This window comes from Tasmannia lanceolata, unplaced genomic scaffold (assembly GCF_043159265.1).
Source record: "Tasmannia lanceolata isolate RefF3 unplaced genomic scaffold, GAP_Taslan_0.1 ptg000012l, whole genome shotgun sequence".
In the NCBI taxonomy this organism is placed as follows: Eukaryota; Viridiplantae; Streptophyta; class Magnoliopsida; order Canellales; family Winteraceae; genus Tasmannia; species Tasmannia lanceolata.
Genome location: NW_027518689.1, coordinates 12,759,772 through 12,895,595, shown reverse-complemented (window position 1 = coordinate 12,895,595; position 135,824 = coordinate 12,759,772). Strand labels below are relative to the sequence as shown.

The 135,824-nt window shown below is 40.5% G+C and overlaps 2 protein-coding genes across 3 annotated transcripts; one reads left to right on the top strand and one right to left on the bottom strand.

The window, feature by feature from the left end:
• Positions 1-14,175: 14,175 nt before the first annotated feature.
• LOC143887630 (serine/threonine-protein kinase PBL34-like) lies at positions 14,176-87,362 on the bottom strand. Of its 2 annotated transcripts, none has more exons than XM_077391740.1 (6): positions 86,463-87,362; positions 83,615-83,988; positions 83,361-83,496; positions 47,550-47,689; positions 47,348-47,471; positions 14,176-15,112 (listed from the first exon to the last, which is right to left on the bottom strand). In XM_077391740.1, the coding sequence occupies exons 1-6, from the start codon at positions 86,647-86,649 to the stop codon at positions 14,613-14,615; spliced, it is 1,461 nt and encodes a 486-aa protein (XP_077247855.1). In that variant the 5' UTR covers positions 86,650-87,362; the 3' UTR covers positions 14,176-14,612. The 2 variants fall into 2 exon arrangements, with proteins under 2 accessions (XP_077247855.1, XP_077247856.1); XM_077391741.1 differs by having other exon boundaries at positions 47,550-47,686; positions 86,463-87,359.
• Positions 87,363-101,794: 14,432 nt separating this feature from the next.
• Positions 101,795-106,226, top strand: LOC143888558 (uncharacterized). Its single transcript, XM_077393006.1, has 2 exons — positions 101,795-102,734; positions 105,966-106,226. Exons 1-2 carry the CDS (start codon positions 101,795-101,797, stop codon positions 106,031-106,033), a joined length of 1,008 nt encoding a protein of 335 aa, XP_077249121.1. The 3' UTR covers positions 106,034-106,226.
• The last annotated feature ends 29,598 nt before the right edge of the window (positions 106,227-135,824 follow it).

Genomic DNA, 135,824 nt, shown 5'->3' with positions numbered 1-135,824 from the left:
GAGATCCCCAGCAGAGTCGCCAGCCTGTGGACCCCGATCCGAGATAGGCGAGTGAGGGAATGAGTCCCTAACACCCTCTGGATCATCCACGTGAATGGAGAGCTCTACCAAGGAACTCTCAAAACGGATGCCACCCTCATAGCATAGCACGAGTGGCGATATGAAAAGAAAGAGATATGTCTTGATCCGGAACCAAGGTTCGAAACCGAGACATACCTAAAATAAACTCAGAGTCGCCATCTATGGATATGCCATGGAACCCAAAAATCAAATCTTCTGTGCAATGGATAACCAGAAATATATATGGGTTCGTGCCTGGTTACGAATGGGGAAGGTCTGAGAGCACACCCAATTCGTCCGAGTGCAAGCACTTTGTCTCTTATGCCATTTTTATTAACTCCAAAGAAGTTTGGGTAAAAATCATGTGAAATGTGAACAATCCACAGGAGTCGTCTACCTAAGCATGCATTTCCTGAGGATAAAGATAATAATAACACATAAAAATAAAATGAAAGATGTGTCACCTAAACATAGCTAGGTTATAAGTGACAAGCCTAATGGGTGTCTAAGTTCTGGTGGACATACACATACAAGCTACAGCTAAAGGTATACTATCAGTACAAGAAAGTAAGAAAACACATCAAAACATAAAACAAAAATCAATCCTATATATATGACAGGACAGAACAAATCCTAACTCTAATGCGACCTGACTCGGACCAAGATGGCGGTCCATCCCAGCTGCTCTACGTATCCCGGCCTCGGAAAGAATCAGAGTCAACGTAGTTCGATGACCTATTCTAACTACGATGCCTAACCATCTAGAACCACTAACCTAGACTCGATCCACTAGACTCGACTGATTTTTAAAGCTTTTTGTATAACTGCTTAAATTCATGTGAATTGTAATGTTTAGGACTCTCTATATGTCCTAACTAATGCAAGTTGATTAGCCTTAAGCTAATGTAGGTGGGTCCTATAACCTATGTGTATCTAGGATGTGCAACCTAATGAAAACCGTGGGCTGACTATATGCTTCCTAGTCTAGCCATCGGTTTCGACTAAATGTCTAACCGATCAACTCGAGGCCTCCTAACTCTAGGGACACTCACACGACAGGACACACCATATCAAACAAATCAGGACTGACTCCTAACTCTAAAACAAACCAAACGGCTAGGACAGACTCCTAACTCAAGGGGAAGATCTTTTGAAAACAAGGTTTTAAAGGTTGCTTATTCAAAAAGATTTAAAATGTTATTTACAAAAGTTTGGCTGGACTTGGGATATAAATCCCAAGCTGCGCTACGTACCTCGGAAGAGGATCAAGCCAACGTAGTTCGAAACGAACTCTCCTAACTAAAACCTAACACTTCAAATGATTTAACGGTTTTAATGTTTCTCAAATGTTTTTGATGTTTTAAATTTCTAATGTTTTTGAGTTTTATATGTTTTAACATGTTTTTGGATTTTAAATTTCTGATTTCACCCTTTTGGTCAAAGACCGGAGGGAACTTACAAAGCAAAACCCTAGGGCCAAACCCTAGGGCAAATAGGGGAAACCCCTAAACAAGGTAAACTAATGATCAAGGATAAAGACAACGATCTAAACTCCCAAAAGGTAAAGCTCTAATAAGACTGTGCTACTCCCTAACAAAATAAGAGTGATGACAACACCAAGGAAAAGCTCCTAAAAACAACTAAAGAAAATGAGTCAAAGACTCTCTAATACTCCTATTAAAGGACGAGTGAATCAAAGACTCTAACAATGCCATCCAAAGGACGAGTGAGTCAACGACTCTCTAATACTACAACTTAAAGGAGGAATGAGTCAAAAACTCTCTAATACTACCACTAAAAAGGATAAATGAGTAAAAGACTCTCTAACACTCTATAAAGGGGGACAAATAAGACATAGCATGTCTTTTAGATCAAAAGAGAAACAAACCGGGGAGGTTCTATTAATGAGACATTGTATGCCTCCAATGGGAAAATGCGTGCTCTAAGCAATGAGGCTTGCTCCCAGAGGAGAACTGCCTAACGAGACAAAGCGTGTCTCCTATGATGGAACTCGCTAATAAGACCACAATGGTCTCCTAAATGAGGAAGAGAAACCATCATCTAATGGTTTCTAAAAAACTAGAGAAGTCTACTAAAAAGGGAGGGGGACCCTACTTGGACTAAACAAGTCCCCTGAGGCCAGGCTTGCTCTATAGAGACACAAATTGTCTCTCTAAAGGGGAGGCTCCGACTATCGTCATCATTGCCCGCTCGATAGGATGGGAGAATATTTAACTGCAAGACTGAATTTTTAAACTAGACCTTATTTATTCTTCTATTCATTACATCAAAACTGTAAAGATTAAATTCGCAAACCACAACATTCCTCTTCACCTAATCAGAAACTTAATGGGGTACATAAAGAGGTAGAGAAAATCATATTCATTCTATCATACCAGATTACTATACTCTGGAATACTAATGGTAACACTTTGACAAACAAGCCAGAATAATATACATATTAATCCGCTATTGAGTGTAGAAATCTACAGGTGTAGACACCCCCATTTTGCTTCGCTCTAATCAACAAAGAAATTAATGTTTCGCTATCGGTCTTTTTCACTATTTTCCATTTTCGTGTCCGTCTCTTACATTCTCACAATATTTTCGGTCATCCGTCATGTTATGTATTTTTCCGCTAAGTGTTGAGGAGGGTTATTCACAAGAACTTAAACAAGAGAGAAGTTGGACCCATTTGGTGGACCCGCGTTGAATATCTTGGTTAGATTTGGATCAAGCAAGTTGGCCCATATAAGAAACATTCGAGTCATTTGTGGGGTTCACTATGGTTTTCAAAGATCAAATTTTACGAGAAAAAAATAGGTTCATCCAACATGGAATGGGGTTCACTAAGTTGAAACAAGCGGGCCGGCCAAAATTTTGATGAATGGATCTCATGGAAAATTCGGCCAAGGAATGGGCCTAGCATTTGGTTGTGGGATTTAAAATCGAGTGGCCCACTAAATATGTGTGGAGCCCGCCCAAAGCAATTCAATTTTATTCTTCTGGGTCCATATTTAAAAGTATTGAAATCGTGCGGAAAAGATTTGTGGGCCACCAATTAAGCAATATGGAGGCAATTTGAAAGGGTGTGATCTATTTATATTAAGGCCTGTTAGTTGAGTGGTTTCGATCGTCCTATGGGTATGGTTTAGAGAAGTGCAACCAATTCAAGTTATGGCCCACAAAGTGAACGGTTTGGATCATCCTATGATGCCGACTGTATAATGTTTCTCTCTCCCTCATGCTTATCCGTATACCATAGTACGACCCACTATATAACGATTATCAAATATTTGAATTTAATGGGGTGTGAGATTTCGGCCATATCATGTGGGACCTACTTGAGTGTTGTCCTTTTCTTTGGATTAGATGCAACCTTGTAAGTTCCCATTTCTTATACAAATCCTATATAAAGAAAGATATATATTAAATCTATAAAAAATGGGACGTTGGGTCATCATAGAAGGAAGATGATCTCACAATTGGAGTTATAGGTAGATCACTTTCTCTCTCATAGGAAGCCATAAAAGACAACTTGGGAAAAGAGAGTGGGTTTGCATGGGAACTTTCTCTTTCTTTCTCACAAAGGAACCGACCAACTCTCTCATTCTTTTTTCATTCCCCATGTAGGACCCACTTAGAGTTTAAGAGTTACATAAGAGATTTTAGCTTTCTATACTTAGTCAAATTATAGTTGGGAAGGGATTTTGAGGTTGCTGTTTAAAATTCACGTAAATGGGAATTTTGGGACAACCTTGAATAAGGTTGGCAACTCTTTCTCATTCTCAGATTATAAAAAAAGAAAGTTGCTATAGAGAGAAAATTTTTAAGGTAGCAACATTCTACTTTTAAACGCTTGGTCAGGCAAGAAAGGGAGGAGGGCGGCAGACTAGAAAGAAAAAAATCGTTCTTTCTCCATCGCTCAAGAGCTTTCTGGATCGGGACAAGCTCTGAGATATAGCAAAGCCCTCTCTCCCCCTACACTCTCCACGGTATTCCCTCTGTTTCTCTATATCCCCATTCACCCTCTGTTTTTTTGCTCTTCCCCACTCTCCCTTTGTTTCTTTATCTCCCTCACTCACCCTCTGTTTCTCTATCTCCACACTCACCCTCTGTTTTTTTTGCTCTTCCCCACTCTCCCTCTGTTTCTTTATCTCCCTCACTCACCCTCTGTTTCTTTATCTCCACACTCACCCTCTGTTTTTTGCTCTTCCCCACTCTCCCTCACTCTCTATCTCTCCATCTCTTTCACTCTCTCCCGTTCTGTAGCACTCCATTTTCTCTTAAAGTCTCTCCCCATCTCTCCATACAGAGCCAAGTTTCCCATCTCTCCAAACAGAGCCGAGTTCCTCATCTCTCTAAACAACCAAGCCCGAGCTTCATTTCAAAACCAAAAACAGAGTATCGTTTGTTTTACAAAGACGGAAAAAAAGAAGAGCAGAGGACCGTATTTCTCATTCTCTCTCTGTCTCACTCCCTCTCTGTCAATCTCACTCTCGCTCCCTCTCTGTCTCACTCACTCTCATTCTCTCCGTACCTCACTCACTCTCATTCTCTCTCTGTCAATCTCACTTTCCCTATCATTCCCTCTCTGTTCGCTCTCTCTCACTCTCGGATTCTCACTCCCTCTATATCTCTTTCACTCTCTGTCAATCTCTGTCTCTCTCTGTCTCTCTCTCTCTCTCTCTCTCTCTCTCTCTCTCTCTCGAATACTCTCCCTCCCTATCTCTCTTTCTCCACAGTGAGAAATGAAAAAAAAAGGAAGAAAGGACATCGGACCGAGCGTCGACGAATTTTTTCGGATTTTTCAGCTCTTGGATTCGACGAGGAACTCCATCTAAGGTAGGCGCACAATTCTCAGATTTTTCCCGGATGATTTGGTATTTTTTTTATATTTTTACATGATTTTTAACATTTAATTGAATTTAATTGAATATTATATGTGTGTGCTCAAAATCATGATCTGCATGGGTGTTTCAATTCCGTTTCGTCCCGAAATTTAATACAACGATCTATCTAAATAGAGTAAGATAACCATCGGATTGGACATTGGATAAAAGAGTTTCGAAAATTTGAGTGAAGAGTAGAATTTTATTTAAAATAATGGTTGAGAAATTACAAAATTCGAAAAAATAGCCATCTCAGGATGATCTATTTTTTGGAATTTTAAATTTTTCTTGTGTTCATCATATCAGAACAAGATTAAAGGACATTTTCCGGAGTCGTAATTTTCTCGAAAATCGTGTTTTAAAAATAGAAAACTCTTCAAAAATATCTTTTTGATGAAGAAAAATAAAATATATACTAAATGGATTCCAAAATTAATAAAATTTTGTGGGAACATAATATGGTACTGATACATTCTACCATGAATTTTTAAAGATTTTTGGATTCTGTTTGATATATTATTTAATGCTTTCTTTGAAAATTATCAGATTTTGTGAGAATTTTTATTGACATCCGATCACCATTAAAATTCACAAAATTTTTACAGTAGTCTTATATTTCATATTTCTTTCTGCTGTAAACTTTTTAATTGATTTGGATCTTGTTTCCTATTGGTTGTAGTGTAAGTTCATAATCTGGTCTTAAAATTGAAGAAATTTGAAACTGGTAGTAAATAGTCTTTAAAACTCATGAACATCTCACAGCATGCTATGTTTACTTATATATTTCTACTGTAGAAATTTCAATGAATTTAGATTTCTATTTCTAGTAGTTTCTGTGTTATTTTTGCAATCTGGTCTTATTATTGTTAAATCAAAATTAAATATGAGCTTAAGGTAAAAATCTGCAAAACTCTTTCAAAAAGCTACATCCCATTATGTCTTGTTGCTGCTGAAGTTTTAATTCATTTCGAATTCGTTTGTAACAATTTCACTTGTAAAATCACTCATGTGGTTTAAAATTGATAAAATCCATTAAAAAACTGAAATTAATTAAAAATCATCATAAAGCTTCTAAAGAACCTTAAAATTCTATCACAAGTTCACTCCTCAATCCATTGAAACAGAAATTTTAGGATCTTTAGATTTCCTTGGAAAAATGTCCACTGCATCCATAATCGTATCCCTATTGCCTTCGATCTTTGACAAATTGAATATTTAAGCTATAGCATGTTGTTGGCTCCGAGGTTACTGTCCACGGAAATCCTGAGATATGCCAGGCAATAAGATGCTATAACCTAAGTATTAAATTGCACAAGGAAAGAGCGCACGATTCCCTTCCTTGGATGCCATTCGAGGCCGAAATTGGTGAACCCTAGAACCATTGGTATTCCTTAAATGTCCAGAAACCGAAAATCCTTGAGATCTGAAATTAATTACCCTCAAGAACTTGAGTCGATGTGTCTCGTGTCTTTCGGAACCATTGGATTATGGTTTCCGTCGTAAGAACCATTAGAGCCCAATTTAGGAACACTGGTGTCAGGTCGTGTCCTAGGTTTTAGGGAGTCTTAGGTTTTATGGAGTCCTAGAGTTAGGAGTCCAGCCTCATCACGTACGTTTGCTATAGATAGCAACCGTGCCATAGGTCTAGTTACACTAGTCACCTAATCTTTCCCTAGGACAAGCCTAGTGAACTAGGATGTAGGCTAACCTGTATTAGTCTAAGGAACAACTTGCATTTAGATAAGAATCATATAGCATCTTAGATGAAATCCTAGGATAATAAAATCCTCAACTTGAATTAAATAACTTATCCTAAAACTGTTGAAACAGTCAATCCCGTCTAAGTCGGTGTCTTAGTTGAGTTAGGCATGAGTAGCTTAGCTTAGGTGCACCGAACTACGTCGACTCTGATCCTAGTGAGGCTTGGGTACGTAGGCAGCTTAGATGTCTGATGGCATACCAACCGCGAGTCGGCTCCACAACAAATTGTGGTGTTTTGTATATTAATTTTCTTGTAAATGCTTAATCAAATCACTTTCCATGAAATTAGAATTTTAGGAGAACTTTCACTTAGATTGAATCCGGACAAATTAATAAATCAAGATACACATTTAGGATTCACATTGAAATTAGATCATAGGATGCATGTCACATAGTTCACACACTAACAAAGAGTTGAATGAGCCATTTAAAAATAAATTTAAAAGAGTTAACTTTTGGAATTGAAGACCGATTATCGGGCAGGAATGGTGCATGTGGTGGATAACTCCCCATACCTTCCATTCTTGTAACCAGGTAACGAGTCTAGATTTCTGGTTAATTATGGGTCATAGATCCTACATCTAGGTGGCGACTCTGTCACTCTCTTTTGTGTGGAATTTGGATTGCCTTAATGATCCCAAGTTCACATAAAAGATGAATTAAAATCAATAATAATAAGCACACGCCAATCGCGTGGGTACGAGAGACCAAGAGAGAGCGTGGCGGCTCGCGCCCCACCCCTCTCGCGGGATTGGGTCCCACAGCAGGACAGATGCTATGCAATAATAGACAGTAGTTATGCATCTTAATTCACCCAAAATCATATTTATAAAGCAATAACCTGTAGGACAACAATTATACAATGATGAACAGTAGTTATGCCATAACGGTAAAGCAAATGATCATATAAGATAGCAGCTATGCAGTGCAGGACAACAGTCATGTACTTTTTAATCCAACTAAAATGACAACAATAGAGCTGACAACCTATAGGACAGCAGCTATGTATTGCAGAACAGTGGCTGTGTACTTTTTAATCCAACTAAAAAGACAACAATAGAGCTGACAAACTTATAGGATAGCAGTGATGTGCTTTCGAATCAAGTAAAAATCACAAATGTGAATACATAACCAGTGGGACAGTAGTTAGGCATTGATGGACAGTAAATATGACACCTATCAATTGGGCAGCACAGTGTGTATGTGTACTGCCATTAGGACAAAAGAGCCTACCCATACAATCTTAAGGATGATAGTAGAAATGTTAATGACATGAATGACAATAATCCTATTATCTCTAATATCAATGGTATGAAAACTGAAATGAGGAATAAACCAAAAGACTAAATACAAAAGGATTTAATCACTCAGCTATCTCTTGCTTCTATTCTTCATGAACAAAGCTCATTAACATGTATTGCCTCAACCCAGTCTTAATAAAGAATCCTAACAATAACAAATGAAAGATCTCAACCAAAACATAACACCACACTAGTCAAGTGATCATCAAAGCAACAGTTATCACAGCCATACATATCTGATGTATTCAACACTTTGATTTTCTAATCACTTAAACCTTATAGATTAAACTACAAGTAAGTAGGTAGACTTGTTAATATAGAAAATAGGGTTGAATTATGGTCGGAACATGTCCAAAACAGGGACAAAATCATGAGCAGAAATTTGTACAGAAAACAAGTTAAAACCTGTGCCAAACAGGGACAGGTTTGTGCGCATGAACCTGTGCTCAAATGGGACAGATTTGTGCTTAAATGGCGCAGGTTTCGTGGACAAAAACTTGGGACCAAACGGGACAGATTTGAGTGCATAAATGGGGCAGGTTTGTGCTTAAAACAGGGACAGAATTGTGCTTAAACCTGTGCTCAAATGGGGCAGATTTGTGTGCACAATTTGTGCCAAAATAGGGGCAGATTTCATGGATAAAAATTTGGGACCAAACGGGTCAGATTTGAGTGCATAAATGGGGCAGGTTTGTGCTTAAAACAGGGACAGAATTTGTGCTTACACCAGCGCTCAAATGGGACAGATTTGATCTAGCAAGTCAAATATGCATAGCATTCAATTAATCATCTAAAGGATTAAACAATCATCCTTCGAGCAGCCCTAATTCCAGCTAAATGCTTCACAATATGTATGAACACAAGGATGTCAAGGAATTATTTTAATGTTTACCCTGTTCTAGACCAAAAGATACTTAGAAGCTCTTTACTTATCAAACAAGCATAATTGAACACAAATTTCAAGTTCCCCACATTACTCTACAATACTATAATAATCTTCTTTGAACAAAAAATGCTTCCTTAGCTGAAATAACAAGGCATGCACATAACTGAAATATATCCATAGTTCCTGTATATGAATAATTCTTGATGAATATGAATAACATGGTGATCTATCAACAGTACCATCTCAAGTTATTTCCTGTTATGAATAATGTAATCACCAATACTTTCATAGCTCCCTGATAATTGCTATGACTATATATAAAAAAAATGAGCCGACTCATCAAGTGTTCAGAATTTTGAAATGAGAAATTTCAAATTAAAGTGAACATGCTAGGTTAATATGACTGATGATATACATCAATGACTGCATTGATTCTTTGAGAAATAAAATGAGAATTGAAAAACTACGTCATGACCACAAGCTGAAAAAGTATCTATTTGTATGCCATTAACACAGTTATTTCCAAATACCAACCAAGTATATAATAAAAAAATCTATCCAGATTCAGGGTAAAGGAAACAGGCATCTAAATTCTGTGTATGACAATGAGATGACTGATCTTGTACAAATTTTCCACATTGCAAGCTACTACTCTTCCGTACACCAGAAGATTTTACACAATTATGTCATTTTAAATAAATCTAAGACAAATAAACTGGTAATGCCATCAACTTCTAAATGATTCTAGAAAAGAAATACTAGTAGAACATGCAGATTCTGAAGTAACATAACCATTTCCAACTAACAGTTCAACACACAAAAATGAGCCACAAAAGCTCTCAAATTAGCACAATGTAAATGACGTACAAGAGCTCACAATGAACATGACTTGTAAGAGCTTTCAATTTAGCACAATGACACTAAATTACAGTAGCTTTCATTTCAGGTACAATGGAAATAAACTATGACATCATAATGAAGATGAACTACCATAACTTCAGCATGGCGCAATAAAAAAATAAACCATTGGTTTTTATTTCAAGTTGTGACTATTGATCTCAGATTGTATATTAAATGGTTTCGTTGATGTTAATTCCCAACAAGAAAAATGGAAGGAAGCATTGAATAGCATTATTATCCCATGGAGAAACTTTAAGAGCTCATATTTACTAAAGGCAGCAGCATTGTGTGTGGTAGCTCCAAACACTCTTGGCTCAAGGTGGCAGTACAAACCAGAGAGAAGAATCAAATCCATTAAGGCCAATCAGTGGCTGCTGTCAGGTTAGAGCATTACAGAGGTTGCAGCCCTTTTGGAAAACATTATGCTATATCAAAGAACCTTTTCAAAAACCTATCCTTAATCTTAATATCCCATTAGAATCTAGAATTTTCTCTTGTTTGTGATAGAAATTCCCCTTTCGTAATGGAGGTAATGCTGCTATGACAGCTTCCAACTTGGCATGAGTTTCAGTATAAATCAACGCATATATAATGACTGATGGAGAGCACTTCCAAATGACACAAAACTTTCAAATTTTTGAGCTTAAAAACATTCAGAGCATGACATTTTCTTTAGCAATTAGCTTGTACACAATTTTAATCAACAAATGCATATGCTGAAAGAAACGAAGAGAATAAATGTGGAGTGGTTGATTCCTAGCTACTTTTATATGCAATCCTCAGCCAAGAGACCAGTGATAAAATTCCTAAAATATATGAGGGCTGCTATTATCAAAATGAATTAACTAATATTGTGTACTCTAATTTACATGCGAAGACTAAAATATAAACTCTGATTCATATCAAAATTTAGGAATCATAAAAAATAAAAATAAAAACAATCTCAAAGAGAATGGAAGTTCTAGACATCCACAAATCAAAAAGAATCAAATCAATACAATATACAAAAAATTTCATGAATTCTGACAGATTAAATGATGAAAATACCTCAAATCCGTTAGAATTTTATACTGAATATGACGATCTCCAATCGAAAATGACGAACGATTAGATCAGATGACTCTGATTTTCTGAGAATCTTTGAAATGGCAAAGGATTGAGCTGAGTTCCTTTAGATTTAATTCTTTCGCTTCTTTCTTCTTTGAAAATAAACAATTTGACTAAAAGAATTTCGATCTCTAATGAAAATGCATAGATCTGTGATGAGGAAGGTTGAATCTTATAGAGGTTTGGCAGATCTGCAAGGTAAAAGGCCAGATCTATGGATTTAACATTGTAAAATGATGAATCAAGACTCTATCTCTCTGGATCTAAGGTTTTGGAGTTTGAGCTAGGGTTTCAAATCTGGAAAATGAAGATTCTAGGGTTTCAAGGTCAAAGATGAAGAAAATACCGATCAAAGAAAGTGTAGATCGATGAGATCTAAGGTTAGGGTTAGAAGAATTTAGGTTTTTCCCTTCTCAGATCTATTTCTCCCTCTCTCTGTGAGAATCGGAGGTTCGCCGGAGGTGGTGTCTAGCCGGAGAAGATTACCGGAATACGGTTTCTCTCGCTCTCTCTCTGTTGAGAAAATGAAAATCTCTCTCTCTTCTCAGATCTGAGACCTTAGATCTGAGATCTCTTTTTTCACAGACGGATTCGAAGGTGGGAGAGATAATGGTGAAGGTGGAGGAAGTTGGAAGAAGAAGAAGAAGAAGGAAATCGGAGCTCGGCCGGAGGTTTGCCGGAGATATAGCCGGAGAAACGGTCGGAAAAGAGAGGTAATCGGAGAAAAAAATGAAAAGCTAAGGTTAGGGTTTGGAATCTGGGTTCTCTCTCCCTCCCTCTCAAAAATTTCCAGCGAAAATCCTCCAAAAACCTCCTCTGTTCTTCGTGATTTTATACTTTAAAATTAGCTGCGATATCGGCACTACCATACAGATGGGCGCACAAAATCTGATTGGCGCGCCCGTCAATTTGTCTTATTATTGTTTGGGTTGGCCCGCTGCAGGATAAATCATCCCCCTCTTGGATTCATACTACGCACACTGCCCTGGTTCGTTCACCGAGCAGATGCGCTCGGATCTCGACGATATTTTACGGAGACCTATGGGAGACCTCAAGCTACCCTAGGGTTCAATTTGGGGACCTCAGCTCACTGATTTGACGAGGCTTCGTACAAACATAGCGTACCTGGGTCTGGTCAAAATGGGATGTCTACAATGAGGTGTACGGGTTTTTTGGCTCTCTTGAGTTATGATCATGTCAACTGAGCACTCAACCACGTCAACCGAGTACTCAACAGTGTCGTGCTGAGTCAACTAAGTTGCTTTGGCCACATTTTGACCTGCATCTGCATTCTGAAACATGGAGTGCTAAGGTTCTAGGGTTCCATATATGTATAGAAGTGAAAGGAAAAGTAAATCATTCATTTGAGAGGTAAATGATAGGAATTTAAAGCATAGGAAATGTAAATGGGAGAGAAATATAAGTGGAGAATGCTATTGTTAATCTTGATAAAATTGATTTCGCAGAAAGAAAAATGTTGCAAGTGCACAAAAGGTACTGATACTAGATCTCTATCATTAAGGCAATGTTTGGCCGCTTTGGAAATTCTTTATATGGAACTCTAGTTTAGTTAGTTGTGAGAGAGGGCTAGGGGGTGTGAGAAGGAGAGACTAGAAAGAGCATGAGTGAGGAGAGGATGAGAAAAGGCTTTAAAACAATGAAAGGAAAAACTATAATCAAAATATAATTTATTTTTCCCTGCTTTTAACCCACTTCTTTCCTTTTCCACAGTCATGCAATCTCAAGTCCCTTCATCTCCCATCCTCCTTAGCCTCTCTCAACACACGATGAGTTAATGTATCTTGGAAAAAAAATTCACGGTTGTCAAACATGGCCTAAATATGTGACATAATGGAAATTTCTTAGGGATTAAAGGAACTACTTGAAGAGTTCCTCAAATAATTGTGTCACAGGTAAAATGAAGTATGCAACAAACTCAAGGTTCTCACTTAATGCAGGCCCTTACTCACGCAGCTGGTAAGAGTAGAATAGATAGCTAATAAGGATCTTCTATTTTTCTGAAGGCTCCATTTAGTTGATTCACTTGACTGGGAAAATTCAGGAAAAATGACGGAATGTCACTGCTATGTCAGCCGACAGTGATTCCAGCTCGACATTTGATTTCAGCCGACCGGAAAAAATATCTGCGGAAGGCAACTTAATGCCTGGAATCCTACATAGCAGCCAAAATGACCCCCTTTCTATTTTTTTCCCGGAAAGTTGCAACTGAACAGGCCCTGAGCTAATACAAGAGTTCAGCTAATGAGAAATGGACCTTTGAGAAGAGAAAGGTGAAGCAATATTTTTATGCATTGAAGAAGACTTGCGAGATCAGAAGTGGAAGAAATGAGGTGACATGACCTGAATGGTGAAGTAAAGGGATGTTCCCACCATTTGACTGAATTATAATCCTTAAATCTATGGATATATGGCACACAAAAGTTAGGGTGTTAGGTACCAATACACCAAAAGCTCCAGAGATGATGGAACACGTTAAGCTAGGCCCTTTAAGCCTCTTCCCATACTAGACAAAGTCCCACCCAGTCCCATACCTAGGTGGGTCCTCACTCAAGACCATAACATACTACCATCGACTTCAATGCTTGAATTAGAAAGAGTCGGAGGTTGGAGAGCCTAACATCTCTGATTGAAAGGTTGGGGCCCTACTTTCAAGTGGAAGCTTCAACCACCTCTGGAGATCTGGAGAGGGGTTGAAGCTTGAATTAGAAAGAATAAGAGGTTGGAGAGCCTAAGTTGGGGCCCTACTGAGAAACACTTTTCCTCCATCAATCTATGGGTGGATATGGGAACGACCACCACATGACGAGCTTACCAGAACCTTCTCCCACAACAAGAAGAGTTTTACTTGGACAAGTTCATGATATGAAGAGCCTTTAGATGGACCGCAACCCGTTCTCCTCAGCAATTGGAACCCTTTATGCTCATTGGGGTGGCTAACTAGAATAGTCTGTTACATGAATACTTGCAGAAGAACAAGTTGGCTATGCCGTAGTATCTGACATACGTTGAAGGACCGGATCAATAGACCAGTTCACCGAAGAAAGATTGGTGTCCTCGCGGCGGCTTTCACTCTAGCATTTATCAATTCTCTCCTTGTCTCACTCTCTCTGCCCCTCAACACTTGTTAAGCTAATATTCTATTGAAAAAAAAAAGTTTTCACTGTTGCCAAATATGAGATGAGGGGTGAGGCAAGGCTTGAAATATTTCTCCCAATAAGTTATAATGGGGCTACAGAGGGTTTTGACCTTAAGCTGAAAAGTTAAAAAATTTAATCTTCAAAGCCATATATGCACCTTCAAATAATGGAAGGATGCACTACCAAAGTCACTAGAAGGATTGGTAATGCTCCCAAAAAACAAAAGCAGATTTACCTGCTGATCTCCTTTACTCAATCTAACAAATACTATTTTCTGAAAAATGAAAAAAAAGGACAACACAAAAGAAAGCAAGATCATCAGTCATCAAGTCTGTCCTTTACAGTAATATTTTCAATAAATTATAAGCAACATAGGTTGGCAACAACTTCTTCCCCTCTCCATCAACCATCTCCATTGTAGCCCATCAAACTTCTCAGCAGTTTTCGTCTGGCCTACGAAGAGACAAAACGAATTCCCCAAAGAACCAAATAGGAAAAAGGGAGGAGGCAGCCAACAAAAGAAAAAACACAACCCCCCCTCTTCATGTCATGGTTGTTTACCGTTGGGTTTCGGAGATGGGTGGTAAGGAGAAGCATGCGAACCGTTTGAGAGACTCCTCATTGATTGTCCATTTCTCGAAAAGGTTCTCAAGCCATTTCTCGCATTTGGGTTGTTCGGGTTGACCCCGGCTCGCTCTGCTTGCATGCTCTGGAAATAGTATGAAGAGCTGGCCATGTCCTTGAGATTTTGCAGAGGCTTAAGGGCTTCCACAACTTCGCTCATAAGTGGTCTAGCTTTTGGGTCCCTGCTAAGACAGTGGTGTGCCAACTGAGCAGCTTTCTGCGCACCTTTGATTGAGAAGTGGCCCTCAAGACGAGGATCTAGGAGCCTATAAAAGCGCCGTCTTTCCCCAAGATGCGGCCGTGCCCATTGCACCAGGTTGTGCTCTCCATTTGGCCGGTTTTTGTCCATGGATCTCCGGCCTGTCAGCATTTCAAGTAGGACTACCCCAAAGCTGTAGACATCGCTCCTTGATGTCAGATGTCCTGATACAAAAGTGGATCAGATAAGAATTCAGAGCTCCAACAAGTCCAGTTCAAAAGTTAACAAGGATTGTGATGCATCACCATGCCATGTCTACAAAGAAGAAAATAGAGAAAGTTAACATGGACTACTTTCTTTCTTCTCTTATTATCAAATTTGACACAATTAAAATGGGAAGGTTGTTAAGAATAGGGGTGCAACTAAGGCCAGGTTGCATTGGGTTGAGGTCAACCCTAGCCCAACAAGAGGTAACATTACCTCAACCCTAACCTGACCAAACCTGAGCCTCGGGTCGAGGGTAAACCTAAACCCAACGCACCTCTAAATCTCTCAACCCTATCCCAACCCGTCTAATCCAAGTTTCCAAAGGACTGGGTTGGGTTGGGTTTGTGTTGGTCAGGGACAAAAGCAGAAAAAAATACATAGAAGAAAATCATAACCCATTATGATAAAATTAGGAGGAAGGGGATCAGATTCGGGTCAGCTAAGGTTGCCCAAGGAACTAATTTGTTCTCTCTTTCTTCTTTTTTTTTTTTTGAAAGATGACAAGATTTCATTAATACTAAGATTACATTGGGGACCAGGATTCCTGTCCAGTAGTCCAAAGTATCTATAAGGCTCATCAGGGCATACCCTGGACCAAGAAACTTAAATCAGAAATTAAATACAATATCCAGAACCTGGTCTTTACCATCATACCAGGAACGAAAGAATACCAAGTACGACCCAGAGGATTTCCATGGCACCTTTTTAACAATGACGTTTTACTACAAAAGATCAATGCTTACATCAAGCGCAGTAGCTTGCCCAAATAAATAACCCTCTCAACCTAAATGTTTTTGCTACCTCAGCACGCTACCCAACGGACAATTTCTCTCCTAGTGATTACTTTTGGGTAACATGCTGTTTTTGTTTATTTTTTCCTTCTCCAGTCAGTGACTCGACATCCCAGCCCATTAATGTATTCACTTTTATTTCAATTAATAGTGAACTTGTTATTGCTCAAGGAAAACAACACAATAGCACCACAAAGGGAATAATTTTCTATAGAATTTGCCGTTGGTTGTGAAACAGTGCTATTCCATTCTCTAAACAAGTACACTAGTCTAACCTGGAAGTCCAATTTTATGTCAAAGAGATCAAGAAACAAGATCCACACCTATATTGCAGTAAGTGAAAAGATGATCCACTGAATTCCTCTTCCTCATTACACAACACATGTCTGCCACTAAAGTTTCCTCTTTCTCAACTTGTAGCAGGTGAGAATTTACTTTGCCAAAATCATCCACCAAAACACCTTCACTGGAAGAAAAAAGGAAGCACCTCACACCTCAGCAAATGGTAAGGACACTGATATCCTAAAAAAGACCCCTAAAATGGCCCAATTAAAAATAAACCTAGGTGATTCCAAGCTAAAACCCTTGGTACAATCTAGGATTCAGTTCACTGCAGAGGTAGCTGCTTTCAGAGTGCTTTGGAATTGTGACCATAATGCTATTCAGTTTTCAAGTTGTTTATGCATTCAGTTTCATTCTTGCATAAGTTTGATCATTCAGTAAGCTAGCAGTGAAGCTCACAATCCATTCATAACTTCCCATTGTTGGTGACTTATTTTTCACCCTTTCGTCACGGAAATCTACCAGGATAAAGCCTCCACACACCAGCCCACGTAACTATTGTAAGTTATTCTTGCATAATATTAATATGGACTAACATGGGCATGAATAGTAACTATTTATTTTATATCTGTCGAGAGTCAAAAGGCATTAGAAACAATACGTTCAGAAAGAACCACAGTTATTATTTGCTTTGTTGAAATGCATACAGTTCCTCAAATTTTGCAGCTGAATTTTCTGAGGAAAAGAATAAACTTGTATTGAAAAGATTTACTTCCCCAATCATCAAAATCATTAACAGAAGCGATGTCCTAAGCTGTGGAGCTATAAAATCCACACTGATTGCAAGAAGCTCATCTACTGATGGGCGTGAAATTTTGTTGAGGACAACCAACCATTCACTAAACCTAAGAACAGAAAGTATTGTAAACTGTGCAAAACACTTTCGGCGCATCAGCCAAGTATATGCATTTCATGAAGTCTTAGAACAAACAACGCAAGAAAGTTTGAGGAGCACAAATACCCAGTGCAATATTGCCAACAATCAACAAATATGGAAACAAATATGGGTCAGACGCATAATAACCAAAAACACTGTTTGGATAATCACTTCCACTTACTATAAAATCTTAACTGCATTCTATCCCCGGCATAGTTTCAAATTTCGGTTTTGGAATGCGTTTCGGTCCTCACCGAAATCGAAATTTCGATCGACATTGGACGAAATCAAATTAACAGCTATTTTCTTTCGTAGAGAATTTCGGCTGAAATAAATGACCTTTTTGGCTGATTTTCGGTTTCGGTCTCGACCAAAACCCGAAATTTCGGATTTCGGTCGAAATTTAAAACCATGATCCCCAGTGGTTAAAAAGTTAGGGAACATGTTTTTCCCTTTTTACAGGAATCAGTGTGGTTGCACAAATTACAACATTACATCCCATTACAATGTATGTTTTATTCTTTTTAATTTAAATTAAGCTAGTAGAAAAGACAGAATCACCTAAATGTTCAGTAACTTCTGTTTCTCTCATAATTTTTTGTAATTTATTGGTTTAAGAATCCTGATCTACATCTTTCACAATGAAATGTTATATTGAGTTATCTCAGATTAAATCCTTCAAAATAATATGTTTTTTTTCATCTAAAATGTACTCCACAAGGTTCTGAGCTAATATCAACAGCATCATATGGGACCCTGTACTCATACTCGGCCCTTCTCCTTGTCCTTGATGTGCTGCTTGTGAATTGATGGCATCATTATCCACTTCCATTGCTTCCAACCTTGGGCAAAGGGTTCTTTCTCCACTAACAATACTCAACTCAACAAAGCCTTTGTCCCAAACTAGTTGGGGTCGGCTAAATGAATCCTTTAGAAAAAATTCATGAAGAAGGTAAAAGGAATCTACCTAGCTCTAATCCTGGTTCTAGTTGGGTTCTTCTACATGGATCATTTTCTCCCATTCTATGCTATCCAAGGTCATGTTCTCTGCTATGTTCCTAGCTATCAATTCTTTCCTCATTGTTTCTACCCAAGTTGTTTTCGGTCTGCCCCTACCTCTTTTTACTCCATCAATTTGGCATGAGTCGCCTCTTCTCACCGAAGCATCCAAAGGCCTACGTTGGATATGTCCAAACCATCTTAAGCGGTGCTCTCTCATCTTCTCCTCAATTGGTGCCACCCCCCATTCTATCTAACCTTGTGTGGCCGCAGATCCATCTAAGCATCCGCATCTCCGCTACACTCATCTTAAGAAGCTTAAGATGAGTGTAGCGGAGATGCGGATGCTTAGATGGATATGCGGCCACACAAGGTTAGATACAATGCGCATGCATTGTTAGTGGAGAAAGAACCCCCAATTTCCTTAACTCACTCCATTTTTGAGCCCCAATGGCATCCTGTGATTTGCATACACAAGCATCACCAAACCTGATTTCTATCATCATTGCATATGTAGTAGAAAGGTTTTAGATGGTTGCTTCAGTATGCATGTAGGTCGCCAAGGAAATATAAAAACATTTCGGTTTCACTAAAATTTCAATGGAAATCCTATAAAATCACAGAAATTTATGAAAATGTAGACACACGGTGGAAATTTAAGAAGAAACTTCAAAATTGCTATAATAAGTACAAATACATACTTAGAAAACATCACGTAAGCAAGACAATCATCCATAATAGTTTAAGAAGATCAAACACCTAATGCCACGCATTATCGTTTGGGGTGCAACTTGGGTCGGGCTCAACCCGAACCCGACGGGTTCAACCTGATGTTGGCTCAGGTTGGGTTGACATTTTCTCGGGTTGGGTTGGGTTAGGGTTGGGAAAAGCCAACCCAACTTAAATTCGGGTTGGGTTGAGGCCTTGGCAACCCGACCCGACCCGAACCTGACCGCTGTCTTCTAATTTTATCATGATTTACTCAGGATTATGTTTTTCTTTCTTGTATTTTTCTATTTGGTCGTAGATGACCTGATCCCAACCCAAGCCAACTCAACCCGAACCCAACCCGACCCCATTTGGAGGCGGGTTGGGTTAGGGTTGACCATCCTCAACCGGAAGCTCGGGTTGGGTCTGGTTAGGGTTGAGGGAATGCTATCTCGGGTTGGGTTAGGATTGGCCTCAACCCGACCCAAGTTGCACCCCTAATTATCATGCATGTCTAGAACTGTATAGTCTATTGTAAACTGAAATGTATACAACCACATATACATATGCTTCAAATAAACACATTAATTTCAAAAAGGAAGTACAATATAATGGAAATAAAAAAAATAAACAAAAATAAATTAAATAATTAATATTTGAAATTGAAAATAATTTCGACTTCATTAATTGGTAGATTAAGAAAGAATAACTCACATATAAAAAAACTGAAGCTAAAAGGCACATATAACACGTTTTTTTTTTAAATATTCACATATAACACATTTTTCTTTCGAAAATATAGTTTTTACATATTTTTCAAGGATTTTCTAATAGAAATAAATAAAATGATTAATTTTTGAAATAAAAAAGTTTCAGCTCCATCAATTGGTAGATCAGACAAGAAATCACATATAATAAAATTAGAAGCTGGCATGTATATATGATTAGCTTTTATTCAAAAATATAATTTTCCCAATTTTCAAAACCTTACATGAAAAATGAAAAATGCATGCACTAATTCATACGCAAATGTCTCAAATCAATAATTAGTTTGCATTTGCACCACAATTGAAGAAAAAAGCAAATAATAAAACAAGCACTTATAAAAGTAAAATATCAAGCTTCTCTAAGCACTTTGGTCAAAATTTTGACAAATCAACCAATGTTCTGTAAGTTATATACAAAAGGGGTACCTTTTCGGTTGATGTGACTGAAACATTACCAAAATATATAAATGCGACCAATGGATTTCGTTTCAGTGGAGATGAGAAAAGAAAACATGTCTGTTTCATGTAATTTTTTACCCACATTTAGAACCAAGTATATTAGTGCCCACGTATGACGAATTACTTTCCAATCCACAGATGAGCAAAGTTCGTATCAGCCGAAGTTCTGTAATTTATATACTAACATAGTAGTGTTACGGTTGATGTGACCGAAACATTACTAAAGTCTATATAAGTCAACCAATGGATTTTGTTTCAGTGAAGATGAAAATGAAAGATTGGTGTCCATTTCATGCCGATTTCAGCCGACATTTAGAACCATGTGTATAGTGCTCACGTGTCACGAATTCCTTTCCAATCCAAGGATGAGCAAGTTTGATTTATGATCCCAAGGGTTATTTTCCTTGGATGAAGGCATACTCTCCATAATGCATCCACTAATCAGCTAAAAGCAAAAAGTACACAGATAAAGTTGGTATTATTCAACCAATGAGTGTCTAATGTAAATTTCCTTCATATTTCTTTGGCTCGCATTCCTCGTACATCAAACTTCATGCCTGATGAACCAGCTAAACCTGAGGTAGGCCTTGAAAGATGATCATTTCCCATTCAGTCCCAAGTGTGTTGCTTTGTTGTTCTGAGCTGCTTTGCTTATTTGTCTCCATTTTTCGGGCCAACTCGGCCCTTATTTTCTTTCAATATAATTTTTCCTTCAAAAAAAAAATGCTTCAAGCAACTAATAAATAGCAATACCTGGATCAAATCATTGCAAGTTTGCCCAATCCATCACCACATATCTTTAACTAATGGTAGGTTTAGAATCATAATCTATTTATATTAAGCCAGAGGCTTTATTCCTCTCTCTCTCTCTCATGGTAATTTGATCCAACCAAGCACTAAAAGTAAACACCTACTTCAGCCTTGTATGGTATCTATCTACATAGTTTACCAAGAGCCACAGAAAGAACATCAAATCTAGTAAGGCCTAGCTTCAGCAAGTTATGATCATTAGCATGTTTCTTCGTATGGTCTACCAGCCAAATATAATTGTAGATGAAGGATTTTCTAAAAGCTTTGAAGCAGGCAGCTTCATTATCCACAATTACTCACAGAACACTCTCATCCCTTACTTCATCCACTAGTACCACTATCATGTCTATAACAAGGTTACCTGGAACGCGGTTCGTTCCGGTACGTGGTACGGGAACGGGTACTGGGTACGATGGTAGTCCGGTACGCGGTACGATGAGGGTATATATATATATATTAATATATATATTGTAAGCCCAATGGTTTTTACCTTGGCATTCCCATCTTGTTTTGATGATTCCAATACACAAGTGATCATTTATCACTAATGTGTTTGTTTGTCTAAGTTGTAGATCTTGATAAAGTAAGATCAAGGATGCTTGGATTGAAGGCCAAGAAGCCCACATTGGACCACTAATTGGAAGGCCAAAGTCATCAAGCAAGAAGTCATGAAGACTTGAAGACATGAAGAAATTAATATTGAAGACCATTTCTTAAATGTAATTGATCCAAACCTAGATTAGGTTTTTAGAGGCATAATTAAAGTAATCTCACACACCCTAAATAAACAAGTGATTGTATTTGTGGAGTTCCAACACCTTGGAACCCTCATAGCAATCCCATCTTGATTGAGAACTGGAAGCCCAAAAAACAGAATTGAAAATCTGCTCTGCATAGGCTTCTCGGAACTCCGAGAGGTTTTCTCGGAACTCCGAGAATTCTCGGAACTCCGAGAATTATTCTCGGAACTCCGAGAAATGGTCCAGTAGACTTTTTCCAATTTCTGTGAGGCTTCTCGGAACTCCGAGATTTTTTCTCGGAACTCCGAGAATTCTCGGAACTCCGAGAATTATTCTCGGAACTCCGAGAACACTCCAACGGTCTGAAAAAGAGCCGTTTGGAATTTTGCTGTAATTACCTCAATGCCATTGAACGGTCATATTTTGGTTTTCCTATAAATATGAGTGTTCTAAAAATACAAACCATCAATCCTAACACTCTTAAACTTCATTTGAATACCCAAGAGTGAATCAAGCTTCAATTGTGCCTCTCATCACCAACTCTAGGATTTGGATCATAGGCTCTCAATTGTACATCTTTTGTAACCCTTGTGAAGGGATCTTTTAGTTCTTTCTTTCATCTTTCAAGATTTGTATTCGGGCGAGTATTCGGAGAAGCGGAGCCCTTTTTTCTCCGTGGTGAGGATTGCCACCAAGGTTAAAGCAATTGTAATTGGCACCGATCTTCGCCAAGGTTAAGAAGATCAAATAGTGAAGCCATCAACGGGTTTGGTTGGTGGAGTGGAGTAGGCCTCGAGTTTGAGGACCGAACCACTTTAAATCTCGGGTGCACTCTTTCTATCTCTTTGCTCTTTCATTTGCATTGCACCATTAGATTTAACTTGTACGCTTAAAATATTGTTTTTGATCTCTTAATCGGTTTAAGTTTTTCAAATTGGTAAATTCTAGTTTTCTTAAACATCAATATTCTCCCTCCTCATAGTTGCCATTTCTAAGACTACTTGGGACCCCCTATATCGGATTTTCACTTGGTATCAGAGCCTTGGCTCTTAAAAGATTTTAAAATTTTTGTAAAAGTTATTTCAAAATCTAACTAGGGAAAGATTTTATTTGGCAACTTCTAATTGTGAAATGGCACACCAAATTGGAACCGGACTTCCGGAAGGCCATTCCACAACTAGACCTCCTTTCTTCAATGGGTCAAACTATGGACATTGGAAAACAAGGATGCGCATCTATCTTCTTTCGATAGATGTGGAACTTTGGTACATTGTTGAAAATGGATACAATGTACCTTCCAATCCTTTTGAAGAATGGAATGTGGTAGAGAAAAGGCAAGCTAATTTGAACTACAAAGCAATAAATTCCTTGTTTTGTGCCTTAGCTACCGAGGAGTTTAATAGAGTTGCTCTTTTTGATTCCGCCAAGACTATTTGGGATACCCTTGCAACTACCCATGAGGGAACATCACAAGTCAAGGATTCCAAAATAAACTTGTTAAAGAGCAAGTATGAAATGTTTAGAATGAGTCCAAACGAGAGTATTTCGAAAATGTATACTCGTTTTTCTATTATTTCTAACGAACTAGCTAATCTTGGTAAATCTTATCCTAACGATGAGCTTGTGAGTAAGTTACTTAGGTCTCTTCCTCCCCATTGGGATCCAAAGGTGACCGCGATTCAAGAGTCAAAAAATCTCAAGACGCTAACCATAGAGGAGCTTGTAGGATCTCTCATCACCCATGAGATGCTCCTTACTAGCCGACAAGAGGAAAAGAAGCCAAAGGAGAAGGAGAGGGAATTTAGATCCCTAGCACTCAAGGCTTCCAAGGAAGACTCATCAAGTGAAGCGGATAGTGACGAAGAAGAAGCTTTACGAAGATTCAAGAGCTTGTGGAGAAAGAAGCATAAGAAAGATAAGAAGAAGAAAGAGGAAAGTGATGTTGAAAGAACCTTAAGATGCTTCAATTGCAAGAAGATTGGACACAAAAGACCGGATTGTCCACTTCTAAAATCTACTTCCTCTAAGTACAAGGGTAAGAAGGATTGGAAGAAGCATAAGGCTCTTGCCGCCGGTTGGGATGCGTTAAGCACATCGGGCAAAAGCTCAAGTGAAGGGGAAGAAAATAAAAAAGATGATCTTTGCTTCATGACAATCACCCATGAAGTTGAGGTAAACTCTAACCCCTCATATTCTTCATCTAGTAGTAAAAGTGATAGTATACCTTATGATGAATTATGTGAAACCTTGCATACCCAAATTTCCAAAAACAAAGTTCTTAAAAAATCCATTTTAAAGTTAGAAAAAGAACTTGAATTTTTGAAAAATGATTTATCTTCTTCCATATCTCAAGAACAAGTTACACTTGAAAATCATAAACTTGAGATTAATACCCTTAAGGGTAGCTTGGATGAGAAAACTTGCCAACTTTTAAAATTTCAAAATATGGCAAGCTCCTCCAACTCTTATGAAGATGAAAGAAATGAGCTTTTAGTTCAAACATCCCATCTTCATAATGAAAATGAAAGACTTAGATTATGTTTACATGGATTTCTAAATGGAAATAAAATAATTGACATAATCCTAAGTAAAACTAGTCTTAGACCTCAACATGCTTTTTATGATAGGACTAGTGTATCTAACCCTCTTGTTAGATGCCATTTTTGTGGAATGAATGGTCATTACCAATTCCAATGTGCATCCAAGAGTAGGGCTAGATGTGGGACCAAGAAATCTTGGGTTCCCAAAACCCCCATATGATGATATTCATATTGTGTAGATTAGGGGTTTTTGAACTTAAAATTGAATATATTTCATTTGTATGTTTTGTTTGATAACCCCTCTTGTATTGTAAAATTATTTTAACTAGGGGGAGTTAAAATTGAATTTTTCTTTAAAAAAGGGGGAGTTTTAAAATTGTAAATTTTAAACCCTTGCTTTTCTTACCCCTTCTTTTTGTTGATGACAAAGGGGGAGAAGAATCTAGAGTAAAGTCTCTAGTGTAAGAAAAATGTGAAAATAGTATATGCTTTGATTTGTAAATCTCTTGTGCTTGTCATCATCAAAAAGGGGGAGATTGTAAGCCCAATGGTTTTTACCTTGGCATTCCCATCTTGTTTTGATGATTCCAATACACAAGTGATCATTTATCACTAATGTGTTTGTTTGTCTAAGTTGTAGATCTTGATAAAGTAAGATCAAGGATGCTTGGATTGAAGGCCAAGAAGCCCACATTGGACCACTAATTGGAAGGCCAAAGTCATCAAGCAAGAAGTCATGAAGACTTGAAGACATGAAGAAATTAATATTGAAGACCATTTCTTAAATGTAATTGATCCAAACCTAGATTAGGTTTTTAGAGGCATAATTAAAGTAATCTCACACACCCTAAATAAACAAGTGATTGTATTTGTGGAGTTCCAACACCTTGGAACCCTCATAGCAATCCCATCTTGATTGAGAACTGGAAGCCCAAAAAACAGAATTGAAAATCTGCTCTGCATAGGCTTCTCGGAACTCCGAGAGGTTTTCTCGGAACTCCGAGAATTCTCGGAACTCCGAGAATTATTCTCGGAACTCCGAGAAATGGTCCAGTAGACTTTTTCCAATTTCTGTGAGGCTTCTCGGAACTCCGAGATTTTTTCTCGGAACTCTGAGAATTCTCGGAACTCCGAGAATTATTCTCGGAACTCCGAGAACACTCCAACGGTCTGAAAAAGAGCCGTTTGGAATTTTGCTGTAATTACCTCAATGCCATTGAACGGTCATATTTTGGTTTTCCTATAAATATGAGTGTTCTAAAAATACAAACCATCAATCCTAACACTCTTAAACTTCATTTGAATACCCAAGAGTGAATCAAGCTTCAATTGTGCCTCTCATCACCAACTCTAGGATTTGGATCATAGGCTCTCAATTATACATCTTTTGTAACCCTTGTGAAGGGATCTTTTAGTTCTTTCTTTCATCTTTCAAGATTTGTATTCGGGCGAGTATTCGGAGAAGCGGAGCCCTTTTTTCTCCGTGGTGAGGATTGCCACCAAGGTTAAAGCAATTGTAATTGGCACCGATCTTCGCCAAGGTTAAGAAGATCAAATAGTGAAGCCATCAACGGGTTTGGTTGGTGGAGTGGAGTAGGCCTCGAGTTTGAGGACCGAACCACTTTAAATCTCGGGTGCACTCTTTCTATCTCTTTGCTCTTTCATTTGCATTGCACCATTAGATTTAACTTGTACGCTTAAAATATTGTTTTTGATCTCTTAATCGGTTTAAGTTTTTCAAATTGGTAAATTCTAGTTTTCTTAAACATCAATATTCTCCCTCCTCATAGTTGCCATTTCTAAGACTACTTGGGACCCCCTATATCGGATTTTCATATATATATATAATTTCATATATTTTTACAAGAATGTCATTCCATAGTACACACTACACACATTTAATACACAAAATATAAAAAACCTCGTGTATGTCATACATATTTTTTCAAAAAGAAAGTTCTCATTGGAATATATGAATATCCTTCCATAGTCCATACTACATCCATTTAATAAAAAAATAAAAAAATCACATGTATGCCCTACATATTTTTTTCAAAATAAAGCTCTAGTTCCAATTCAACCCAAAATATATAAAATTTGTAGCTCTCTCCATCTCTCTTCTAGTCTATATGCATCTCTCTCTCTTTCTCTCCCGCGGGTCGCCGCGGTTCGTCATTTTTGGCGATCCGGGTCGTTAGTGAACCACGTTTCAGATCGTGCAACCCCGGATCGCGGATCGGAGGGTGGATGGTGAATCCGGTAACTATGGTCTATAAGTTCAAATTACTAGGTTGCTCCTTAACTTAGGAATATGTATGAATTACATAGTACTATTCCTCAATTAAAGTACCCCATATGGAATACCCATAACCAATGGATTTACAAAATAATTCTGCCACCCACCCATCAGCCCTAATTATGGGCCCATATTTCTCCCAACTTAGTTTAAAATATCATATAGATGCAGCCAACTCATTCCCCTTCTCATTGAGGCAGTCCGCAGATCGCATATGGGCTAAGTGCTTGAAGCTCTCTACCACACTCGATGAATACATCAAACATGGGCCAACAAATGATTTGAAACAATGAACCTGGAGACAGTTTTTGCCATTCTTCCTCTAATCTATCAATCTGTCTGTCTGTTTATCTATCTATGTATCTATTTTTTTGAAACAGACTATCTATGTATCTATGTATCTATCTATCTGTAATATATGCTAAGAATGTTTCTTTCCATTGTCATTCGCTTTTTTCCAATAAATTTTTTTATTAGAAAATATTTTCTTTATACCTCATATTTTGTTTACATAGGGTGGGGACCAACATTTTATACCCAAGCATAGCATGAGTTGGGGCTGCCATTTTACACTAGTGGGGCCACCATCTCTACCCAAACCCATGCACATGGTGGGGCTCACTATTTTACACCTCATGCTATGACGGGGTGGCGCCCACCATTTTACACCCAATGTTTTGATGTGATGGGCCCACCATCTCCACTCAAACCCATGCATTCATAATGTGGGGTCCACCATTTTACACATCATGTCATTGCTGGGCCACCATTTTTATGGGGTGGGACCTATCATTTTACACCCTAGTTTTATGGGCTAGGGCCCACCATTGTACACCCATGCATAGCATGGGTGCAGAATAGTAGTCCTTACAGTACGGAATTTAATCGAAACAGCTTCACTCCTAGCAGATGTGTCCATAGTGTCAGAGGGATGCAGACCGTATTAAAAATGTGACCTCATATCCCTTCTTTTTTTTTTTTCAAAGATGACTTTATTAATGCTACTGGGCTGGGGACAAGAAGTCCCCATAATACCCCCATAATTACAAGGACATAAAGTTACACCATGTTACAATCCAGTATATCCTCAATGTCAGGGACAATATAAATTGACATGGATTCCATTGTGACACCCTCTTTGGCTAGATGGTCCGCCATCTCATTGGCCGTCCTCCTACGGTGTGCCATGGAAGGTTTGATTACAGATACCATGTCCCTAATTTCAGAGATTAGGTAACGAATCTGCCATGGTCCAACAGACTTACCTGAGGCCCAACTAATAGTGTTAGAGGAATCCCCCTCAATTATGAGCGGACCAAGCTTGTTATTGGCAAACCACTGTAACCCGAAGAGGAGCCCTCTAACTTCAGCTTCGTTTATGTCACATTCACCAACCGGTCCCGAAAAGGACATCAAAATCCTCTCCTTGGAATCTCGAATCACTCCACCAATGCCAGCTCTCCCTGGATTTCCAATTACGCTCCCATCAAAATTGAGCTTGAAACATCCTTCCTGTGGGGGTATCCACTCAGGTGTTATCTTTTCCTTGATCTTTCACTCCCAAATAACTTCCTTCCAATTTCTCAAAATATCCCTCATACAGTAGTGCAAACCCCCCTTGGCTTTGATCCACGAAATTAGATTAATCTTGATTTGTAGAGCAACCCACTTTGCATTTCTTGCCTTTTCCTCGAATAACCGGTTATTCCTCTCCTTCCATATGTTCCATATCACAGCATATGGGACAAGATTCCAAGTGCTCTAACTGTGTCGCCGAAAGGTCCACCATTCCAATTTAGTAATACTGACCGGATACCCTTTTGAAAAGCCCACATCATACCAAAAGCCCTCAAGGTGATTGTCCAGATGCAATATGAGAAAGGACAATGGAGTAGTAGATGATTAACACTTTACTCCGCCTCTTTACAAAGCACACAATGGCTCGGCATTTGTAATTTTCTTTTTTTAAGTTGATCACAAGTGTTGATGCTGTTGTAAACTACCGTCCAAGCAAAGCCCAATACTCTTGGTGGTGCGTGTGATTTCCATATTTTGGCTCGTCATTTTGCTTTTCTGCTACCATTATTTAGAGACGAGAAAAAAGATCTCACAGAGAAGCACCCATCAGGATCTGGAACCCACGTTCTTACATCCGGAACCGAGCTGGAGAAATAAGAGGAGCATAGGGTCTGGGTCATCTCCGCGAACATCTCGATCTCTGCTTCTTTGAGATTTCTTCTTAAACGAATGTCCCAAAAACCCCTCCCAAGATCTCCCTCCCTTATCAAATAATCCGAGATTTTTGCTTCAGGGTTGCATGCGAGTCTGTACAAGGACGGGTATCTAATACATAAGGGAAACTCACCCACCCATAGGTCGGTCCAAAACGTCACATTGTTGCCGATTCCGACATTGAATCTCACATAATGTTCAAATTTATCACGCGCAGAGCAGATAGATCGCCAAGCTCCGGAACCTTTGCCTTTTCCGGGTGTTTTTGCATTCCATTCACCCCACTCGCTCCCATATTTCTCCCCTATGACTTTGTGCCATAATGCTTTCTTTTCCTCCCCATATCACCAAAGCCACTTCCCCAGCAAAGACTTATTACGCAATCTGATTTTGCCTATCCCCAAGCCTCCGAATTTATTATGTTTAGACACCATTTTCCAGCAAATCAGATGCTTAAGTCTCTTATTTTTGCCATCCCCGTCCCACAGAAAGTCTCTCTGCAATTTTTCTATTCTAAGAGCTATCTTTGCCGGGATTTTATAGAGACATAAAATATACCGGCATGTTTGCAAGGGCAGCTTTAATTAGTGTGATCCTCCCACCAAAGGATATGTATTTCTTTTTCCATGAAGCCAGCTTCCTTTCAATTCTTTCCACTACAGGGTCCCACTGTGCTGCTGATGGTACACCATACCCCAGTGGAAGTCCCAGATATTCCCAGATATTCCCAGATATTTTAATGGCAGACTTTCCTCTCTACATTCGATACTCTGGGTGTATCTCTGCACCACCAAACTATCCATGTTTATGCCGGGAATTGCGCTTTTCGAGAAATTGATCTTCAGTCCCGTTACGATTTCGAACCAGCGGAACACCCTATTTAGGTTTGCAACTGAAGCTATGTCATCCTCCACAAACAAAATCGTATCATCGGCAAATTGAAGGTGACTTACGGGTCTGGACATTCGGCTTGGCTTTAGACCTTTTATATATCCTTTACTCTCAGCTTTGGTGATCAGCAAACTAAGAGTTTCAACAACCATTATAAACAGGAATGGGGACAAGGGATCCCCCTGTCTCAGTCCCCTTGAACTGCGGAAATATCCTTCCGCCACACCATTCAGCAAGATAGAAAAGGATGCGGTAGACACGCATGCCCCAATCCATTTTCTCCATTTGACACCAAATCCCATCTTTTGTTGAATATAGTCCAGGACGGTCCATTCCACATGGTCATAGGCTTTTTCGATGTCAATTTTGACAATTAAACCTTTGTTTCCATCTCTCTTTGCCGACTCGAGGATTTCATTAGCTATAAGAATACCATCCAATATTTGCCTTCGATCAACAAAAGCACCTTGGAATTCGGATACATCTCCCATTACAACCTTCAGCCTTAAAGCCAGAATTTTTGCCAAAATTTTATACATACTCCTGATCAGACTAATCGGTCTGAAATCCTTGAGGCCGAGGATCCCCTCCTTTTTGGGAATAAGCGTTATAAAGGTAGAGTTGATTTCTCTGCTGATGATATCTCGCTCATGAAATTCGTTAAGAAAAGCCATTACATCGTCCTTAATAACGCCCCAGTAATTTTGGTAGAAGGCCAACGGAAATCCATCGGGACCTGGTGCTTTGTCTTTTGCCATTGAGTAAATTGCATTCTCCACCTCTTCCACAGTGAAGCATCTTTCCAGGTTCATTTGTTGCGCTCTGCTAATTGATTTGAATTTCAGCCCATCAAACTTTGGCCTCTAATCGACATCCTTTGAATATAATTCAGAGAAGAAAGTGATAATCCGCTCCTTAATACTCTCCTTGTCTTCAATCAAAGTATCACCCTCCTTGATGCAATTTATGGTGTTAACTCTCCTTCTAATATTCGCCATTCGATGAAAGAATTTCGAATTATGATCCCCTTCCTTGAGCCATGTGAGTCGCGATTTCTGCCTCCATGATATTTCATCTCTTCTGAGTATCTCCTCATGCTCCTCCATCAGCGCTATTCTCTCCATCTTTTCATCTGGCAGTAACTGAGTTACTTCTTCCTTGTGCTCCAAATTTTCAAGAGAGTTAAGGATTTCTTCCTTCCTGAACTTTCTCTGCTCCCACTCCTCTTTTTGCCATTCCTTCACCCTTTGCTTAATATGTTTCAATTTTTTGAATAGTGTAAAGCCTTTCCAGCCCTCAAATCGTTCTTCATTCCACCATATACCAATGAGGGCGCTGATCGGATAAAAAATGGGGACAATGATCATACTCACTGTAAGCTCACAAAAACATCAAACAAAGAACATGATTGTATTTCCAAGGCACCGGATGACTTCGACAACCCCTCAGAGAGTATGGAGGTGTTAGCCAACTCTGAAGTTCAACCAATGGATTCTTTCATAGGGGAGGAGGGTCCCAGAGTCGCTTATGGATCCCCTTGACATTGATCTCCAATGCAATATTAAGGCGGCCATGGCAAAAGCGGGGCCGTCCGTGAGATGTTCGGAGGAATCGCGTAACCAAGAAACTGTCGGGTCTGAGACATCGATCACTCGTGAGGAGGAAAAAATGGCGGAAATGGGTAATGAGTTAGGGGCAAATTTTGTTGAAAATGAATCGGCCACTTGGGATATTCTACACTCCATTGAGGATAGGGACGATCCAAAAACATCAACAAAGCGGCTGACCAGAAAGGGGGCAAGGGAGATCCGTGGTTTGAATCAAGCTACGGATGTGGGAAGGGATTACATTTCGAGGTCCAAATGAAGATTTGCTTCTGGATTGTATAGGGTATGGGGTCGGACATGAAATGTAGGGGAGTCAAAGATCTAATTCGAAGTAGAAAGGCGGATCTTATAGCTATTGTAGAATCAAAAGTCATGGGGGTTACTGACTCTTTAATCAATAACCTATGGGGATGAAACAATAGAGAGTGGGGGGCGAAGGAAGCTGTGGGTTCGGCGGGAGGGATTATAATTATATGAAAGAGCAACTATTTTGGGGTTGAAGAAGTCACCGTAAATCAATTCTCTATTTCGTTGTTGATATCGTCAGTCAATTGGACGGAGAAATGGATGCTAACGGTGGTTTATGGGCAGGCAAGAGCAAGGGAGCGAAGTGGGCTATGGAGAGAATTGAGGGGGATCAGGGACCTGTGGTCGGGACCATGGATCGTGGGGGGCGATTTCAACACGATCCGATTTCCGGCAGAGAAGAACAAACCTACGAGGATAACTATGAGTATGAGAAATTTATCGACTTTCATTAATGATTGTCATCTGGTTGATTTACCGTTAGAGGAGGCAAAGTTCACTTGGTCAAACAATCGGGAGGATTTGGTTATGAGCCGTATTGATCGAGTGCTTATCTCATCAGAATGGGATGAGTTCTTTCCCTTGATCTACCAAAGAGTACTACCAAAACCCATGTCAGACCACAATCCTATTTTACTGGAAATCTCGGAGTTGACTGGCAGACCGCTGCCTTTCAAGTTCGACTAGGCACTATTCAACCTCATATCCTTGCTTTCGCAAAAGTATGCAACCAGAGCACCTTTCAAGTATCAGAGCTGGAGAATCATAGAGCTTAATAGTTGGAATCAGAGTAGAAAGATTATAAAGCTAACTGATTGCCTCTGATAGCTGTTGTCAGGTTCCAGAGCTAGGGTTGACGAGATGGGTGCCTTTGATAAGTGGCATCAGTGCTGCCTATTAGTTATTAACTAGTATCAGATATGAATTGTTGACTCTGATACTGGCAATTGAAGACAGGGTTGGCACTTTGGTGTGGGTGATGATGTCAAATGCGTTAGTACTTGGCATAGTTGCAATAGTGGCAGTGATTGTGGCTATGGTTGGTGCATCTCAAGTGCAGTGGCATAAGGGAATGGGAAACCCTATGTCTTGTGGCAAAGTTGAGATAAGCTTGAATGTCGGCCGGGTGGTGGCAGCTTGGTAATTTAAATAGCAGAAGTCCTTGAATTTGGCACATTTGAAGTCTAGTTGGCCGAATAAAGATCTAATGTGTGGGATTTCGTCCAATGAGTGGATGCGTAGCTTTCTTAGTGTCAGGTGTGAGACATCATTGATCTGTGTTGGTGGCATGGGCTGCTTTGAGATCAAATAACACCTTGGAGGTATTGACTCCCCTACCTTATCAGAATCAATACAAGCAGAAGTGCAGTGGAATGAATTCCTAGTGCTAATGTGTTGGTGCAAGGAGGATGACACTCCATGTGAACGATGCACTTATTGCTTGAAGTGGCATTGTCCATGATTTCCTCGGGTGATGTACTTCCGTGTGGCAAAGAATCCTCTTGCATTTTAATGAAGTCTGTTAGAATAGCTAAGTAATAATATAGGCATTTGAGGGTATTTTAGTTTTTCTCCTTGTACAATCCTAATGCATATATATTATGTTTCTGAGAGGTCAGATTTAGTCTCTCTCTCTCTCTCTCTCTCTCTCTCTCTCTCTCTCTCTCTCTCTCTCCATTGTTAACATGGTATCAGAGCATTAGGCTGAAAATCCCTACCATTCATCTCCTCCATTCTTCTCTCCTCCTTTTTTCTTTACACACAAAAAAGAGTGAAGGGGGGGATCAGATTCGTCACTGCCTCCCTCCCTCCCTCTCTCCATTGTTAACATGGTATCAGAGCATTGGCTGAAAATCCCTACCATTCATCTTCTCCATTCTTCTCTTCTCCTTTTTTCTTTACACACAAAAAAGAGGGAAGGGGGGGATCAGATTCGTCACTGCTAGAGCAGCGTCCTGCCGCCGTGAGGCGTCGGGTTAGGGTTGACGTCAGCATCGTCAGTGTTGACATCAGCAGTGTAGAAAAATTGAGAAATACCTTCTCAGCATAGAACACGATGTCCAGCAAAAATGTCAAGAAACAATGCAAAGAAGGCAATCACACAAGAAACACAAGATTTTACATGGTTCGCATTGCCTACGTCCACAGGGGAAGATTTTCCACCATTTTGGTTTAGGGTTACAAACTATTCTTCGTGGCCAAGAAAACACAAGATTTTATGTGGTTCGGCAGCTCAACCCGCGTGTGCGTCGCGCACATTAGTCTGTCAGGGTCCTGTATAATGCCATAATACAAGACATCAGCACAATAATCTCCACCTTGGCTTGAATTTTGAAACCACCTGAAGATCATACTCCACTGTGTGCTCTCTAAACACAGCTCCGCACCTTGTGCACATGAGGTGCCCACGCCACTCCATGGGGTGCATCGCCAATCATCAACAACGGCTTATATTAGCCAAGTCCAAGCAATGCTTGAACTTGGTTGCTGCACTTTCTCTTGTTTCCTTATTGTTTCTGGGTAATGGGTAGTGACCAAGGAAGCACGGGTACTCTCCCGGAGCTCCCGCACCCGCACCCGCACCCGACACGTATGGGGTGCGGGTATGTCCGGGGTACGTACCCCCATTTTTTGTAAAAAAAAAACCTAGTTTTAAGGGTCGGGTGCGTGTCGGGTGCGCACCACGCGTACCCGACACGTCCTGCTTCTTCCTGCTGCTTCTCTTTCCTCTCCTGTACTTCTCTTTACTCTGTATTTACATATAAACCATTTAAGTAAATGCATTTACTTAAGATTTACATGAAAATAACGGAATACTCCCCTTTTGGATTTATTAAAAAATAGTTTCAACACCCAAATCTAAAAGGAAAAAAAGTCAACTCTCCAGTTCTAGTACAAAATTCAAAGAAAAAGGGTCGGGTCAAAATTTTAACTTTCTTAACTTCCAAACGGTGGGGTATTTTTCAAATTTTAAAAATTCATAAAATCTATTTTGTCCAAACATTATTAAATCCCAAAAGTCCGGTAAAAAAAATCTCATAATTTGTTCTCTAAAAATTATTCATCTTGTCAGGCACTGGTCAACACACTGGTGACAGACTTTTTTTCTAATGAATGATGTATTGATGCCTCATGTTATGAAATATGGAACTTAATCACTTATGAAATGAAGAGTAATATTAGAATTTTCCATTTTGGTGATGTTATTGTTATTTGATTGCTCTACAATTATTATTTTTTAATTTTTATAAATATATACTAAAATATTAAAATATATTATTATATTCGGCGTACCCGAACGTACCCGCACCCGGTTTTTTTGGCAAATCACATACCCACGTACCCGTGTCGTGTCGTACCCTCACCCCGTACCCGTACCCGTGCTTCATAGGTAGTGACTGAGGAGCATCAAACCATATGACAGATAAATCCGATATATTCTCCTCCTAGTTGTATTCTTCACCGAATCATAGTGTTACCTTGGCTAAAGACTACATCCCATTTCTAAGGAGTAGGCGTAGCTTCTCCTCATTTACGTCTCAAATTAACATTTGCTCTTTGTGTGCCCAAATTTCCTTTTAATTTACTTTCCGCAAGTCAGTTAACTAAACACTTGAATTGTTCTATTTCTTTCTATCCTTATTGTGTCTTTCTGGATTTAAAGACTGGGGGGAAGATTGGTTCGGGCTGTGAGGTGGATGGTCTTTATTAACACGACCAGAAATATGAAAGTGCAGCCTTGCGCCTGATTCCTTTCAGTGGCATTTGTCATTTGAACCACCCTTCAGTTGAGAACTTCAGAAGTCAGTTTTAGTGTCGAAACCTGTTGGGACCCGGGTAGATCTAACCCTTAAAAGCTAGTTGTTAAGGGGTGGGCGCCCAAGCACTTATATGCCCTTCCACATCTCTTCACTTTTCCAATGTGGGATCTTTGCTTTTGCGTGGAAACCTGAACAATCTCCACTTCCACGCGGAAGCAACGTAGACAATCTCGCCCCTCAACACACGAGCAACGTGGGAACTACGAGATCTTCTCCGAGGGAATTTCACCGTCCTCGAAGGTACACCGGGTTACCACGCCGCAGCTCTAATACCACTTGTTGGGACCCAGGTGGAACTCACCCTTAAAAGCTAGTCGTTAAGGGGAGGGTGCCCAAGCCCTTATATGCCCATCCGCATCTCATCACTTTTCTGATGTGGGATCTTTGCTTTTGCGTAAAACCACCAACAAATCCAATTAAGTCTTTTAAGTGTGAGTCATGCGAACTGGGAAAGCACCATAGGGTGTTCTTTCCCTCCCAGACAGTTAGTCGAGTCTCTACTTCTTTTGAGTTAGTCCATTTTGATGTATGGCGTCCTTGTTGAACTACATCCCTGTTTGGTTTTAAGTACTTTATTATCTTTGTTGATGATTATTCAAGAATGATATGGCTATTTTTAATAAAGGATGATTCCGAAGTTTTATCTGTATTTCATGTTTTTTTTTATTTTGAGAATTACAATCAATATCCGCGCTCAATTGGATGTTTACGTACTGATAATGCTAAAGAATATTTACCTGCTTGAAATTAGTTTCAATTCTGTGGAGTCGCATGGTATTCTTCATCAGTCATCCTGTTCTTATACCTCCTAGCAAAATGGCAAAATTGGGTGGCTGAGAGAAAACTTCGCTATCTTCTTGATATGGCTCGCTCCCTCATTTTTCATATGAAAGTTCATTAACTCTATTGGAGTGATGATGTGTCTACAACTTGCTTGCTTGCTTCCTTAGTTATCGACTACAATCTTCTGCTACATACCTTTTCAGTGCTACATACTTTTGGAAATCCCTTTCCTTTGATCCCATGAACCTTTGGTTGTGTGTGTTTTGTTCACAAATTATCACTTGGCTTAGATAAGTTGGATCCTCGGGCTGAAAAATGTGTTTTTCTAGGTTACTCTCGTATTCAAAAGGGGTATAAGTGTTACAATCCCACCTTACACAATGTAATGTTCCTTTTTCATAACATTGATAGAGTATCATGGACCGGATGGAAATGCAAGGATTGTGCTGTTTGGGGCATCTTTTGTGTGATTGGACATCATTCGTGGGGTCGCATCATGTGGACGTGGCCCACTTGTGAGGCCAATGGAGTGGGAGTCCCTCTATGGGGCGTGGGACCAAGAGCCATATAGCATTCAAAGATGATATTGTATGGACACACTTTGGACTGTTTCACAGTGGTACGGAGATGATAGGGGCACCCCTTGTGTGTGGATTGGGCAAAAGCCACTCTCTTGGACATTTTTGCTTGGGTATTGATTTGATATGGACACCTTGTTTTGTATTGGTTATAAGTAGATTGGATAGGTAAGGAAAGGGATTATGCTTGCTTATTATCTCCTTGTCTCGAAATGAAGTTGACTAGTGTAGCCGATCAGCCGTGGTAGTGAGATAGTGCATCTCCTACATGGTGAAGGTGCAGTGAGCACCCCATCTATCCTCCATCCCCCATCCTCCTCGCAGCAGTGTGCACTTGGAGATCGTCCATCTTCCACAATCATTCAAGAGAACACCCCCTCCATGAGCAGTGCGCCCTTGGATGCGGCAACCATCTATCCTTCCCCATCTACTCTTCTCCTTCCCTACATATTCTCCACAACATCCCTCCATGTAATGCCCCCAATCTTTTGTATGTGACTGAATTGATACATGAAGGGATTAACTTTAGATTGCCCATCTTCCACCTATCTTTATATTGTGTTTTTGCATATGGTATATTAAATGGAGTGCTGCCTTTAGTGATGTATGAATGCAATGCAGTCTTTTTCTTGAGTGTTTAATGTTCTTTATAGAGGTTGAAGAAAAGGGTCATTACACACAAGGTCTTACTCTCGAATTCAAAAGGGGTATAAGTGTTACTGTCCCACCTTACGCAAGGTCTTTGTTTCTACTGATGTTATCTTCTTTGAGTGTACTTATTTTTCTAACTCAGAGACTGACTTTGTTTGTGACACCAGTCTACCTCTTCCCATACCGTCTTCCTCTTTGAATGTTTCCCCTTCCAAAATACAAGCTTATACACATGGCCCTTGAAGGATTTCACAGACTTGTCAAGGTGCACGTCCGATCGTCCTCCACATGCTCAATTGCACGGTTCTACTTCAAGTAATTTTTCATCTATCGTTCCTTATGAATCAGTTGTTAATGATTCTCATTGCTTCTCGGATACGGTCCAGCACTATTGCACATCTTATTTCTAACTTTGTATCTTACGAACGCGTATTTCTCCTTCATATCAGACTTTTCTATCTGCCTTGTCTTCTGTTGTTGTACTTAAATCTGTTGCAGAAGCTTCAGCACATCTTGGTTGGCACGTAGATATGGATGTCGGGATGAGTGATCTTCATTCCAATGGAACTTGGTAGTTGGTCCCACTTCCGTCCGGTGCCCAAACTATTGGTTGTCAATGGGTGTTTTCTATTAAGTATTAGTTGGATGGTAGGGTTGAGCGTTTGAAGGCACACTTGGTTGCAAAGGGTTAGACTCAGACATTTGAGGTTGATTACAGTGTTCTAAAAAGCGCTGGGCGGAGCTGGGCGGCTGACTGACCTCCCAGCGCCCAGGCCGCCCAGGCTTTTTTAGGCGTTTTTCATTTTTTTTTTAGATATTAATATATTTTCATAATATCTTGCATTTTTTTATACAAAATATAAATACTTGAATACATAACAATCCAAACCATTTTATGCATAAGCACTAAACATTAAATAATAACAAAAAGTCAAAAACATAATAAGAAATTAAGCATAAAGTACTTAATAATTGAAGTATTTAACAATATAACACAAATCCATGACAAAAAAAAAGATTAAAATCTAAGCACTTCTTCAGTCTTCACCAATCATTGTCCTCTCCCTCCAAGACCAAGACTCGATCTTCATTTGAGTCTTCAAACCCGCCCCGCCCAAGCCCACGCTCAGTGCCCAGGCACAGCCACATCGCCTGGGTGGCCGCCTAATAACGCCCAGGCGGTGAGACCGCTTTTTTAAACACCTAGGGCCTAGGCGGTGCGTTTTTTCTGCGCCCAGCGCCTAGGTGGCCTGGGCGGCCGCCTTTTAGAACAGAGGTTGATTATACTGAAACATTTTCTCTCGTTTGCTAAAATTCCATCTGTCCACATTCTTATTTCACTGGCTGTAAACTATGGTTGGCCACTCTATACAGTTGGATGTGAAGAACGGCTTTCTGAATGGTGACTAACTGAGGAGGTTTATATGTGTGGGGCCACAGCCTGCGGGAGGCGGCAAAGGGAGGAAGCATGTCCTTCGCCTCCTGGGCCCTTTTTCTATTCTGCACTCCACATGGTCGAAGTGTCGTTGTCGGGCTTGTTTGTTGGTTATTAGGGCGTGCTTCGAGGGTGTTCTCATCTAGTCCTTTTGCACATTATTGGGTCCATCAGCCCTTCCTAGCTCAAACCCCTCACGAGAGGAGCCAGCAAGGCCTTATCATAAACCCTCACATGGAATCGAGCGAACCAGATCCCTTGGAAAGTGAGGTAGAGTCGCCACCTAAGTTAGGGCCTAGGACCCATAATGACTCTTTATAAGCATCGTCTTGCTTTCCCAAAGCAGGGTCCGCATTCCGGTTACGGAGTTGGAAGGTGCTAGGCACCAACTCCACGCCCACCCGACTTGCGTTGGTCTCTACTAGAAACAGGGGAAGTTTATGGAATCGGGATCACTTGCAAGACGAGACTCGTGGTACCCTTTAAAATCAGTCATTAAGAGAGGAGAGGACTGTCTATGGAGTATCCTCTCCCAACCCCTTCCTCACTTGTTAGACCCGAATGATTAAAGAGATAGAGGGAGTGAGCTGATGGTCATGACGTTAGGCCACGGATTGGCCCATCTCCTTGGCCTCTCACTTACCCCTCAAGGAAAAACAAACTAGGGGCTAGTGGGTATGAAGTGAAGCCATGATTTGGCCTAGCTCCCTTAACTACCTAATAAGCCCCTTTTTAACTGAAATTATTACCTACTTAACTTGAGCAAGAAAATATTCGGCCCACGAGATGTGTGTTGGGGGTCTAGGAGTTTGGGTCATAGTAGGCCAAAGGCTAGTATGGCCCAATCAAAGATGGGCCAAGGCTCTTGGATCCTACAATAAGCTAAACCCCAGTTTTAATTTAAAACTAACTAATTAATAAACTAATCAAGACAAGGAGAGAGATTACCCTACAAATATGATTGGTAGCTGCGGCGGTGTCCCCTTAGGTGGTCTGAGCTCTCCCAATGGTCCAACGCCTGAAGCAGTGCGGGCCCGGCTCCTGAAGGTGGACCTACCAAAGGAGATGGAATCTCAAACTTGGTGGGGCCATAAGGAGTGTGCCCAAAGGGGAACTCTTATGATTGGTGTGAACTTTTGTGTCAATCCACTTGGGATTGGCCAAGAATCTTCCTATGGGGGAAGCTGTTGGCCCAAAAATTCCTCTTCCCTTCCCAGAAAGAGCAAAGGATTTGATAAGCTCGCGGAAAGAGGCGAGTTTTGTGTTTGGTCGATGGGACTATTCATTTTCACTTTTTGGCGAAGAGTGTTAGAGACGTGACCTGCAGAGCCGTGCGCCAGCGGGTCCTCGTATGAGACTTTTTTTTTGTGTTTTTGAAATGAGCTCGGGGCTTGGATTTGTGATGGGCTCAGGGCCCGGGTTTGTGTTGGGCTCAAGGCCCAAGTTTGTAATGAGGTCGAGGCACGGGTTTTTAGTGGGATCATGGACCGGCTATTTTGCAAAAGTATTTAGTACTTGAAAATAGGTGGTTGATTCGTCGACTGGGTCCTCAGACTATGGATTTTGAAATAGAGTTTTGGTCTAAAATTTGGCATTGTCTTGCAAGTGTATAAAAGGCATTACTCCTAACAACACGGGGATTTATCATTGGGTTGTCGTCATGAGCTCCTATCAGAAAAAGCGGAGCAAAATGTGGTGTCTACAATATGGAGCAACCTCCTGAGAGTGTTGCTCGGGGGGAGATGGGATCAATATGTTGTCTTCGCATAGCTCTTTATGGACAAAAACAGTCTCCTCAAACTTGGTTTGGGAGATTTAGTAAGGTTGTTATGCGTTTTGGTATGAATCAGTGTGTTGTTGATTACTCGGTATTTAGTTCTCACTCGGATGTTGTTGAATATATTTTCTTGATAGTCTATGTGGATGACATTGTTTTTACTCGAAATAACATGATCCGCATTCAAAAGCTGAAAGAATTTCTTTAGACATAGTTTTGCATCAGGGATCTGGGTCGCCACAGGCATTTTTTAGGTGTTGAGTTGGCGTATTCTCGCGATGGACTTTCCTTGTCTCAGAGGAACCATGTGTTGGATATCTTAGAGGAGACAAGATCATTGGGAGCAAAACCTACTCCGGTTACCGGTACCCATGGATCCTAATGTGAAGCTCTATCCAGATCAAGGGGAGTCGTTGGAAGATCCAAGCAGGTATACAAAATTGGTTGGCAAGTTGATTTACTTGACTGCAACTCATCTTGACATCTACTTCGCAGTAGGTGTGGTTAGCCAGTTTATGAGTTATCCATGAACCTCTCACTGGGGAGCAGCTCTTCAAATAGTTGAATAATTGAAGAGTGCTCCCAGGAAAGGCTTATTCTTTAGAAGAAATAAACATGTGAAGTTGATAGGATTCACTAACGCAGATTGGGAAAGATCTCCAGCAGATACGAGGTCAACTACAGGAGATTGTACCTTTTGTAGGAGCGAATTTAGTATCGTTTCGAAGAAACAAGATGTTGTGACTAGATCTAGTGCGGAGGCAGAATATCGAGCTATAGCTCACAGCTGTCAGGAGTTGACTTGGTTGAGATCTCTTTTGTCTGAGATTGGTGTTTCTTCCTCATCTCCAGTGTCATTGTTCACTGATAATAGACCAAGTATTCATATCACCTCAAATCCAATCTTTCATGAAAGGACTAAGCATATTGAAGTGGATTGCCATTTCAATCATGAGAAGCTTTAAAAGGGAGAAATATGTATTGCGTTTACTCGATCTGGAGATCAATTAGCTGATATCTTTACCAAACCGTTGGGAAAGTCTAAGTAGAGTGATATTTGTAACAAGCTGGAGTTGTATGACATATACACTCTAGCTTGAGGGGGAGTGTTAGAAGAGTCAAGTAATAATATACCCATGTGAGGGTAATTTAGTCTTTCTCACAACCCTAAGCTATCTGCACTTGAGTGCAGGAACCCTTTCCTCTCTCTCTCTCTCTCTCTCTCTCTCTCTCTCTCTCTCTCTCTCTCTCTCTCTCTATATATATATATATATATATATATATATATATATATATATGAGAAAACGGTTCCTACACATGTGTAGAGAGTTCTCTACACACTAGCTTAAAATACAGTGGGGGGCCCACATTGTTTGGGTGATCCAAGCCATCCATTTTAAAGGCCCTCACATAGATAGGGTGTCTACAAAAAATCAGATCCATAGGATCATCCCAACCCTACGATTTGTGGAGGTAAAATGGATGTCTTTAAACCTTCACAAATTAGTCCATTTTTTGCCTCCACAATTCGAATGGTTAGGATGATCCTATGGAGCTGATTTTTTGTGGACACCCTATCTATGTGAGGGCCTTAAAAATGAATGGTTTGGATCACCCAAATAATGTGGCCCCCACTGTATTTTAAGCTAGTGTGTAGATAACTTATCTACACATATGTGTAGGAACAGTTTTCTCATATATATATATATATATATATATATATATATATATATATATATATATATATATAATGGTTGTGAGAGGCCATATTTAGACTCTCTTAAGCCATCATACTCTGTCTCTCTCTCTTTCTCTCTATCTCTCTCTCTCTCTTCCTCCATTGTTAACAAAGTCGATGGTCGACAAATGAGGGACTCATTCATTATGGGATGGAGTTGAGTTGCCTTGGAGAAAATAGCTATGCATAGCCAGTCATTAGTGGGGTTCATTTGCTAGAAGGCGACTCCTCCGTAGAGTCCAATAGTGAGGCCCATGTGCTGAAGTGCATACCCTTGGTCAAGAGGCAGGATGGGGAAATCACATTTGATAGGAATCAAAGGTGTGGATTGCTTACTCTCGGTGAAGGCAAAACCAATTTGAGGGACTAGAGAAGCTCTTGGGTTAAAGAGGAAATACCGAAAGACCCAGAAACTGAGTCACGGAGCCATGACGGGTGAAGGTGTTCATTATCACTCTAAAGGAAGAGTCATGCTCTTGGGAAAAAGAAGAGTACCGAAGGACCGAGGCTCATATCCATGAAGATTGAAGGTATTCACCATCTCGAGGAACTGAAGATGCATACTTGTGGTGAAAAGCTGGACATTGGCTGGGGTATTTGGGTGGTAGTTCACAAAATCAATTGAGCATACAAGATTCCCTTTGGATACTTTGGTGTGCACACTAGGGGTGCTTGGTTCAGCATGTGAGTTAGTTGTGTTGGTATAGAACGGAGCTCATGTATTTCATGCTACGTTGAAGTACTAGTGCCAGAGAAGATAGAAAGGATTGTTCAATCTGAGCAATGGAAGATTTGGGTTAGTTTTTTGAGGATACCCCTTATTTTTACTGATTCTGTTTCTATACCAGTTCCTAATTCTCAGGTTCCGCCCATTACCTGTTCCAGTCCCGGATTTGTCACCTGCGAAACAATTGAAACCGTCGCAGGTTTATTCTCGTTGCCGTCAGCAGTCTTTACTGCCTTCCTATCCAGATGACACCTCATGCCCACCAGCTCCTTTACAGCTCGCAGCTCCAGAGGTGACTATTTCTCCTGATGAGGCTCCTATTTTATCTCTTAAGCGCAACGGATACAGAGATGGGTGATATGGAGTCAAATCACACATGGCGGTTGGTCCCTCGTCCTCCAAGGGCGCAAGTAGTAGGTTGTAAGTGGGTGTTTACAGTAAAAATACCTACCATATGGGACAATAAAAAGACTAAAGGCTCGATTGGTTGCAAAGGGGTACACACAAACTTACAGCATTGATTACATAGAAACTTTTTTCCTGTGGCAAAAATACCTTCAGTACGAGTTCTGATATCACTTGCAGTGAACATGTCATGGCCTCTCTATTAGTTAGATGCCAAGAATGACTTATTGCATCGTGACCAGCAGGAAGAGGTATATATGGAGCAACCTCCTGGGTATGTTGCTCAGGGGGAGATGAAGCATGCGGTCTGCAAGTTACACAAGGCAATATATGGCCTTAAGCAGTCTCCCCGGGCCTGGTTTGGAAGATTTAGTGACGCGGTGATACGATTTGGAATGAAACAGTGTGTTGTCGATCATTCACTGTTTAGCTCTCAGGGTAAAGATGGTAGGATCTTTCTGATTGTTTATGTTGATGATATCATAATTACAGGGAGTGACAGTGCGGTATACAGAGACTAAAGGAGTTTCTTTAGAAAGAATTCTTCACCAAAGATCTTGGTCGCCTGAGATACTTTCTAGGGTAGAGGGAGCACATTCATGTGGAGGGCTATCTTTATCACAAAGAAAGTACGCACTTGATATATTGGAGGAGATTGGTCTTCTAGGAGTGAAGCGAGCTGAGACACCCATGGACCCAAATGTGAAGCTTTCCCCTGATCAGGGGGTGTTACTAGAAGATTGAGGTAGATATAGATGTTTAGTTGGGAAGTTGATTTCCCTTTTTCCGAAGAGCCATCCAAGTAGTAAAAGAAAATTGACTTTCATACGTCTAGACATTTCTAATGTTGTCGGTGTGGTTAGTCAGTATATGAGTGCATCACGGACACCTCATTGGTCGGCAGTTATCCAGATAGTGAAATATCTGAAGAAAGCTCCTGGTAAAGGGCTCCTCTTCAGTAAACATAGTCAAATGAGGATTGAGGAATATTAAGATGCAGATTGGGCAGGATCTCCTGCAGATAGGAGGTCAACAAATGGATACTGTACCTTTGTTGGAGGCAACTTGGTATCTTGAAAGAGCGAGAAACGAGAGCTTGTATCAAGGTCAAGTGCAGAGGCAGAGTATAGAGCCATGGCGTATACAGGCTGCAAGTTGATCTGGTTGAAGTCATTTATGTCAGAGATTGGGTTCGCTACTCGTTACCTGCTTTGCTCCACTATGACAACAAATCCGCCAATTCATATAGCCATGAATCCAGTATTTCATGAGAGGAGAAAAAGCATGGAGGTGGATTGTCATTTTATTCGTCAATGGATTCAAAAAGGGGAGATTCGCACAGTGTTCACAAGGTCAAACGACCAGATAGCATATATGTTTACGAAACCCCTGAGCAGGGCTAGATTAAGTGATTTATATAACAAGCTGGGGATGTATGATATACATAGTCCAGCTTGAGGGGAATGTTGAGAATGGTCGTGTTATATACCTCATATGGAGGGGTATTTATGTATTTCCATGTATCACGCATATATATATATATATATATATATATATATATATATATATATATATATAGATACGGAAAAGTTACCGTACTCGGTCGAGCTAAAAACAGTGGGGGCCCACATTGATTGGGGGATCCAAACCTTCATTTGAAAGGCCCTTACCTACATAGGGTGTCCACAAAAAATCAGATCCATAGGATCATCCTAACCCATCCAAATGTGGAGGGGGAAATGGGGAAAAAATGCACAGACACAGTTTTTCCACAAATCTGCCCATTTTTCCCCCCACTGCTGGATGGGTTAGGATGATCCTATGGGGCTGATTTTTTGTGGACACCCTATCTAGGTAAGGACCTTTCAAATGAATGGTTTGGATCACCCAAAAAATGTGTGCCCCCACTTTATTAGCCGACCGAGTAAGCTTATCTACTCAACCGAGTACGCTCTCTCTCTCTCTCTCTCTCTCTCTCTCTCTCTCTCTCTCTCTCTCTCTCTCTCTATATATATATATATATATATATATATATATATATATATATATATATATATATATATATATATATATATATATATATATATATATCTTCGTGCGTGAGATTTAGACAGACTCTTGTTCACGCATTCTCCATGTTCTCTCGTCTCTCTCTTATCTTCATGTATCAAATCTCTATTATCGAATGGAACAGTTTCATAAACGATTGCATGAATAGTGTTATGACCAATGAAATAAATAACATTGTGGGAGTGCAGTGGACCCTATTTTATTTTAATTCATTTTACTAACGCAAGTGGCCAACTACGTCAAACTATCATACATTGAAGTGGGCCCCATCTGCGTCAGAACTGGACTCATCTGTGTTAGAACTAGACTCTAATCCTGAGCCACGAGCATTGGTTTTTCGGTTTTTCCACCCTTCTTTGGCTCATACTTTGATTCCAATATTTTATCAAAATGTGGGTAAAAATCTGAGCTGCTATCAATCTTCATCTTGTGATCAAAATTTGGTTGTGATCAATCTTATTCCTGTGATCAAAATCTGGCCGCAAAGTTGTTTTGTATCACATTTGCAGGAAGGTATGGTTCTCCTGACTCTGGCTGAAATACAGGACAAGACTTGTTATTTTCCACTGAATTTTTATGATTTATTATTTTCCAATCTTACCTGCGCTTTCCCCTCTGTTTGCTGACTGTCTTAATTAACTGACTCCATGCATCATTAGTGCACATCATATTCTTTCGATGGATCCTCGAGAGAGAATTTGTAAATAATCGAGGTACCTCACAATGTGTCATAGTTCAATTTACTAGCAACATAAAAGTTACTAGTTGTTTATTTTTTACATGGGTTCAAAAGCAATTAGCTAGCAAAACTAAAGCTGGCCAGTGATAGTTTCTGATAAATTGATTTCTAGAGGAACTCATCACAATCCTGTGAAGCTCCAATGGCAGTGGTACTCGACCAATAGCCTTCGCGCTACTCATTAAAAGCTTGTAGCTACTGAAAGAAGATAAATTGTGGAAGTCATGGATTTAAATTTTGGTTTCGGTTTCACCCTTGGCCGAAACCGAAATTTCGGCCAAAATCCGGTAATAAAAAAAAGCACTAGTTTATTAATTCCAAAATTTCGGAATACTAATATTTTAAAAAAATATTAATATTTTGAATTTCAGCCGAAATTTCTGAAATTGCGGAGATTTCAGTGGGATTTCGCGAAATTTCCTTTTTTTTTCCCAACCAAAATTTAAAACCATGGTGGAAATCCACTAGCCTGATTAAGAAGAAAAAAGAAAGAATTGAGAAAGAATTGCAACAGAAATAGTACTCTACCATCTAAAGTCAAAAGCACTAGACAACATTATTCGCATAGTTCACAATTTACATTTCGTGTATTTTCTAGAACTACAAATGCAAAAGATGGCCTAACAATGGAAAATCATCAATCATAATTTTGTCTTGAAAATTCTACACATTCAATCTTATATAATTGTTAACTACCAACTTCTCCAAAAGCTGAAGCTGTTGGAGAAAGGCGTTATTTATCTTTTATACATTAAGCTTTTATACTTTAACACTCCCCCGCACGTGTGGCCCACTTGGCAAACACGTGGCACATGTGGTCCCACTTTGGGCCGACCATTGCATGTGGATTTTTGCTATCCGGGAGGTTTGAACTCGAGACCTTTGGCTCTGATACCATTTTAACTTACCAACTTCTCCAAAAGCTTAAGCTGTTGGAGAAAGGCATTATTTATCTTTTACACATTAATCTTTTATACTTTAACAATAATAAATACAGGTGCAGAAAGCTAGAAAATCACCATAAAATATATCCGTTTACCTGTTCAAATTTTGAACTGTTAGACCAATGTAAAACTGAAGGTGCAACTTAACCATAAACTTACCAGTCATAACATACTCTGGAGCTGCATAGCCATATGTTCCCATTACTCGAGTTGAAACATGAGTTTTATCACCCTCAGGACCATCTTTAGCAAGTCCGAAATCAGAGAGCTTAGCATTGTAATCCTATAAGAGCATGTTTTAGAAATGAAGTTATATGGGGGAAAAAGTAAGACTCTGTTAGCCATAGTTATGGTGGCATACCGCATCTAAAAGGATATTAGACGTTTTAAAGTCACGATAAATCACTGGTCTTTCAGCTTCCTCATGAAGGAAAGCAAGTCCCTTTGCAGCTCCAAGTGCAATTTTCATTCTAATGGACCACGGAAGAGGCAGGGACCCTTCTGCATATAAAATGGTTGTTACCAGAGAACATTAAATATCGATGAAATAAAAACAAAAATGTCAAAAGTGCAAATAAGTCATGTACCAAAAAGATTGAAGCGACTACCACATAAAAACTAGTATTGGGCGGATGACAAACCCCAAGTACTGGCAAAACAAGGTCACCAAAGCAAAGAAAGAAGGAAAATAGCATGGTAAACAAATAGCAACTTGAAAAAGAAAATATATGAGCAATATCAACTATCTTTTGGCGCATACGCTATTCTATATAGCCAAAGTTTGCAAAACAATGCAACACTGTCATTCGGTTTTGGAAAAAAATGAATTGACAAATTAGTATACCTACACCTATATATATATATATATATATATATATATATATATATATATATATATATATATATATATATATATATATATATATATATATATAAGTGTTCCTGCGCAGCGGCTCAGATAGCTTATCTGAGCAGCTGCTTCAAAAACTCATGTGGCCCCACATTTTTGGGGTGATCCAAAGCATTCATTTGGAAGGCCCTTCCATGAATAGGTTGTGTACCAAAAATGAGCCATTTAGGATCATCCTAACCCTGCCATTTGTGGAGGGAAAAAATGGTCAGAAACAGTGTCTGTCCATTTTCCCCTCCACCTTTGATTGGGTTAGGATGATCCTATAGGGCTGATTTTTGGTACCCACCCTATCCATGGAATGGCCTTTCAAATGAATGCTTTGGATCACCCCAAAAATGTGGGCCACATGAGTTTTTGAAGCAGCTGCTCAGATAAGCTATCTGAGCAGCTGCGCAGGAACACTATTCTCTCTCTCTCTCTCTCTCTCTCTCTCTCTCTCTCTCTCTCTCTCTCTCTCTCTCTCTCTCTCTCTCTATATATATATATATATATATATATATATATATATATATATATATATATACCCTCAATTTTCCATGAATTTTTTATGGTACCATCGTTCTAAATGGCAATATAAGAATAACTAGTTGAGAAGAAACAATGCGAGATTAAGAGAAAGTTTTTGCCCTACAAACAAATGCCTCAGTTTTACGGTATACCATACTATAATTTGCCTCTGTATACATGTGAGACCAAGAGATGTTGAATCTGTAAAGGATAATCACGATGGGTCCCCATTCTGGCATCAACTGAAACCTCATCAATCCAAAAAATGAAGTGATGCACAAAACTATCAGCAACTCTATGACAAATCCCAAAGTAACTCCACTTCAGCTCTCCTACGTTTATGAAGAAAAAAGGGAACACGAACCAGACTTTTTCAGAAACCATACAGCTCACTGAGATATCCTATGAATGTCAAACATGTGGTTCAGCCCAAGTACCAGGAAGAGTGGGACAACTCATCATTGTTGTGCAACTCTAAGAAAAGGGGAGAGAGAGAGAGAGAGACTTGAATCACTAGCAATGCCCTCCGATGCAAAGTTACAAAGTTCAGTTTCATTAAAAATGTCCGCAAGGCAAAATTCGGAAACAATTCAGGAAAAAGTACGCAATGAACCTGGTCCGTTAGTGGTGAACCAGGTACGATAATTAATGGCAGGGATGTCATCTTTCTCAACTTGAAAAATAAAGGGATCTGCCATGAACTGCGAGGAACATTAGTGTCGGTGACTTCGTCTTTATGAATCAAAACTAGTATGGGAATGGCACATGCAGAGTTTGCTCTAAAAGGCTATTTATACTTAAAGGTACCATTGATAACTTTCCATGCTTCTTTAGAAGCAACAATGTTTAGCCATCCACATAGTCCTGAAAATGAAAGAATTCTCTCAGAATCATCAAAAAAACAATAGCCATACTTCCACGTTCCTCCAAATGAAAATCTTCAAACAAATTGAATGTGAAGAGATGTCACTTAAAGGTTCTCACTGCAGTGCTCAAAAGCAGTTATATCATTTCTCCAATAGAGATGCTGGAGTGGGATAGGAAAACATGTATTCGCCTTATATATGGGTAAAAAGCAAGGAAGCAGGAATCTCTACAAAGAATGGGGAATCTCGATTCCCCGAAAATCGATTCGGAAATGGGAATCTTCTCGATTCCCCAATTTTTGGGAATCCGGTTCGGAAAAGTGGGAAACGCGATTCCCACTCTATGGGAAATTTAATTCCCACCCACTCTATGGGAAGCGCGTTTCCTATCTGCCCTCCTTGTCTCTTGCTAGTCCTCTTCTCTTCCTCTTCCTCTTCTTAATATTTAAATGTAAAGTCATTTATGTACTTAAGATTTACATGTAAATAAGGGAATAACCCCCATTTGAATCTATTAAAAATAGTTTTAAGACCCTAATCTAAAAGGATAAAAAGTCAACTTTCCAGTTCTAGTACAAAATTTGAAAAAACGGGTTGGGTCAAAATCTTAACTTCTAAACGATGGGGTATTTTTCCAATTTTAAAAATTCATAAATTTATCATGTCCAAACATTATTAAATCTCAAAAGTCCGGTTAAAAAAATCTCATAATTTGGTTTCTAAATTTTTTTTCTTCTTGTTAGACACTGGTCAACGCACTGGTCAACAAAGGCTTTTCAGCTGATAGTGATTTTCCTTTAAGTAAATGTTGGATCTTTTAATAAAAAGTATTTTGTGGTTCATATAATTATTTCTTATATTTTTAAGTAATTTTTAATATTTTTTAAATTTTTTTAAATATTTAACTATTAAAAAAATTCTCTAACCCTTCACGCTTCCCGCTTTCACTTCCCGCTCTGGCAACCTCGGTCAAAAGACATTTTTTTTTAAATGGACCAAAAGACGTTTTAAATTTCAGCCGAAATACCGAAATTTCGGATTGCGGTTGGGACCGAAACTGAAATCACCAAAATCTGAAATTTGGCTAGAGTCCCAAATTTCGGCTAAAATTTCAAGAAAATGTGATTTTTTAAGTTTTTTTCCAAAATTTCGGTGAAATTACCTAAATTTCAGTACCTTAATGAAATTTGCTTTTTTTTTATACCGAATTCCAGCTGAAATTTTGGTATTCCGGCCGATATTTCAGTTTCAGCAATGTCCGAAACTGAAACCGAGATTTAAATCCAAAAAAAAAAAAAATCAATTATTGGCTTCCTACATAATTCACTTTCCAAACTATAAGCGTCTAGGTGATTATTTTATTTCCTAAACCCTTCTTTTGACCTGAAGAATAGAAGTAAAAACATGGAACAAGAAGGGAAACGAATTCCCTGAAGCCCATATTTCAGAGCAGACTAAATTAATAACACTTAATGCTGCTGTCTAGCAAGAATAACCAAAGGCCGCCTTATCTGTTAACGGCTCAAGCTGAGCTATTCGATAGCTCACCTTCGGGGCCCTTGGTTCCACTCCGTCCAACCCGTAGGAAAAAGGGATAACAACTGAAGAATGAGAACTGGGCCCCTCTTGAGTTGAATTATATTCTTCTCTTCGGCTTAAAAAAAAAAGACCCTTACTGCCCAACCGGAGAGCGGACAGCTAATGCGTTCCACTTATTGAACAGGGTCTATGGTCGGTCTGTGACCCCTGGATGCCGAAGGCGTCCTTGGGGTGATCTCGTAGTTCCTACGGGGTGGAGACGATGGGGTCGGTCCATGGATTTTCCTTCCTTTTGCCACATTTCGCTTAAAGGGTTGAAGGGAGATAGTGCATTATGGATCCTCTGACTCCCAATCGGGTTGCCTTCCCGGGTCTCGCCGGTGTTGCCTGTAGGTCGTGATGTGCCTCGAGATGGCCGTCTCCTGTCCCCCTGCCGGTGGGGAATCCGCTCCCAGGTCGTAGCTCTGCTGCGTCTGGCCCGTCCTCTAGGCACCTTTGGAAGGCAGGGAGGGTGGACAATTAGCTAGAGCAGCAGGTGCTGTAGCGAAACTGATTGCAAAAGAGGGTAAATCGGCCACATTAAGATTACCATCTGGGGAGGTCCGTTTGATATACAAAAACTGCTTAGCAACAGTCGGACAAGTGGGTAATGTTGGGGTGAACCAGAAAAATTTGCGAAAGAATTAAACAGAAAAAGCATGAGGCAAAGTGGCAGCATAGAGAAGTTGTGACTTGCATAACTGGTCACCCTTCTCAGTGCATTCTGGCTAGGGTTTCAACTTCCTATCAAAGCCAAGTTGGATAGAGAAGGGAGGGAGAAGGTACAGCTAGCAGGATCACACCTCCAATCTCCTGGCATGACATCAAGTTCTGAGCAGAGGACGCGGTTGTGGGGGGCGGTGGGGAAGGGAGAGAGAAGGAAGAAGGTTGAGCTCACACAGTCCCACCTCTGAAGCATGAATGAGTTTTGTCTCTCTCTAGTCTCCAGCCACAGGAGCAACTGGCAGAGACAAGGCTAGGGTTTCGAATGAGTGGAGGGAGAAAGGAGAAGTTTGACTCAAGTGGTAGTTGAATAACTCGAAGAGCCACGACTTATTCGACAAGTACGTGATGTATTTATTAAGTTGCATCTTTTTAAGTTTAAAATGAAAAATCAAATCTTCTTGATTTTTTTCAGATTTACAAAAAAAAATAATCGACATTGTTTGTGACCATTATCAATCCCAGCAAGAAAGATCAAAAGCAGTAGAGATGGAGGTTTCTAAACCATAGAACCACAATTGTAGAGAGGATGAAAAGGGAAGCAACGGATGGTTTTCTTGTAAACTCTGAACTCTTTTATAAGATCTAAGTAGTGCTTTAAAAGGTGTATGAGGCATGCATGACGCCTCAGGGTGTTATGCTTAGGGTGAATTCGTAGACGAGTACAAGCCTCACACTCAGAGGCTCATTGAGATTTATACTGACATACAGCACGAAGCTAAAAGCCTCATAAGTGTGCCTATAATAAAATGTTTAGGGAAAGAAATGCTCATAAAGAACTTGTTTCCTTTTCTCAAAGCAAGGATTAACATTTATTCCTTTCCATTCATGATAAACAATTCTCTTAGTAGGGACAAAGAGAACAAGATATATTTTAAACTCGATAAGTACCAATATAAATTGGCGGATCGAACAAAAAGATACTGGTTCACGATTCAAAAAATCCATTTCTAAGAATTTTCCTTCAAAATCTGATAATTTTTTATCTCTAACTAAAAGTGATGCAGATTGTAGCCCAATAGGAGGCATATTTGCCCATTAGGACTTTTAGGAGCTGTTTGGATATGCGGATTTTAGAATATTGGATTTCCTCAAAATCCTGGACAGAAGACGAGAAGGAGAGAATCTGTTTCGCTTCCCTTTAGAATCTTGGATTTTAAGCAAGAAATCTAGGTTTTAGAAATCTCTCCCCCATCCTGAAATTTCTAAAACCTGGAAACATGGGAGGACCTCCTACTCTCTTACTGACGAAAAGAAGGGCAAGAAATAAAAAACGAAGGCTGGTCTCCTTCTCTCGTCTCCCATCTACTATCTTGAGGAAATTAAAGTTCTAAAATCCGTATATCCAAACTGCCCCTTAGGGATTTCTTTCCATGGTATCTAGTTTATAGGATTTTTATTTCCATGTTTTTAGTTTTTAGGGCTTTTAATTTTCATGTTATTTTATTTCCAGGTTATTTCAATTGCCTATATAAAGCTCTCATGTATTAGAGTTTTTAGCTTTTGATGAAATTGAATTGCTTACAGATTTCTCCCATAAATTTCTCTCTTTCTATTCTTCAACTTCTCCTATTTCTTTTTCTTCTTCTCCCTAGCCTACTTCAGTTTGGCGTCAAAGTAAATCGATCCCCTTTCTTCTTACCCGATTAAACAGCTCGTTCCTTTACAGCCCACACCCATCTTCATCTCCACCCAACGCAAAACCAGAACCCTTGGTCCCTTTCTGCCCAAAATCTACCTTCTCAAACCTTCAACAACCATCTTCACCACAAGTCGTCCACCCATTCCCTACCCAAAACCTCTATATTCATAGGATACCCTTGCTAAACCAGTCCCCTTGCAAAAAATTTCTAAGCTTTTGTCCTCCAAAACTCATAAAATCAAAAGCCTTGAAAATTAATACAATTAATGTAATTTGAGTTTGTTTATGGTTAAATCAATCTTGACATCGAATTGCTGGTCAATCTAGAGTTGATTCGGTTCTCCAAAACCAGTCAAATCCAATGGTTTGTTTTTCACGATGAAGAAGATTAGTGCCAATCTGTTTTTTCCAGTCTCGGTTGCGCACATAGATCACCGGACACAAGTTGTGACTGCCGCTAGAAATATCCTCCTCGCACCACTACAACTTAACCAACCCTCTTCGGCCAAACCATAATACCTAGCCGCATGGGACAGATCACCGCACCAACTATGGTACCGTCGTCCGCCTCTCGACTTGCTATCGACGACATAGCTCACCCCGTAGCCTTGAAAGGCCGGTCGACGTTGTTCGTGCCCAACCGCCCTATCGTCAGTATTTTCGAATTTTTTTTTGTAGTGCTGGCCCGCCCACCCAACCGCCTGCTATTGGTTCGATGCAAGGAAGCAGGATCTTCCCTGGGAGCCTTCGATTCCTGTTTCGATTCCCGCTCTGGCAACCTTGAGTAGGATTCTTCCCTGGGAGCCTTCGATTCCCGCTTTCGATTCCCGCTCTGGCAACCTTGGTTCGATGTATATCTCTCAATTCGCCTCTAAGTGCCTCGTATATCTCGGATATGATTTGTTTTTCGTTTTACCCAAGCAACTAGCAGTTTGTACACTTGTACTGGATAAGATTGCATTAATTGAGAATACCAAAAAAAAAAAAAAGGAAATGGAAGCTTTACTTTTAGGTTGCTATTGACGTGTTCCCCTAGAAAAAGGAAGCTTCAATTAAAAAAAGGAGAGGGGGTGACATCATTAGAAGAGGAGAGGTATATTGCAATGCACGAGGAAACTTGAGCTTAATTGGTTGTTGTTGGCATTTTACACGAGGAAAGAAAAGGTAAAGGTTGGCGATGAGCCACCTTACCCTTTTGGTTTTGAACAGTACCCCGAGAGCCACCCAAAGGAAGAGAAAAAGGTAACCCCTATCCCTTTTTCCTTCTTAAGTGGGTCACATGCTACTTGTGTTAAAAAAAAGAGCGCAAGTTGCCGTGTTTAATATTGGACAAAGGAAAGTTACCTTGGTTGCCACAACAACATAAAGGTAAGTGGTCTGCGTTTCCTAATTTGTGTATACAATTGTTACAAGAAAGAAACTAAACTGACTTGCCTAAGTCACGTGGAAAAAAGATACTGGGAAAATATACATGAGAAAAAAGCAAAAAGCAAAAGCTCACTACAGGTGAGTTGTTGTATCCAGCACTAGCACTTGGTATTTAAATTAGTTTGACAAAAAAAAGTTGCTTTTAGATAAAAAAAAAAGGGTTATTTTAGCTTAAAGTTAAGAAAAATTTACAGTAACTTGTAAAGTTACCAAGTGTTACGACATATGTTAGGTAACTTAAGTGTCACGGCACATGTTAGGCAATTTTTTTCCTTTTTCCATTTGTTTCTTTTTTTCCTTTTTTTAAATCAACTATGAATAAAAAGCAAGGTAGGAGCTTCTCGAGATACAGGTGATTGCAGATGATATAAGTAGCAAATATGGTCGTCCTCATGTCAACATATTTCATTGCCTGGGAGAGATTACACTTTTATTTTTTCCCTTTTTTTCCTTTTTTTCTTTTTTAACCAACTATAAATAGAAAGAAAGGAAGGAGTGTCTCGAGATTCATACGATTGCGAATGATATAACTAGTAAATATGTTCCTCCTCACGTCCACATATTTCATTGCCTAGGAGGGATTACACTTTTTTTTAGTACAAGTAGCTACGGGTTGTGAAACTTGGTAACTTACTTTACAAGTTAATGTAATTTTGCCTTAACTTTAAGCTAAAGTAATCATTTTCCTTCTCTCAAAAAGCAACCTTTTTTTTTGAAATGGCAATGTGTTAAATGAAAAAGAGGGCCGAGAAAGACCTCAAGACAACAAAAGAGAAATAAAAATACAAAACATCAAGGAGGATGGAAATCAAACCACTCCAAAACCTCCCTCTGAACCCCAGACCTAGCTAGAGAATCTGTCTCCGAGTTAGCAGATCTCCTTACATGATTAAAAACAATAGAAGATCCGAAAGTTAAATCGGCAATCTCCTCAAAATAAGACCAAAATCTCCATGGGGGAGCCGCCGAATCTGTCAACCAACTTATCACATTTTTAGAATCCCCCTCCACTATGATTTTGTTATAGAGCTCCTTATCAATTCTTTTTATCCCTATATACATCGCTCTAGCATCCGCCTCATTAGAATCGCAAACCCCTACAGGCCGAGAGAAGGACCACAAAACCTCTCCAAGATAATCCTGACAGAGACTTCCAATACTAGCCGGCCCCGGATTCCCCAAACTTGATCGGTCAAAATTTACCTTGAGAAAATCCAGAGGGGGGCTCCCATCGCTGAGTGATCTTATGAAGCACTTCATTTTCCATACACACTATTTGCCACCCCTCCCATAAATCGAAGGCCGAAACAAATCTGAACATAGGAAGGCTTTTTGCCCAAGCTATAATTAAAGAAACTAATTTAATATAGAGCCGATATGGAGTTTTAGACTCCCCATCAAAGACCCTAGAGTTCCTCTCGTTCCAAATCACCAACCAAGTGGCTAGCAAACACATGCTCCATAACACCTTTCCTTTCCTTTTCCACGGCACAAGCTGCCAACGGTAGATTAACTCCCGAATTGATTGCGGAAACACCCAAAAAATCCCAAACCGAACAACAATACGACCCCATACTTCTCTAGCAAACTTACAATGAATGAATAGATGGTTGATAGATTCCCCATCTTCCAAACACAATGGACAATGGTCCACTAGCGACATGCCCCGCCTCCATAAAAAAATCAATAGTCTGGATCCGGCCAGGAATCACCCCCCATCCAAATAAGCTAATCCTCAGAGGACAATGAAAGTTTCATACCTTTGCTGAAATTGAAGTTACACAGTCGGGCACTAGATGACCGTAGAAAGATTTAACTGAGAAGGAACCTGATGATCTCGGATCCATACTCTCTTATTTGACCTGGATCTCTTTAAATAGCACCCCGCAAGCAACTTCAGTAACTGGGCCAACAAGTTCAGCTCTTTATCAAAGAAGTTCCTCCTAAACCTCGAAAACCAAGACACCTTGGGACCTTCTCTAACAAAACTTTCACATATTAAAGCCTCCTTTTGGGAGGCCACCGCACACAAGTCGGGGAACAGTTCGATGAGAGGTTCGCTCGAACACCACGCATCAATCCAAAACCTGATCCGATTTCCAGAATACACTTTATATCATGCCACTATTGAATGAGTGAGACAACCTTCTGATATCCCGCCACACAGTCAAAGATTTTCTACGATACAAATCTTCTGAGCCGCGGAGAAACCATACTTGCTCCCTATCACTTTAACCCATAAAGAAGATTCTTCAACTCCAAACCTCCATAGCCACTTACCCAAGAGGGCATGATTAACTTCTCTAACCCTTCTAATACCCAACCCTCCATTCTTGAAGGGAAGACAGACTTTCTTCCACTTCACAAGCGGAATTCCTATCTTTTCCCCACAACCCCCCATAGAAACCTTCGCTGAATTTATTCAATTTTTAAAGCCACACTGCAGGGACATTTAAATAATGAGAGAAAATAGATGGGGATATTGGTCAACACCGCCTTAACAAGGGTTAATCTCCCCCCTTTGGAGACTAAGTTCCTTTTCCACGTATCTAATCTTCTCTCAATTCTCCCTACAATCGGCTCCCATAGAGCTTTACAAGGTCACCCAACACCCAAAGGAAGGCCAATATAGGACGAGGACAAATTCTCCACCTGACAACCAAGGATTTTTGCAAAGCCCCTAGCATCACTCTGAGAAGTATTCACGGCATACAACCTAGGTTTATAGAAGTTAGATCTTTGACCAGAAATCATTTCATAGCACCTGAGAGTAGCTTTCAAATTCAGAATCTGATTCACATCAGGAGCACAAAAAAGTAAAGTGTCATCTGCAAATTGAAGCAACGATACTTCGACACTATCCCTACCAATCTTAAAACCTTCAAAAAGCCCAGAACTGATCCCTTTTTTCATTAGTCTGCTCAATGTCTCCGCAACAATAACAAACAAGAAGGGAGATAGAGGGTCTCCCTGTCTCAACTCTCTAGATGATTGAAAAAACCCTGATGTGAATCAGATTGAGAATCAAGCCGATGAGACACAATTCCTAACCCAACCTCTCCAACGATCTCCAAAACCCATCCTCCCAAGGAGGTAATCAAGGCAATCCCATTCTACCCTATCATATGCTTTCTCCATATCCAGCTTGCACAAGGAGTCAATGGCCTCATTAGTGATGAGAGAGCAGTCCAAGATTTGCCTTTTGATAACGAAAGCACTTTGGCTATTCAAAATAATCAATGGGAGAACAGATTTCAAATGATCCGCCAAAACTTTCGCCAAAGTTTTATAAAGCAACCCACCAAGCTAATAGGGCGGTATTCCGAGACCTTAGAGGCTCCTTTCACCTTGGGAACAAGAGTTAAGAATGTGGCTCCCATTCCCTTGTCTAGCACTAATCCTTCATAGAATTCCTTGAAGAATTTCACAATGTCCTCTTTCACATAAGCCCAACATGCCTGGAAGAAAGCTAAGCATAAGCCATCGGGCCCAGAAGCCTTATCCTTCCCCAAAGAGAATGACCCTTTCTCAATCTCCTCCTCCTCAAAAGGGTCTTTCCAAACTCGAACTTTTCTCCAATGACAGATTGCTAAATTCCACACCTTCGGGGATAGGCTGAACCACGATTTCAAATGAATATAAAGAGCTATAGAAATCCAAAATGGCTCTAGAGATTTCCTCTTTACTAGTCACCATTTCACCATTGACTTCAAGCGACTCAATTCTGTTTTTCCTCCTACTAGCACTGGCCATGGCGTGAAAGTACACTGTATTTTTGTCCCCTTCCCTCAACCAATTAACTCTAGATTTTTGACACCAGGATATCTCCTCTTGAAGAATCAAACTCTAATGTTCTTCTTTAATTTTGCCCATTTCATCCCACTCCTCAACACAACGCAGACCACATTCCTCGAAGGCTTCGAGCTCCCTCATGCAATTTTCTAGCCATTGTTTTCTCTCACAACCCTGCAATTTTCTTTCACCAGCCCACACTGTTTCAATTTTTTCTTCACAAACCGAAGCTTATGGCCAATCACCACATCTGCCGCTCCTTCTACACTGATAGAGGACCACCATGCTCCCAAAGTTTCTACCATATTAGGACAACTGAGCCAAGATAACTCAAATCTGAAAGGAGGAGGGCCCCAAGATTCCAATCTAGGGTCAAGAAGCAAAGGGCAGTGATCCGACACAGAATGAGGCAAGGCTTTTTGGATAACCTTAGGCAATAACTCCAAACAGCCATGACTAAGGAGAAACTGACCTAAACGACTTCTGCTCAGCCCTTGAAACCACGTAAAAGAGGCCCCTGACAGAGGTAAGTCTACAAGCTCAAACTCTGTAATAAAATCAACAAAAGAGTACATATTCTGACTTGCTCTTTGACTCCCCAATCTCTCACCAACTTCTCTAATTTCGTTGAAATTCCCTCCAATACACCAGCGAGATGAGCAAGCATTTCTGACAGAACTCAACTCCTCCCATAAGAGTCCCTTCTCTGCCCTGAGAGAGGGACCATAAACTCCAGAGAACAAACACATTGAGTTATCAGCCATATTACATAGAGACACAGATAATGAGAATCTGCCCCCTCCACACCTCTTCCATATACCAAAAAATTTCATCCCACACAATCAGAATCCCCCCTGAGGCTCCTCTGGAAGCCACAAAAACAAAGTCCCACTCTGAGTTAAACCCATGCTTCTAATTGAACTCCTGCTCATTTCTTCTAGCTTGGTCTCTTGAATACAGATGATATTAGGCTTAAATTTCTTCACTCTCTTTCACATGAATTCTGTTTTCATGAGAACCCAGGCCATTCACATTCCACGAGACTATCTTCATGGGGTAACCAATTTTGAGCTTTTCCTCCCCTTTCTAGCACTAGATTGTCTTGCACTGAGAACAGATACAGCACGAGTCTCATCCACCCCCCATCATAACTGATGTCAGATTTAAGCCTCTGCAACTCTCTGCGCATCCTCTTGTTTTTCTCCTGAGTCCGACTATCTCTCAACTATGCAGCTTTAATTGCCGATTTCAGGACTTCATCTCAACCAGCATAAACCAACCTGAGTCTTTTACCAACTTCCATTGTGTGGTCCGCAAAAAACTCAACAACTTCTGGTCTTGAACATTCCCACTGCTAGGAGGTACTCTGCCCAATATTGGAATCAGCAAAAGAGTATGAACCGGGATTTACCGAGCTCTGAAAAACACCCACGGATGGAGAACTAGTGCCCAACTGTGTAACCTGCTCATCAGGCACAGGTGAAGGAAAAAAATGCCCACCAAAGGAAAGCTCAGGAAACATACCTTCAGAAATTTGGCCATCAGGATGGGTGTGATTTGGAAATCCCTCACCATTACAATCAGCATTGATGAGGAAGGAATAATGATAAGAATCCGCAGATCGAGCTGCCAAGGGAGCCAATAACACACCAAAACTATCTTCCCTCCATGGGCCTCTTCTTCCCATGGAAGATTTTCCACCAATTTCAAGATTCCCTACTATATCCTTGCCATCCAACGACATTGCAGCATTCACTAAAGACGGAAACATCCTCAAACCTTCAGAATCGGGAGAAGGCTTATCCAAGGATTGGATATCCACATCTTCCGCATCCCGAATCTGACAAGAGAGGAATTGCATCCTTTCCGCCACAGATTGCCATCATTCACCCAAAAAACGATCAGGGCCTGTCTTTAACGAGCTCTTTCTGAGAGAATAGTTAGACATATCACTAGCGCGGCCCCCTCTGATCCAATCCGGGAATAGAATATAATCCATACCACCAACCACAGAGGCCCTAATGGCATTGTCCGTCCTAAGATTAAAGGCCTTATTCTGTATCAGCCTCGCGCGATCCGGCTTGCTTGGCTTATTTGACAGCCTTCCTCTTATAGATTCTCGATTAGATTCGAGCGAGCACTAGTATACCTAGGAGTTGAGAGATAGCTGCCCCATTTCAGTGTACGTTCACAAATCTCGGCTCGGCTTTCCCTCATTGATTCAATCAGCCAATGTCAATACGAACGAGTGCAGGTATAGGCTTACTACTATAGGAGCGACGAAGGGGCCCGGAAAAAGAATATAATCCATACCACCAACCACAGAGGCCCTAATGGCATTGTCCGTCCTAAGATTAAAGGCCTTATTCTGATACAAAATCTCACCATCGGGTTGAATCTCCACCTCAACCGAGTCAAAATCCAGAGAAATGGTACAGTTCGCAGAGAAACCTCCACCAGATTGACGAGAGTCGAGGCTTCCAGACACCTTACCCACCATAGTCGGTGATGAAAGAGTACCCTCCAACTCCTTCCAACCCAAGGCGGATCCGGCAGAGCAACCGAGGATAGGAACATCTTCAAGAGTCCTAGCAGAAACCGACGACGTTATCCGAGAAGAGAATAAATTCAACTCAACCACCCTGTTAGGCCCGAAATCGGTTAACAGATATGACAGTGACGTAAGAGCCGAACTGGAGGGCCCGAGGTGCTGAAGTGAAGGAAATAGAGTCCGGATGAACTGTGTTTTGCACAGAAGCAAACGAGGTCAGAATGACCAACCCGGAGTGTACTCCGGACAGGCCCTTCGACACTCAAGTCAGTATGAGCCGGAGTGAAGAGGGAGTTTTAAGAGTGGTGGGTGAGAATTCAATACCCTGATTTATGAGCTTTGGAAGCCCTTTTATAGGGGAAATTTGGGGTAGGTGGGGAGTTAATGCTCCAAGGTAGGTGTCCACCAGCTATAGGTTCAGGCTCACCTACTCTGTGGCAATTACTAAACTATCCCTGCTGACGGGGGGTCTGCAGGGGGCCTCCCCCCTCGAGACACGTGTCGACAGCTAATAGGCTGGTCTGCGGTGGGCCCCCCTCTAGCCATGTGTCGGCAGCTAAAAGGCTGCTGTGCTTTTACACCCCATCAGTTGCCCCCCAGTTCTCCAAGTTATTATGGTGACTTGGGGAAATGTGGTAGAGTACATCTCTGATTGATGGTGGTCGAGGGGCCTGCAAGGCAGTCCGGAATTTGGAGCGGTCCGGAGATTGGAGCAGTCCGGAGACTGGAGCAGTCCGGAGACTGGAGCAGTCCGGAGACAGGAGCAGTCCGGATTTTGGAGCAGTCCGGAGACTGGAGCAGTCCGGAGACTGGAGCAGTCCGGAGACAGGAGCAGTCCGGATTTTGGAGCAGTCCGAAGACTGGAGCAGTTCGGAGAATGGACCAGTCCGGAGTTTATCAGTCCGGATTTTTGGAGCAGTCCGGAGACTGGAGCAGTCCGGAGAATGGAGCAGTCCGGAGTTTATCAGTCCGGATTTTTGGAGCAGTCCGGAGTTTATTAGTCCGGATTTTTTGAGCAGTCCGGGGGCTGGAGCAGTCCGGGGGCTGGAGCAGTCCGGAGACGGGAGCAGTCCGGAGACTGGAGCAGTCCGGAGAATGGAGCAGTCCGGAGTTTATCAGTCCGGATTTTTGGAGCAGTCCGGAGTTTATCAGTCCGGATTTTTCCAGTACGGCTTGGGCCGGACTGTGCTTTCGACGTTTAGCGAGACGCGTCATATCCAGTCCGGCTTGGGCCGGACTGTTTTTTGTTGTTTAGCTATCCAGTCCGGCTTGGGCCAGACTGTTTTTTGTCGTTTAGCTATCCAGTCCGGCTTGGGCCGGACTGCTTTTTGTCGTTTTGTGAGACGCATCATATCCAGTCCGGCTTGGGCCGGACTGTTTTTTGTCGTTTAGTTTTCCAGTCCGGCTTGGGCCGGACTGCTTTTTGTCGTTTTGCGAGACGCGTCATATCCAGTCCGGCTTGGGCCGGACTGTTTTTTGTCGTTTAGCTATCCAGTCCGGCTTGGGCCGGACTGCTTACGAGTACGGCTGGGACCGGACTGATGCACGAGCACTTGACGGATGCCCTTAAGACACGTGGCACCAGTAAAAAGCCCTCGAAATACGTGCCCTTCATTAAATGCACACCGCCTCAGGTAAAACTTATAAAAGGAGGTTTTTACTTTCTCATTTTTCACTTTTTACTTCTCCTCCTCTTCCTTTCTCTGCCAGTTCGGCGAAGGCCAGTTCGGCCCGTGTATTTCTGTGGTTGTGAACGGCGGTGGATTTCGGGAGCTTCCAGTTCGATACCCGGAGGTTTCAGTTCGGACCGGTAATTTTCTTGAGCACGTCTCATTCGTTTCTTTTCCTGCTTTCATGTCTAGTAGCTCTAGTTCTGAGTCCGGTTCGAGGGAGTCGTCCTCTAGCAGTCCAGGGTCTAGATCATCGATTAGGACCCAGGATAGGCCGACCTGGTCACTAGCCCCAAAAATGGCAAGTCCAGATGTCAGTGTGGATATCATATGTAGTGATGAGGAAGTGGAGGACGAAGTGATTTTGGACTTAAACGCCATTCCGCTTCTGACAGATAGTTACGTCCCACTGGAGGGGAGTGTTGGTAGTGACGCCGGCGAGGCGTCCACAACGTTAATCCCTGGCCGGGCCGTTGAGGTCGTGGTGAGGGCCCGGATGGATGCCAATCCCAAATACAACATACAGGCTCTCAACGAGGAGAATCACCTGGATGAGTCCATGTTGGTGGTGATTAGGGATAGATACTGTATTCCGTCCAGGTTCGGGCTGAGGGAGGCGATGGAGGGAGATAGGGCCTGTAACGAAAGCTCTGACGTTTGCATATACGATGAGTCGTTGAGGGCAGAACTCAGATTTCCTATGCACCCATTCTTCGCCTCGGTGCTTCAATACTACGGGCTGGCTCCGGCTCAGGTAGCGCCGAACTCATGGAGGCTACTGACAGGGTTCGTATACCTCGTTCAGGGCCGGCTTCAGAGGAACTTGTCAGTGTCGTTGTTCCGCGTGTGTGCGCAATTGAAGAGGCACAAGGGCGGGGGTTGGATTTACATTAGCCAGCGCCCGGAGGTGAAAATGATCACTGGCATTCCCTCCTCGATACACTTGTTGAGGAACAGGTTCTTTTATGTCGAGGACAGGGAGTCCGGCGAGCCCTGGACGGTTCCTTTGAAATGGGGCACCCCGGATACAGTCACGATGAGTTGCAAGCCGTTTCGCGAGGGTGAAGATGCGAGGACGCTTGCTTTGCTTCGAGAGGTGCTGGACCGCGAGGGACCTACCGATTGTTCGGACTTCCAAGGGGAAGAGGTTCTAGTCGGGTTGGGCCTTAGTACCGCGACCCGGGCACGTACGTGGCTAGTCTTGTCTAGACTCATTTCTCCTCCTCCTCTTGTTTCTGACTGGTTTTGTTTTTGTCTATCTTTCAGAGATGCAGCAGCAGTCTTTAGTTGATAAAATGAGGAAGGGGGCCTTTGGGAAGGTCCATCAGGGTCAGAAAAGAAAGGCCGCGGAGACAGCGAGTCCGGCCCCATCCCAGGACGCGCCGCCGCCACCCAAAGCCAAGAGTTCGGTGAAATTGGTGAGTTCCTCTGGCCGGGGTGCAGGGTCCTCGAAGTCCGGGGGGACACCTGCTGAAGCCCGTCCCCCAATGGCGAGGTCAGGAGACAATGTTTTTCGGCCGGCTTCAGAAAAACGACACCGGCCTCGGTGAGAGCCGGGTAGCTGTTGAGATCCAGAGCAAGTGTATCCTCGGGAAAGACAAAGAACAGGTTCTCCACGAGCCGCCAGCTACGGCCGAAGAGGCCGTATTTTCTTCACTTTATCAGGTAAGATGGCCAACGAGTACGCTCACTCTCTGTCCGTCTTTTACTTCGTTTACCTGAATTAACACTTGCTCATTTGTATCTTGTAGATTGGAGTGTACTTCAATGATCTTCAGGGGAAGAGTAAGAAGTTCTCTGCAGCAATCACGAAGTCGGAAGCAGAAAATGGGAAGTTGATCCGGGAGGCAAAGGAGCTACAGAGAATCATTGAAAAGTCGGCCGAGGAGAACAAGCGGCTGAAAGAGGATTTTGCCGCTCAGCTGGTCGCGCAGAAGGAGAAAGCGACGGAAGCCCTCAACGTTCAAAGGGAAAGAGCCCTAACGAGGCAAGCGACGGCCGTTCAAGAAAAGGAGGACGAACTCCTTCTTCTATCCAGCGAGGCCTATAAGATAGGGTTTTTTGACTGCCTCGGGCAGGTCAAGGAATCCGACCCGGGCGTTGATTTGTCCAAGATGGTTATGCCTGACCCACCGACGATTACCGGTGATGAGCCGACCACAGCGGACATACTCTTGCCCCCAGGGGCAGATTCAGCACGGGATGGTGGCAACGAGGCGTCTTGAGCTCTCCTTCTCCCCATTTGGCGACTTCTTGACTTCTTTTTGTAATGGCCCTTTGGAGGCCCAACTTTTTGTAACAGCCCGTTGAGGCGTTGTTTTTGTAATGGTCCTATGAGGCCCTAACATATGAATGGAAAGCAAACTTTTATTGTTTACCTCTTCTCCGCTTGTCCGTCTCTAGTTTATACTGTTTGGCCGTATACTGTGTAGCGATTGCTCTAGGCAGTCGTCATGGGCTTAGGTTGACCCTAATGTGCTTGGTTTCTCAAGATACTGGGTCTTTGCATCCGGGCTGGTTCCGGACCAGGAGTGGGCTCACAGTCTTTGCGGAGACGAGCCGTGGCGAACCAAGCGTCGAGTACCCTAGTTTTAGTGAACTGGGTTTCCAAGTTGATGAGTACCCAAGTTTTAGCGAACTGGGTTTCCAGGGAGCTTTGGTTTTTGCATCCGGGCTAGTTCCGGACCAGGAGTGGACTCCCGGTCTTTGCGGAGACGAGCCGTGGCGGACCAAGCGTCGAGTACCCTAGTTTTAGTGAACTGGGTTTTCAGGTTGATGAGTACCCAAGTTTTAGCCAACTAGGTTTCCAAGGAGCTTTGGTTTTTGCATCCGGGCTGGTTTCGGACCAGGAGTGGACTCCCGGTCTTTGCGGAGACGAGCCGTGGCGAACCAAGCGTCGAGTACCCTAGTTTTAGTGAACTGGGTTTCCAAGTTGATGAGTACCCACGTTTTAGCGAACTGGGTTTCCAGGGAGCTTTGGTTTTTGCATCCGGGCTGGTTCCGGACCAGGAGTGGACTCCCGGTCTTTGCGGAGACGAGCCGTGGCGAACCAAGCGTCGAGTACCCTAGTTTTAGTGAACTGGGTTTCCAAGTTGATGAGTATGAAGAGTTTCGCAAATGAGCTTCTTTCATTCACATTCAATATATATTTACAAAGTCATTTTTGCGCCGGTTAGCTCGCTACTGATGGTATTTGCGAAGGTTCTTTGAGTTCCAGGCATGGGGTAGTGTCTGTTCCTCGAGTGTTTCCAGTCTATAACTTCCCGGACGAATCACCTCTTTTACTCGGTAAGGCCCCTCCCAGGTTGGGGAAAGTTTTCCGACCTTCTTGGGTTGGGAGATGGCAGCTTTCCTTAAGACCAGATCTCCAACTCGAAACTCTCTGGGACGCATCTTGGAGTCATGATAGCGAGATACTTTCTGCTTGTAGGCGGCGACTCTTATTCGGGATTCTTCTCTGGCCTCCTCCAATAAGTCGAGATTCGCGCGGAGCCCGTCACCGTTGAGCTGTTCGTTGAAGTTGGTGATTCTAGCGGACGGGGTGCCTACATCGACAGGTATTACCGCCTCTGTTCCAAAGGACAGGTTGAATGGTGATTCACCCGTTGGTGTGCGCGGGGTGGTGCGATACGCCCATAGGACATGATAGAGCTCATCTGTCCATCGGCCAGCTTTTTCGTCCAGTCTTTTCTTTATCCCTTGAAGTAGGATTCGGATTGTGACTTATGTCTGCCCGTTGGTCTGTGGGTGTGCTACTGAGGTGAACCTCTGCTCAATTTTCAGGTCAGAGCAAAACTTCCGAACGTTTCGGCAGTCGAACTGTTTGCCGTTATCTGTTATCAAGGCTCGAGGAATCCCGAATCTGCAGACCACTGATTTCCAAAAGAAGTTCTGCACATTCTGCTCGGTGATCTGGGCTAGAGGTTCAGCCTCCACCCATTTGGTAAAGTAATCAATGGCCACCACTACGAAGGTGCGCCTTCCGGAGGCCGGTGGAAAGGGGCCTAAGATATCCATCCCCCAAATCGCAAAGGGTAGCGGGCTGATGATTAGGGCCATAGATACAGCGGGCTGATGAATGGTGGGGGAGAACTTTTGGCATTTCTCACACCTCTTGACCAGGGTCAGTGCGTCTTGTCTCAATGTCGGCCAGTACAGACCTCTCAGCAGAACTTTGATCGCCAGGGCCTTGCCCCCTAGATGCTCTCCGCAAATACCTTCGTGTGTCTCTTGCAGGGCGTACGTGGCGTCGCTGGGCCGGAGACACTTTAAGTAGGTGAGGGTGTAGGATCTTTTGAACAAGTTCTCGCCATCGAGTGAAAAACGGGCTGCTCTTTGGATCACCTTGCGCGCTTCTCTTTTGGCCTCGGGTAGTCTCCCACTACGCAGGTAGTCGACGATCTCGTCCATCCAGCAGGACTCGTGTTCCACCTGCATTATCTCAGCGGCCTTTCTTTCGATATTGGATGCCTGTAAGAACTCCATGCATATATTCCCGAGAGTCGTGTATCCGGATGCGGCCAGCTTAGACAGTACATCTGCCTTTGTGTTTTCCGTTCTGGGGATTCTGACGACCTCAAAACTTTTGAACTTGGAGGATAGCTGTCGGACCTGGGAGAGGTATTTAATCATACGCTCGTCGCGGGCTTCATATATCCCTTGGATCTGGCTGGCGACCAACTGGGAGTCACAGTAGGCTTTCAATCTCTGTGCGCCAGTCTGGACTGCAAGATTCATTCCGGCGAGGAGTGCTTCATACTCAGCCTCATTGTTAGATGCGTGAAATCCGAACCTCAAGGCGTAGTCTAGGGCGAAACTGTCCGGCCCGGTTAAAACAAGACCGGCTCCACAACCAGCCTTGTTTGAAGATCCGTCCACGTGCACTTCCCAGAGTGATTCCGCGGTTGAAGGACCCTGTTCAGCTGGTGGTACGGGGATGATTCCTATTCCGGCTCCATCTTCTGCTGGCTCCCCAGCTGCGATTGCACTTTTCGCTGCTGGGGCTTGGGCGACTTCAGGTTCGGTGATCTGCTGGGGGATGGAGCATTCAGCTACGAAATCTGCCAATACTTGAGCCTTGATTGCGGGCCTGGGCATGTACCGGATGTCAAATTCACTCAGTTCCACGGCCCATTTAACGAGTCGTCCCGAGGTGTCCGGCTTATGGAGAACTTGCCTAAGCGGCTGGTCAGTTAGGACCTTTATCGTGTGAGCTTGAAAATACGGTCTCAACTTCCTGGCTGTCATCACCAGCGCGTAAGCCAATTTCTCGACCCGCTGGTACCTTATTTCAGCGTCGTGCAGGACTTTACTAACGTAGTAGACCGGCTTTTGTTGGCTGTGCTCTTCACGAACTAGGACTGCTACCAGAGCCAGGGGGCTTATAGATAGATACAAGAGTAGCTCATCACCAGGCTCCGGTTTTGTCAATAGCGGTGGAGAGGACAAATATTGTTTTAATTCCTCGAAGGCGGCCTGGCATTCCTCTGTCCAGGGCGCGGTCTTGAGTCCTTTGACTGCGTTGAAGAAAGGGAGACACCTCTCTGCAGATTTTGAGACGAAGCGCCCCAGCGCGGCTATCATCCCTGTCAGTCGCTACACTTCTCTGATTGTTTTCGGCGGAGTGAGCTCCACCACGGCCTTGATTTTTTCCGGATTGGCCTCTATCCCTCTTTGGCTAACCATAAACCCTAGGAACTTTCCCAAGCTGACACCAAAGGTGCACTTGGTGGGATTGAGCTTCATCTTATGATTTCTCAGGATTTGAAATGTTTCTTTCAAGTCGAAGACATGATCTTGCGCGCTTCGGCTTTTGACCAGTATGTCGTCGACATAGACTTCCATGTTGCGGCCGATCTGATTCCGGAAGACCTTGTTTACGAGCCTCTGATACGTGGCCCCGGCGTTTTTCAGGCCGAAGGGCATGACGCGGTAGCAGTAGGTCCCCTGGTCCGTTATAAAGGAGGTCTTCGGGATATCTGACTCATACATTCTGATCTGATTATATCCGGAGAAGGCGTCCATGAAGCTCAGTAATTCGTGACCTGCAGTGGCGTCGATGAGTTGATCGATCTTTGGGAGCGGGTAGCTGTCCTTAGGACAGGCTTTATTCAGATCAGTGAAGTCGACGTAGTCCGGGTATCTTTGGGAGCGGGTAGCTGTCCTTAGGACAGCCTTTTTCACCAGGACTACGTTTGCCAACCAGTCCGGTTATTGGATTTCTCGAATGAAGTCTACTTTCAAGAGCCTCTCCACTTCTTCCCTGATCGCCTGCCGCCTTTCGAGGGCGAAGTGTCTTCTTTTCTGCTTTACCGGCCTGCAGGTTGGGTCAACACCTAGTCTGTGCGTGCTGACCTCCGGGTTAATACCGGGCATGTCCGCGGGGGCCCATGCGAAGACATCTGCGTTGTCCTGAAGAAATTGGGTGAGGCTGCGGCGGGTGCCGTTGTCTAGAGTGGAGCCGATCTGAACGACCTTCTCATCATCATTCTCGCACAAGGGGATGGAGATAAGGTCTTCGGCAGGCTGAGTTCCCTGAGCTTCATGCCTCAGGTCGAGTAGCTCAATCGGCAATGACTCCGTCGCGTTTTTGCCCTCGAGTGCCATTGCATAACACTCCCTAGATTGCGGCTGGTCTCCCCTCACTCCCCAACGCCGTTTGGCGTAATAAACTTCATCTTCTGGTGATAAGCGGACGCGACGGCGCGGATTAGGTTCTGGCTAGGTCGTCCTAAAATAGCGTTATAGACCGAAGTGGCCCTCACTACTAGGAAGTTGACCATGGCGAAGGCTTGGCAGGGTGACTCTCCGACGAGGACAGGAAGCTCGATTTGTCCCTCAACCTTGACTACCTCTCCTGAGAAGCCGAAGAGATCTGAGTTTGCCGGCCTTAAGCGGTCGTCACCTATCATCATTCTTTCGAAGGCGTGATAGTACAGAATGTCGGCTAAACTCCCATTGTCTACCAGGATTTTCTTTAACTCCCAGTTTGCGACGAGCATAGTTAGGACTAGGGCGTCGTCATGTGGTAATATCAGGCCATCGAGGTCCGCATCTGAGAAGGAGATCTCATTCTCGGTTTTCATCTTCTTGCTGAATGCGTGCACGACATTGACTCGGCGTGCGTATGCTTTCCGAGCAGCGGATGAGGTGCCTCCAGCTGCCGGACCACCCATGATTGTGCCAATGACTCCCCTTGGTTGGGAGTGGTGTGCCTCTGGTTGTGGACTAGGCGGCGGAGGAGATTGTCTTCGGGCTGGGGGCGGTTGAGACCGCCGAGGGCTTCGGCCCTGGGGACCTTTCTCCTTGGGGTCACTTCTGTGGGTGTCACTTCGGACATATTTTTTCAAGTAGACCCTGCTGATCAACTGCTCGATCTCCTCCTTCAGCTGCCAGCAGTCGTCCGTATCGTGGCCGTGGTCCCTGTGGAACCGGCAGTACTTTGACCTCTCCTGTTTCCCTTGGAGATCATTGGGGTTGGCCACTTTATGAACTCTTCTCCGCTGATGGCAGCCAGTATATGTCTTCGGAAGGTGTTGAGAGGGGTGAAGTTTTCCTCCCTTCTTTGGGGGGACTTGTCTCTTCTGACAACCTTGTCATCCCTGCGCTGCTTAGCAGGGTACTTGTCTTGGTTCTTGTCATCAGAGGTTCTCCTCCGACTCGAGTCCAGAGCAGCCAGAGTCTCTTCTACTAAAATATATTCCTCCGCCCCTGCCATTAAATCTGCTAGGGAGCGCGGATTCCGGCGGGCCACCGCTCGGCGGAAATCATTAGATCTAGCACCTGCGAGAAGCGCGTTTGTAGCGGCCGAGGGGTCTAGATTTGGCACTTGAAGTGCCTCCTTGTTGAAGCGGCTAACGAAGGCTTTGAGAGGTTCATTATCCTCCTGCCGCAAGGTCATCAGGGATGCTGTTGTTTTCCTTGGCCTGCAGCTGCTCATGAAGTGGCGGACCAGGTCTTCCCCGAAGTCATCGAAGTTGCTGATGGAGTTCGGTCTGATCCTTGAGTACCAGTCCCTTGCTGCACCTGTCAGGGTCGTCGGGAATGCTCTGCAGAGGAAACCGTCTGACGCACCGTGGAGGAGCATCATTGTCCGGAACGTCTCCAAGTGGTCCATGGGGTCAGTGGTCCCATCATACTGCGGGATAGTTGGCATTTTAAATCCCCTGGGTGCTGGGGCACCCATCACGTCGTCAATGAACAGCGGTCTGCTTGAGAACACCCCAGACACAGGCCGGCTTTGATCCTTAGACAGCTCTTTAATTATGTGGTCCATCTCTTCTATTCTCTGTAGCATCGGGTCAGCTCTACGGTCTGGTGACCTGCTTCTTTCCACAGATTTGCTCGCCGCGGAGCCGGAGTGGCTTTCCGGACTCTTACGACGGGACCGGGATTTTGCCTATGATGCGCGTTCTTCAGGAGCCCGGCGCCTTTGCGCAGAGCGAGACCGCGACCTCCGACGGTGGTGCGGCTCTGTCTGTGCATGCCTGGCCGGTGAATGACGGCTTGTCTGGTGGAGTGGTGAGTTCGGCCCTCACCATGGCGCGATGACTCTCCCCTGTGGATATCTGGCCTTCCTTAGACAGGTCGTAGAGCTTCCGGAGGAGGTTGGGGAGGCGCCTTTAGTAGCTGCTGGTACTGACCAACGAGAGTTGTCATTTGCTGAAAAAGAGCTTGGACTTGCTCTGGAGTGGGTATGGGGTTCAGGTGCTCCGAACGAGGTTGGCTCTGTTCGGCCGTAGCAGAAGCTGCCACCACCAGCGAGGCGATTCGCTCACTCCGGGTCCTGCGGGGCAGGACGGCTCGGGTAGTCCGCGCGGTTGGCACCGGCGCACTCCTGCGCCCTGTCATTTTTGTGAGATATCTGGGAACAGCTTTTAGTTCTGGGTCCCACGGATGGCGCCAATCTGTTAGGCCCGAAATCGGTTAACAGATATGACAGTGACGTAAGAGCCGAATTGGAGGGCCGGAGGTGCTAAAGTGAAGGAAATAGAGTCCGGATGAACTGTGTTCTGCACAGAAGCAAACGAGGTCAGAATGACCGACCCGGAGTGTACTCCGGACAGGCCCTTCGACACTCAAGTCAGTATGAGCCGGAGTGAAGAGGGAGTTTTAAGAGTGGTGGGTGATAATTCAATACCCTGATTTATGAGCTTTGGAAGCCCTTTTATAGGGGAAATTTGGGGTAGGTGGGGAGTTAATGCTCCAAGGCAGGTGTCCACCAGCTATAGGTTCAGGCTCACCTACTCTGTGGCAATTACTAAACTATCCCTGCTGACGCGGGGTCTGCAGTGGGCCTCCCCCCTCGAGACACGTGTCGACAGCTAATAGGCTGGTCTGCGGTGGGCCCCCCTCTAGCCACGTGTCGGCAGCTAACAGGCTGCTGTGCTTTTACACCCCATCACACCCCATCTTCTAGAATCCGCGGGTCCCATCAAATTACACTAACTTGGGCTGGGCTATTATACATCACCAGGCCAGGCGCACGCCCACCCTCCATACAAGCTGAACTCTTCAATAAGGGACCGGGCCCATATTCCGAAGATTATCCATCAGTCCATTACTTTTTACGAGACGGAAGTTTCTCGGAGATATCACCTCTATTATACTTTCAAAAGAATTAATAATAGCCAATGGACCCACGCTATCATACTGATGAGAATCAACTCGACATACGCTTTTACATCTCACACCAGCTGGCGAAGCATCCGTTTGACTTTCAAAAATCCCGCCGGTGCAAGTTAAACTATCGTGCGCTGAAAACGGTGCACGATAGCAATTTCCACTATCTAGCACAGTGACGTCTTCCCCAAACAAAAAATTCTAGGATGGCACTTCCTCATCCTCTGGGCACAAGATACTATTGCTCAACAGATCATTTAGAGCTCCTCCTCCTCCTCCTCCTCCTGGACCTAGGAAAGAGTCCCACTCCAGTGGTTCCGAAGGAGAGTCATTCGAAGACAAAGTCCCAGCTGGATCAGGCTTTTTCAAGCCTAACCGTTTAAGTTACCTTGTAAGGAAATTTCCCGACTAATATCGCTCGCGGACGCAATCAAAACCAGAGCCGACACATAGCCATCCCCTGCCGAGCACGAGGAGTCAAGGTCCAAAACTTTTCCAACCCTTTCTCCCACCCTTCTGAAATTGTCTTCACACCAGGCTTCCGGTGGAATCCCGGTGACCATCCACCAACACAAAGAACCCTTTCTAGGAAAATTTTCCTCCCATGGGAGCAGAGCTTTGAACGGGGAGTTATTCAATGCCAACCACAAAGCCTTTACACGCATCTTATTAACCCCAGAGGAGGGAAAACCATTACCTCTAAGGGATCAATTTTAAACACCACCGCTGATCTCAGACAGGCTTTCCTACACAGCCAACCTTCGAGAGCATGGAGGTTTCCACTCCAGCCCCGCCTAATCCTTCCCCACAAACAGCAATCCGCATTTCCAATCGATTTCAATGGAATAGCTTCCATATTAAAAGAAATTCCATCAGAAACTTGGTTGAAAAAATCTTCACCCAACATATTCCCCCCCACCCGCAAACAATTCTCCAAAAGAGCGTCATTTCCACCATCGCCATTCACAGCCATAGCTGGCTTCTCTCCTCGTATAAAACAGCAGCAGCAACAAATTAAACTCAAGTTTATTCTTGCAATGCAATATACCTCTCCTTCTCTTCTGATGATGTCATTGCCTCTTTTTCTTTAATTTAAGCTTTCTTCTTCTAGGGGAATACGTCAACAACAACCCAAAAGGTAAAGCTTCCTTTTCTTTTCTTTTTCTTTTTGGTATTCTCAATTATTGTAATCTTATCCAATATGACAATTAGTTGTTCGATAACACGAAAAACAAATCCCATCTAAGATATACGGGGCAGTTAGAGGCGAATGGAGAGATAAACGTCGAACCAGTAGCGGGCGGTTGCGTGGGTAGAACGGCACCCCAAAACTTTTCCGAAAATATCGGCGATAGGGTGGTGGGCACTAACAACGTCGACCGACAAGGGGGCTATGGGGTGAGTTATGTCGGCAGCGGCAAGTCGAGAGGCGAGGGGAGGTACAACAGTTGGTGCGGTAATCTGGCCCGTGCGGCTAGGTGCTAAGGTTTGGCCGAAGAGGGTTGGCTCGGTGGTAGTGGCGCAATGAGGGGAATATTTCTAACGGCAATAACAGCAGGCACAACTGGTGTCCAGTGATCTGTGTGCGCAACCGAGACTTGAAAAAACAAATGGGCGATGATCTTCTTCGCCGTGAAAAACAAGCCATTAGAGTTGACTGGTTTTGGAGAACCGAGTCAACTCTACAATCACAAACAATTAGATTTCAAGATTGATTTGACCACCAAAAGACTAGAATCGCATGAATCGTATTAATCTCAAAGGTTTCAATTTCATGGGTTTTGGAAGACAGAAGCTTAAAAAAATGTGCAAGGGACTGGTTAGCAAGGGTATTCCATGAATATGGAGGCTTTGGGTAGGGAATAGGGGCTTTCGGTATGGGTTTCGGAAAGTGGAAGAAGGGTTATGGAAAAACCTCATGGTTTGGGGTTTTAGGGCTGAGAATTGGAAAGGAATGAGTGGACGGCTTTGTAGTGAAGATGGTTGATCGAGAAGGTAGGTTTTAGTGGCAGGTAGAAATGGACCAAGGGTTATGGGGAGTTGGGTGGAGATGAAGATGGGGTGTGGGCTGGAAAGTAGGGGGGGTAAGGGTGTCAATTTTGGCTCGGGCTCGGAAGCTCGCTCGAGCTCGGCTCGAAAAAAGCTCGGCTCGAGCTCGGCTCGAATCCTTACCGAGCCGAGCCCGAGTTAAGCCAGGCTCGGCTCGGCTCGGCTCGTTAAGGCTCGTCATGTCACATCATCTGCAAAAACGTGTCAAGTGCGTCTGCAAAAACGTACTGAGGGTGACTATCAAACGGCTGTGGAAAATCGAAATTAATTTTTTCCCGTAGTCATAACTTTTAGCCTTTTTTTGGTATTTTTTTCTTAATTGTAATAACTTTCTAGCTTTTATTCGTAATTTTTCATTTTAAACTTTATAAATTCAGCTGTTTTACTTTCTGTTTGTAATGATTACTTTTTTTTTATTTGCTTTTGCTAGCAACAGTTGCCAAGTGCTAAACTTTATAACCCAAGCGCCATAAACCCAGGCTCGATAAAGCTCGCTAGCGGCTCGCGAGCCTGACCGAGCCGAGCCGAGCCCGAGCCTGGTTCGAGCCCGAGCCAAGCCTTTGAGCTTAACGAGCCGAGCCGAGCCGAGCCTGGCCAAGCTCGGCTCGGCTCGGCTCGTTTACACCCCTAAGGGGGGGTTTAATCGGGGAAGAAGAAAGGGGATGAGGTTGAAGACGATTGGAGAGCTCGGATCGATTTGCTCTGATACCAAACCACTGTAGGTTAGGGAGAGAGAAGAAGAAGACGAAGAAATAACGGAGAAGAAGAATAGAAAGAGAGAAATTTATGGGAGAAATCTATAATCAAATCAATTTCATCGAAAGCTAAAATCTCTACTAACATATGAGGGCCATATATAGGCAATTGAAATAACCTGGAAATGAAAAATAAAATCACCAAAAACTAAAAACATGGAAATAAAAATCATAGAAACTCAATACTATGGAAATAAATCCCTGAAATTCCTAATGTTACATATCCCGCTAATTGGGCTACAATCCGCATCAAAAAGTTATTCTAAGTTTTTAATAATTAAGTTATGAGGGTATCCAAAGGCTATTTTATGAATCAAAACAGCTTATATGGGAAACACATGAGAAAATAGAAAATTTGGGGTTTCATGAGCTAGTTCTTTAAAACTGTTATCTTCTTGATTACTTTTAGGGTATATATCTCATTAACACCTACCTTTTGGATGTGGATTTCATAAAGAATCAGTAACTATTGCAACAGCCCCCTCTTGTTCGCACATTTTTCTCTTTCTTCTATTCAACACAGATCGAATTTGTCCATCACTTTTCTGAGTTGCTTGGGCGCTTGTTGAGTTATTTTGGAGCGTATTCGATTATTTTGGAGTGTATTGTGATTAAAGAATGTTGGAAAAGAGGGATTTTGCATGGAAATGTGCATGGGAAGCGGTTGGAGATCAATCTAGAGGATATATTAATTGTAAATTTTATACTCGATGGTGAATTGGAGTTGTGAATTGTGTTAAGCATCACATGGCTGGAAAACATCATGAAATGAATCTATTTAGATTATAAATTGTATTAGTTTTAGATGTCTAACAGTATTATTTTTTGTTCTAGTTTAATAATGATTTTATGGTTGGGAGATGTTTCTTTCAAGAATTTATAATTTTTTTCAAAAAAAAACTTCTATTGTTTCTTTATTTTTCAAATTTATAATATAAACTTCAGAATATTCGTGAGGCTTACCCCTGCCCCATGAGAGGGTTGAAACGTGGAAACCTGTCCTAATGCCTTTGCCTTATAAAGCACTTGTTTTAATCAAAGCCATTTAAAAAAAATAAAAAGAAATCTAAAAAAAATGACCAGTTGTCAAATAAATAAATGAATAAGTTACACGTATGTGCATAATACATGGATTTATAATCAGGATTTGTAAAATACTGGATTTTATAAACAAAAACCTGGATTTTATAAGCTAAAACCTAGATTTTAGAATCCTAAAAATGTAAAATCCAGATTTTAGCTTATAAAATTCAGGTTTTAGCTTTCAAAATCCAGATTTTATAATCGAGTATTGTATAATCCAGGATTTTATAATACTCGATTATAAAATCCTTCTTTATTTTATAATACTCGATTATAAAATCCTTGTATCCAACTGGCCCCTAGCCTTCTTTATATTACAATTATCCCCAAGAGGGACACCTCGTCATGCCAAGTGTCATCTTGCTTTGATGACATTAGTAACTGTTACCAAGATACCTTGTTTGTACATGCCATCTTGTGCAGCCTAATGCCATAACTTTAGAAAAAGCCAAAACATGGGGTTTCCTTAGAAGAAGAAAAACGGTTCTCTTCACAAAAGGATCGGGGAAAAAAATCATTCCTGATCTCGTGCGGGAATGATTTGGAAGATCTAAAACCAAAACAAAGTGGTATTTGCTAGGACCAACATAATGGAGGCTGTAAATGAATATAGATTGATCCTGGCGCAAACTAGTTAGAAACTCCAACTTGATACAACTCCTAGACTTACGCCAAAACATTAGTTTGAGCAGTCACAATTTTAAAATTAAAGCATCCTTGGTCCTCAGCCCCAAAGCAGAGTGGACCTTACTGGCTAGGAGGAACTAGGTTCGAAGAATAGACTTTGTTTTTCTCCTGGAGAGATTTGATGGGAATCTCACACAAAGGTTATCGATGAATAATATCTGTTGAATTTGCAACTATTTGATGTTCCTAAGACACCTCAGAGATGCATAGCTGATACAAGATTTCCCTCATCAATATGCCTAATATGACTCCTACATGCCCAAAAAAAAAACCCAAAAAAGTTGACAGAAAATAAGGGATCATGACTCGTATATGCCCATGAAAACCCAAAAAGTTGACAGAAAATATGTGGGGAAAGGAATAATATATTATAAACAAAATATTAAATAATAACAATAAAATATTAGTTGGCTTGCATGTCTTTATTCACCACGTAACTAGTTTTTTTTTTCTTTTTCTTTTTTTTGAATAATTAGTAAGTAACTAGTTCCTATCTAGTGAATGTTATAATTGCTTTTATTTGTTATTCGCTATATATATATATATATATATATATATATATATATATATATGAGCAATGATAGATACAAGGGAGCCCATGCATAAAGAGCCACAAAAGGGCTCTTGATTGGATCCACGTCATTTTCAGTTACATTTTAAAATCGTTTGAAAAAGTAAAATCAGTTACATTTGATGACGTGGATCCAATCAAGAGCCCTATTTTGGCTCTTTATGCAACGGCACCCTTGTATCTATCAATCCTCTATACATATATATATATATATACACTAGTAAAAAACGAAGAACCGGACGACATCATCGGTTGATCCAAACCGTCGATGTGATGGAACACAACATGAAGAGGTTGTGCCCGTAAAATCATTTCCATAGGCTGATCCTAGGCGTCCAATCTGTAGAGGTTTCCATGGTTGATCCAAACCGTCCATGTGATGGAACACAACATCAATAAGTGGTGCCCGTAAAATCATTTCCATAGGCTGATTCTGTCCAATCTATAGAGGTTTCCATAATATGGTGTTCCTCTTCAGGTGCCCGGAGTTCGTAAATATTTTGCAGGGTGCGCCGGAGTCGTAATACCTCCAAAAATCATAAGGAAAAGTAGTTTGTTCGTAATTGTTATATTTCGATACATCCTCTCGGTAGTTTTTTTCATAATTGTCATATACAAGCACCTGTGGTCCGTAATTTCCCTACAAAACTTTAATACGTAATGATTATTATCGATAGCTTTTTTTGGTAGTTATTATTGCTACCCACCTTTCCAGACATAGTATTTCTGTGAGGTTTTTCAACACGGCTAATAAGACAAATCTCTGAACACATACAATCGCAAAGGACGCGCGAGACGTAGCCTTCGGAGAAGGTGGCTAGCAGATCGGAAAAACTTTTCCAAAAAAATTTTCCTGGAAAAGACGAATGACATTTTGGAAAGTTAGCTGCATAGTATATATATATTATACGGGAAAAGCGAGTATGGTCGGTCTGCTAAATAACAATGTGGGGCCACATTTTTTGGGTGATCCAAAGCATTCATTTGGAAGGCCCTATCATAGATAGGGTGTCCACAAAAAATCAGCTCCATAGGATCATCCTAACCCTTGGATTTGGGTTGGTTAAAATGGACGGGTATAATTTTCCACAAATTTGCACATTTTTCCCCTCCACAAATGGAACTGTTAGGATGATCCAATGCGATGCACGGGCCGACAAAGAACTGTACGGACCACGTCATAGGTTTATCCAAACCGTCCATGTGATGGAACACAACATAAATAGGTTGTGCCCCAAAAATCATTTCCATAGGCTGATCCTAGCCCCCCATTCTATAGAGGTTTCCATAATTCCTCTTAAATCGGATGGTTAAGATCACCCTATAGATTTTTTATTAAAAAACCATAAAGGAGGGGGATAAGATTGAAATTATGTGGCTTTAATGGGTGCCTTTGTTAAAAAGCATAAAGGAGGGGGTAGGATTGAAAATATGTGGGTTGAATGGGTGCATTTGTTAAAAAAAGTCAAAAAAAGTGATGTGTAATTCTCATAGAATTTTCAAAAAATTCAAAAAATTCTCTTCTTTTCTCTTCTGCTGTATATATGAGGAAATGGTTTATGGGAAGCTGCTCAGATAAGCCTATCTGAGCAGAGCTCACAAACATAGGGGGCCACATTATTTGGATGATCCAAAGCATTCATTTGATAGTCCCTCATATAGATAGGGTGTGCCCAAAAAATCAGCTCCTTGGGATTATCCTAACCCTACGATTTGTGGAGTTAAAAAATGGACGTGTATAAAACTTCACAAATTTGTCCATATTTTGCCTCCACGGTTTGAAGGGTTACGATGATCCCATGGAGCTGATTTTTTTGGGCACACCCTATCTATATGAGGGCCTATCAAATGAATGCTTTGGATCATCCAAATAATGTGCCCCCCCCCCCCCCCCCCAATGTTTGTGAGCTCTGCTCAGATAAGCTTATCTGACAGCTGCTCACAAACCATTTCCTCTCTCTCTCTCTCTCTCTCTCTCTCTCTCTCTCTCTCTCTCTCTCTCTCTCTCTCTCTCTCTATATATATATATATATATATATATATATATAAATATATATATATATATATATAATTATAAATATATATGGGGGCAAGGTTTCTGAGCTATAGCTCAAATAGCTTATCTGAGCAAGCTACTATAAATACACCAGCCTAACAAACCATCTCCATACAATCATCCTAACCATTCGATCTGTAGAAGCACAAAATGGACCCATTTTTTAGACGTCCATTTTAAACCTCCACAAATCAACGCTTACCATGATCCTATGGAGATGATTTCTTAGGGACACCCTATCTATGTTAGGTCCTATAGAATCAATATGTAACATAACCCAAACAACATAGCTACCTACCCTATTTATATGAGCTTGCTCAGATACGCTATCTGAGGTATCCGAGCTATAGCTCAGAAACCTTGCCTCCTATATATACAGATAAAGGTTCTGAGCGATAGATGGGTCCACCGGCTCAAAGTTTCTTCAAACTAAATTTTGCGGGGTCAAGCTTGGGCAATCTGAGGTAGGCGGGTATTGGAGGCGTTTTGCGAAATGAATTGGGGGAGACCATTTGGGCTTTTGCTGGTCCTATTGGGGTAGCGGATGCGACGGAGGCGGAGGTCCGTGCAGTCCATCAAGGAATAAAACTATTGGCTAGAGATTGCGTATCTAATGTGATTGTTGAAGGTGATTCCATGAACGTTATCCGATGGCTTCAAGATTCGCACCATCATCTCATCCATGGAGATTTCATAGCCTTTTTGATGAGATGCTTGATTGGGAAGGCTTTTCTTCTCTAGCCTTCAATCATGTTTATCGTTCGGCCAATCAAGTGGTGGATGGTCTAGCTAGACAAGGAGTGAATAGTATTGAGCTAACTTTGTTTGACCATCTGCCCCCTTGAGTTTCTCTTTTTCTTTTCTGTTTTCTCTATTGTATTCGGATGTAATTTCTTCATTGTATTTTGACCATCTCAGTCCTTTCAGTAATCTAATGGCTATCATTCAATATATATATATATATATATATATATATATATATATATATATAGAGAGAGAGAGAGAGAGATGGAGATGGAGATGGAAATCTTGAAATGCTTTAAACATTGTATTATGATTCATGAATCATGAGTCGTGACACTTTGAATTTGAAGCATGGGAATATAAAATTCAGAACTATTTTTTTTCGAAAGAGATGTGAGGTTAGTCCAATAAATCATAATTGTATCTACATCAATCCAGACATCAATTGGAGGATTCATTCATGGATTTAAGGAAGATAACACAGATTTGGTAGTAAGTCAATTGCAATTTGCGGATAACACCTTGCTGTTTTGTGGTGCTTCATTGGATCAAGAAAGAAAACTCAAAGCTATTCTAAGGTGTTATTAGGTAGTTTCAGGCCAGCGGATCAATTTTTCTAAATCGGTATTGGTGGGTGTGAAGATGGATGATGGGCTGACGAAAAATGTTGTTTTATCCTTGGATATAGCGGATTAGATGTACCAAGTTCCTATCTCAGTCTTCCATTGTGGGTTGGCAAGCCAAGCAGGAGCCTTTGGAACCCGGTGGTGGAAAGGTTTGACAGGAGGCTCTCATCATGTAAAAGGGGAATGTTGTCCCTTGGTGGTAAGATTGCTCTAATAAAATATACTCTTGCCGTTTTTTCACATATGTCATTATTCTCTTGCCATTGCAAGGTTGTGGATCTGTTGGAGAGTATTCAAAAGAAATTCCTATGGAATGACAGAGAGGAGGATTGTAAATATCACCTAGTAGCATGTAATGTAGTTTGCAAGCCAAAGAGGGAAGGGGTCTAGGGGTAAGGAGATTGAAGGAGATGAACAAAGCCCTTCCAAGTAAATGGCTTTGGAGGTTTGGTATGGAGGAACCAAGCTTAAGGAAAGAAGTTATTTCAAGGAAACATTAAGAAAGGTGGAAAGAAATGGATGAACTCGACGAAGACTAAGGAGAGAAGGATCTAGAATATAGAAGAGTGTTGACATCATCGAAGAAATATTTCTTAAATGGTTCAGAAATGGATCAGATATCGGCTTTGGGCAGGAAAAGGAGTGAGCTTTTGGGAGGATTTATGGTACAGCAACTCGCCTCTCAAATCATTATTCTCGCCGCTTTTTAGGATTGCTACCGATGGGGATGGATTGGTAAATTCTCAGCTAATGCGCATAAATGTACAAATAGTTTGGGCACTAACATTTAGGAGAAAGTTTTTGGACTGGGAGTCTTGTGGAGGTCCTACGGAATAAGTTTATGAGGAAGCACAGCAATGATCAAAGGATATGAACTCTAACAGCCGGTGGTGAGTTCTCTGTTAACTCTATGTACTTAGCATTGAGTGGAAGCCAGATGAAAGATGCAAAAACTGCAATCTTGTGGTCTATTTAAGCTCCACCAAGAGTCATAGCCTTTTGTTGGTCAACGGGGCGAGACAAAATCTGATCATTAACCACCTAGAACCATGTTTTCTCTATGTTTGAATGCCATTGGGTGAAACTGAAAGCTATAGACTCATTTATTGCAGCGTGGAGAGGTCCGTGATGAATAGATGAAGAAGACTCATGGTTCCTAGATCTCACGGAATGGGGATAATATGAACCTTTCCAAAGAAAGAAGTTGTCACTGGAGAGTTTGACAGTAACCAATTGGGGAAGAACAGAGAGTGTGAATAGGAAAGGGTCAAATGAAGAAGAAGACGGAAACAAGGAGAGAGCTAGACAAATAATTAAGAGATATTCAAAAAAAGGAAGGAGACTTGAGGTATGACAAAGATATAGATCCAAGAGAATGGGGTTGCTGACCATACGAACAAAGGGATGATTTTTTGCCCTTTTGGAGTTCTATGATCAATTTTGGGACATTCTGAGAGAATATTTCTAAAGAGAACCTAACTTAATATTAGGATGCTAACATGCACCCATTGTAAAAGCCAATGGCTAACAAGCACTAATTTTAAACTAGGTGCAAATTAGTATTAAGAAAAAATGAGAAAATTCAATTGTAAGAAGAATAAGAAAGAAAGAAACACATGTGACAGAAAGGGACCCAGAAAATAAAGAAAGGCACTAGGAAAGAGGATTGACTAAAAAGGATAGAGAACCAGAACTAAAACGGGAAAAGAAAAAGAGAAGGAAAGAGAAGGTTTCAAAATAAATAGAGAAAAATATATCAAGCAGAAAAGAACCAAATTTGAGAAGGAGTAGACGGAGGATTCAAATGTCCACTGTGCAATCTTTGCTCTGAAAACATGATAAAGCCTTGAAGCTAATGTCGATTGAAGGGAAAAAACAAGAGAAATTGTGAAAGGGGGACTCAGAGTCCTTTCCATTATGAGGGTCAAATGATCATGTATAAGATGCATTGATTATAAGATGCAGATATTCTCTCACTTAAGGAGGGTGGACAATAATAAAGATTAAATCAATTTCTAACATTTCTCATATTGGTTGCTTGTAAAACTGACACAACTTGGCTGTGTCAGTACGGAACCGCTAAGATTTTGAATCATGATAAAGAGGGAATACGAGGCTATTAGCAACCTATGGCAAGAAAAGTACTATGTGGTCTTTCTTCCTTTTCAAACTAAAGTAATTGAGAAGTTGCAACTTCCTTGAGATTTAACTCATGAGCATTAGAAGTCCTAAAAAAGCTAAATTCTTTAGGATAACAAGATGCATCAAACCAATTGAAAGAGATAAAAAAAAAAATAGGAAGTTACATACTTCTAAAGAGGTGATTTTCCAAACTCCCTCGAGGCATAAACTCGTATACTAGCAACCTTTGGTCATCTTCAATGCAGTACCCAATCAATTTAACCAAATTTGGATGGAGAAGGTCACCAAGAAAATTGACTTCAGCCTGCAACATAAATGGGCAAAGATAACAGAGCCAATCTTTTCTCCAAGATTGATTAAAAAAAGACAGTTAAATCATTATCCGTTAATTTGTATCAAATCTCAAAAGAAGAATCGCGTACCAGCCACTCCTTATGCCCCTGAAGTCCATCATGGTTGAGTGTTTTAACTGCAACAGTAAGCCCAGTGCCAGGTTTGACTGGAGCTGTTCCATTCTCCTCAATCCATCCCTTGAAAACACAACCAAACCCACCCTCACCAAGAAGACTCTCTGGCCTAAAATTCCTTGTTGCAGATTTAAGTTCATTGAAGGTGAATTTCCGCAGTTGAGAGGCAATTTTCAGCTGCTCACCTACTTTGGGTGTGGATGGATTACTCTCGGCATTACTAGTGGTCGTGGAGGAGACAATGGGAGCTGTCGGTTGGTCTCTGCTTGTATCATTTGTAGATTTACTTTCAGTAGTAGATTTACTTTCAGTTGTAGATTTACTTTCAGCTGGACCAGGCAAGAACAAACGTGTTTATATCGATAGTTACCAAGAAGGATAGTAGATTTCATTCATAGCAAGATTTTCGTATTTGGATTCTCTTGGCGCAATTATATTACTAGTTATGGTATCCAAGAGATTAAGGATATAACTAACAAGACCACAACAGCAAGGATTTAATAGAAAATCACATCATTTCAAGTGATACATAAAAATAAATCAAAATAATAAAATTAACAATAATAAAAGGGAAGTGATATATCCGCCCCTTTTGATTACTTGGGACACCCAGCAGCAGTGTATGTGGCAATCAGCCCCATTAAATTCTTCTGACGTGAAGTACATCAGCCCCTCTGCAGTCATTGATACCCTGCTGCTGGGTGTCCCAAGTAATCAAAAGGGGCAGATATATCACTTCCCGAATAAATTCATGCTAGAAAAGTATACTGAATCAGTTATCTCCAAATAGAAGGATCACTCATCGAACGCTAAATAACAATCACAAACAAAGACTATTCCACTCTACATTAGATTAAAACCAGGAAAAACGCCATATTCGGATGGAAAATGTGAGGAAACCAAAATATCCCAAAAATTGTATGGAAGACCATTCTTCATAAACATAAATATTTTAAACCTTTAAATGATAAAATGGGATAGCTAATACAATCAATACCCAGAGTAAGCCTCGTAGAGTGAACCATGATAAGCATTCCAACGCTTCCTAGTGTATCAGTATCATGACTACTATTCCAATGCTCCCTTCACTGTATATTGTTAAGATCACAGTCCCATTAAATTTGTCATTGAGAAGTGGACAGACTTCACTTTGGTTGTAAATGCTCTATTGTATCTACCAGAAAAAGTCAGCAGCTTGCTGCTCTTTCCAATTCATCATGGAAATCATGAAAAATCTTCCGCAATCCCAATGGTTACTTTCCCATAAACAGAGTCCAAGTAAATGAGCATATAGCTGTAACTAGCACGAGCTTCAGGTGCACTATCATCTTAGTTTTGTGATCATGTCCTCATAGCTACGAAGAATAGCAACTCCCGTATAAATGTTTGAAACCTTGAGAATACCTCTTTGTGAAAGCCAGTGTACTTTATTATTTCATCGAAAATAAGAATATATATGATCTCATTTTTAAAGGTATTTCTAACCTATAATTGCCAGAGTGGAAAGTGAGTGCGCAAATCAATGAGGGACGCAGTAGCAGGAAGCGAAGGGTCTAGAAAAAGAAAAAATGCAGTAAACAAAAATTTTCAAGGAAATTAAAGAGGGGATGTATACGAAGCGTTATTGAAAATCAACATGAAGCATGTAATAAGCCTCATTGGAAGCGAACAAGAAGCGCGCGCGCGCACACACACACACAGATATATATATATATATATATATATATATATATATATATATATATATATATATATATATATATATATATATATAGAGAGAGAGAGAGAGAGAGAGAGAAGGGGGGGGGGGGGGAGGGGGAAGGAAGGGTTGATGTAGGTTATGAGTCAGAAGCAGTAAAGAGGACTTTGCGGCTTATTAGAATTACAAGTTTTACAAATTTATAATTTTACACGTTTTATTCATGTAAATTTAATGACATGTTTTTAGAAAGGGATTTGCTAGGGACCATCGCAGAAGGCATTTCGCGGACCGGCAAGCAGGATACAGCAGGCACATAAGCTCACTTTTCAACAGATATTGTCTTATTCATCTGACATGGCTGCTCTCTCATGAAACAGCCAGCCCGCAAAATGGCTTCTGCGATGGTCCCTAGCAAATCCCTTTTAGAAAAGGATCCACGCAAGTTTTATTTGAAACTTAAGGAAGAGTTTTAAATACACTCATTCAGCGTTATAAAGAGAAGAAAACACTCTTTTAGAGAAAAAAAATAATCACCCAAATAAGAAGAATATTCTCAATTACGAGGAAGAGTATGGGAAGCATGCTTCCCCCAAATTTGGGAAATTGAGCTTTCATGGAAGCGAGCTTCCCACCTAATTTGAAAACTTCAAGTAACTATAGTCTAACCATTCCATATATACCGCAACCATTACCATGTCAAGTAACTATAGACTAACCATTCCATATATACCACAACCACTACCATATACAGGTAGCGAAAGATCCGAAGTTCGGACGATTGCCCAATAAAAACAAGCGAATAAAGGCAATGTAAGTAACTATAGTCTAACCATTCCATATATACCGCAACCATTACCATGTCAAGTAACTATAGACTAACCATTCCATATATACCACAACCACTACCATATACACGTAGCGAAAGATCCGAAGTTCGGACGATTGCCCAATAAAAACAAGCGAATAAAGGCAATGTGCATGGATAAAAAATAAGAAAAAGACAAACCCTTAAAATGAAATAAACAAACCTTAGATAAAATATAGAGGACTTCATCAAATTGAACTATTCATAAAAAATAATAAGAAGAAAAAAAATCTCACCATAATAAGTACTGGTACCACTTATAGAGTTATCCAATTTGGATCTTGAAGAGATACAACTACCCATAAATCTGAACTTAAACCAGCACCCAGTCTCCTCCCCTCCAACATCTTTCGTCTTCTTCCCTCTCGATTTACCCACATGTTCCCATGTCTCCACTTGAATAGAATCAGGGCCTAATCCCATTTTCAATAGCTCAATCAATCAAAAGTCCATGTCCCAAACAAAAACCCGTAAACCCACAAATAGCCAGAACCAAAAACCACTTTAAAAGGCCTTAAACTCCATAGAAAGCCCTCTTCTAGCAACGCCACATAATCAGCCTTACAAACCCAAATCAGTCAAAACCCACCAAGTAACCAAAAAAATCAAATCAGCCCCAGTCCCACCAACCCAAATATACCCAATACCCCTCTTTTGTCCAAAAACTGCCTCAAAATCCCAAACTGCCAAGAACCCAGATATCAAAATCACCTAAATTCAAAAAATCCTTAAACCCACAAAATACCCCAGAACCAAAAACCACTTTAAAATGCCAAAAACTCCATAGAAAGCCCTCTTCTAGCAATGCCACATAATCAGCCTTACACACCCAAATCAGTCAACACTCAAAACCCACCAAGTAACCAAAAAAATCAAAACAGTCCACCAACCCAAATATACCCAAAACCCCTCTTTTGCCCAAATTCTGCCTCAAAATCCCAAACTGCCAAGAACCCAGATATCAAAATCACCATAAACCCCCGAAAAAAAAAAGTCCCCCTCCCCTCCTTACAAACACCAGAAACTTAGCGATGAACCTTCCATTTGTGCTCACAATTTTCCAGAAAAAAACTTTCCTTAAAAACCAACAAAACAAAGAACCGACCCTTTAAGAGCAAAACTTAATCTTGAATTGTGCTTTGTCACCTCGGACCAGAGCCCATCAAGCTGCCCGATGAAAATGGGCAGAAAGTTGGAGGGGAAAAGAACGGGCAGAACGGGCAGAATATACGGGCAGCACGTGGGAATTTAGACAAACCCGGGAGGGTTTCGGCCACCGATGAATTCAATGAATAAGACAAAATCTGCTGAAAAGTGAGCGTGTGTCTGATCTTCATGCAACGTCAACCGCAAAATGTCTTTCTGCGAAAGTCACTAGCAAATCCATACTTCTATATTTATTTAGGCTGCTGATGTTGGCACTACCATGTTTTGTTAAGTACACTAACTCGGTTTGTCTTTTATTATCTAAACAGCCTCAAAGGTTATTATTACATTTCCCAAAACGCTCTTAAAATCCAATTAAAGAAGAAAATACAAGTTGATTTTATGCAATTATTAAAACATGGTAGTCCAAATATCAGTAGCCTTTATTTTTTTTTATGCAAAAAATAGATAGTAAACAGGAATAAAATATATCCACTCCATCAGGATTTGGGTGAAAAAAAACCCCCAACTTAGGGATTGAATACATACTGCGAAAATGATAGTATTGTGATCATCCATACATGCTTTTAGTAAAGATGATTAGAGAACTACAAAATAATTAATTGAATTTTATTTTACATTTAAAAAATATTTTCCACCACTGGTTAGGGACATGATTGTGCACTCCTCGTGTCCATTGTAGCAATCCTCTCTTTGTTTTGCACTTGGGTACTGATATATTTGCCTTTTTCTACTTGGGACGCACCCGTGTAAAATAGCAGTCATAAATATGCTATAAGGGGATGTCCCAAGTAAGAAAAAAGGGTGAATATATCACTTCCCTTTTCTTATTAGCTGCTGCAATTTACAATTCCCAAAGCTATCAATCAACAATTGACTAGAGGTCTTAAATAAAGACAGGAGTGTCAATATCAAACTGGGGAGGGGTGCCAATATCATCTCTTTACGTTTGATTGCTAGAGTCAGGTACTGGAATCGAGATCTGCTTCCAAAAATGTGCAGATTTGAACGTTTGGTTCAAAATAGAAAATGACATAATCATGGGGGGGGGGGGGGGGGGGGGGGGGGGGGTGGGGAATTGACACCTGAGCAGAAGTGGAAGTGGGGAATGTCATAATCTATTTCTCACCCCAAGAGGTGGTATTTTGATTCTGCCCAGGTGGAAATAGAATATTTTGAATTAGAATTTTTATTTAATTTTTTTCTCATTACGTTTAAGAGAGAATCCAAATAGGAATCAGAATATGATGTCGATTATGATCCCTGTGCGTCCGACAATCTAAACGCACGCTTATTGCTTAATGATAAATTTTCTCTTATTTGCAACTCAAGTTAATTCAACAACTCATTTAAAGACGATCCTAATTTGAAGGAATGTACAAGTATTGCTTACATCATAGTTTTTATACTACAGTAAATGTATTTAACTTAGAATATGCGAATACATACGTGAAGGATAAGCTTAAACTGTAATCCCTCAAAATTGATGATATATATCAATATTGCTAGAGATGTTGAGTCGCTGTGATTTTGACGAAGTTTTATTTGGATTAAGATACGGTATCTAGATTGAAAAACCTTGGCATTGAGGTGGCCTAGTAATGTTGTCTCTTATTATTTCTGACTTATTTTCGAGGGTGCTTGATGATGGATGAGGGTTTCCTCTGTTGGTAATATATTGAAGGTGGTAATATTGTTAGGGGGGGGGGGGGGGGGGGGGGGAGGGGATTGACACCTGAGCAGAAGTGGAAGTGGGGAATGTCAGAATCTATTTCTCGCCCCAAGAGGTGGTATTTTGATTCTGCCCAGGTGGAAATAGGATTTTTTGAATTAGAATTTTTATTTAATTTTTTTCTCATTACGTTTAAGAGAGAATCCAAATAGGAATCAGAATATGATGTCGATTATGATCCCTGTGCGTCCGACAATCTAAACGCACGCTTATTGCTTAATGATAAATTTTCCCTTCTTTGCAACTCAAGTTAATTCAACAACTCATTTAAAGACGATCCTAATTTGAAGGAATGTACAAGTATTGCTTACATCATAGTTTTTCTACTACAGTAAATGTATTTGACTTAGAATATGCGAATACATACGTGACGGTTAAGCTTAAACTCTTCTCGGTAATCTCTCAAAATTGATGATATATATCAATATTGCTAGAGATGTTGAGTCGCTGTGATTTTGACGGAGCTTTATTTGGATTAAGATACGGTATCTAGATTGAAAAACCTTGGCATTGAGGTGGCCTAGTAATGTTGTCTCTTATTATGTCCGACTTATTTTCGAGGGTGCTTGATGATGGATGAGGGTTTCCTCTGTTGGTAATATATTGAAGGTGGTAATATTGTTAGAATTTTTTGTTGGCTATGATGGTCCCATTGAATCCCCTCTCTTTACTTTCTATTTTTTATTAATTGCTATAATTCCCAAAAAGCTATTAACAGCCCATCAAAGACGTTTAAAATAAACAAGGGCATAAATTCCAAAATAAGGTTTGTAAAATGTCATCTTTTATTTCTTATTGTTAATTTCTTTTCAAGATTAGGTAGGGTGTGATAAATTTTTATTTTACCTTTTTTTCCATTCTTACAACCGAAATTAAATTAAAGGTCATTTAAAGATGATTTTAATTCCGTGGCTGTAGCACATTAATGACAATCTATCTACCTCAATACATTTTTCTTAGAATATGCGAATATACGTGAATGATAAAACCTCAAACTCTCTTACCTAGTCCATTAAAAATATTGATGGTATCACTGTTATTGGATATTCCAACTCCATGTGTTATAAAGCTTTATCTTAATGAAGATATCAAATGAAAATACCTTAGAATAGTGAAGAAGGTATTATTGTAGTGTTAAGAGTGTATTTTACCAACCATAGTTTCATACAACAAACCTTAACCAATGCTTATATAGAGCACTTAAAGGGATAAACTGTAGAAGAAGAAATCAAAGCAAGGAGAAGAAAAACACAAAGGCAAAGGAGAGAATCTTTTCTCTTTTAATGTAAGTTTAAAATATTGTTAGTGATTTTGGATTTTCAAAATCTTGGTTTTTTTGCCATAGTTAAGTGCTTTGGAAAATGTTTTCACAAGAGTGTTTGGGAAAAGAAAATGTTTTCTTGGAAAGATTTGCTTTTTACAAAAGGATGTAGAAGTGTAGTTGAAAAGATAGTCCCGTACCGAATGAGGAAAAAGAAAGAGAATGGCTTGTAAAGCATTACCCTTCTCTATTACTTGTTTGATTGCACATTGAGTTGAACTCATGGTTGGACCCGCGAGACGGTGCAACGTAACGTTCGCACACGCACGAGGCATGGGCAACGGCCAGTGGGTGCGATCTATTGGGTTGTGTCCCTTCCCCCAGCGGTCAAGAACCCATGGAGTGCAATCCGCACCATAGATGGTTGATCTAACAGTTACGGGGTTGGAGGGAGGTTTTGCACAACCCAACAATCACTTCTAGGATCGATCAGAACCATTCAATAGCAAATGGGTGCAATCTAACGGTCAGATTTCAAACATTCTGAAAAGGTGGCCTGTAGAGGTGTTTTTCACACTGAAAAGACACCGGATGGTCTATAAAAAGTGCAGAATTCGGTCATTTCAATATAGAAACAAATTGGCAATTCCCTAGTGCTATTCTGACAATTTCTAAACTCTCTTCTACATCCCTACAGAACCCCCAAATATTTTTACATACTGTTTTGTTTTGTTTACTGTTCTAGGTCCTGTTATTCTGCAGAAACAGTATATGAAAACTTTTCTAAGGCTTGAAATTTCTAAAGGGCATTTCGAGTTTGATTCCGCTAGTGCGAGGCGTCATCAAACATTAGTAGGGTTTCCCTACTCGGCTTCATTGTATCTTGGAGGCAATTCGCGGATCCCCTTTGCACACTACTGGTGGGGGCGAATCTTGTCTTAAGGAAAGTGATGTCACACCTTGAAGCAACGTTAGTTTGTTCTCTCTCACCACCAACAGGAACCCACAATTTCTCCAACAATCTTAAGACAAGATTACTACTTCTATTGCTACTGTTGTTTCAATGGCACTCTATTCGGTTCGTGAAATGACCCAAGACTTTGTCAAACTCGAACGTTTCGACAAAGGAAATTTCAAGTGATGGCAGAAGAAGTTGCACTTCATTTTGACATACCTCAAAGTTGTTCGAGTTCTCACAACCCCGAAGCTGGTGGCCGTTGAAAATGAGACATTAGTGCAGGCTCGTGCGAGGCTGAAGTGGGAACAATAGATGATTATATTTGCAAATGGCACTTCCTTAACGCTATGTTGGATACACTATTAGACATATATCAAGGCATGTGATCAGCAAGCGAAATTTGGAATGAACTTGAAGCCAAATACTTGGCAGAAGATGCCAGTAGCAAGAAATTCATTGTGAGTCGATTTTTAAATTATCGCATCGTAGATGATAAATATGTTATTGATCAATTACATGGGATACAACATGTAATTAGTCAAATTCATATGCAAGTCATCCTTCTTGATGATTCCTTCATTGTCCCTTCAATGATCGACAAACTTATTTGGACCCGCGATCTCGAAGTTGTACTCGAAGGGGGCATCTCGATCTCCACACTATGGAGAGCTCTGCCAAGGCTCTCTCGAAATAAAGCGCCCTCGCAGCATGAGTGGGGGGACTAGCCCAGAATCAAGACGTACCTGGAAATGAAGAGTTGCCATCCATGGAATAAGGCCATAGAACCAAAGATCTACTCTATGCAATGGATAAATCTAGAGATATAATTTGGGTCCGTTGGAAAGGTGTTAGGCATCCAACTCGCCCGAGCGCACCCGGTCTCTTATGCCATTTATTATTATTTTTGAAGAATTTTGGGCGAAAATCATGTGAAATAGGAACAAATATCCCCGAAAAAACGTCTACCTAAACATGCGTGACCCGGGGATGGGTAAAAGAAAAGAAAACATCCAGGTCCTAATGAGAGTGATATCAGAATTATCTGACATTAGAATGAACACTAGAATATATCGTCTCTCAGGGAGACGTAGAAAACTAGAACTAATCCAATATCAGACAACCATGCTACCTATCTCCATACATCATATCTAATATCCATACCTAAAGAGAGTTGATACTGGTATCATCTGTCATTAGAATGAACAACTAGAATCCGCCATCTCCTAAGGAGGCGTAGAAGACTAGTGTCGATCTGATAATAGATAATCCTGTTACCAGTTTCTATACATCCATTTAATTCTAACTCATCACATCTAAGAAAGCGGTAAACAAGCACATGCATAGCTATAGCTAAAGAGACAACCTGCACAGTGAACAAATGTTAGATAATATCAAAAATAATAATCAGCAATAATAAAGAGCTACACCGAAGCATGTGAGAGCTACAACGAAGCATGTGAGAGCAACAACAAAGCATGTGAGACCAACAGCTAAGCATGTGAGTAATCCAATAAAGAAATAATCTGTCTGAAAGAAAACACACTGTCATGGTCCTATGCGAGAAATAGTGCTGACTAACAGACTCAAATCCCAAAATGCTAACAACAAACCCTAAAACTCTAATTGTTTCAGCCCGAATCTTAGATGGTCTGATGTTCATCTGAAGCTGCCTACGTATCCCCGCCTCTACAGGAATCAAGGCCACGTAGTTCTCGCACCTATTCTAAACTACAATGCCTAACACATCTAGGACTGCTATCCTAGACTCGATCAACTAAACTTGACTAGTTGTTAAAGCTTCTTGAGCGTGTATTTAAGTTCAAGTGGAATGTGAATTTTAAGACACCCTATATGTCCTAATTAATGCAAGTTAGCCCTAAACTAATACAAGTGGGCCATACATCCTATGTGCACTGAGCTGTGACCTTAAAGAAAATAATGGGTTATCTAGCGCATCCTAATCTAGTCATCAATCGGTGTAGACACCACATTTTGACCGGGCCCTAAAGTCCCCAAAGTAGAGTCGAGGTCTCGAAGTTGAATAAATTCTCGAGAAAGTAGACCTAAAATGAGAAGAAAGTTTAAGTTTCCATCAGCTTATTGCTCACATTTGTGGATACAAATTTTCCAGGAGATTGTTAGTGTTCTCAGGGATACCCCTACAAAATTTCATGGCAATCGGACAAAAAATGTAAAATAAGACAAGCGGAGTTTGTGCAATAATCAAAGCGGGGTTGTGTTAGGATATGAATTATTGTTGTGTAGATATCGCCCTCATTTTTCTATAAAAGACAATACTCAAAGAGAGGGGATTTGCCATTTGTTACAAGGGTAATTTTGGTAATTCTGGTATTGCTTTTGTTGCAAGCAATCTTTAAGAACCATTAGATCAAATCGGAAGGCTAGGATTGTGTAGGGAGAAGAGAATCTTTTTCTTTATTTTACCTTGTTTTCTACTTTGACCACCCCCTGTTCATCAAATGAATAACCATAAATACACTAAGAGGGGTTGTCCAAGTAAATAAGAGGGGATGGGGAAATATATCATTTCCCTTTAATATGGCCTGATGAGGGTTTTATAAAAAAAGAAAAAAGGGGAATCTCTCGTTGAGAAAACCAGGGGAGAGCGAGAGATAGAAAGGAAGAGAGGGCACTTGAGCTCTATCGCCATCATCTCCGATCACCTTTGCAAGTTCCGGTCACCACCTCATTCGATCCGACCATCGCCGCCACCACCTTGAGCCGCCGGCCGATTACCCTTCCACGACCATCATCACCACCACTAGCAGACCCATTTCTTCCTCTCCCATCATCCTCTTAACCCTTGCTGCCATTATCATCTTCTACCTTGGCCCAACCCCAATTCCACCACTACCTCCTCCATTCAACTCTCTCTCAGCCACGATCCAAATCCAATTCCATCATCCTACTTTCAGCTACCATTTCTAACACCCAAACCCACTTCAGAAAATCACAGAGAAAGGAAGAGAAGCCCGATTGCCACTACCTTCAGCATTTCACCTCTCTACAATTATTCGGGCAGTCACCATCGGATCCGCGACATCGATCATCATCCTTGCAAATCCGTCGATCTTCGTCGACATCCCCACCTTGCACGGTCATCAAATAGGAAGTCAGTAGAGGAATTTCCTAGAACACTTGAATTTCCTACCTATGTTAGAACACAGGTAATCTTTCCCTTTTCTTGTCAACTTCTGCTCTTAATGGAAATGATGCTTGTTATGATAATAGGTGGTCTGCAATTGGCTTTCATTTCTTATTTAAAGGCCTTGTGTTCATCGAACATCAGTAGTTAGCCTTAGTTTCTTTTTTCTCGATTGGGTTTCCTTTTCCGTTGTGTTGCCTCCTTATAAAATGAATCTTGTGTCAATGCATACCTTTAATTGTCTCTACTTGACTTACATTTTTTGAATTACTTGAATGGCTGGCCATATCCAAGTTTTAATTCTCCTGTAGTCCAGTCAGTTTGGATGACTATGATGCATTGTTGAGATTTGGTGTGTTGAGTTGGTGCCGTTATTGAAGTGAACTGACATAAATATTCAGAAATATGGTGTGTGCTAGTACTGTTATTGAGGTGAAGGGACACAAAAATCCATTTTACTGTACCGTATTTACTCAGATGGTTGCCCATGTCCATAATTAATTTTCATGACGTTACGCTTATCTTTTTTCTCTTCACTTGGATAGTTTACGATGTTTAATTGAGAACTATCATAACCTTAATAGCCCTCTTTTCAAATTACTGAATATGAGCATGATCAGTACATTGGTAGGATATGAGCAAGATCAATACATTGGTAGAGTTTGGGACAATGTGTTTCAATAATGACATTGTATTCTGTCATATGTATGTGATTGGGTTCATAATGTCTTCATCAGTCTATGGCAGAGCATGAACCTGAAGAGCCCTCTAGTTTGACAACATGTTAGCACAGTCTCTAAGTGTGAGTGAAATTTTCTAATGAGACATTTCATCACCTTGATCAGACCTTACAAATTACTATAGTTTCTTGGTCACAGCCCGTCCCCGCTTCATTATTGTGTCGTTGTCAACATCTTGTGTTACCAAGGCTGATTCACGACAATTCAATTCCGCATCTCCTAGCATAAAAAAAGAAGAAGAGAGTTTCCTGCATTAATTTTCCTATGAAATTGGTGTCAACATAGCCATGTCTGGCATTTGCAGCCCCTGTTTGCTCCCTCTTATTAATTGGCTTGCAAAGACCATGGGAATGGTAATGACATTTTAACAGTTCCTTGACCATTAAAAGATAAGATGCATTCATGGAAGAATCAAAACATGATGGTGTTCACATCATTTCCCTATCTAGCCCAATTATGTTTTGATATTTGTATTTGATGACATAGCTGGGAGTGTTGATTTCAAAACATGGTAGTGTTGCTACTACTTCCTGATCCGGCCCAACCATGCTTAGATAATAGTATGCTCCCATCTTGTTTTTCCCTTTTATTTTGCTACTGAGAGTCCTTTTGGGATTGTAATTACCTTTTGCCAGCCATCTAAATGCTAAAAGATAAACTAAGGCTGTGCACATGCCGAGGAATGGTTATGAGGATATCATTTCCCTATCCTTCATCTTTTGAAATCCACATTCCATTTATTTCTTAAGTCCCACTTTCTTTCAATCCTTTCTTAGGGCTGTCCTCTGATTTTTTGGGATTCCTTTTCCTTAAGTTTAGGTTATGACGGAATGCTTCTTGAGCCAATCCCTTCCCTTCCTGCCTTAGAGTTTTCACAGGTTGAGGGATCTTTTTCCTCTTTAGGGAGAGTTAGGAGTCTGTACTACCGTCATAGAGTTAGTAGTCTGTCCTACCCTCATAGAGTTAGGAGTCTATCCTACCGTCATAGAGTTAGGAGTCTGTCTTACCCTCATAGAGTTAGAAGTCTGTCCTACCGTCATAGAGTTAGGAGTCTATCCTACCCTCAATGAGTTAGGAGTCCGTCCTGCTTTCATAGAGTTTAGGATTCTGTCCAACCCCCATAGAGTTTAGGAGTCTGTCCAACCCTTATAGAGTTTAGGAGTCTGTCCAACCTTTATAAAGCCTAGGAGTCTGTCCTACCTTTATAGAGTTTAGAAGTCTGTCCTCCTTTTATAAAGTCTAGGAGTCTGTCCTACCTTTATAGAATTTAGGAGTCTGTCCTCCCCTTATAGAGTTTAAGAGTCTATCCTAACCTTATAGAGTTTAGGATTCTGTCATTTCTTCATAGAGTCATAGGATTCTATCCTGCCCTTCATAAAATCTAGGATTCTGTCCTTCTTTCATAGAGTAGTTAGGAAAACCTTTTCCGAACTATGGATGGCTTGATCCCTAGCTGAGGGGTACGTAGGCAGTTCAGGCTTGCAGCTGGCATCCTGATTCCAGTCACAACTTCAAAAACTTCCATAACTTCAAAACCTTCTTCATAATTTACAAATACCAAAATTCCTCAAAATAACCGTGCAAACCATTTTCAAAAGATCTTTCCATAGAGTTAGGAGTCTGTCCTAGACGTTTGGGGTGTCTTAGAGTTAGGAGTCTGTCCTGGATGTGTTGATTTGTTGTGTCTTTTCGTGTGAGTGTCCTTAGAGTTAGGAGGCCTCGAGTCGTGGTCGGTTAGACACTTAGTTGAGCCGATGGCTAGACTAGAATGCACTTAGATAGCCCATTGTTTTTCTTAGGAGACACAGCCTAGTCACACATAGGATGCAGGGCCCACCTGCATTAGTTAGGGTATATATGGAGTCCTAAAAATTACTATTCACTTGAACTTAAGTAACAACACAAGAAGTTTTAAAAAGTAGTCGAGTCTAGTTGACCGAGTCTAGGATAGCGGTCCTAGATGGTTAGGCATCGTAATTTAGAATAGGCCACCGAACTACGTTGACTATAATTCTTCCAGAGGCAGGGATACGTAGTGTAGCCGGGATGGCCATCCTGGTCCGAGTCAAGTATCACATTAGAGTTTAGGGTTTATCGTGTCGAGTCATGTGTGGAGTCGAGTTGTGCTGTGTGTTTTTGTGGGACCCGATCCCGCGAGAGGGGCGGCGCGGCCTGCCACACCCTCTCTTGGTCTCTCGTACCCACGTGGTTGGCGCGTGCCTTTTATTATTCATTTAAATCATCATTTCCATGAACTTGGGATCACTAAAGCAATTCGAACTTCAAACAAAAGAGAATGACAGAGTCACCATCTAGATGAGAGATCTAGGACCCATAAATGACCAGAAATCTAGATTCGTTACCTGATTACGAGAATGGAAGGTATGGTGAGTTACCACCACAAGCATCATTCTTACCCGATAATCCGGTCTTCAATTCAAAAAGTTAACTCTCTTGAATTTGTTTTAAATTGCTCATTTAACTCTTTATTAATGTGCGAACTATGTGACATGCATCCTAAAATCTAATTTCAATGTATTCCCTAATGTGTATCTTGATTTTCTTGATTTGTTTGGATTCGATCTAAGTGAATGATCTCCTAAAATTCTAATTTGATGGAAATCCTATACATTTTAATTAATTTAGTTAAGAATTTAGAAAAAACTAATATATAAAACCCCACCATTTGTGGTGGGCCGACTCGTGCTCGGTATGCCATTCAAAGCATCCAAAGCTGCCTACGTATTCAAGCCTCACTGGAATCAGAGTTAATCGTAGTTCGGTGCCTGAACAACGGTACATGCCTAAGACATCTAGGACACCAATCTAGACTGGAAGGACTGTTTCAACAGTTTAAGAGAGATTATTTAGTTTAAGTTGAGTAGATTTTATTACCCTATGACTTCATCTAAAATGCTATATGGTCCTATCTAAGTGCAAGACAATCCCTAGACTAATGCAGGTGGGCCCTACATCCTAGGTTAACTAGGCTTGTCCTATGGGAAAAAGGATCAACTAGTGAAACCTAATCTAAGGGTCAATTGCTAATAATAGCAACCGGCCGTGATGAGGCTGGAATCCTAACTCTATGACTCCCTAAGACCTTAAACTCGATTTGACCTAAGTGTTTCTAAAAGGGGCTCTAAAGGTTCATAAAGAAATTTTGAATCCACAGGCTCTTAGGAATCTCGAATTCTTTTGGGTTTGTTGAAACTTTTAGAGTTTTCTTGAGCTTTTAGTTATCTGGAGATATTTTGGTGTGTTTAATGCCTTTTAAGTTGTTTAATTGGAAGCTTTAGTTTCACTTGTGATTTTTAGTGGTCTTTTGGTTAATGGCTTTTAACAGATTTATATCGGTTGATTTTAGATGGGTGAATTTTAGATTTGTGACTTTTAGGTTGGGTGTATTTTAGATTAGTGTCTTTCGATTTTAGCTTGGAGAATCACATTAAACAACCATGTTTTAACAATTTCACAAATTCGACAAAACCTTGACTGTTTAAGGATCTAACGAACGCAACCCACTAAAACTGTCGTATCTCTTTAACTAGTTTGCCAAATTTAACGTACAAATATGCATTGGAAAGATATTTCAAAGGGATACAACTTTGTAGTTTACCATTTTCCGTGAATCTGTGGCTTAGATGCCCGAAATTGGGTCGCAAGGCGGGCAGCCATCACTATTGCGGGAACGATATTGGCACTACCACGTTTTGTCCTATTATATCATTTCTCTAATTGTGTCTCCTTAGGCATTTTAACTTGTTTTATTACATGCATTTCGTTTAATGTTTTAATACTTTTTTATTTTCTTATTTACTTGTCTCTTCTTTTAATTTATTTTGTTTTTTTTATTAATCTTATTTTCTATATATTTTAGTTTGGTTACATATTTTGTCATTTTTATTACTACTATTCCTGTCTTAGGCCATTGATATTGACTAGTTTTCTATGTTTGGGTTAAGATGTTTTGTGGGATTCGGATGAGATTTGTTCTATGCTATGTGGCTTATGGATAATATGGTTATGGGGATAGGATGGGTTTATATAAATTGGAACAATAGGGGTTTATAGGTGCTGTTAGATATAAGATCGGATGTAAGGTGTTTATAGGCATGTTGGGGTTGTTGGGTATTAGATGGGATGCAAGGGGTTAATGGATTATGGTGCGGCTGTGGATATCAATTGAAAATGGGTTGTGAATATCAAATTGAGATGGGGCTGTGAATATCAATGAGAGTGGGCTGCGATTATCAATCGGGGAGTTGTGGTTCCCAATTAGGGAAGGTGTGATGGGCATTGTATTATTGAATTTGAGTGGGCTGTTAAAGTGGGTTTTAATCAAGTTTTATTTATTTTCATTATTAGTTAATTAATTTCCATTAAAAGAATCCGAAGCCCTATGGCCAATGAATTCGAAATTCCAAAAAAAAAAGTCTAATTAAATTATTGAGTTCCTATCTTAAAAAAAACTAACTAGAAGTTACAACTTGAACATATAATTTGAAAAAGACCATGCAATTCAATTAGCATACTAAAAAGAAAATAATCTAAAACATGCAATCTTACTAACCATGAACTAGAATTTGAAACAGAAATAAAATAAAAATAAAACCTACTTGTTGAAGATGAAATCGATTAAGCTTTCGAACACCAAGTTGGATCTTCAAAAAGAATTCGTTCCCAAGTAAAGTGAGCGCAATTCGGCTCCAATGAATAAATGCAATACGGCCCCAAAGGATGGAAATTGAAATTTGGCCCTAAGAGGAAGTTGTGGCCAATGATTTTTAGTTTAGAAAGGAGTTTTTGCTATCCAGGGAGATGAGGGCTGTCCTTTTTTTTATTTAGAAAGAGGGTTTAGAATTTGGGTTGCAAACGAATCTGGGTGATTTGTGTTGGGTATATCATATAACCCATGTATGTTCTAATATAAGCCCAATAGGTAATGGACCAGGTGTAGTGGGCCCATTTGGGCTGGAGCCCATTAACCTCTTCTAACCCTAGTGTATCTCTATATATAGGGGCTGGAGGCAACAAACTTGGTATTCCAAACTAGATACCTTGGGTGTAATGCTTTAAGCATCCTGGCTTAAACCCTAATACTATAACAATCTTAAAGCATCAAAAACCCTAGCCGTCTCTCTTGCTGTTTTTTTTTTTTGGATCGTCGTCTCTCTTGCCGTCGGCAATTAGATAATACCGACGCCCTAATTTCTCTTGATCGGATTCACACAGAGGCGTGTGTCCCTCTCTAAAATTATTCTGGATCTTTTGGTCTAAATTGATTTGGGCGTGATCTCTTGGTAAATTGAACGTCTCTCTCGCTCGAGAGAATTCTTGGGCGTGATGGGTTTCTCTCGCTCGGAGGAATTTTTGGATCGTCTGCTCCTCTCGCGATTGACCATCGCTCGGTGAAACCCATCTCCAACAGAGTTTTCTCACGGAATATTCTCTGCCGCCGGTGAAACCCATCTCCCACAGAGGGTTTTTTTTTTTAAAAAGAAAACAAACACAGGAAATCGTTTTGGGCGTGGGTACTGTGTTCTTGATTGGGTGGTATACTCTTGGCGAAGAAGAAAAGAGAGCGTCTTTGGCTTTAGTAGTTGTATTTCTCCCTCTCTCTTCAGCTATAAGGGAAGCAGGGCTTCTTCTCAAGGCATGAGATTTGTTTGAGAAGGGAGGGGAGACTACTAACGTCTGAAACAGAGAAGCCATATACCCACAAAGCAACAAAAGAATACCTCTGAAATTCCTTTTGTGCGTGGGTTTCTTCTCAAGCTCCATCGTCATTTTTGAAGTGGGTTGATTCCTCCGGAAGTTAGTTTCTTGGGCAATCACTTGTGGTTGTTCTTCTGATTTACCTTGGGAGTGAATTTTCACACCAGTGCAATCAATTTGGGTATGGGTTTTATTCCTTATTGGCTGTGGTTTTGAATCCCTCAAATTCGTTTTTGGGTACAAAACCCTTCTTGGAGCAAACCAGTTGGCCAAATTCTTATCTCGTGTGTCCAAATTCTTTGTGGCCGAATAATTAAATAATTATTTTTTGTGGCTGAGTGTGATTTGCCCTTTCTTTCTCATTGAAAAATAGCAAAGCCTTCATCTGGGTTGTCTTGGTGTAAGAAATCTTTTTGGGTTGTCTTGGTTGCCCATCTTACAGAAAACCTCCTTTCAGCCGAAACCCATCTTTGGATATAAACCCTCTTGTGGCCGAACCTCTTTGTCCGTCCAATGTTCCTTGGGTTGGGTTTTCTCACCGCCGGTTCTCGCGAGTTTTTGCGAACGTTCTCCGCGGTTCCATTCACGCAGAATTTGTGATTCGGTTTTCGTGCTTTGGAGTTGGTTCTTGGATTTGATTCGGTTCCTGATTTCAACTTGGATTGGGTTCTCGCGGTTCGCCAATCAGGTGCACTATTTCCAATTTTTTATTCTCAATTCTAAAATGGAAAAGATCTCTATGCCTTTTGAGATGGTCAAACTTCACTCCTTTGGTGGATCTGAGTTTACCTCATGGAAGCGAAAGACTCAATTCAGTCTAAAATACATGAACTGTTTCTACACTGTTTTGAGTACCTTTGCTGAGACGGATGAAGACGTTGATGAATCTCAATGGCTTAGAGATGAGGATTTCTGCAAAGACTACTTGTTGAATTGTCTTTCAGATCGTCTTGCAGAAACTTATAGTAAATTTAACACTGCTAAAGCAATATGGGACAACTTAGATGCTCAATTCAAGAAGGAGGAGGAATTGTCCAAGACCCATCTGGTGGACAAATTCATGGATTTCAAGTTTCAAGAAGACAAGGAAATCACTCCTCAAGTTACTGATCTAGAGATTTTGAGATCTAAGTTGAATAATGAAAAAATAGCTGTCTGTGATTCGTTTCTTGTGGGTGCAATTATATATAAATTACCATCTGCATGGCATTCTTTCAAAACCGAGATGTATCGGAAAAAGGTGCAAGTGGGACTGGATGATCTCAAACGATTCATTCGAATCGAAGATGAGAATCGAGCTAGGAATAACTTGGAGATGGTTAGACAGCAACAGTCTGCTGCTAACGCGGTAACATATCCCAAGAAATTTCCTCGGAAATCCAAGTCACCTAAAAGTGAACATCCCAAGTTGGAGGCCAAAAAGACTATCTTTCAGAAAAAGAAGGGCAAGTGCCACAACTGTGGGAAATGGGGTCACTTTGCTGCAGAATGTAAACAACCTAAGAAGGCTAAATCTGACACACCACAAAAGGAAGCTCATATGATGGTGGGCAGTGCTGCGCCTAAGAGTTTTATTGCCATGTTAGGCAATGGTAAGGCCAGTACTTCTTCAGACTGGTGGTTAGATACAGGAGCCACCTGCCATGTTTGCAACTCAAAGAAACTTCTTACGGATGCCGTTGGCGTGAAAGAGACCGTTACAGTGGCTAGTGGAGCTGAGGCACAGGTGACTCACACTGGAACTGCGAACCTGGTCCTTTCTTCAGGTAAAATACTCACTTTAAAAAATGTTAAAGTAGTTCCTGCTATTCAAAAGAATTTAATTTCTATTAGTCTTTTAGACAATGCTGGCATGTGTTCATCTTTTTTGGGTGGTAGAGTAACTTTAACTGTTAACTCTTATTATTTTGGCTGTGCTTTCTTAATCGATGGTATGTATAGACTGAGTTTAGCAAATGAAACCGTTAGTCAGGTTAGTTCCACTTTGATTGATCCTAAGTTGTTACACACTAGATTGGGACATGTGAACTATAGGAAAATGGTCACACTTGCTAAAACTTATAATATACCTTTAGATACATCGATTAGATTTGACAGGTGTGAAGTGTGTGCACAAACCAAGATCACTAGAAAACCTTTTCGTTCGGTTTCTAGGAGCACACAACTTCTTGAGTTAATACATTCTGACCTCTGTGACTTTAAAAGTTTCACTACTCGAGGTGGTCGGAAGTATTTAATCACATTTATAGACGATTTTTCTAGATATTGTCATATTTATCTCCTAAAATCGAAAGATGAAGCTTTTGATAAATTTAAAATTTTCAAGATTCGTGTTGAAAATCAATTGAACTTGAAAATTAAGCGATTTAGGAGTGATAGAGGAGGAGAATACACTTTGACAGAGTTCAAGGAATTCTGTGCCTCTCAGGGCATAATACTTGAAACTACTGCTCCTTACTCACCTCAATCTAATGGCATAGCTGAACGTAAGAACCGGACGTTAACTGAAATGTTAAACTCTATGTTATTGACAGCTGGCATGCCTACTAGCTATTGGGGAGAAGCAGTTTTAACTGCAAATCACATCCTGAATAAAGTACACCACTCTAAGTTGACCACTACTCCTTATGAGTTATGGCATAAACATCCTTGTAGATATGACACTCTTAAGACTTGGGGTTGTATTGCTTATGTGAGGATACAAGACCCTAGGAGACCTAAGGTAGGACCTAGAACAAACACTTGTGTTTATCTAGGTGGTGCAGAAGATAGTGCTGCTGATCGGTTTTTGGATCTATCTACCAATTTGGTTATAGAATCTAGAGATGCAGTATTCTTTGAGAATAAATTTCTCAGAGATCATGGTTTGAACCTACCTGGCGATACTGAGATGGTTACAGAATCGCATGTAGAGTTTGAACAGAATACTTCTGACACCTGTCCTACACTGATTTCTACATCAGAACCTTTAAGGGTTTCTACAAGAGATAGAGTACCCAAGAACTTTGGTGAGGACTTTGTGACCTATCATGTAGAGAATGATCCATCAACCTATAAGGAAGCGATGAGATCTAGGGACTCTTTGTTGTGGGCAGAAGCCATTGATGATGAAATGAGCTCTCTGCTACAAAATCAAACTTGGCAGCTAGTCGATTTGCCAAAAGGGGCTAAGACTGTGGGCTGTAAGTGGATTTTGAAGAAGAAACTTAATCCTGACGGATCCATAGCTCGGTATAAAGCACGTTTAGTAGCTAAGGGCTATACTCAAGTCAGTGGGATAGACTACTTTGATGTTTACTCACCGGTCTGTCATTTGGCAACGATAAGAATTCTTCTTGCTTTAGCTTCTATTGAGAAGTATGTTGTGCATCAAATGGATGTAAAAACGGCTTTCCTAAATGGAGACCTCACAGAGGAAATCTACATGAACCAACCTGAAGGGTTTGTCATGGAAGGTTTTGAGAACAGAGTTTGTAAGTTATACAAATCTTTGTATGGTCTTAAACAAGCACCTAAATTGTGGCATCAAAAATTTGACAAGGTAGTAAAGAGCTTTGGTTTTCAGACCAGTTATTCAGATAAATGCCTTTACTATCGTTCTGTGTCGAATAAGGTTGCGATTATTTGTTTGTATGTAGACGATATGTTGATTCTTGGTTCCGATCTCTCTGTAGTGAGTGACGTGAAAACCACTTTGGCTCAAGAATTCGACATGAAAGATCTTGGTGTGGTTGACACCATTCTTGGTATGAAAGTAAGTTTTGAAAGGCAAGGGATTACTCTTAGCCAAGCCCATTATATTGAAAAACTACTTTCTACATGGGGATACAGTGAGTGTAAACCGATTGAGACACCATTTGATTATACCAAGAAGCTGATCTCTAATGGAGGAGACAGTGTGAATCAGTTAGATTATTCTAAACTGATTGGTAGTCTCATGTATGCTATGAGTTGCACTAGACCAGACATAGCCTTTACAGTTGGCATGCTGAGTCGTTTCACTAGTAATCCTGGCCATGAGCACTGGGATGCCCTTATGAGGCTGATGAGATACCTTAAGGGTACTCAAGGATATGCTCTATGTTATACTGGCCATCCTCCTATCCTGGAAGGGTATTCTGATGCATCATGGGGATCAGAATTAGGAGACAGTAAATCTACCAGTGGTTATGTTTTTACACTGGGTGGAGCCGCTGTTGCATGGAAGTCAAAGAGACAGACTTGTATTGCTCTGTCATCTATGGAATCGGAACTTTATGCTTTAGCTTCTACAGGAGATGAAGCAGAGTGGATAAGAGATCTGATCCTGGACATTCCATTGACCCATTTAAAGATTAACTCTTTAAGTTTGTTCTGTGATAATCAAGCTACAATTACGATTGTGAAAAACTCACTCTTTAATGGTAAGAGGAGACATGTCAGGCTGAAACATGCCACGCTGAATTATCTTCTAGAACAAGGTATTATCACTTTGGTTGATGTGAGATCGAAGGATAATATGGCCGATGCTCTTACGAAGGGACTGAACAAAGATCGAATATTCAAAACTGTGGGGGAGATGGGGTTAAAGACTGTGTAGACGTGTCTTAACCTACATTCATATTATTTTGAATTTTTCGAATCTCCCTATCTTGGCCAAGATAAGCACTTGATATGTTTCAATGATGTTTACAGTTATCTTTATGTCATTCCACATTTGATGACATGTCCTTCTTGGGAAAGGTTGTTTCATTCCAAACTTGATGATACAGCTTAACTCAATTTGGATATGATGCCTGTAACATTCCAAATGGAAACATGGAATGGTTCTTTGTAAAGAAACTGTTTAGGTCTGGTTCTTGATTGAAACTTGACATTGATGCTTATTGATATTGATATTTATTTTTCAGCCATTATGAAATTGTACTAAGTTCTTCTGGTAGAACTAGATACTTTTAGTAAAATACACAAATGATTGGATTCATTTTTTAATGAAATTCATATTTGATAATTTACAGGAATTGGCGAAATTGGAGGAGATTGCCTCAATTTGGATCTTGATGAGGATGACTTACTTGATGAGTGAATCCTTATAGTGCAGTGGAACTATTATTTTCTTTTCCGTTGATTAAATAGTTCACCTACATATAAAACTGCTTATGTTTGAGTTTAGATTATTTCTAAAACTCTTGGTTATTCTTTAAAGTATTTTTGTTTTCAGTTGGATTACAAATCTTTATTGATATGGTGATATGGATGATTCAATAATTTTGTTTGGACATCACATTATCTATCTATTGGATTGTGCTATATATAGAACATAGGAGGAGATTGTTGGGTATATCATATAACCCATGTATGTTCTAATATAAGCCCAATAGGTAATGGACCAGGTGTAGTGGGCCCATTTGGGCTGGAGCCCATTAACCTCTTCTAACCCTAGTGTATCTCTATATATAGGGGCTGGAGGCAACAAACTTGGTATTCCAAACTAGATACCTTGGGTGTAATGCTTTAAGCATCCTGGCTTAAACCCTAATACTATAACAATTTGTGGGCTGAATATGATATGCGTTTTTATTTGTGTTTAATGCCTGATGTGCTCGAAGTGGGTTTAATGTCTACTGTGTTTGACCCAAAAGAATCTGAAATTCCTTAAAGCCTGGAATTTGACATTCCTCTTTAGATTAAATAATCTTGATCAGAGGAGACGAGAGAGAATTTGGAAATTCTTCTTCGAAGGGAGTCAATCAGCTCGAGGAAAATTAAAGAGGGAGATGGAAAATCTTATTTTAATTCATTGCAGAGGGCCACTAACATCAAATAATGGTGAAAGCTACCAATACCAAATAATGGAGAAGGATGATGCGGCTAAACAACAAGAGAAGTGATTGAGATGGAGAGTTAGAGGATGTTTTATACCCAAAGATTTTTGCCGACTACTCTGTTTTCTTCGCCCAAAACTTCTTGATTTCCTTCTTAAAATACCAATGGCAGCAACATCCAATTTCCTCTAGAATCTTCCACCTTCTATATTTGAGGAGAGTTACTTAAAACAAGTAGCTTCTGATTTTAGCAACTGAAGTTTTATAGAAAAAATAAAGCCATTCTTGAAGATGTCATCCTTCTTTTTTCTATTCGGCAAAATTTAGAATTTCATTTTTATAGCCTTCATACTACTTCAATTTAGACAGCATATGATTCACTTTCCATGTGGCATATGATTTTTATTTTAGCCACTCTAATTTGGACGAAGATTGAATGTTGAGCTCTCATTGAAAACGCCATAGCAGGCCCCGCTTCATAGGATGATCTAAACCGTCCATTTAGAATGGGCCATTTTACAAGAGGATTGTGTCCCCCGAGCCATTTTTGTAGACGATCCTAAATTGTTCCATTGATGGGCCTTCATCTTAAGTTTTATTTTTTCACAAAAATGGGCCCATGTTAGATTGGCCGAAATACACTACGCCCGCCATGGAAATCGATCTTATTTATTGGCTCCAAAACTCATGTTTTTCATTAAAAACAATGTGGGACACACTTGCTTGATCCAAATCTAATCAAAATGTTCGATGCGGGCCCACCAAATGGGTCCAAATTCTCTCTTGTTTTGATTCTCGTGAATAACCCTTCTCAACACTTAGCAGAAAAATGCGAAACATGGCAGAAATGACTGAAAAGATCGAGAAAACATGAGAGACGGACACGAAAATGGAAAACACTGAAAAACCGATAGGAAAATACTAACTTCTGTATTGATTAATGCGGAGCAAAAATGGGGGTGTCTACAGTTTTGTTGTGTTTTATTACTTTCATGTACAGACCTTATACCTTTAGCTGCGCATGCATGTGTTTGTCTACCAGAACTTAGACACCAATTAGGTATGCCACTCATAACCTAACTATGCTTAGGTGACACTTCTTTTATTTATTTTGTGTGTGCTTGTTATTCACATCCCCGGGACATGCATGCCTAGGTAGACGTTATCTTTGGGATATTCATTCCCATTTCACATGATTTTCGCCCAAAACTCTTCAAGGTTAATAATAAATGGCATAAGAGACCAGGTGCTTGCACTTGGGCAAATTGGGGGCGCTTAACCCCTTCCCCATTCGTCATCAGGCACGGACCTTTTGTATCTCTGGTTATCATTTGCGACAGAGTATAGTATGGGATCCAGGGCCTACTTCCTTGGATGTCGACTCTTCTTTGTTTCAGGTACATCTCGGTTCCGGACTAGTTCTCGAATCAAGAGGTATCTCACTTTACATCGCCACTCATGCTGTGAGGGCACTCTTTCGAGAGTTCCTTGGTAGAGCTCTCCTTCACGTGGATGATCTAGAGACTTTTGGGGGCTCGTCCCCCATCTCTCTCGGATCGGGGTCCACAGGCTGACGACTCTGCTGGGGAGTTCTTAGACATTGCCTAACTCTGATAAAATGCCATTTTAATTAATTTTAAAGAAATTTGGGCCAAAATCAAGTTAAATGGGAACTCTATCGTTAGAATTCAAGGGCACCAAATAGGTGCGTAAATAAAACGAGGGATTCACACACTGCACAACATACATCATCATATTCTTTATTTCTTTCATTATTTTCATTATTGGCCCCAGGGAATAGATACGACGCATATAGATGGGAGTTCATGACCCTGAGGGAACCGTTGTATCTATTTCCAAGATATGTGCCGGAGCTGCAGCCGTAGACACTGGGTGTGCTGGTGTTCTACGGCAACCGATGAGCAGTGAACATACTCTGTATAACGCTGGGTGTACTGGTGTTTTACATCAAGGGTATGGTCATATGCATAGTAGCCTGCAGATATGCCCGGGCCCTACTTTCATTTCCTTATATTTTGTATATATATATTAGTTGCCCCAGTTAGAACCAAAATTAGGGAACCCTTGCTAGGACACTATATATATGTGTACTCATATAGGACGAACAAGTGCGACCAACATATGTGAGCCTAGGATAGAAGTCAGTCTACCCATGTAGTATAGAAGGGTAAGTCATACCGTGATTACTCGCCGCGCTGTCTAGTACACTCACAAACAATCTTGAGTCGAGACTTTCTTGGCTTGGCTAGATCAGGTTAGGGCTGGTGCCCCTGGTTACGGTATGTATGTATATATGTACGTGCATGTATTATATCTATTCTTCGATTAGTACCTGTCTCCTAGATTAGGTTTCTGTATCTATTTCAATCATGCCATTCTTTCAGACCTGATCAATGACCCTTACTCTCACTTGGTCGTCACCCAGATCATGGTCTACCCTGTGATCTCTTATCATATGATTGTTCTAGTGTCTTGGGTTTATATCCATTTTGTCGGTTGTTGAAACAGGGCTTACTTTCTAGTGAGGTTTTCTGGTCTATTATCATCAGTTAGAGTTTGTTCACTCTTTCAATCTTAGGTCTGGCTGATGATTTTTGTTCACCACCTTTCATTGCCGTGGTCCAATTCTTGATTCCTTATTATCCATTTCATTTAAACTCTGTGATCCTGAGCTACATAGTTTCATTCTCCAGTCTTCAAATTGGTTAGTATTTTTCCTTGGTCCTTATCCTGACCATGTGTGGGACTCGATCTGCGAGAGAGGTGAGGCGCGAACCGCCACGCTCTCTCATGGTCTCTCGTACCCACGCGATTGGCGTGTGCTTTTTATTATTGATTTTAATTACCCAACCAAGCAGGCACCAACCAAGCCATATGGTGCAAACAAACATGCAACCTAGTACCCATAAGGGCAGGGGTAAGCCGCCGAGCCTAGCAAGGTGATTTAATTCATCTTTTCCGTGAACTTAGGATCACTAAGGTAATTTGAATTCCACGCAAAAGAGAGTGATAGAGTCGCCACCTAGATAAGGGATCTAGGACCCATAATTGACCAGAAATCTAGACTCGTTACCTGGTTACGAGAATGGAAGGTATGGGGAGTTACCACCACATGCACCATTCCTGCCCGATAATCGGTCTTCAATTCCAAAGGTTAACTCTCTTGAATTTCTTTTAAATGGCTCAGGTAATGGCAGTTCTCAACGGACGCACATTCAACGCAGATCCGTTATCTACTAACACAGATGGTACTTTCTTGCCTTTGCAGACAATAGTGACATGAAGAGCTCTAGCATGATTCCGACCTTGAGGAGACAGCTCCTGATCTAAGAAACTAATGACTTTGGCGGCCTGGGTTAGAGCAACAACTTCAGCCAGTTGCTCTGGAGATATTTCTGAGGATACCTGTGTAGTATTCAATTCTTTTAACACGGCTTCCCTGTGTTTCTTTGATGCTATCAAAAATCCCCAAACAGATATAACAGCCTGAGTTTTCTTCAACTGCTGCACAACCTCATCATCTGGGTCTTTCACATATTGCGGCTCTTCTCCTCGAGCCAATGCCCCCGGATTTTCGACTCTCAGTTCAGCAGGTTTGAAGATCCTTCCTCCCCTAGTAACATGTCTGACCTCATATAGCTCCGGCTCGTATAAGTAATAACTTGAGGAACTTGTGGCTCAAAGGTGATCACCAAGGGAGATACAGACTCTCTTAGGTATGACTCATCACAGAAGATGATTTGAGGTTCAGAAACGGGTTCTAAGGCACAGATAAGGGTGAGAGGGTCAAACTCAAAATCTCCTATGGTTATGGCATTAACGGTAGCAGGAGGATTGGCATGACCAGGTAGCGGGTTTTGAGTAACATTGGGTCTTGGCTGGAATGCAATGCCTTTCTCATCAATGAGTTTCTGAATTCTAAATTTCAAGGCAATGCAGTTGTCAGTAAGATGACCAGGACCCCTGTGATACTCACAGTGTTGGTCAGCTCGCCAATTTGCAGGTAGAGGATTGGGGGGAGGCCGGATGGCGGGTAGGGTTATGCGACCTGAGGCAAGACACTGCTTAAGTACCTCTGAAGATGGAATAGGAAGAGGGGTAAATTCTACCAGGGTTCGTTGTCGAGGTGCAGCCGCGGGTTGGGCATAGTCCAGCACTAGAGGTTCCTGGGACCTAGATGACTGAGCATTGGAACGAGAAATATTACTAACTTGGGCTGGGGGAGACTTTTTGAAATCCCTGGTGTTTGGCTTACTACGGTTGAATACACCTTGAGCCATAGCCTCCTCTATTTGGGTGCCTGCCACGATGAAATGTTTGAAATCCGGATAATACTGTAAAGACATGTGATACTGGAGTTGGGGGGAAATATTCTTCATAATTATTTGGACCTGCTCTTCCTCAGAAGGGCGCTCCATCATTTGCGCTGCTAGTCTCCTCCATCTTTTCACAAAGGTTAGAAAAGATTCCTTTGAGTCTTGCTTGGTTCTCTCCAAATCTTTTCTAGTGATTTCTGACCCATCATCGTATTTGAGCTGCTTAATGAATTGTTCACCAATCTCCTTCCATGTCTTATAACGGGTTTTGTCTAGGACCATGAACCATCTCCTAGCAACTTTAGTAAGTGAAACAGGGAACAGTTGAGCCATCTGCTCAGGAGATAAGCCTTGAGGCTGACACATGATGGTAAACATCTGTAAATGGGTGATTGGACAACCCACACCATCATATTTATCAAAATCTGGCATTTTAAAATTGGCAGGGAGACGGATTTCTGGAAACAATGTAAGCTCACTTGGGTTGAAACCACCCTGGTCCTGAAGCTGGATGCCTTGAACTTTCCTGGTAAGACTTTCTAATTTCTCCATAACTGTCTTATCAACCGTGGACTGAGAAGGCTTACTGTGATCCTCGTTGTACTGTTCATTTTCCAAGTCTTCTTCAATTTTATCAGGGATAGGGATGAACACTGGCTGGGCAGGTGCTGCTGAAGTAGCTGTATGGTGTATAGGCCATTTATCTTTGGAAGATGATGGCTCCAACTTCTCGGAAAGCTGGGCTTTGATAACTTGGTTCTCCTCTTTGAGCTCTTGGAGTTGCTGGAGAATTAAGGTGAGAGTATCGGTAATAGCAGTGGGTGGGAGATTATCTTGGTTTTCGGCCATTTGTGAGGATGAGGGTGAGAAAGAAGCAGACGACGGGGTCCTCAGAGAAGGTGGTGGAGGGACAAATTTCCTCTCCAACCGCGAAGAAATCCGAACCCAAGGAGTAGTAGGCTTAGCTATGGTGTTACTGCCCTGAAATATTTGAAAGACATATTTTAAAATCACAGAAGGAAGCAGACAATGATACATGCATAGACCAGGATAATCAGAGAGAAAGATGAACTTTATTGATCAATCATTAAAGCTTGAGTACATGGTCCACTCTTTCAAAGATAAACTGATAAGATTGAACATGAAACTAAACATTCTTTCTAGACTTCTTTGGATGATAATCTTCCTCAACTGACTCCTTTAAAGGTTTGATGATTTTGACATCCCAAGCAGATGAAACGGCTCTGACAATCTTGGGCTTGAGATCCTCAGGCGGATAAAAATGACGAAGGGGAGGCACAATAGATTGCTCCCTTCCATACTGACGCAGAATCCTGGCAGGAACATAAAAGGAAGTTTTTTTGAGACCAAGAAGGCAAACGTAGTTAGCTTCTCCAGTGTTGAAGACAGCTTCTTGGATTCCAGGAATTTGCCAACAAATATGATCTTGTTGGCGAGAACTTAACCAATCAGCCCAATCGTTTTTATGATCGAAGGAAACATCATGATGCCACTCGCTAAAGGTATATAATGTATGATCAAAGTGGACAGGAGCTGCAATTTTTAGCTTGTGGCACAACTACACCTGGAGCAATGCAGGACATCCTGAGAAGGTCCCATTGAAAGAGCGAACATAACGACCTGGATCTGAGCTAGCACGAAGGCGAGCCATATCATCTAACCCATTGAAGGTTTGTGCAAGTATAGTAGGAATTGGATTGGCGCCACAATCCATTTGATTAACGAGATCCAAAAGAAGAGCCGACGCCAAGCGAGAAGGCTGGACAGTGAGGAACCTAGCAAAGGAGCAGAATCTCAAAGCGCGACGTCAGGCCTTTTGAATATCAACAGCACCAATGTGTCCAATAGGAGGGTAAATGTCGATCAGCTGTTGCATGGACACTTCTTGGCCTTTTATGAAAGAGTCCATGGATTCATCTGAATTATTCATTAAGCGAAGGAACAAAGGACGATAATCCGGCAAACAGGATGGCTTCACCAGAGGGCCATCCACAGGATATTCCAACAAGGCACACCATTCTTCAAAAGTGGGACACATTTCTTGGTTGCCAAATCGGAAGACATGATTATCGGGATCCCAACACTCTGATGCGGCATAGAGTAATCCCCAATCGAGCTTAATGGTTGCTATGTAGCCAAAGAGATTTTTCTCTTGCTCACTTATGGCATAGACGTGTGATTCCTTTAATGTACCACTGATCCAATCGAGAATTTTACGAGTAGACATGGTGCCTGTAAGCCAAGAGAAGGGATACAAGAAGGATCAAGATTACATGAACATGAGATTGAGACAAATTCCCGCCAGTTTAAAGAAAGTATGAAGACATGATCGAATCGTATGAATGGAAGACACCTGATCAAAAGATTAGATGACCTTACATAAGATTACTTTCAACGGGTAGATCAAGAATAGACCAATCCTATGAGATCTTGGGAAAGATGGGATTTATATCCCAACCCTAAAGGGAAAGTTTTTTACATTTTGACCAGGGTTACCTGAAGGCATCAATCCTAATCCTAATCTAACGGAGTGGAGAGAGGATCTCGACTCATGACTTTGTTTGTGTACCTAAGGACCGATCGTAGCCATTGGAATATGGACTACGGCCTAATTTAGACACAAATGGGTAGGATATCCTAAACTAGGCTTACACACGTGATGCACGTGTGTTTGTATACTATATGCATGTGTGGGTTAATCTAGGGGTAAGGCCAAGAGTTCCCTTAGCGCGAATCCGTGCTCAATATACTGTACGAGTGTCCGGCATATCAGTACGTGAACGAGAGATCCGTTTACATACCATAACGGTACTAGGCTAAGAGTGGAATGCTTCTCTAGCACAGAGGCACCAGGTGATGAAATCCCAGTCAACCATGCTAGATAACACTCCGGGTTCCAAAAATAGGATGTGTGTGCATGTGAGATGCAAGAGTTTAGATGCAAGTGATGTAAGTGTGTGCAATATGTTTGCGCAATCTATGATGCCTTCAGGTTTTGTAAGATTAAGTTTGAGTATTATGTGATGAGAAAGTAAACAAACTAATCTACCAAGCATATAAGATAGAGTTTTCATGAGCCAATTAAAATCAATTCAAATGAGTTATCCTTTGGAATTGTAATGAAGTTAGGTGGTCCCCAGCAGAGTCGCCAAACTGTGGGACCCGATCCCGCGAGAAAGGTGAGGCGCGAACCGCCACGCTCTCTCATGGTCTCTCGTACCCACGCGATTGGCGTGTGCTTTTTATTATTGATTTTAATTACCCAACCAAGCAGACATCAACCAAGCCATAGGGTGCAAACAAACGTGCAACCCAGTACCCATAAGGGCAGGGGTAAGCTGCCGAGCCTAGCAAGGTGATTTAATTCATCTTTTCCATGAACTTATGATCACTAAGGTAATCCGAATCCCACACAAAAGAGAGTGACAGAGTCGCCACCTAGATAAGGGATCTAGGACCCATAATTGACCAGAAATCTAGACTCGTTACCTGGTTACGAGAATGGAAGGTATGGGGAGTTACCACCACATGCACCATTCCTGCCCGATAATCGGTCTTCAATTCCAAAAGTTAACTCTCTTGAATTTCTTTTAAATGGCTCATTTAACTCTATAATAATGTGCGAACTATATGACATGCATCCTAAGATCTAATTTCAGTGTAATTCCTAAATGTGTATCTTGATTTTCTTAATTTATTTGAATTCAATCTATGTGAAAGTTCTCCTAAAATTCTAATTTCATGGAAAGTCCTAAGTGATTTAATTACTTTTAATTTAAGGATTAATGTACAAAACCCCACCACTTATGTGTGGAGCTGACTTGTGATTGGTATGCCATCAAGCATCCAAGCTGCCTACGTACCCAAGCCTTACTAGGATCAGAGTCGACGTAGTTCGGTGCACCTAATCTAAGCTACTTATGCCTAACTTATCTAAGAGACCGATCTAGACTAGATTGACTGTTTCAACATTTTTAAGAGAAGTTATTTAATTCAAGTTGAAGCTTTTATTATCCTAAGACTTCATCTAAGATGCTATATGATCCTATCTAAGTGCAAATTGTCCCTTAGACTAATGCAGGTTAACCTACATCCTAGGTAGCTAGGCTTGTCCTATGGGAAAAATGGATAGGTAGTGTAACTAGATCTATGACTCAATTGCTAATAATAGCAATTGGTCGTGATGAGGCTGAACTCCTTAACTCTAGGACACCCTAAAACCTAGAATACAACATGACAGAAGTGTTCCTAAATAGGGCTCTAATGGTTCCTATGATGGAAAGCCGTAATCCAACGGTTCCAAAGACATGGAGTGAGTTAGTTTAATTTGTTGAAGTTGATGATTTTCGATTTCAAGGATTTTCGATTCCTAAACATCTAGGGTGTTAACCCAAGGGTTCCCCATGGGTTCATTCAATCACCTTATTTTGATGATTAACAAACGTAAATTGATTAGTCTTTTATGGACTAATTGTTTGCCTTGAGTGTTGTGCTATGGACAGACAATTCACAGGTTAATCCATGCTAGCACACACCATTGATTGACTATGCTTGAAGATGAACCAAACACGTGTCAAATAAGCTAGAGCATACAAAGGATCAATCATACATTGGAGGATCAACTAAGGAGAAGCTCAACATTAGTCATCTCAAAGCATTGAACAAACAAAGAAAGATCGATGAAGGCCAAAGCTTGGAGATCAACAACTTGTCAAGGAGCTTGAACCAACTTGAATGAGTGATCCATGCAAGAGACCAAGACTTGAAGATGAGCTTAAAGTTGAAGATGTGAGTAATGAGTCTTGTGTTAGATTGTATAATTTAATCCCACTTAGGTATCCCTTGTTGAGGCATAATCAAGTCACTAATAAGGTCCCAAAAATATTAGAATATAAGGAAAATACCCGTGGACCAAAGTCCTAGTGCCATAGATAGCTTAGAATTGCAAAAGATTCAAATCGGCACACTTAGCACTTGAATTTTGAGATCAGGTCATAAATCCTATTATAACTGATCCTAAACATTTTTAAATATTTTTAAAAATATTTTTAACAGATAGATCTCATCATTTCCGTTCAAATCGAGTGTAAGAACATTGAAATTCGACGAGAAACGAGTGAGATATGAATTTTACAAAATCGAGTTTGAAATCTGGAAAATGTAAAAAATGTCCTGAAATAGATCCGTTGGGAAGTTGCCCAGAATTACAGAAATGCTCTTGTAACGGCTAGTTTTGGGTTTTCTCTATATATATGGGTTCCATAAGCATGTGAACCAATCTCTCTCATTCCTAAACTTGTTGTAAACATATTAGAGAGTGGAAAACACCCTTGTGCCTCAATTTGGGAATATATAAAGGGATTAGACCTAGGCTTATCTTTGTAATTATCTTTGAGAGACTCTTGTGAGCTTTACATTGTATCAAGCCTCCAAGAGGCTAAAGAGTGTGCTTCAATCTTCTTGTTTATTGTAAACTTGGCAACAAATGGCGCTGTAAGACCCTTGGAGCTTGGACGCTCGGATTGTACAAGGCGAAAGGAACGCCGTATTTAAGTTCCTTGGAAGATAGTGGATTCCTCAAGGAGACAAAACTTGAGAAGAGTGAAGTAGGTCTTGGGGTTAAGACCGAACCACTATAAATCTTCCCGTCTCTTGTGTGTTATTTATCTCTCTCACCCTCACTCTTATTTGTGATTGCATTTATATACTTAGAATTGAGTGAGTAGTTAGCAATGGTAATTAACTTGCTTATCTAGTACCTTGCTAATTAGCCCATTTAATCTTGTTAATTAAGTTTGCATGAGCCTTCTACCAAGTGTTTGATAAAAGGCCTAAAAGAAACCATTCATCTAATTCCTTTACCTTGTTGTCGGATTTATAATCTTTAATCAACCACTAAGTATTTTCATAGAAAGAGTAAAAAGGGAATAATCAACTAGGGTTTTCAAAAGTCATCTAACAAGTGTTTGACAAAAGGTCTAAGATAAGCTATTCATTTAAGATTTTGAAACTAATCTTACAAAAGTTTTTAAAGAGGATAAATTTTTTTAAAGACACCCAATTCACCCCCCTCTTGGGTTGCATAGTGGGATTTCACTTGGTATCAGAGCTAAAGGCTCTTATATAGATTTTTGAACTTTCAAATTTCTTCAAGAGAAAAGATCTATATTGATAACCTAATGGCTTCTAGACTTCCTTGTTTTGATGGAACCAACTATGGATCTTGGTCGATACATATGAGGTCTTATCTCAAGAGTCTAGATAGTGAATTATTGAAAGTGATTAAAAATGGTTTTATCTTAAACTCCAAATCTAAGAGAATTAGTGAACATGATAAAAGATTATATTGCTTGAACTCAAAAGCTATGAATGCCATATGTTGTGCCTTATCTTCTCATATGTTTGAGAAAATAGCTAATTGTAAAAATGCCAAAGAAATATGGACCTCACTTGAAAATATTTTTAATCTTAAATATTTTATAGCATTAGAAAACAACAATGAAGAAAATAATGATTTTGATATGGATGAGCCTCTTACAATTGAAGAACTTCTTGATGGATGTGAGAAACTAAATAACGCCTTAAATCTTGAAGTCTCCAAGAATAAAAAACTTAAAAACTCTCTCAACTCAATTTCTAAGGAATTTGAAAACCTTGAAAATGACTATCAAAATTTGCTAAATAAAGAAAAGAAGTTGATTAAAGATAACAATATTCTTGAAAAGAGAAATTTTGAATTAATGGAGGAACTCAAAATCTTGATGGAAAAAGAAGATGAAGTAAAAACATCCCCATCTTATGAAATAAATCACTTGAAAATAGAAATTGAAGAACTGAGATTGAAAAATAAAAATCTTGAGTTGGAAAATAAATTCCTACGAGAAATGAATGCTAAACATGTTTGTGTGCCTATGCATTCTTGTAATTGTTCATCTAAATTCTCATCTACCTATTCTTATGATTCATGTGATTATTGTGGTAGATTAGGTCATCACAAATCCATGTGTAGACTTAGGTTTGTGAAATCTCGCAAGTATGTGTGGATTAGAAAAGATGATCTATTTCATAGAACAAACTTGCATGGACCCAAGATGGTTTGGGTTCCAAAACTCCCTATTTGATCTATTTATGACTTAGTAGATGTAGGGATGTGCTTCAATGTTTATATCATATGAAAATGATTGTTTGGATACAAAAATGTCTATCTTGCATGAATGCCATGTATCAATATTTTGTGCGTAAATATTTATCTTTTTGAAAATCCAAAGTCTATATGCTTAAAACTTGATTTGTATTAGATTTTGACACATTGCACTAAATTGTTATATCTATTGGAAAAGGTTCCCTAGATATCTCACTTGATGTCTAGTTTATGTTTGAGCTAAAATTGTCAAATCCCATGGAATGTATACTTCTAGATACAATATGCTTGATTCCCATGTATCTAGTTAATCTTGAGCTTAAATGCCATATCCCTTGAGTTTATTTGGGTACTAGATGTCACATTAATATTTTCTTGCATCTAGCCTCATATGTGTTTTAAAGATCACATTTTTTTAAAAGAAACAACTTATAGATACATTAGACTTATATTGTTTGATTCTTGTGTATCTATATATACTACTCTAAGTGCACTCACTAAGAGTTAGATCATTTTTCACTTAGTAGTCATCCACATGTAAAACCACAACAGAGCAGTTAATGTGAAAAACATGATTGATCTTATATGAATATCAACCTCTTCATTGCCCATGAGTTAAAGTTAAACTTATAAGAGTAAATCTTTCATATTTGAACTCTAATTTGGATAAAAATGGCATTTGCTAGATTAGTATATACTGGAATTGATTTATTTATTTCTTCTAGCAAAATTATGTGCTTAAATGTCATGTCTAGGAAAATTATTTCAAATCCTTTCTTAGACAACTTTTTATGCCCTAGGTGAGAAAATGTATTTGAAAATCTCTGTGCACCTAGTTATCCTTTACACTATCACTAGACTTTCCTATTATACCTAAATGGTTATTATTATATGTAAAGTCTTTGATGAGTTGTAAGTATATGTATTTCCAAATGTTTTAATTGGATATTTTTTTCATGACTAATGTGAATCTTGCTCTTTACAAGTAATATAAATTATTCATATAGTCTTGAAAATCCTTTTTGGAATACATATGTCGAAGGTATTAACTTGATATTTATCCTTAGAGTCCTTGGATCCATCCCTAGAATCTTATAGAATATATTTTGTAGGAAAAATTAAAAATGGTCTAGATTCAATGTATTTAAGTAAAATTAAAAATATCTTGTGAATTTAGTATCTTATTTTGGTATATTTCACCTTGGTGGTTGATACCCTATACCTTGTGATGGGAACATGTGTCTCCCACGTATTTTGGTTTTCCTATGGGCTTATACACTTTGTGCCTAATGCCTTGTCTTTATATTGGTTGTTTGTGAATGTAAATGCAAATATTTAGACCATGCACCCAATATGTCATGTTCTTTATGTCCAAACATGGTAGACTATCTATGGATATTTTGATATAAATTATATCTTCTCCATGATTACCCATAGTGGTATACTCTCACTCATGAGCCATGGATGTCTCTCTTAGACATTGTACTTTATTATCCATTCTTCTATGTCTAAATCCTATAGAATTGATCCAAATTGGTATATTTAAATAATCTATAGTTATCACCCCTGGTTGGTAGTATCTACATAATTGAGATGTCAAAGCTTAACCTTAAAAGCTACTCAATTGGAGCCCATAGCCCACTTTGACCAAAGGGGGAGTCGGTACCTTCACAATAATTAAAATACTTAATCAATTGGCCATGTGCCAACATCTCAATCATGAATATGTATATGTATTTGTGTGATCTCCCTAACTTGTTTGTATGCTATATACTTAGGGAAGAAAATTTGAAATTGTAGAAAATAATATCACACTTAGGGGGAGCATGAGCCAAAAATTGCAAATCTTTTGTGCTATGCTTGTTGTGGACCCTGATCCGGAGATAGGCAGCGAGGGAACGGGTCCCTAACACCCTCTGGATCATCCACAATGTGAAGGAGAGCTCTACCAAGGAACTCTCAAAACGGATGCCACCCTCATAGCATAGCACGAGTGGCGATATAAAAAGAAAGAGATATGTCTCGATCCGGAGCCAAGGCTCGAAACCAAGACATACCTGAAATAAACTCAGAGTCGCCATCCATGGATATGCCATGGAACCCTAAAATCAAATCCTCTGTGCAATGGATAACCAGAAATATATATGGGTTCATGCCTGATTACGAATGGGGAAGGTCTGAGAGCACCCCCAATTCGTCCGAGTGCAAGCACTTGGTCTCTTATGCCATTTTTAGTAACTCCAAAGAAGTTTGAATAAAAATCATGTGAAATGGGAACAATCCTCAGGACTCGTCTACCTAAGCATGCATTTCCTGGGGATAAAGATAATAAACACATATAAAATAAAATAAAAGATGTGTTACCTAAGCATAGCTAGGTTATGAGTGACAAGCCTAATGGGTGTCTAAGTTCTGATGTGCAAACACATGCAAGCTATAATTAAAGGTATAGAATCAGTACAATAAAGTAAGAAAACACATCAAATCCTACAATAACAGCACAACAAGTCCTAAGACTCTAAAACATTAGCCCGAGTCCTCGGATGGTCTGATATTCATCCAAAGAAGCCTACGTATCCCCGCCTCCACGAGAATCAAGGCAACGTAGTTCTTCGCGCCTATTCTAAGCTAGGATGCCTAAGACACCTAGACCTCTATCCTAGACTCGATCTAAAAGACCAGACCAATTATTCAAGTTTATTGTACGATTATTTAAATTCCAGTGAATTGTGGATTTTAGGACACCTTATATGCCCTAACTAAATGCAGATTAGCCCTAAGCTAATGCAGGTGGTTCCTACAACCTATGTGTAACTAGGCTGTATTTCCTAAGGAAAACCAAAGGTGGACTAGCGTATCATATTCTAGTCATCACTCGGCGATGTGGATCGCCGACTGACCGGACGGAGGCGCTCCTATAACTCTAGGACAAACCCCTAACTCTAAAACAAGCACACAACAAGCAAACAAACAAACAACCTATCAAAAGACACAACCTAACTCTAAAACTCTCTATCTAGGAGAAACTCCTAACTCTAGAGGAAGATCTTTTGAAAATGAAGGTTTTAAAGGTTGCTTATTCGAAAAGATTTAAAATGCTATCTACAAAAGTTTGGCTGGACTTGGGATATAAATCCCAAGCTGCACTACGTACCTCGTGGAAGAGGATCAAGCCAACGTAGTTCGAAACGAACTCTCTACCTAACAAACACTTACATCAAATCAACTATTTTTTATGCTTTAAGTTTCTAATGTTTTTTGAGATTTTTAATGATTTCAATGTTTATGGATTTTAAAATTTCTGATGCTTTCACCCTTTTGGCCAAAGACCGGAGGGAATATACAAAATAACACCCTAGGGACAAACCCTAGGGTGGATAAGGGAAACTATGCTCTAATAACACCGTTATAAGAGCAAATGAGTCAAAGACTCTCTAATAAGAGTAACTGATAACACTGAAAATGAGATAACGGAGTCAAAGACTCTCTAATGACTGCAAAAGGAAAGGCGAGTCAAAGACTCTCTAATAAATCCAACTGAAAGTACAAATGAGTCAAAGACTCTCTAAGAAAACTGCGAAAGAGATAAATGAGTCAAAGACTCTCTAATAACATCACCAAAGAAATAAATGAGCCAAAGATTCTCTGAAAGAAATGGAAACACGATTCAAAGACTCTCTAAGAGAGATGAAAACACGAGTCAAAGACTCCACTGACAACAACTAAAGGATATACGAGTCAAAGACTCTCTAAGAGATGAAAACACGAGTCAAAGACTCCACTGACAACAACTAAAGGATATACGAGTCAAAGACTCTCTAAGAGATGGAAACACGAGTCAAAGACTCCAAAAACACCGACTAAAGGATATACGAGTCAAAGACTCTCTAAGAGATGGAAACACGAGTCAAAGACTCCACTGATAACAACTAAAGGATACACGAGTCAAAGACTCTCTAAGAGATGGAAACACGAGTCAAAGACTCCAAAAACAACAACTAAAGGATACACGAGTCAAAGACTCTCTAAGAGATGGAAACACGAGTCAAAGACTCCAAAAACACCGACTAAAGGATAAATGAGTCAAAGACTCTTTAAAAGAGAAAGAAACACGAGTCAAAGACTCCACTAATGCTAATTAAAGGATAAATGAGTCAAGGACTCTCTAATAACACTACATTAAAGACAAATGAGTCAAAGACTCTCCTATAACACCACCTAAAAGGCAAATGAGTCAAAGACTCTCTAATAACACCATCTAAAGGATGAATGAGTCAAAGACTCTCTAATCAAGGCTGACTCCTATGCGAATGGACTATCGACTAAGGAGAAGCTTATAAGCAAAAGGAATAAGAGACCTTGTGCATATTTGGCAAAAGTAAAACACCCAACCGGGCCGGACAGCTACCTAGCCCTAGGGTGCAACAAATATGCAACCTGATACCCATAAGGGTAGGGGTATGAAGCCAAGCCGAGTAGGGTGTTCTTCCAAAACCAAACGGCGCACAAAGAGGAGGTTTAGCAAGAGAATGAGACCGGGCGGGTCTAAAAGGAAATAAGAGACTTTGTGCATATTTGGCAAAGGTAAAAACATCCAGCCGGGCCGGACAGCTACCTAGCCCTCAGGGTGCAATAAATGTGCAACCCAATACCCATAAGGGTAGGGGTATGAAGCCAAGCCGAGTAGGGTGTTCTCCCAAAATCAAAAAGCACACAAAGAGGATTAACGAGAGAATGAGACCGGACGGGTCTCCCAAACACACAAAGATGGGCTCTAAGCAACCTTATCATTGCCCTTGCAAAGGGGGAAGCAAGGCTAAGACAACTAATTGACCAAATTGGTCTCTAATTAACAAAGGAACAAACTGAAGTACAACCTCAGAGAGGATTCTACAAATGAGGCTTGCCTCCAAAGGAGGATTACCTAACAAGACATAGTATGTCTCTTAGTACAGGTTCTATTATCTAAAGAAGTCTAAAAGACTGCGCTAGTCTATCCAAAGAGAGAAGAAAAAGGTTACCAAGTAAACTCAAATTTCCATTCAATTATTATAAAAACAAATCAAATATCCGTAAAGTAAGATCTACAACTAAAGAATGCACAACATGTAGCAATCATAAAATGATAAACAACATTAATTAGTCCAGACCAGCCGCTGGATAGCCTAATAAAGTAAAAACAATATCAAACACTTCAAAGCCAACCACAAACCCCAATACGGGGACTCCAATGAAATCAGATGATGCCAAAGTAATCATCTGATTTCCTACACATATAATATTTCTACAAACCGCCTTGAAATCAGACGATATTCGTGTCAAGGACATCGAATAGTGCAAATCATATGATTTCATTCTTCAATTAAACAATTTATTTAAAATAAAAATAAATGAGTATGATAAGCTTTGAGATAATCTCACCTGAACACCATTTATTACCATCTTCAAATCCTAACTCAAAGATTAGTATGAAAGACAAGCATTAAATATTCAACATGTTAAATATATTGAATGATACTTCTAATTTGTACAAATTTTAGTGCAAAACATAGTTAAAAAGTGAACAGATAAAGCTAGCTCTATAGAGACACAAATTATCTCTCTAAAGGGGAGGCTCCGACCATCGCCATCATAGCCCTTGCAATGATAAAGGGAACAAAAATCTAAGAGCATCTAAAAGACTGGGAAAGTCTTCCTAAAAGAGAAAGGGAAGAAGTTAACGGGACTTAGCAAGTTCCCTAAAAAGATGGGCTTGGGCTAGCGCCTTCATTGCCCCAGCGATGTCACAATATTTTCAAGTCAATACCATTATTCCCAGATTTCCTAAAGTGAAAGAAATTAGTACAACTACTAATTTAACAATACAAATTCAAGTCCTCATACTTAAAGTGATGTAATTATGAAACTTAATAGCTTAATATTCATTATCATTACCTCTTTACAACCACAGACCAGTTGTAACAAATACACTCAAAACAAGCATGTAATCATATACTTCTAAGCAAGCATTAGATATATATACACGTGTACATATTATTATACACAGAGTACATTAACTACTGAGAGTAAAAAATTTCTAGCCAATATAGCCACAAAAGAAAGGCATGCACCTCTGATAATTTCAGAGTCAAGTAAATATTCTCGTTTAGACAGCTACATATTCAAAGTTAAAGAAATCATGCACACAGCAGATCTTCAAGTGATGACTCTGTGATAAAAAAAAATCCTTATAAACAGAATCACAGATCCATCATTCCAATGAGTGAGTAGGCTTTTAAAGAATAAGATTAATATTTCGAATACAAAGGGAATGATTATCAAAAACTGATTTAATAATTTCTTATCAGGAAAATTAAAATCAAGCTAGATCAGCCACCGAACAACCATAGCAGAAATTTTTAAAGTAAAAAATCAACCAGATCTCAGAAATCCTGTAAAATGATGATGAAAACCTTACCTGATTTGTATAAATCTCTCCAATTCCTGCTCGATACTCTCTACGTGCTCTACTCCAATTTGATAACAGATCTTTCGCGGATTTACCTTTTTATCCTGATCTCTGATACTATACCCTCCAACAAGCAGATCCGAAATCTCAATTTAAAGAAACAATGAAGATCTAAGCCTATGAAACTTAGATCTGAGAATTTGGTAAGAATCCGGTTAGATCTTGGCCGGAATTTGGCATAATCCGACGAAGAAAACGATCGGATAAGAGAGGAGAAATACAGAGGATTAGGGTTTAAGATGAAGGAATTAGGCGAGGTTTCCTAAGAACTCAACTAGATCTAGAGTTTTAAGTTTCAAAAATAAGATTTCAAAGATAATATCCAAAAGCTTAGAAGAAGAATATGATCTGCGATGAGGACAGAGGTTTGATCGATTTTTCGGTCAGCTCCAGACGAAATCTTACCGGAAAAAAAAATCAATCGGGATTCTACCGGAGAAGAAATACAGATGGATAGGGTTTGAGGAATAAGCTGACCGGAGATCCGATCAGAGCAAACGGAGAAGATCTCTTCTCCTTCTCTCCATCTCTTTCTCTCTGCTTTGGATCGGAGAACAGATCTCCGACAAATGGTCGAAGGAAGATGATCAGATTTATTTTTGGTCTGATCGGAGAAGAAAAACCCCTTTTCTACTCTTCCTCTCCGATTTCTGTTTTTCAGCGAGAATGAACAATCCTTTTTTCGTTTTGATTTTTTTTTTATATATTAAAACAACTGATTGATATCTGCACCCCCATTTGATGGGCGCACAAAACTGGATGAGTCGCGCCCGCCATTTTTGTCTTATTTGGCTTGGGCGCGACCATCACAAGATAATTCGCCCCTCTTTTACTTGGACAACCTCCTCAACAGATAATTCACCCCCCTTTGGATTTGTAATACACATCCTTTCTCGGCTCGTCCTATTTGACAGATCGGCTCGGATTTTGATGAAATTTGGCGGGGGTCTTGGTGAGACCCCAATCCATCTTATGATACAATCTAGGATCCTAGCTTGGTGATTAAATGGGGCTTCGCCCGAGCACAGCGAACCTGGGTCCGGTCAAAATGGGGTGTCTACACTTGTTTATCATGATGAGCTAGACTATGGCTATTATTTTGATCATGATAAACCGATACTTAGAGAGTAAGTGTCATTGTAGCCCAAGGGTTGAGTCTAACTTGGTATCTTTTGGAAAATATATCCAAAAACCCTTGGTAACTATGTATTGGACAGCCCTTTGGATTCATACTTTGTATGACTCTCTAACAAAGGGGGTACTATATATGTAATATATGTCCTTCTCATCTTATCATATGTTGTTTAATATGTATACTTCATTACATATGATAAGTGCACTCATTTGGAGCATGGTTGCTCCATATGGGTTGTTTTGGCATTGTCTTGTGCTTGTATATGTATTTTGAGTTTAAGAAAAGTAAGCCCATTGCCTAGATTTTAAGGTCATATCCTATTAGGCTTCATACTTATTGTGGATAATCGAATGTGCTATCATCTATTCCAAGGATAAGTTTTGTTGGCCATGTACTCACTTTCATTTATTTGGCCTATTGTGTCATATCATGCCTTGCCATATAGGTTTCACCTAAGGCCAATGACATAGACCTAGGGGGAGAGCTAATCTTTGCTATCTTCATGTTTATATGGGTCATTGTGAGATGCTCACATTGTCCATTCAAAGACATCCCCTCTAATTGAGCTAAGAATTGCATATCATTTTAGATATTCATTCATAGGAGTGAACTGAAATTGCTAATCTTAGTTCCTATGGATTTGATTGGTTATCATGTGTCATTTCACTTCATGATAAGTTTGTTTGTCATGCTATATTAGGATCAAATGCTCATTTCTATGCATGTTAATTTCAGAGAACGTTTTTAACTTGAAAATATCTATTCTTGCTTATCATGATGGGTTCAACATTATTTCATCAATCTCGTCATGATAAGATTCTAATAGGAATTTAAAAAATTCGGGGGCTTATCATGCTAGATCTAAATCTTGCTATTTTTCTTTCATGATAAGTAAAATATAAGCCTTAACTTGCTAATCTAATATTATATTATGAGTCATAGGGTAGATTTATATTGGATTTATATATATACCAAGATATATCCTAAAATTTGTGCTAAATTGGTATGTCTCTTTCTTTTTCTAACATAGGCCTCATTTGTATTAGTTTATTCATCTCTTCTGTTGTTATGCTCTTATCATGCCATATGTACTTTGATTTTAATTAGTAAATCATGATAAGAAGCTAGGGAAGCATCTAGTTTGATTAAAAATCTTTGATGCATTACTTTTGTACTTGATTGTGTATCCTTCCTTTTTGCTTATGCCAAAAGGGGGAGAAGTATGAAATTGATTAGATTGTCCATAATCCATATACATGTATTCTAAAACTTGTTAAATTTATCTTATGCATATGTTGAGGGGGAGTAGTCACACTCATCTTTCTTATCTAATCCTCATAAGAGGATCCTCCCACCTCTCTAATCAATTTGGTTTGTCATCACCAAAAATGGGGAGATTGTTAGCCCAAGGGTTCCCCATGGGTTCATTCAATCACCTTATTTTGATGATTAACAAACACAAATTGATTAGTCTTTTATGGACTAATTGTTTGCCTTGAGTGTTGTGCTATGGATAGGAAATTCACAGGTTAATCCATACTAGCACACACCATTGATTGACTATGCTTGAAGATGAACCAAACACGTGTCAAAAGAGCTAGAGCATACAAAGGATCAATCATACCTTGGAGGATCAACCAAGGAGAAGCTCAACATTAGTTATCTCAAAGCATTGAACAAACAAAGAAAGATCGATGAAGGCCAAAGTTTGGAGATCAACAACTTGTCAAGGAGCTTGAACCAACTTGAAAGAGTGATCCATGCAAGAGACCAAGACTTGAAGATGAGCTTAAAGTTGAAGATGTGAGTAATGAGTCTTGTGTTAGATTGTATAATTTAATCCCACTTAGGTATCCCTTGTTGAGGCATAATCAAGTCACTAATAAGGTCCCAAACAATATTAGAATATAAGAAAAAGACTTGTGTACCAAAACCCTAGTGCCATAGATAGCTTAGAATTGCAAAAGATTCAAATCGGCACACTTAGTACTTGAATTTTGAGATCAGGTCATAAATTCTATTATAACTGATCCTAAACATTTTTAAATATTTTTAAAAATATTTTTAACAGAAAGAGCTCATCATTTCCGTTCAAATCGAGTATTAGAACGTCGAAATCCGACGAGAAACGAGTGAGATATGAATTTTACAAAATCGAGTTTGAAATCTGGAAAATGTCAAAAATGCCCTGACATAGATCCGTTGGGAAGTTGCCAAGAATTACAGAAATGCCCTTGTAACGGCTAGTTTTGGGTTTTCTCTATATATATGGGTTCCCTAAGCATGTGAACCAATCTCTCTCATTCTTAAACTTGTTGTAAACATATTAGAGAGTGGAAAATACCCTTGTGCCTCAATTTGAGAATATATAAAGGGATTAGCCTAGGCTTATCTTTGTAATTATCTTTGAGAGACTCTTGTGAGCTTTACATTGTATCAAGCCTTCAAGAGGCTAAAGAGTGTGCTTCAATCTTCTTCTTCATTGTAAACTTGGTAACAAAGGGCGCCGTATTTAAGACCCTTGGACGCTCGGATTGTACAAGGCGAAAGGAACGCCGTATTTAAGTTCCTTGGAAGATAGTGAATTCCTCAAGGAGACAAAACTTGAGAAGAGTGAAGTAGGTCTTGGGGTTAAGACCGAACCACTATAAATCTTCCCGTCTCTAGTGTGTTATTTATCTCTCTCACCCTCACTCTTATTTGTGCTTGCATTTATATACTTAGAATTGAGTGAGTAGTTAGCAATGATAATTAACTTGCTTATCTAGTACCTTGCTAATTAGCCCATTTAATCTTGTTAATTAAGTTTGCATGAGCTTTCCACCAAGTGTTTGATAAAAGGCCTAAAAGAAATCATTCATCTAATTCCTTTACCTTGTTGTCGGATTTACAATCTTTAATCAACCACCAAGTATTTTCATAGAAAGATTAAAAAGGGAATAATCAACTAAGGTTTTCAAAAGCCATTTAACAAGTGTTTGACAAAAGATCTAAGATAAGATATTCATTTAAGATTTTGAAACTAATCTTACAAAAGTTTTTAAAGAGGATAAATTTTTTTAAAGACACCCAATTCACCCCCTCTTGGGTTGCCTAGTGGGATTTCATAGGGAATACCAAAGGCTCTATGATTTGCAAGTTTCAGCCTTGAATCGCAATTATGGAATTGAATCGTGCTCTCGACCCTCGTATAATTTTAGCACGTAAGTTATAGTATCTTATTGCCTTGCATATTTCTCAGGATTTCCATGGACAGTGGACCTCAGAGCCAATAACATACTATAATTTACACACTCTAATTATGCTGGATCGATCGCAATTAGCATACGATAAGATGTGTCAATATTTTGCTTTAATTTTTCATGATTTTAAAGATTGAAATTCCATTTTTAATTGATTTTACACTTTCGAGTCAGATTGATGACATCACACTAACAAATATAGCAAATTAATTCCAAATCCAACCAAACTTTTACTAGACCATTCTCGGATAGATAGAAAATTATGAGAAGACATTCAGACATTATTTTGATAATTATCTATTTTTAACAGATATATTCATGTTCTGGTCAGAGCAATTATAAATTAATAAAAAATATTAAAATATGCCCAAAATTTCCGAGAAATTCACAATATGATTCAGACTGGTCAGTTCATTTTGCTACCAAATTTCAGCTTTTAACGAGTTCGTTTAATGATATGTCCTTCATATACATAAAAATCAATGATTTTATCAAAACAATTCCAGTAAAAATAATAAATAAAGCCCAAATCTTTTGAAAATTTTTGTATGATATTTAAACATAAAAAATCTACGAGGACCAAATTTCAATCAGTTTTGAATTGTTTTGTTATATGAACGATTTTTAGAATCATCAAAATCCTATTTCCAGGTTTTTTTTAAACGAATTTTTGAGCCATCAAGACAAATGAAATCTACCGGAATTTTTTAATTTTTGGTGTTCTTTTAACCTCATTAAGACTCAGAAAACATAGCTTTGTGAAAAACCCTTGGTTTTAAAACATTCATTTTAGTGGCCTTCAATGTAAATTAGTCATGCCCCCTTAAATCCTTTGCATTGGATGATCCGAATCACCCGATTGACAAGCCTCAATATAAATTGGTCTTACTCCCTAAATTATTTCTATGAGTTGATCCGAACTGTCTAAATGACAGACAACAATGCGAATTGGTTGCACACCCCAAAGTCATTTCTATAAGCAATTCGAATCATTCATTTGCGAGACCACAACGGGATGCCCACAGAAATTAACCCCATATGAGCCGAACCATAGATTCATTAGGATACATCAAAGAGAGTTTCTCCCTCACGAGTAACTTCAAGTATTGGATCCAAGTAAGCCAAAACTCATTTCTTCCCCAAAACACTGCGCGGGCCCACCCGATTGACTTTGCCCAAAGAAAATTATCCCAAGGCTCTTTCTTATTTAGATTCCCGTGAATAACCCTTCTCAACACCCGACGGAAAAATGCAAAACACGGCGGAAATAACTGAAAAGATTATAAGAGATGGACACGAAAATAAAAACACTAGAAAACAGGCAGAAAGACACTAACCACTTCATTGATTAAAGCGGAGCAAAATGGGGGTATCTACACCATGGTCTATGTTCTGTCTCTTGAGTGTACAGTTGTGTTGTTCTTTTGTACATATATTACTTGCCGAGTCGATGTACAATTTTGCCATCTTCTTGTACATACCTTATTTGCCGAGTCGGTCGTTTAGATCAGGACCCCTTTGAAGTAGGTATTCCAGGTCTAATTCATCCTATTTATATTCTTTCGATGTAGTCGATAGTATTTCTTTTACCAATGTTGTGACTATAATCTGTCGTTTTGTCTTCAGATTGTACAAATCTCTTGTGTATATTTTGTTTTGTCGGTTGGTTAGATTATAACCCCTTTTCTAGTGAGGGATTCCTGGTTTAATCAATCATATGTACATTCTTTTGGAGTCACCTGATTAGTGGTCTATACTCGTCACTCTCATGGCCACGGTCTATTCATTGCCCTTTGATCGTGAACTCATTCATTTGTTGTGTCATAGATTCATGTTGTGTACATAGATCCATGTTGTATATTTATATTACCCATCGACTGTGTACCCATTCTTTTGATGTGTCATAGATTCATGCTGTGTATATGTATTACACAGCATGATATGTCTATTTAGCCTATTTAGCTGATATGTCTTAGATCTGGTTGATGGCTTGTCCGCTGTCTCTGTGGCCATGATCTATCATTATCGATCTTTTTGATCATACAGTTGTCAGTGTCCATCATCAGATTTGAGATCCGGTCTATGACCTACTTCTGTCATTTTGTGGCCGTGGTCTACCTTTCTGATCTACCAATCATCCTCGATCATTGATGAAAGAAATTCAATGTCACCAGTTGTATCCTTCCCATATGATTGATTAAGTTTATCCCTATTATTTAGTTATTCAAGGTTATCTTCACTCTCTCATGATCTTATCCTATCTGTGTGTTAGGTTTAATCATGTCGAACATGGTGATAAAGGATTGGATTATGAGTCAAGTAGAGCTCTGCTGCGTGAGCATACAGAGTGGAGTATGGCCGACCGGTTCATTAGCACGTTCAATCATTTGAGCACATCCGGTGTGAATTGGCAATTTCTTCAAGCACCTGCGAGGCTTTGGGATCCCATTCTCCATGTCTTTCGATTTGGTTCCTTTGAAATCTGTCCAATATTCGAGGATTGGTGCGCCGTATTAGAACTCCCACCTGAGGGACTCTGGATCCAACCTTCGAGTGTAGAGTCTCCTAGTTCCCTTTTCTGTAAGCTATTCGAGAATAAACTGTTGACGCTCTGTCCTATTTCAAAGACACGTGCGTGCAATTTGAAGACCTCATTAAGCGTTTTTCTAAAAACATTGATCCTACCGACTTCCGTTTTCAGAGTTGTCGGCATAGCACCTTAATCTTTGGTGTCCTTGCAGGTCACGTTATTCGTGAAGACTCCAGTATTGCCCCTGTGACCTTACTAAGTGTAGTTGATCAAATTAACGACAGAAGGAATCCTGTCCCAATTATGCTAGCGGAAACCTTCTCTGGGCTGGATCTTATTGCTCGACGAGAGGTTAAGGATAATTTCCATGGGTGTGTCAAATTGCTTCATTTGTGGCTTTGTGAAAAACTTACCATCCTTCGGCCACAGAGCTCCATTCAGTATACCCTAAAGGATTACCTTTCATGGCAACCAATGGCCGATCAACCCCAATCCATTGATGCGTGGCATAATTGGTTGCAGAACGTGGAGAAGGATCAATTTCGTTGGGTGAGTCATCCATGCTTACAAGTTATCACTAGCACCTACCAACATCCATTTGTGTATCTTATGGGTTTGGAAAAGTCAACTTTTATGCACCTACACATTTGCTTTACCAGATCACAGGAAATCCATGTCCTCCCGGAATTGCAACACCTCCTCCTTGCTAAAAGCTTACTCCCAATCAACAGCCTCCAGTTATACCTTCCATCCCTCTTGTTTCTCCCAGGCCAGCTGTATTGCCTGAATTCGAAGATTTTGATGAGGACCAATATGCAGAAGAGCACTGTCTTCCTAACATGGGAAAACCTGATAAAGCGAAAGGACTGCTGACCAAATTGAGAAACTGACCCGAGACATGGAAAACATGAAATGCCAAGGTCCTAAAAAGTTAGATATGTCTGAATTTATGATAGTTCCAGGGGTCGTACTTCCGCCCAAGTTCAAATGTTAGACTTTGACAAATACGATGGAATGGGGTGCCTTCGTAGCCATCTTAAGTCAGTCCTTCCTCTATTGCAGCGTCACAGTTTATCCCAGAGCAGATTGCTCTAGTGTTCCCTAGAACTTTAATTGAGACAGCTAAGAAGTGGTTTCTGCATATGAAGCCAGAAGAAATCAGGACCCTTGAAGACATAGCTAACAAATTTGTCCAGCAATTCTCCATGGAAGAGGGGCTTGATGTCACAAAAAGGGATCTAAAAATGCTGAAACAAGGACCTAATGAGACCTTTACTTCCTTCATTTGGCGGTGGAGGAGAAAGGCAGCACAAATGACCAACAAGTTCCTGATGAAGATCTGATCAAAATTGCTGTCAAGAATCTTTCCCCTTTATACTTTCCTCATATGTCAATCCAGTACTTCAATGACTTTGATCACCTGATCAAGACTGGGACGAGAATCGAAGATATACTGGCTAAGGGCGGCCTGAGAACTAAGACCTCCTCCTCAGATGTCAGAGAGGGAAAAAGGCCCATGGCGCCACCGAAGGAGGTTAACAATGTAAATGCTGCCCGTCCAATTAAGAAGGAAGGTTCTGAAGAAGGTCATTCAGAGAGGAAGGAGCCCAGACAATTCACTCCTTTACCATATTCCCTGTCTGTAACTCTCAGAAAGCTGTTGAGGGACAAGAAGATCACTCTGCTAGAACCCCGAGAAGTTCTAAATCCTCTCCCGAAATATTGGAGAAAAGATCAATACTGCGAATATCACTAGAGTGTTGGGCACTTGACTGACAGATGTTTGGCACTAAAGCATAAGATCCAAAATAAGATCGAGGCAAAAGAAATCTCTATGGAAGCTCTTCTTAACGTCACCAGAAATCCATTGCCGATGCATGCTATCCCTCCTCCAAATGTCTATGCTATTTTTACTGAAGAAGTTGTCCTGGATCATTCCCGTATATGTGCTGTTATTTTTGAAAAGCCGTACATCTTGAGATGAGAATCCGATGATGAGGAAATTTAATGCGAGAAGCATTACGTCTTGTCCTATAAGAAATAAGTTAGGGAATCTTCCGGATGTCCTTATGTCTTCAGATACGAGGAGGAAGAAGAGAAAAACAAAGTCCCATATATTCTAAGGCTTGAGGATGAGGACTTACTGCTATTGAACGATCCATGTGATGAGGTTCGCCATGTTACCCGTGGTGGACGTGTCTTCAAGCCTCCCGAGCTGAGAGCAGAGAATCCTGCTGATATTGCCAGAGCTGTTGAAAACTAGAATCAGAGGTTGAGTCCTAAAGAAGATGAAGATATTCTGTTGAAGCAACTTAGGAAGACACAAGCTAATGTTTCCATCTGGGCTCTGTTGATGTCATCTCCCAAACACCGTCAAGTTATACTTCATGAATTGAATGCAACGCATGTGTCCGTTAATATAACTCCTTATGAGCTGGTTGGATTGGTATCTATGGCCAGAGTAGCTAAGACCATGTCTTTTTCTGATGAAGATCTGACTCGAGAGGGCAAGAATCATACAAAATCTCTCCGAATTATTGTATTGTGCAATAAGGAGAAAGTACCAGAGGTTTTGGTTGACAACGGGTCAGCTCTGAATGTGTGTCCTTTGAGCACCGCTACCGCCTTGGGGTTTGGGCCAGATGACTTTATCCCGTCAGAGCAGGGGATATTAGCTTACGATGGAACCAGAAGAGAGGTCATTGGAACTTTGGTCACCGAAATTGAGATTGGAGGTGAAATGTTCCACGTAGAATTCCAAGTTCTAGATATCAAGACCTCCTTCTTTCTCCTTCTCGGCCGACCTTGGCTTCATAGGGTCGGAGTTGTTCCTTCCACTGTCCATCAGAAACTCAAGTTTATCAAGAATAACAGAGTTATCACGGTCAGAGGGGATCCAGAACCAGAGGTTGGACATATATCCCAAGAGCAGATCGGTTCAAGCACCAGAGATGTCAGTCTGACTGGGTTTTCACTTGAAGTTTTGACCATTACTATGCAGGAAGCTATGAACGAAGAAATTTTGTTTTTGTCCAGCACAAATGCGCAGGTAGCACGAATGATGCGCCAATATGGGTATATTCCTGGAACTGGTCTAGGGAGAAATCTGCAAGGTTTAACTGAGTGGCTGGAACTGAAGGTCGTGAATAATATGTTTGGGTTAGGATATGAACCCACCAGAAAAGAGATCAGGGAAATGAAGTAGTACATGCTGAAGTGGGCAGAGTTGCGCCGTCAGGGCCAAGAGCTACCTATGGGACCGTTCAATCTGATGACGAATGACAAGTTCAGGAAGGAAGGAGCTGATTGCCCGTTCTATGGTTTCCCCGAGCCGTGGCTTGATGAGTCTAGGAAAGAGCTACCAGGTTTTGAAATTTTCTTCACTGATGAATTGCTAGATGAGTACTTCTATGAGCAGATTGCAGCAGTTGAAAAGCAGGAATCCGACTAGGCTGAGAACTTAGAGCCGCAGATTCTGGACTCCCTCTTCGAGGTTGAGGCACCAGTCATTGCCATGATCGGAGAAGATGCGCGCCTTCTGAACCCTAAGGGCCGAATTACCCCAGCTGAGGTACCCCTTGATAACTGGACCTCTCAGGTCATTCCTTAAATAGTTCTTCAGTATGGTCATGTTCCTCCAAAAGAGTCTAATGTTTCTAAGTATGTGTCTATTTCCGAGTCAGATATAAAGTCTGTAAATAGTTCAGTTGAGTCAAGTGAAACACAGAGACGGGCTCCAAGTATCCCTATCATAAGGACGAGACAATTATCAGACCAAGTTGGTCTCCAACTAGCAGGGGGTACAAGTTGGGGTACAACTTATAAAGGATTCCATAAATGAGGCTAAGCAAGCCTCTTAAAAAGGATAAACACTCTAAATGAGACAAAGCATGTCTCCTAAAGGGGCTCTAGATGACTCTTTCATTGCTCTTGGAATGAGGGAACTACCTATCTAAAGATGTCTAAAAGACTGGGTTAGTCTACTAAGAGAGAGGGGAAATGCTACAGGGACTTGGCAAGTCCTCTAAGGATGAGCTTTTTTTTATAGAGACATTGCTTGTTTCCTAAAAGGGGAGGCTCTGGCTATCGCCATCATAGTCAACTGATTTGTAAAGTACATTAAAATAAGCCTATCACA

Excerpts from the sequence above, each read along its gene's own strand:
- LOC143887630 (XM_077391740.1), bottom strand. The coding sequence starts at position 86,649 with ATGGGATTAGGCCCTGATTCTATTCAAGTGGAGACATGGGAACATGTG. Across the intron at positions 83,989-86,462 it reads TGGTACCAGTACTTATTATG|CTGAAAGTAAATCTACAACT; the intron begins GTGAGATTTTTT and ends TGCCTGGTCCAG. Across the intron at positions 47,690-83,360 it reads GGAAAATCACCTCTTTAGAA|AAGGGTCCCTGCCTCTTCCG; the intron begins GTATGTAACTTC and ends TTTTATATGCAG.
- LOC143888558 (XM_077393006.1), top strand. The coding sequence starts at position 101,795 with ATGAACTGTTTCTACACTGTTTTGAGTACCTTTGCTGAGACGGATGAA. Across the intron at positions 102,735-105,965 it reads GAACCTGGTCCTTTCTTCAG|GAATTGGCGAAATTGGAGGA; the intron begins GTAAAATACTCA and ends GATAATTTACAG.